Source organism: Callospermophilus lateralis, chromosome 9, assembly GCF_048772815.1.
Source record: "Callospermophilus lateralis isolate mCalLat2 chromosome 9, mCalLat2.hap1, whole genome shotgun sequence".
In the NCBI taxonomy this organism is placed as follows: domain Eukaryota; kingdom Metazoa; phylum Chordata; class Mammalia; order Rodentia; family Sciuridae; genus Callospermophilus; species Callospermophilus lateralis.
In genome coordinates, this window is record NC_135313.1 from 75,716,498 (window position 1) to 75,860,676 (window position 144,179).

The window sequence follows — 144,179 nt, forward strand, 5'->3', positions numbered from 1 at the left end:
AAAAAAAAAAAAAAAAAAGAAAATGGATGCCAACTAAGAATCTTATATACAGCAAAATTAAGCTATATATTTGATGATGAATTAAAAATCTTCCATGATAAACAAAAGTTAAAAGAATTTAAAACTCAAAAGTCTGCACTACAAAACATGCTTGGCAAATATTCCATTATGAGAAAATGAAAAACAACAGTGAAAATTAGCAGAGGAAGTTATTACACTAAAGGAAAAAACAATCAAAGGAGGAACCAAGTCAAGTTAAATACCAAAAATAAACAAAAATGTCTGGGAACACAAATGATGACTCAATAATAACCCAGTTTATTAATGACCTAAACTCACCAATCAAAAGACATAGACTGCCATATTGGATTTTTTAAAAAGACCCAACAATATGCTGCCTTCAAGAGATCATCTCATAGGAAAAGACGTCCACAGATTGTGGTAAAAAGTAGGGAAAAAACATACCAGTCACATGGAATGCACAAACAAACAGGGGTCTCCGTACTCAAATCAAATAAGTAGACTTCAAGCCAAAGTTAATCAAAAGGAATAAAGAAGCATAATACATACTGTTTAAGGGAACCATTCATCAACAAGACATAACAAATAAACATATATGCATCAAACAATGCAGCATCTACGTTGATCAAACAAACTCTTCTCAAGAGTCAAATAGACCACAACTGGGTGACTTTAACACACATCTTTCAGCACTGGATAGATCTTCCAAAGAAAAGCTAAACAAAGAAACTATAGAACTCACTAATACAATTAATAACTTAAGCCTAACTGACATATATAGAATATTTCACCCTTCAATGAGAAAATACACTTACTTCTCAGCAGCACATGGATTCTTCTCTAAAATAGACCATATATAACGCCACAAAGCAGCTCTTTGCAAACACAAAAAGTAGAGAAACTACCCTATCTTCTATCAGATTATAATGAAATGAAATAGGAAATGAATGATGAAATAAAAAATAAAAACTACTCCAACACCTGGAGTCTAAGTAATATGCGACTGAATGAACAATGGGTTGCAAAAGACATCAAGGAGGAGACTGAAAAATTCTTAGAGCTAATTGAGAACATTGATACAACATATCAAAATCTCTGATACAATATAAAGTCAATACTAAGACAAAAGATCATTTCAGGGAGTATATTCTTTGAAAGAAGAAAAAGTCAACAAATAAATGACCTAATATTACATCTCAAAGTCCTGAAAAAGAAAAACCAATCAACCCCAAAAGCAGAAGACAGGAAATAATTAAAATTAGCTGAAATCAATGAAATTCAAACTAAAGAAACAATTTAAAAAGCTGACAATACCAAAAGTTGGTTATTTGAAAAAATAAATGAAATTGATAAAACCTTAGCCATGCTAACAAAAAGAAGGAAGAGAAAACTCATGATTTTTAAAAAAGGGAATATCATGACAGACAATTCAGAAATACAGAAGATAATTAGAAATTATTTTGAAAATTCGCACCCCAAGAAGATAGAAAATGTCAAAGGCCTCGACGAGTTTCTAAAGTCATATGATTTGCCCAAACTGAATCAGGGTGATATACACAAGTTAAACAGATCAATCTCAAGCACTGAAAGAGAAGAAGCCATCAGAAGCCTATCAAGCAAGAAAAGCTCAGGAACAGATGAATACACAGGCAAGTTCTAAAAGACCTTCAAAGAATAACTAATACCAATATTCCTCAAATTATTCCATGAAATAGGAAAAGAGAAAACACTTTCAAACTCATTCTATAAGGCTAATATCACCCTGATCCAAAACCAGACAAAGACAAATCAAAAACAAAAACATCAGACCAATCTCTAATGAACATAGATGTAAAAATTCTCAATAAAATTCTGGAAAATTGAGTAGAAAAACATTAAAAATATAGTGCACCATGATCAAGTGGGGTTCATCCCATGGATGCAAGGTTGATTAAACATACAGAAGTCAATAAATGTAATTCATCACATCAATAGACTTAAAGATAAGAACCATATGATCATCTCAATAGATGCAGAAAAAGCATTTGACAAAATATAGCACTCCTTCATATTCAAAACACCAGAAAATATAGGGATAACAGGAACATATCTCAACATTGTAAAGGCTATCTATGCTAATCCACAGGCCAACATGATTCTAAATGAAGAAAAAATGAAAGCATTTCCTCTAAAAACTGGAACAAGACAGGGATGCCTCTTTCACCACTTCTATTTAACATACTTCTTGAAACACTGGCCAGAGCAATTAGACAGATGAAAGAAATTAAAGGGATATAGATAGGAAAAGAAGAACTTAAATTACCACTATTTTCTAATGATGTGATTCTATACCTTGAAGACCCCCAAAAAAAAAATCCACCAGAAAATTTCTAGAACTAATAAATAAATTCAGGAAAGTAGCAGGATGTAAAATCAACACCCATAAATCAAAGCATTTCTGTTCATCAGTGACAAATCCTCTAAAAGGGAAACAAGAAAAACTACCCCATTTACAATAGCCTCAAAAAAATACTTGGGAATCATCTAAAAGAGAGAGGTGAAAGACCTCTACAACAAAAACTACAGAATAGTAAAGAAATAAATTGAAGAAGACCTTAGAAGATGGAAAGATCTTTCATGTTTTTAGATAAGCAGAATTAGTATTGTCAAAATGACCATATTATCAAAACACTACACAGATTTAATGCAATTCCAATCAAAATACCAATGACATTCCTCACAGAAATAGAAAAGGCAGAGCTGGGGTCTTGGCTCAGTGTAGAGTACTTGCCTAGTATGTGTGAGGCACTGGATTCGATTCTCAGCACCACATATAAATAAATAAAATAAAGGTCCATCAACAACTAAAAAAAAATTTTTAAAAAGAAATAGAAAAGGCAATCATGAAACCCATTTGGAAAAATAAGAGACCCAGAATAGCCAAAGCAATCCTTATCAAGAAGAGTGAAGTAGGTAGCATCACTATACCAGACCTTAAACTATACTACAGAGCAATACTAACAAAAACAGCATGGAGTTTGCACAAAAATAGACTTGTAGATCAATGGTACAGAATAGAGGACTCAGACTGTAACTCACATAATTACAGTTATCTTGTATTAGAAAAAGGCATCAAAAACATACATTTGAGAAAAGATAGCCTCTTCAACAAATGGTGCTGGGAAAACTGGAAATCCATATGCAGCAAAATTAAATTTTGCCCCTGTCTCTCACCAAGCACAAAACTGAATTCAAAGTGGATCAAGGACCTAGGAGTTAGACCAGAGACCCTGCACCTAATAGAAGGAAAAAGTAGGTCCAAATCTCCATCATGTCAGATTAGGCCATAACTTCCTTAACAAGACACCAATAGCGTAAGAAATAAAATCAAGAATCAATAAATGGAATGGATTCAAATGGAAAACTTCTCCTCAACAAAAGAAACAATCAGTGAGGTGAATAAAGAGCCTACATTTTGGGAGAAAATTTTTACCACACACACATCACATAAAGTACTAATCTCTAGGATATATAAAGAACTCAAAAAAAAAAAAACACCAAGAAAACAAATGACCCAATCAATAAATGGACAATGGAACTGAACAGACATTTCACAGAAGATGATATACAATCGATCAACAAATATATGAAAAAATGTTCAACATCTCTAGCAATTAGAGAAATTCAAATCAAAACTATTCTAAGATTTCACCTCACTCCAGTCAGAATGGCAACTATTAAGAACACAAACAAGAAGGGGCTGGAGTTGTGGCTCAGTAGTAGAGAGCTTGCCTAGCAAGTGTGAGGCAGTGGGTTTGATCCTCAGCACCACATTAAAAATAAATAAATAAAATAAAGTTTAAAAAAATACAACCAAAAATAAGTGTTGTCAAGGATGTGGGGGAAAAGCCACACTCATACATTGCTGGTGGGACTGCAAATTGTTGCAACCATTCTGGAAAGCAGCATGGAAATTCTTTGGAAAACTTAGAATTGAACCACCATTTGACCCAGCTATTCACTCCTTGGTTTATACCCAAAAGAATTAAAAAACAGCATACCACAGTGACACAGCCACATCAATGTTTATAGCAGCACAATTCACAACAGCTAAATTGTGGAACCAATCTAGATGCCCTTCAGTAGATGAATGGATAAAGAAATTGTGGTATATATACACAATGGAATATTACTCAGCATTAAAAGAGAATAAAAACATGGCTCTTGCAGGTAAATTGATGGAGATGGAGAATATCATGCTAAGTGAAGAAAGCCAATCCCAAGAAAACAAAGGCCAAATGTTTTCTCTGATATGTGGATGCTGATCCATCATGGGGGTAGGGGGTAAGCATGGGAGAAATGGATAAACTTTAGATTGGACAAAGGAAAGGGAGGGGAAGTGAAGGGATATAGGGGTAGGAAAGACAGTGGAATGAGATGGACATCATTATCCTAGGTACATGTATGAAAATGTGAATGGTGTGACTCTACTTTGTGTGCAGCCAGAGACATGAAAAATTGTGCTCTATATGGTACTGTGGATTGAAATGCATTCTGCTGTCATGTAAAACAAATTAGAATAAATAAGTAATTTTTTTAAATGAACAATAACAAATAAGACTTTTAGTTCTGCATGTAAGGAGCTTGAAAATTGAGAGTTCATCCTAACAATAAATAAAAAGTGGAACAAAATTGAAAAATCAACAGTGTTCCTTAGATTCATCAGAGAAGTGAGGGTACAGGGCAAACCATTATATTGGAGAAATGGAGAATTACAATTTACCAAGCATAAACCTCTACAACAACCAGAGTGTGTTAGGAAAACCTGAAATGTGATGGACAAATTGCTGAAGACTCAGAGTGAACAAGTCTTGGCAGGGGGGACGAATCAGTTATAGTGAGACCCTACACTTCTGTTAATTTACCTCCAGGTGTTCTGCACAGTGAATACTGGGGGGGGGGGATCCTTATGTGTTTCCATCAGGAAGAGGGGAAAGAAACTATTTTGAATGTTCCAGAGTATGCTGTTTTTCCTAACAAGGTCTTCCTCTCAGGAGAAACTGTTTAACTACAGCCTAACCTGCTGGGTTTTATCAGATCTTAACTGAGATGGGAGAAAGGAAACACACAACTGTAGCTGGCTCAAGCCTATCACATGGAGAACAGGAACTAGTCAACACCAGCCCCCTCTATCCATTCCATCCTACCCAAGGGGAGAGGGAAAAAATTAGAAGCAAGAGTGAAGCTAACACTCTGAAGATTATGCTTACTAAAAGACTGAGACCTAATCACAAGATGACAGGATGCTTTCCCTCCCCACACAACTTCTTACCTCATACTGACAGATTATTTATAGCAGTTCCTCTTATCCTGTACATTATGTCCAGCTATCAAGAAAAAAAATTATAGCATGCACAAAAAGGCAAACACAGTTTAAAGATACAGAGTAAGCATCAAAACCAGATTCAGATATGACATTGATGTTGGAATTATCAGACCAGCAATTTAAGGAACTATGATGAATTTCCTCAGGGCTCCAATGGACACAGTTGACAGCATACATGAATCAATGGGTGATGTAAGCAAAGAAATAAATTTCTAAAAAATGACCAAAAAAATTAAGGATTAAAAAAAAAAATTCTGAAAGAAGCTGGGAAGATGGGGAGCCCTACTTAAGGAGGAGCCAAAAATTACATCCTACTTCTCAGATAGATCCCATGTAAGCAGAAAGTGCAGTGAATAATTAAGAGTTGAGAAAGAAACAATAACTTGAGGTTCTGTATCTGTGAAAGTATCCTTCAAAAACAAAAGAGAAATAAAGTCTTTCTTGGGCAAACAAAAATTAATAGACTTTATTGTTAGTACACCTGCCTGGTAGAAACATTAAAAAATTTTCTTTAGCAAGAAGTAAAATAATGTCAGAAACCGAAGTCTACTAAAAGAAAGAAAGCATATCAGAGAAGGAATAATTGAAGATAAAATAAAACTTTTTATTTTTCTTCTTCTCAATTGATTTCACATAAAAATTTTTTCAAAATAATAACAACAAGTTATTCAAGTATATAAGTGAAACTAATGCAAGCAACAATGAAAGGGATAAAACCAAGAAATTAAAATTATGTTATTATAAGGCTCTCATGCTAACTACAGAGGAGTGTAATGTTATTTGAAAGTGAGCTTGAATTAATTGCAATCTCAGGGTAATCCATTTAAAAAAGTAAAATAATAAACAACAGGCTAATAAAAGAGAGAATATGGAATCGTATAAAATGCTCAATTAAAACAACAAAGAGGGGCATAAAAATATAAAAAGAATAAAGGTAACAAATAGAAAATAGTGTCATATGTTGGAGATATTAATCCAAACATATAATAATCATCTTGCTGTTAATTATCTAAATACATCAATTAAAAGACAAAAGTTTTTCAGAGTGTATCAAGAAACAAGACCCACTACAGGATGCCTTGAAGAAACCCACTCTAAATATAAAAGCATGTATACATTTAAAGCAAACGAATGCAAGAAAACATACCATGCTATTACTAATCAAAGGAAATTGGGACTTGCTATATCAATTTGAGACAGAGCAAATTTCAAAGCAAATGAAGTTATTAATGAAAAAGCAGTACATAGCATAATGAAAAAGGGGTCAATTTTCCAATAAGATATAATAATCATTAACATGAGTGACCTAACAATAGAACATCCAATCAATATATGATATATCCAAGTATGAAAATATCACAGTGAGTGCCATTAATTTTTACAATTGAGGACACTATATATATATATATATAATATACAAATTTATCTGTGTAAATATATATATATATATATATATATATATATATATATATATATATATATATGCCATTAAAAGTAGCAATTGATATGCAAGTAACAAAAAGAATAAGAACACCGGAACATACATTCTTCTCAAGTTCTCTTGGAATATTCACCAAGGTTGACCACATTATGGGTCACAGAACCTATCTTACAATGTCTGCTCTCATAGCACATTGGTATTAAACCTGAAATGAATAATTGAAAAATAACTGGAAAATCTTCAAATATTTGAAAATTCCAGTAAATAACAAATGGGTCAAGGAAAAAAATCTCAAGAGAAAATTTTTAAATATTTTGAATTAAACAAAAATTAAAATATATTTTAAAATTTGTGGGGTGCAGTAAATGCAGTACTAAGAGAGAGATTTATAGTGTTATATAGATTAGAAAAGAGGAAAGACATAAGATCAATAATCTCACTTCTGCTTTATGAATCCAAAAAGATAAGGGTAAGTTAAAGCCAAAATGAACAGAAAAAAATAAAAAAAAATTTAAGCAGAAATTTATCAAATCAAAATACAAGAAATTAATAAAGAAAATTGAAAATCAATACAAGAAATTAATTTAAAAAACTGAAAACAAAACCCATTTCTTAGAAGTACTAACAATATTGGTGAGGCCAGGATAACTAAGAAAAAAAGAAAGCACAAATTACTAGTATTATTATTAAAGAAGAGACATCAATACATATTCCATGGACATTAAAAGGATAAAATAGGTATATTATGAGCAACTATACTCACAGATTAAGTAAACTAATAAAATGGATAAATTCCTTGAAAGACACAACCTGAAAATCTTACATGAGAAGAAATAAACAATATGAATAAGCCTATATCTATCTAAAAATTGAATGAATAATTAATAACCTTTTATTAGAAAGCAGTCCCAAATGGATTCACTGGTGAATTCAATCAAATATTTAAGAAAGAAATTATACCAATTTTCTATAATCTCTTCCAAAAGATAGAAACAAAGGAAATACTTCCTAACATACCCCAATACCAAAACCAAAGACCTTATAAGAAAACTACAAACCAATATTCCTCATGAATGTAGATGCAAAAATCTGTATAAAATATTAGCAGATCAAACTCAAAAGTGCGTAAAAATAATTATGTATCAAATAAATTGAGATTTATTCCAAGTATACAAGACTGGCTCAGCACTTGAAAATCAATTAATGTTATCCATTGCATCAATAGGCTAAAGAAGAAAAATCACATAATATCAATAGGTTCAGATAAAGTATTTGACAAAATTCAAAACCTCAGCAAACTAGGAATAAAGAGAATTTTCTCAACTTGATAAAGAATATCTACAAAAGCCTACAACTAACATTATACATAATTATAAGAAACTCAAAACTTTACCACTGAGATCAGGATAAGGCAGACATCCTTTCACCATTTCTCCACAACATCACATTAAAACTACTAGCTATGCAATTGTTTTAGTCTGTTGTTGTTGTTGTTGTTGTTGCTACTGTGACAAAAAGACCTGACAAGAACAAAATGGAGGAAGAGAAGTTAATTTGGGCTCGTGATTTAAGAGGTCTCATTACATAGATGGTCAATTCCATAGTTCTGGGCCAGAGGTGAGACAGAACATCATAGCAATGGTACAGAATAGAGGACACAGAGACCAATCCACAAAATTACAACTATCTTATATTTGACAAAGGTGCTAAAAGCATGCAATGGAGAAAGGATAGCATCTTCAACAAATGGTCCCTGGGAAAACTGGAAATACATATGCAACAAAATGAATCTGAATCCCTTTCTCTCGCCATGCACAAAAGTTAACTCAAAATGGATCAAGGAGCTTGATATCAAAACAGAGACTCTGATAGAAGAAAAAGTTGGCTCTAATCTACATATTGTGGGGTTGGACTCCAAATTCCTTAATAGGACACCTATAGCACAAGAGTTAAAAACAAGATTCAACAAATGGGACCTACTCAAACTAAAAAGTTTTTTTCTCAGCAAGAGAAACAATAAGAGAGGTAAAAGGGAGCCTACATCATGGGAACAAATTTTTACTCCTCACACTTCAGATAGAGTCCTAATATCCAGAGTATACAAAGAAGTCAAAAAATTAAACAATAAGAAAACAAATAACCCAATCAACAAATGGGCCAAGGACCTGAACAGACACTTCTCAGAGGAGGACATACAATCAATCAACCAGTACACGAAAAAATGCTCACCATCTCTAGCAGTCAGAGAAATGCAAATTAAAACCACCTTAAGATACCATCTCACTCCAGTAAGAGTGGCAGCCAATATGAAGTCAAACAACAACAAGTGCTGGCGAGGATGTGGGGAAAAGGGTACACTTGTACATTGCTGGTGGGACTGCAAATTGGTGCAGCCAATTTGGAAAGCAGTATGGAGATTCCTTGGAAAGCTGAAAATGAAACCACCATTTGACCCAGCTATTCCCCTTCTCGGACTATTCCCCAAAGACCTTAAAAGAGCGTACTATAGGAATACAGCTACATCAATGTTCATAGCAGCACAATTCACAATAGCTAGACTGTGGAACCAACCTAGATGCCCATCAATAGATGAATGGATAAAAAAAATGTGGCATTTATACACAATGGAGTATTACTCAGCACTAAAAAATGACAAAATCATGGCATTTGCAGGGAAATGGATGGCATTAGAGCAGATTATGCTAAGTGAAGCTAGCCAATCCCTAAAAAACAAATGCCAAATGTCTTTTTTGATATAAGGAGGGCAACTCAGAACAGAGCAGGAAGGAAGAGCATGAGAAGAAGATTTCCATTAAACAGAAATGAGAGGTGGGAGGGAAAGGGAGAGAGAAGGGAAATTGCATGGAAATGGAAGGAGACCCTCATTGTTATACAAAATTACATATAAGAGGAAGTGAGGGGAAAGGGAAAAAAAACAAGAAAGAGAAATGAATTACAGTAGATGGGGTAGAGAGAGAAGATGGGAGGGGAGGGGAAGGGAGGGGGATAGTAGAGGATAGGAAAGGAAGCAGAATACAACAGACACTAGTATGGCACTATGTAAAAATGTGGATGTGTAACCGATGTGATTCTGCAATCTGTATACGGGGTAAAAATGGGAGTTCATAACCCACTTGAATCAAACGTATGAAATATGATATGTCAAGAGCTTTGTAATGTTTTGAACAACTAATAAAAAAATAAAAAATAAATAAAGTCTTGTTTGGCACTGATAATGATAATAAAAGTCTGCTATCCAACTTTACTGAAAAAAAAAAAGAACATCATAGCAAAAGGGTATGATGGAGGAAAACAGCCCAGGACATAGTAATAGGATGCAAGGAGAGCTCTAAGCTCTACTCACCAGGAACAAAATATAAATCCAAAAGGCATGCCACAAATGACCTACCTACTCCTGGCACACCCTACCTGCCTACAGTTACCACCCAATTGCAATTCTCATACTCTAATCATTTTTCCTCTGAAAATTCTTGCATTGTCTCACACATGAGCTCACAAACCCAAACCATAACAGCAGCTATAAAAGTAAAATTAATGAAAGTTATACAGATGGGAAAAGAAGAAATTAAACTGGATCTGTTCACAGACAACATGATTACTTATGTAGAAAATACAAAAGAATTTGAGGCAAAAACTCCTGCAACTAGTCAGTCATTATAGCAAGATTGCAGGATGGAAGTGTAACATGTAAAAGTCAGGAAATGAAGAGATGTTAGTCAAAGGATAACTAAGATTAAGTGGCATAATATTAAAAAAAATATTCACCATAGGTAAATAAAGAGAGACAGAAAGTAGCCAAGTGACTGCTTGGGCCCAGAGGTCAAGGGACAGGATAGACAGTGGGGTGATGGCCAATAACTACCAATGATCATATGACCCTGTAGTTTCTTTTGGAAGTGATGAAAATGTTCTAACATTGATTATAATGATAGTTACAAAAGTGGGCAAATTGTATGATAACAGAATTATATCACAATAAAGCTCCTTTGATAATTCAGTTGCTTTGCTTTGTACCCACAATATATACATGGAATCTGAAATTTAAAACACTAACATTTTAATATTTACATGAACACTTAACAAACTATACCAAATTATTGCACTGCAACCCATAAATATGTACAATTATTATGTCAATCACAAATTAACTTGAAAAATCTAACAAACACCAAATTTCCAAAATTATAACAGATCTGTACCAATGCATATTATAATACAAAGGCCTAGCATAGAGAAGAAGGGTAATATCTTAAAGTCTGCAAGAGAGAGGAATCAGATCACATATACGAGGAGACCAATTCATATCTCACCAGATTTTTCAACCAAGACCCTCAAAGCCAGGAGATTCTGGAAAAACATATACCAAGCTCTGAAAGAAATGGATGCCAGCCAAGAATCTTATATCTAGCAAAATTAAGCTTTAGATTTGATGATGAAATAAAAACCTTCCATGTAAAGCAAAAGTTAAAAGAATTTACAACTAGAAAGCCTGCACTACAGAACATCCTCGGCAAAACATTCCATGAAGAGGAATTGAACAATGATAATTAGCAAAGGGAGGTATTATATTAAAAAAATTAATCAAAGGGAAAACCAAGTCTAGTTAAATACCCAAAATAAACAAAAATAGCTGGGAATACGAATCATGTTTCAATAATAACCCTGAATGTTAATGGCCTAAACTCACTAATCAAAAGACACAGACCAATAGATTGAATTTTTTAAAAAAGACCCAACAATATGCTGTCTCCAAGCGACACACCTCACAGGAAAAGATATCCCAGTCTAAAGGTAAAAGGTTGGGAAAAAACATACCACTCCAAAGTTAATTAAAAGAGATAAAAAAGGATATTTCATTCTGCTTAAGGGAACCATATACTAACAAGACATAACAATGATAAATTTATATATCCCAAACAATGGAGCATCTTAGTCATCAAACAAACTTCTCAAGTTCAAGAGTCAAATAGACCACAACACAATAATTCTGGGTGACTTTAACACATCTCTTTCACCACTGGATAGATCTTCCAAATAAAAGCTAAACAAAGAAACTATAGAACTCAATAATATAATCAATAATTTAGACTTAAGTGACATATGTAGAATATTTCATTCTTCAATGAGAAAATACACTTACTTCTCAGCAGCACATGGATTCTTCTCTAAAATAGACCATATATAATGCCATAAAGCAGCTCTTAGCAAACACAAAAAAGTAGAGGAAACTACCCTACCTTCTGTCAGATTATAATGAAATGAAATAAGAAATCAATGATGAAATAAAAAATAAAAACTACTCCAACACCTGGAGACTAAGTAATATGCTACTGAATGAACAATGGGTTGCAAAAGACATCAAGGAGGAGATTGAAAAATTCTTAGAGGTAATTGAGAACACTGATACAACATATCAAAATCTCTGAGCCACTATGAAGTCAGTACTAAGATGAAAGTTCACTGCATGGAGTACATTCCTTAAAAGAAGGAAAAGTCAACAAATAAATGACCTAACATTACATCTTAAAGTCCTAGAAAAAAGAAGAACCAATCAACACCAAAAGCAGTAGAAGACAGGAAATAATTAAATTTAGAGCTAAAATCAATTTTTTAAAAATGACAAAAAGTTGGTTTTTTGAAAAAATGAATGAAATTGATAAAACCTTAGCCATGCAAACAAAGAGAAGGAGAGATAAAATTCAAATTACTAACATCTGTTATTAAAGGGAATATCATGACAATTCAGAAATACAGAAGATAATTAGAAATTATTTTGAAAATTTGCACTCCAATAAAATAGAAAATGTCAAAAACATCAACAAATTTCTAGAGTCATATGATTTGCCCAAACCAAAACAGGGTGATTTACACAAGTTAAAAAGATCAATTTCAAGCAGTGAAAGAGAAGTAGCCAGAAGCCTACCAAAGCAAGAAAAGCTCAAGAACAGATGGATACACAGCCGAGTTCTAAAAGACCTTCAAAGAAAAATACCAATACTCCTCAAATTATTCCATGAAATAGAATAAAAGGGAACACTTCCAAACCCATTCTATGAGGCCAAATGTCACCCTGATTCCAAAACCAGACAAAGACAAATCAAAAACAAAAGCATCAGACCAATATCTTTAATGAACATAGATGTAAAAATTCTCAGTAAAACTCTGGCAAGTTGAATAGAAAAAACATATTAAAAATATAGTGCACCACGATCAAGTGGGGTTCATCCCACAGATGCAAGGATGGTTAAACATACAGAATCAATAAATGTAATTCAATAGGCGTAAAGATAAGAACCATATGATCATTTCAATAGATGCAGAAAAAAAAAACATTTTACAAAATACAACACAATTTCATGTTCAAAACCCTAGAAAAATTAGGGATAACAGGAACATATCTCAACATTGTAAAAGCTATCTATGCTAAGCCTCAGGCCAACATCATTCTAAATGGAGAAAAATTGAAAGCATTCCCTCTAAATACTGGAACTAGACAGGATACCCTCTTTCACCACTTCTATTTAACATAGTTCTTGAAACACTGGTCAGAGCAATTAGACAGAAGAAAGAAATTCAAAAGATACAGATAGAAAAAGAAGAACTCAAATTATCACTATTTGCTGATCATGGGATTCTGTACCTAGAAGACAAAAAAAATTGCCAGAAAATTTCTAGAACTAGAAATGAATTGATGAAAGTAGCAGGATGTAAAATCAACACCCATAAATCAAAAGCATTTCTGTACATCATTGACTAATCCTCTGAAAGGGAAACAAGGAAAACTACCCCATTTATAATAGCCTCAAAGAAAATTTTCCCAAAAATACTTGGGAATCAACTTAATGAAAAAGGTGAAAGAACTCTACATTGAAAACTACAGAATACTAAAGAAAGAAATTAAAGAAGACCTTAGAAAATAGAAATATCTCCCTTGTTCTTGGATAGACAGAATTAATATTGTCAAAATGACCATACTACCAAAAGCACTATGCACATTTAATGCAATCCCAATCAAAATCCCATTGACATTCCTCATAGAAATGAACAAATCAGTCATGAAATATTTCTGGAAAAAGAAGAGACTCAGAATAGCTAAAAATCCTTAGCAAGAATAATGAAGCAGGTGGCATCTCTATATGGGACCTTAACCTATACTACAGAGCAATAGTAACAGAAACAACATGGAGTTGGCACAAAAATAGACTTGTAGACTAATGGTATAGAATAGAGGACATAGAGACTAACCCACATAATTATAGTTATCTTATATTAGAAAAAGTCTCCAAAAACATACATTGGTGAAAGATAGCCTCTTCAACAAATGGTGCTGGGAAAACTGGAAATCCATATGCAGCAAAATTAAATTAAGCCCCTGTCTCTCACCATGCACAAAACTCAACTCAAAGTGGACCAAGCACCTAGGAATTAGGTGACCAGAGACACTGCACCAGAGACACTGTTAGATGAAAAAGTAGGCCCAAATCTCCTTCATCTCGGATTAGGCCCCAACTTCCTTAATAAGACTCTTATAGTACAATAATTAAAACCAAGAATCAATAAATGGTTTCTATATTAAGAGAAAAAAAGAATCAATAAATGGGATTAATTCAAACTAAAAAGCTTCTTCTCAGCAAAAGTGAGATAAACAGAGAGGCTACATTTGAGGAACTAATTTTTACCATCACACATCAGATAGAGCACTAATCCTTAGGATATATAAAGAACTCAAAAATCTTAACACCAAAGTAACAAATAACCCAATCAACAAATGGGCCAAGGAACTGAATAGACACTTCTCAGAAGATGATATACATTCATTTAATCAACAAATATACAAAAAAAAAATGTTCAGCATCTTTAGTCATTAGAGAAATGTAAATCAAAATTACTCTAAGATTTCATCTCACTCCAGTTAGAATGGTAGCTATTATGAATACAGAAAAAAAGGGGCTAGGGTTGTGGCTCAGTGGTAAAGTGCTCACCTAGCACATGTGAGGCCCTGGGTTCAATCCTTGGCACCACATAAAAATAAATAAATAAAATAAAGGTATTGTGTCCAACTACAACTAAAAGATAAATATTTAAAAAAAAGAATACAAAAAACAGTAAATGTTGGTGAGGATGTGGGGGAAAAGTCACATTCATACATTGCTGATGGGACTGCAAATTGGTACAGCCCTATAGAAAGCAGTATGGAGACTCCTTGGAAAACTGGGAATGGAACCACCATTTGACCTAGCTGTCCCATTCCTTGGTCTATACCCAAAGGACTTAAAAACAGCATACTACAGGGTCACAGCCACATCATGTTTATAGCAGCACAATTCAAAATAGCTAAACTGTAGAATCAACCTAGATGCCCTTCAGTAGATGAATGGATAAAGAGAATGTGGCATATATATGCAATGTAATATTATTCACATTGAAAGAGAATAAAACCATGGCATTTGCAGGTAAATGAATGGAGTTGGAGAATATAATGCTAAGTGAAGTTTGCCAATCCCAAAAACCAAATGCCAAATGTTTTTTGATTTAAGGATGCTGATTCTTAATGTGGTTGGGAAGGGGCATGGGAGGATTAGATGAACTCTAGATAGGGTAAAGGGGAGGGAGGAGAAGGGAGGGGGTATGAGGGGAGGAAAGATTGTGGAATGAGATGAACATCATTACCCTAGGTACATGTATGAAAAAACGAATGGTGTGAATCTACTTTGTGTACAACCAGAGATATGAAAAATTGTGGTCTATATGTGTAATATAAATTGTAATGCATTCTGCTGTATATATAATAAAATAATTTTTTAAAAAAAATAATAATTTAAAAATTAAAAATAATACTGAACTATGAATTTAAAATATGTGTAAATTCTATATGAGGAAAACTATACAACAATGACTAATAAAATCAAATAATTAATAAATGAGATATTCATGGAGAGGAAAACAAATATTGTCAAGATGTCAGTTCTTTCCAAAGTAATTCATAGATTCAGTGCAATTCCAATCAAAATTCCAGTAATTCACTTTGCTCAAAATGATTCTAAAGGTTATGTGAAGAGGCAAAAGATCAAAATAACCAGTATAATATTGAAGAAGAACACAACCCCAGCCTACTATAAAGTCTATATACTGATAGTAATCAAGACAATGTGTTATTACTGAAAGAATAGCCAAATGAATCAACAAAACCAAATGGTCCATAATAGTCAACTGATCCGTGTTAAAAGTCAAAAGAGTAAATCTAATATTTTCAATTAATGGTTCTGGAAAGTGGACATATACATTCAAAAGTAAAAAAAAAAAATGTAGACACAGACTTTACACCCTCCACCAAAATCAACTGAAAATGGATCACAGATCTAGAAGTAAAATCAGAACTCTAACACCTCTAGAAGATAACATAGAAGAAAATATAGATGACTTAGGGCATGGCAATGGCTTTTTAGACTTAGTATGAAAAGCACAATTTATGAAATAAATCATTGATAAACTAGATTTTATTCAAATTCAAAACTCCTGTTTTGTGAAAGACAATGTTAAGAGAATGAGAAGACAAGCCACGGACTGGGAGAAAATATTTGTAAAATGCACACTGGATAAATGACCATTACCCAAAATATTCAAAGCTATTTTAATACTCAACAATAAGGAAATATAAAAACCAATATTTTAAAAACATTGGACAAAAAAATACTAAATAGATATCTAACCAAAGAAGGCACAGAAATAACAAGTAAGTATATGAACTGATGTTCAATATTATATGTCTCCTGACAATACCAAATGCTGAAGAGAATGTGTAACAACAGGAATCATCATTCATTGTTGATGACAATGCAAAATAGTACAGTCATTTTGGAAGGCAGTTTGGAAGACTCTTACAAAGCTAAACATGCTCTATCCATAAAATTCAGCAATTACACTTCCTGGTATTTACCCAAATAAATTATAAACTTCTGTCCACCCAAAAACCTATATATCAGTATTTATAGCAGCCTTCCAAAACTTGGAAGCAATCAAGATATTTTTCAGCAGATGAATGGGTAAACTGTACATTAAGACAAAATATTATTCAGCAATTTAAAAATGAGCTATGAGGCCATGAAAAGCCATGGAAGAAGTGTAAATGAATTTTGCTAAGTGAAAAAAATCAGCATGAAAGTTATATACTGAATGACTCCAATTATATAACATTATAGAAATGAAAAACTACAGAGATAGTTTAAAAAAATCAGTGGTTACCCCTGGTTAGCAGGGAGGGAAAGATGAATGGAGAGCAGAGAATTTTTTTTTCTTTTGCAGTACTAAGTACAGAATGCAGGGGCACTCTACCACTGAGCTACATCCTTAGCTCTTTTTCATTTATTTGCTTATTTTAATTTTGAGGAAGGATTTAAGTTGCTGAGACTGGTCTTGAACCTGCCATTCTCTTGCCTGTGCCTCCAGAGTCACTGGGATTACATGCATACATCATTTTGCTGGCTGTACAGATAATATTTAGGGCAGTGATATTATCTCTGTACAATACTAAAATGGTTTTTATATGGTATTATACAATGATCCAAATCCAGAGTAGTGCAATAGCTAAACTAGAATCTAAACTATGAACTCTATGTGGTGATGATGTATCATCAACTGTGAAAAAAAAATTACCCCTTTGGTGCAGGATTTTGCTAGTGGGGAAGTTTATGTGTGAGAGAAGACAGGGGAACGTGAACCCTCTATGCTTTCCACTCAATATCACTATAAACTTAAAACTGCTTTTAAAAGAAGTTTAATGTTTAAAATGAAGACTAATGCAAAGACTGTTAAAAATCTATTGGGCAAGCAAACATCTTCCACACAGTTTGAAATATGGATTTGTTAACTCACCAAAAAAAAAAAAAAAAAAAAAAAAAAAGTGAGCATCTACCACATGAGAGGAGCTGTCCAAGGTATCAAGAATACAAAACAAATAAATGAGACAGATTTTACCTAAAAGATGGAGATATAATGACATAAATATAATGTATCCTTGAGAGTGCTAAAATAAAGATATGTACTATGAAATACAGAGGTCAGAGTTTGAGCATTTAATTTATCTCCTAAACTATGGAAACTTCCATATATGCAAATGAGTTACCACTACAACAAATGAATGTGTTAAGTTATATAAAATTTATAGAACCTTAATTATAGTATGAAAAACATATATTTTCAAATTCAGCATCTAGCTTCTAAATATCTATTAGGAAAAAAACTGTTTGAATGCCTAGACATTTGCTTTGTAGATTGTCATATATTTTTCCTTTAATATAGATCAGTGACTCAATTTTTAGCAAATACAAGAATTACTATATAGGGCTATATATACAAAATTATGTATATTATATTTTGGAGACAAGATAAAGAATTTTTCAGAGTTCTTTAGATCACACGAATGTGCAAATTCCACTTGCTGTTCTGTTAGTCCACTGTAATTTTGTTTGGGTTTATTTGTTCCCAAAGGAGATGACAGTAAAATAGAATCTAAAACTATAAAATAAATTGTTTAAATTTAAATTTAAAATAAGTTCAATCTTAAATCTTAAAATAGGTGATTTCATGCTTACTTTGAGATTCAAGGATCTCAAGTGATGTGCCTGGCAAAATGCTTAAAATGTGACATGTTGCCAAAAACATTCTCATCATTGAACTCTGGTTAAAAACACTCACACGTGAAATTGAAACCAGTGAATAAGTAAGTGAATAGTGGTTTTTGTCATGAATACAGACAGGTTAGGTTAACATGAAGGGAAATGGAAAAATAAAATGTTACATTTAAATAACAATTTCCCAAACATTTGTGATACTGAATATAAAACTGATAAATGCCATCAATGTTCTGATATAACATCACTGTTCCTTAAATCTCTACAGAATATCTCAGCCTCAGTCGTGTCCATACTTTTTAAAAATAGAAATTCATTGATATTTCTTGGATTGTTCTTCACAAAATTCCCCATAAACATGGTGGGTTTGTGATTATTTAGATGACAACAGGTTGAAGTTTGAAGTGTCAGCACATGGCTGTTTCTGCTTTTGTTATGGTCAAGGAAGGAATAGTTTATTTCCAAGTCACGGAAAATAGATTAGATTTCCCAAAATGTACTAGTTTGTTTGTTTGTTTGTTGTTACCAGGGATTAAATCCAGAAGCATTTAACCACTGGGCCACTTCCACAGCCCTTTTTAAAAAATATTTATTTATTTATTTTGAGATAGGGTCTCACTAAGTTACTTAAGACCTGGCTAAGTTGCTGAAACTGCCTTTGAACTTGAAAACCTCCTGCCTCAGCCTCTCAAGCCCTGGAGTTATACATGTGTGCTGCCTTACCCAGCTTCATAATGTATTCTTATAACACTGATCTCACAAAAAGTTTCATGGACAAATTATTTTGGTAAATGATGCACAACATACCCTTTCTTAAAGATTCAAAAGGTACATGGAAAACCATTTGTAGTCTGATAGTAGAGGTCAGTATTTCATTCTGCTTAGCCATTACTTCCCAGACTTCCTCAAGAATGAACTCTATTGTACTTAATATTTATTAGCAACACTGAGACTGACAATTTTTCAGACATACCATGGAAAATATGGCACCATATAAAACCATAATGCTCTCCATTGTGAGGAGCAGTGATGTGAATCAAGGTGTCTGATTACCTTGTATTTGTGATGCACTTCCAATGGGATTTCCCTGAACAAGAGTATAGGGTTAACATTTCCCTGTGCAAAAGCACAGGGTTAAAATTCCCCAGTTGCCAAGGCATACCAGCCCTTGGTCTTTCTGGGCAAATATCCAGAGATGTCAGTTTTAACCTTGAGTCATAGAAGATTTTGATCATAGCAAGATAACGGTAATGTCTTGCCAGTGCTGTGACCTTCAAGCCTGCCTGCTTTTCAGAAACTTTCTCACAAATAACCTTTTGATGACAGAGCCTATATAATAAATGTGTGAAGCCAGCTCTGGATCACTGTTCCTCCAGAACCCCCCGATCCCACCTTTCTCCTAGATGTTTGTATGTTTTTCTTAATCCCCCATCATCCTTCACTGATTTCTGAATTAATGGCCATGCAGGTCATGACATTCATGAAAGTGCCTTCTGTTTAAGTAGAAGCTCTTACTTAACAATAAATAAATCATGTGATTTCTACTCACTTATCATGAGCACTCATTTTAGAATTACATATTTTAAAGTCTTACATTTCAAACCCACTAATGAACTGTTTTGACCAAACTTATGAGCAATTCTTTCAGAAAAAAATAATAATTTACACTGTTTTCTTAAAACCATTCAATGTCAAAATAATTTTTCCCACCTGCTGTGCTGTGAATATTTGTGTTGAAATCTAATCCCCAATGCAATAGTATTGTGATGTGGAACTTTTAGGAGATGAGTATTAGGTTCTCATGAATGGTATTAGTGCCATTAAAAAGAGGTTAAAGGGAGTTTGCCAGCCCCTTCAGTCATGTAAGTACACATAGAGGGCACAATCTAAGGGGAAGAAGGCCCAACCAGACACCAAATCTGCTTGCACCGTGATCTTGGATGTCTCAACCTCAAAACTGTGAGCAATAAATTTCTGTTGTTTATATATTACCCAGCCTAGAGTATGTGGAGAAAGGAGAACACTTTAACACTGTTGGTGGGATTGTAAATTAGTATAACCACTATGGAAATCAGCATGGAGTTTCCTCAAAAGACTAGAAATTGAACCACCCCATGACCCACCTATACTACTTCTCAGTGTTTATCCTAAAGAACTAAAGTCAGCACATTATAGCAATACATGCATGTCCATGTTCTTAGCAGCATAATTCACAATAGCCAAGCTAGGGAACCAACGTAGAAGTCTGTTAATGGTTCAATAGACAAAGAAAATCTGATGTCTATATATATGATAGAGTTTTATTCAGCCATAAATAAGAATAAATTTATGTCATTTGCAGGAAAAACATGGAACTTCAGAACATTATGTGAAGTAAAATAAGCCAAACTCAGAAAGTCAAGAGTCATACATTTTCTCTCATATATGAAAGCTAAAGAGTAGAAAGGAAAAGAAAGGTGTGACAAAGGGTAATCTTATGATAATCAAAAGAAGATGAGTAGAGTAGAGAAAAGGGACCAAAGGGAGAGAGACGGAGAGGAAAAGAAGAAACACTGGGGAATGATAATGACCAAATTATATTGTTATGTCATGTGCATGTATGAATATATAACAATAAATCACACCATATGTACAACTATAATGCACCAATAAAAAATAAAAATATGAAAAAATGTGCTCAATACATAAGATCACTTACAAGTATAAGAAAACAAGAATAAGGCTAATAGGGCTAGGATTGTAGCTTAGTGGTAGAGTGCTCACCTTGCATGTGGAAGGCACTGGGTTAAATCCTCAGCAACACATAAAAATAAAATAAAGGACACCTGGAGGAGATCCAAGATGGCAGGCCAGAGGGAGGCAGCCTTCTGTGTAGCTCCATAACCTGGAACTCAAGTAGCAAAAACACTGCTTCTCTGGGAATGATATTCCTGCTCCCACACAGAAATCATGGCCACTGTACCAGGGCTTCAGGCCTCGGCGTCAGACTAGGTCTCCCACCTACTCGCCCACACAGGACTACCCAGTGCCCAAGCACAACTTTTGGCCACCAACCTGAGCAGAAATCGTGGAGGCCACTCCCATGCAGGACACCCAGGAGCTTCCCACATGCAGGAACTCCCACGGTCACTCTTGTGTGGACCCCCATCTACCAACATGGGGCTTCCTCGGTCGTCGCCATCTTGGGACTCTGCAGCAGCGGTGATAGTTCCCTATGCCCAGAGCCTACCTGCACCCAAGAACTTCACACAGGCTCTGAAGACAGCCGAGAGCCACACACTGCATGCCACAGACCGCACACCCCACCACTGAAAGCAGGTGCCTCCATCTTGTGTCACCTTCATCACCATCTTCAGTGGGGGGGCAACTCCCAGTTTGGAACTCCAGCTGGCCACGTACCCAGTTTCTAACTCCCCCCAGTAGCCGCTACCCTGGCACAGTGACACCCTTGTTACCTTCACCATCCTGAGGGCAGAGATACCAGCTAACAACGGATGACCCCACCTATTGGGTCAGAAGGAAAGCAGGAAGGTTGCTGATCTCCAACCAAAACAATCCCTGTTTGTTCCTTGGAGATTTTTTTTTCTCTCCTTATCTACTCACCCGCCCTCACATCCCCAACATATGTGAAACCAAGTACTTTGCATGACAGGATTTTGAGGATAGGACTGCTGAATAGTATGTTACAGTTGTGTTAAATATTCTTTTTTTTCTTTTTTCCCACCAATTTCTTCTATTTTAACATTTTTTTTCTTAATATATATGTGTGTTTGTTTTATGTACTCTACTGTCTCACCAAAATTACTTTTTGTTGGATATAAGATTCTTGGTTGGCATCCATTTTGTCTACCCAAAATTACTTCCTCTTCCTTCTCCTTCTACTAATCTTTCTCTTTAGATTTCTCTTTCACATTTCCTAAGATATAATAACTCTATATCCTCACCTCCTACCTCCTCCACATATCATCCTGCTCCTCACCCCAGTTCTTTGTCCACCATCAGAAACTATAAACCCTTTACAAACCTACTGAGTATATTGTAGATAATAATTTTATTCATGATTTCTGTACATGGTGACCAAACTGTAAATGTCTTAATAGAGAACATTTGTTTTTAGGGTATATATTGTTTATATTGGGATCTGTTAACATTGTCCTTTACCTCAAAGAAGAGGTATTGGATCCCTACAGGGGCACTAAAAGCCTATAGGGTAAAAACAGTAATGCCTTGGATCCACAGTGCTAGAAGGGAAGACACACAAACAATATGAAAAGACAAGGGAAGAAAATGCCCCCAAATAAATCAAGATACCACATTATTAGAATCCATGGCCAGCACAGCAGAAAAAATGACAGAGAAGGAGTTCAGTATGTACATAATTAAAATGTTCTGCTAATTAAAGTATGATATAAGAAAGCAAATATAGGCAACAAAAGATCATTTTGACAAAGAGTTACATAAACAAATACAGGAAGCAAAAGATTATGTCAAAGGGGAGATAGAGATTCTAAAATAAAAAATCCAAATAGAAATCCTTAAAAAGAAAGAAACAATAAATAAAATTAGAAGTTCAATTGAAAGCATTACCAACAGACTAGACCACTTGGAAGAAAAGACCTCAGACAATGAAGACAAAATATATAATCTTGAAAAAAAATGTAGACCACACAGTGAATATGGTAAGAAACCATGAGCAGATCATTCAGGAAATATGGGATAGCATAAAAAGACTAAATTTAAGTGTTATTGGGATAGAAGAAGGCATAGAATTCCAAACCAAAGTAATGAGCCATCTATTCAATAAAATAATATCAGAAAATTTTCCAAACATGAGGAATGAACTGGAAAACCAAATTCAGGAGACTTACAGGATGTCAAATGTACAAAATCACAACAGATTCATACCAAGGTATAATATAATAAAAATGCCTAACATACAGAATAAGGAGAGAATATTAAAAGCCACAAGAGAAAGATATCTGATTACATATAGAGGGAAAACAATCAGAATATGTGCAGATTTTTAAACCCAGACTCTGAAAGTTACAAGATCATGGAACAATATATATCAAGCTCTCAGAGAAAATGGGTGCCAACCAAGAATCTTATATCCAAAAAAATTAAGCTTTAGATTTGATGATAAAATAAAAACCTTCCATGATAAACAAAAGTTAAAAGAATTTACAGCTCAAAAGCCTGCCCTACAGAACATCCTTGGCAAAATATTCCATGAAGAGGAATAGAAAAACAACAATGAAAATCAGCAAAAGGAGGTATTACACTAAAGAAAAAAAAAAGGTATTACACTAACTAATGGAGAAACCAAGTCAAGTTAAATACCAAAATTAAGCAAAAATGGCTGGGAGTACAAATCATGTCTCAATAATAACCCTGAATGTTAATGGCCTTTACTCATCAATCAAAAAACATAGATTGGCAGATTGGATTAAAAAAAAAAAAAAACAATATTCTGCCTCCAAGAGACTCATAGGAAGAGACATCCACAGGAGCTGGGGTTGTGGCTCAGTGGTAGAGCACTTGCCTCACACATGTGAGGTACTGGGTTCAATCCTCAGCACTACATAAAAAATAAATGAATAAATAAAGATAATATGTCCATCAGCACCTAAAAAAATTAAAAAAAAAAAAAAACACCCACAGACTGAGGTGAAAGGTGGGAAAAATCATACCACTCACATGGACTGTGGAAACAAGCAGGAGTTTCCATCCTCATATCAAATAAAGTAGATTTTATGCCAAACTTAATTAAATGGGATAAAGAAGGATATTTCATACTGCATAAGGGAACCATTCATAACAAGACATAATAATAATAAATTTATATGTCCTAAACTTATAAATTTAGGGTTATTATTGAGACATGATTTCTATTCCCAGTCATTTTTGCTTTTTTTTTTTTTTTTTTTGGTATTTAACTTGACTTGGTTTCTCCATTAATTAGTTTTTCCTTTAGTGTAATACCTCCCTTTGCTGATTTTCATTGTTGTTTTTCTATTCCTCTTCATGGAATATTTTGCCAAGGATGTTCTGTAGGGCAGGCTTTTGAGTTGTAAATTCTTTTAACTTTTGTTTATCATGGAAGATTTTTATTTCATCATCATATCTAAATGGAGCATCCACATTCATCAAACAAACTCTTCTCAAGTTCAAGTCAAATAGACCACAACACAACAATTCTGGGTGACTTTAACACACCTCTTTGACCACTGGATAGATCTTCCAAACAAAAGCTAAACAAAAAAACTAGAACTCAATAATATAATCAATAATTTAGACTTAAGCGACATATATAGAATATTTCATCCTTCAATGAGCAAATACACTTACTTCTCAAGAGCACATGGATCCTCTCTAAAATAAACCATATATTATGCCACAAAGCAGCTCTTAGCAAACACAAAAAAGTACAGAAACTACACTACCTTCTATCAGATTATAATGAAATGAAATAAGAAATCAATGATGAAATAAAAAATAAAAACTACTCCAACACCTGAAGACTAAGTAATATACTACTGAATGAACAATGGGTTGCAAAAGACATCAAGGAGGAAATTGAAAAATTTGTAGAGGTGAATGAGAACACAGATACAACATATCAAGATCTCTGGGATACTATGAAGGCACTACCAAGAGGAAAGTTCATTGCATGGAGTTCATTCCTTAAAAGAAGAAAAATTCAACAAATAAATGACAATATTATATCTCAAAGCCCTAGAAAAAGAAGAACCAGTCAACACCAAAAGCAGTAGAATACAGAAAATAATTAAAATTAGAGCTGAAACACAATGAAATTCAAACAAAAGAAAAAAAATTACAAAAAAAAAAGTTGGTTCTTTGAAAAAATAAAATTGACAAACACTTAGCCATGCTAATGAAGAGAAGGAGAGAGAAAACACATATTACTAACATATGTGGTGAAAAAGGAAATATCACAACAGACTCTACAAAAATGCAGGAGATAATTAGAAATTATTTTGAAAATTTGTACTTCAATAAAATAAAAATATTGAAGGTAATGACAAATATCTAGAGTTACATGATTTGCACAAATTGAAACAGATGATATACATAATTTAAACAGATCAATTTCAAGCAATGAAATAGAAGACACCATCAAAGCCTATCAACCAAGAAAAGCCCAAGACCCAGATGGATACACAGCCAAGTTCTATAAGACCTTCAAAGAAGAACTAATACCGATATTCTTCAATTAATTTCAGGAAATAGAAAAAGAGGGAGCACTTCCAAACTCATTCTATGAGGCCAATATCACCCTGATTCCAAAACAAGGCAAAGACACATCAAAGAAAGAAAACTTCAGACCAATATCTCTAATGAACATAGATGCAAAAATTCTCAATAAAATTCGGGCAAATCAAATACAAAAACATATCAATAAGACAGCATACCACAATCAAGTGGGGTTCATCCCATGGATGCAAGATTGGTTCAACACAAGGAAATCAATGAATGTAATTCATCACATCAATAGACTTAAAGATAAGAACCATATGATCATCTCAATAGATGCAGAAAAAGCATTTGACAAAATACAGCACCCCTTCATATTCAGGATACTAGAAAAAGTAAAGATAACAGGAACATATCTCAACATTGTAAAAGCTATCTACACTAAGCCTCAGGTCAATATCATTATAAATGGAGAAAAATTGAAAGCATTTCCTCTAAAAACTGGAACAAGACAGAGATACCCTCATTCACTACTTCTAACATAGTTCTTGAAAAACTGGCCAGAGAAATTAGACAAATGAAAGAAATTAAAGGGATACAGATAGAAAAAGAAGAACTCAAGTTATCACTATTTGCCAATGATATGACTCCATACCCAAAAGACCCAAAAAATTCCACCAGAAAACTTCTAAAACTAGTAAATGAATTAAGCAAAGTAGCAGGATATAAAATCAACCCCCATAAATCAAAAGCATTTCTGTACATCAGTGACAAATTCTCAGAAAGAGAAACAAGAAAAACTGCCACATTTACAATAAAAATAAAAATAATAAAAAAATAATAAAGTACTTGGGAATCAACTTAATGAAAGGGGTGAAAGACCTCTACAACAAAAACTACAGAACGCTAAAGAAATGGAAGAAGATCTTAGAAGATGGAAAAATCTTCCATGTTCTTGAATAGGCAGAATTAATATTGTCAAAATGGACATATTCATTTGCAGGAAAATGGATGGAGTTGAAGAATATAATGCTAAGTGAAGTAAGCCAATCCCAAAAAACCAAGTGCCAAATGTTTTCTCTGATATAAGGAGGCTGATTCATAGTGGGGTTGGGCGGGGAACGTGGGAGGATTAGAACAACTCTAAATAGGGCAAAGAGGAGGAAAGAGAAAAGGAGGGAGAATGAGGGATAGGAAAGGTGCTAGAATGAGATGAACATCATTACCCTAAGTACATGTATGAAGACACAAATGGTGTGATTCTACTTTGTATACAACCAGAGATATAAAAAATTGTGCTCTATATGTGTAATATGAATTATAATGCATTCTTGTGTCATATATAACAAATTAGAATAAAAAATAAACATATTGTGTCTATCTACAACTAAAAAAATTTTTTTAAAAATAATGAAATGAATTTCCACATCTTATTTTTAATAATGAAAATAAGTAAGTAAATAAATAAATAAATAAAAATAATCAACCAGACTAATGTGCTTTGTTGTAACAATCTGATCACTCTAGGATACTCCCTATACACAATATGAACATAAAAAATAAAGACATCAGAATTAAAGAATACATTAGTTTAGCAGATATTTTATTAAGCACATTTATTACAGCAACCTGCACAAAATAGGCATTCAATAAATTCTAGTTGAGTTGAATTGAACTGAAACACAGTGTGTTCCTTTGGAAGACGCCCTTAGACCTCCCCTTCTCATTATCTTGAGAATAATAATTCTTTTAGAATATCTGTTGCCTCTGTGTGTGAGAGGCAAGTGAGCTAGTGTTCTGTCAATAGTGTGTTTCTATTAATCAATTGGTTCAAAAGAAATGGCTAATTAAAGGAATTGTATCAGGACAGAATGCAGAAGTTGTGTTGTTGGATAGTCCGTTTTTTCCAGCAATGAGAACCATAAGAGAGAAGGAAAAGTACAACTTTCAGCAGGAAAGGAAAGCTGTTTGTTTAGGTTTGGAAGCTACACAGGCAGGAGCACTTTCCGTGCTGTTATTTCAAATGAGTGCCTGTACCCTGGATTCCTTTTCCAAAACCGTGCAGGCTAGCTGTGAAATGTTCTCTCTTTGCTTGAAGCTCCAATTTTAGTGTGTTGTGTCCGTGTTAGCAAACCAGCATTTTTATTCTATGTTGCTTGTGAATTTTTAATATCCCATGAGGCAGTTCCCAGCTGTTATGCCTTCAGACACTATTACTGTTTTTGTTAATGCTCTGGTTAGAAAATTGCATTGGTTTTAACTACTCTGCCCCAATTCTATTTTCTAATAAAACTTGTTATTTTTAGTACAGAATTTTTCAAATTAAGAGGTTTCCAGGAACATAAATCTTATGTTCTAACAAAATTTCATGCAATTATAAATTAATCCTTTAAAAACAGGAATGAGTAGTATGGTTTGATGACAAAGGCCACTGAGTCTCTGACACCAAGGATTTTAAAAGAAGAGGAGTTAGGAGTAAGTTATTTATATTGTGAATTGAATGACTTCAATATCCTCCTAACCCTTCCAGTTGCTCTCATCTGGCCTTTTTTTTTTTTTTTCTATTTCTGGAAAATATCAAGTTCATTCCCACCTTAGGGCCTTTCGAGATATTTTCTTTCTTGTCATCCAAGTCTCAGCCCAAATGCCACTGTCAGAGAAATCTTTCCTGACCATGTTGCCTAAGACTCTACTCCCCAAACTTATGTTCTATAATATACCTCTATTTCATTTCCTTCCTAACATTTAATGTTTGCTGATTTTTGTTTGTGTCTGGCCAGCCCTGTGAAAGCCTTGTCAACCAAACAGATGAAGCCAGTGATGTAGGAAAGCTAGAAATATAGGCATTGGGAAAAGGCCCTACCACCCATCATGCACAGTCTAATCACCTGTGTCTCCAGCTTCCTATTTATCACTGTTTTCTCTAACAGCTTCTCATCACAGCCCTAATAATTACTAAATATTTAAGAGGAAGCACTAGGCTTTTAGCCTGATCTCACGCTACACCCTATCCTTTCTAGTTTATTCATAAATTTCCAGTGTCTTGAAGGCCTGACTTCTCAGAAGCATTACAAAAAAATATTTCTTGAATGTATAATTTCATAAAAGGAAAAGTATTAATTGACAAATTAAGAGATTTCCCGCCCGCACCCAGCCACTTAAAACAATCCTTAAACAACTGAATCTGTCAATTTGTTTTTTTCTCACTGTCTCATTGGCTCTCAATGCATACAGATGGACATGGAGATAATGGCTTCAAGTTGTATTTGTTTGCTGTCATCTAATGGAGCATTCTTCAGCTGTTTTCCCTTTTAGCTGCAATGTTTTTAAATAAACCAGTGTCATGTAAAGATGAGGGTTTAAAAACAAGTAGAGTTGGGTCAATGAATGCCTTAGCAATTCAATTTGAGAACAGCATGTTCTAGTGGAAAAACTGACTTAGCACTGAAAACAGACTGAAGGATTTTAATAGTTACATTCAGAGTTGTTTTGTGGATACAGTCTTGTCATTTATTGGCACAAAATAAATGAAAGTAAGTTTTTGTCACTAGGATTATGTCTTTAAATATGCCATAAAAGTTAAGCTTTTTCTCTTTTTCTTAATCCAAGCTCCAAAAGTGATTCTCTAAGTGTTATGGTTTGGAATGTGAGGTGGCCCCCCAAAGCTCATGTGTGAAACAATACAAGAAGGTTCAGAGGAAAAAATATTGAGTTATAAAAGCCTTAACCCAATCAGTGAATTAATCACCTGATGAAATTAATTGAGTGGTAACTGAAGGCAAGTGGGATGTGGCTGGAGGAGGTTAGGCATTAAGGGATATGGCTTTGAGGTATATATTTATATCTCACAAGTGGAGTCTCTCTCTCTCTCTCTCTCTCTCTCTCTCTCTCTCTCTCTCTCTCTCTGCTTTCTGATCATCATGTGGACTGTCTCCCTGTGCCACACTCTTCTGCCATAATGCTCGTACTCACCTAGAGCCCCAGGGAAAAAAGCCAACCTTCTATGGACTAAGACTCCTGAAACCGTGAACCCTCAAATAAACTTTTCCTCCTCTGTAATTGTTCTGGTCCGGTCTTTTAATTGCAGCAGTAAAGAGCTGACTAAAACACTAAGGAATCATCTCTTTACTAGATCTGTAAAATAGTTTAGTTGTATTTAACTAATGTATTCTTTTTCCATAACAAATTTATTATATAAGCCATAAAAAATTTGAATCAAAGGAAGAGATATTTTGGCCCAAAAGGAAATATCTGATATGAATGTATATTTTAATTTTTATTAATATATTATAGGTTGGTGTCATATAGCTACAATCAAGGTGATGGACAGGGGCACCAGTCACAGCTCACGTTTTCTTCATTTGCCTAACATCACTGAACAATTTCAGTCAATGATCATAATGCCCAATTTCACAAAGGCATTTCTATGTAATCAATACACAAAAGCTCAAGTACAGAGCACTTTGTTTTAATTCAAGAGGAGTTTCATGCCCTACCAGCCCTCCCAGCTATGAACTACCACATTCTAATGGAACTACAAAGTCATTACCCTGCACACTGTCTCACAACTAGAAAGAGCTTTTGCTTCCCTGAATAGTCATTTCTAATGTAAACAATATCTTTACAACAAACCAAAACATGGAAAGTTGTAAGCTGAATGCAGCTGTGAATTTAAAAAACACTGGGAAAATGAATGTTTCCACTACAATAACAAATAAATTCACTGCAGATGAAGCATTTGCTATTAACTGGTGCCATGGGGCTAGGTGGCTTAGCTGTCAAGAAATTTCCCATGGGGTTGCTAGGCATAAATCAGCCCAACACTAATGAATCTCGTCCTATTTATCTCACTTCTAAAACCATTATATAAATTGGTTCAATTCCACATGGAAGATAAACACAGTTAGTAAGCCAAAGGATAAAAAGCAGAGGAGAGTTTAGCATTTACATACCCTGGATGTCCTGCATAGGGAAGTTTACACCAGATTAACCACATAAATATAAGCTAATAGTTATTATTCTATGAGTATTATTATTTGATGATGATTATAGGTGATATTTACTGAGCTGCTAAAAGGCATCAGGATTTAATACACTAAATACTAAGTGCTATGTATGTCATCTCATTTAATCCCATCATTCTAATGGGTCAGATGCTATTATAAACTCCACTTTAGAGATAAAGATGGAGTATAGAGCAGCGAAGTAATTAGGGATCACATAACTAGTAAATAGCAGACCTTGAACTCACTGTGTCAACTTCAGAATCTATCTTCTTAAATATCATGATACACAAGTTAATGGTACAAATAAACATGAAAATTCAATAGGGCTGAAAAGTATTAGTTTCTTCCTAGTAATATCAGAGTATGTGATTTCTACTTTTCAGTGGATTAAAAATGAGCAAGGATAAGAAATAAAGTGATCTAAAACTCTTACTTCAATTGTATGTTAATCAAACTCTTAGAAACATAGTTAAGCTATGTCTAAGATCCTTACCTATTTAGAAATTTTCCCTGACTTAAACAGTGTTTTTCTAGGACCAAGTCGAATTTCTTCAGTCACATCATAAACAGAGAGCCTTCTGCATGTAGTCTTGATTACCTACTGAAATAATGAACTGCTACTGTGAAAATTAGGCTCCCCCCAATATTTTCTAAAATGTTTTAATTCTATTGTGCTTTCTAAAGTACAGCCTTATGTCCTCATGGATTTCCCAAGTCGATGGGTCAAACTGTAAGGAAGGTCAAATCTAGTCCTATGTAGGACCTACGGGAAGGCCAGGATAGGCCCTGTGCCTCAAGATTGCAAATCAGGGGTCACAGATATGGTCAAGGTCATAAGCCTGTGACTATTGATTCGTGGATATTACAAATTCAGAGAGATTGTTTACAGAATGCTATCAAAGCCTCTGTGGCCCTGTAAACAAATTTAACTTTAATAACTACTTTAAATCCAATAAATATTCAGTTGTTGCACTTGCTATCTCCTTGCTGAAAATCAATGACTCATTGTAGTGAGTTTGTCACTTGATCTGATCTACCTAGGAACCCTGTAACCCTCACAAAGTCATGCTCAAGAATACAAGCCCTGAATATTGCCTCCTTTTCCTTTCTCTGTGAGTGAAAAGACCAAGAAAACTCAGGGAAATTATCCAATTTTTTAATTTAAGTACAACTTACCTGAATCTGAAATATATAGCTCCAATGAATTTTTATAAACATGTAACACTTTTATAACCACCATTATTTTTTATTTTTATTTTTTGAATTGGAGATGTACAATAACTTTGTTTTATTTTTTATTTAATTTTATGTGGTGCTGAGGATCGAACCCAGTGCCTTACACATGCCAGGCCAGCACTCTACCACTGAGTCACAAACCCAGCCCCATAACCACCATTATTTACAATCACACTGGAGTCAAAGACTTCTCCAGCACCTCTGATAGTGCCCTTGAGTCCCCTCCAGGTCAATAACCCCTATTCAGGTTAAACACTACTCTAACATTTATCCTCATGAATCCATTTTTCCCATCTTTTAACTTTAAAAAATGGAACCATACAGATATAGTATATATTCTTTGGTACTGGGCTTATACATATTGTTTGGAGATCAATAGTTCATTCTTTTTATTGCTCTGCAAATACACTTTCTGTAGAAGGATTGTTTCTAGTTTGGGGAAACAATAACTAACGCTAATATGAACGGTCTCATACAAAGCATCTCTGTTGGGTCATGCCTAGGACCATAGCGCAGGTATGTACTCATCTTCACTAATTATTGCCAGTTTTCTAAAGTATTTATACCAATTTTATTCTCACCAGCAGTGTATGAGTTCCAGTTGCTTCACTCATTTGACTCTTGTATTGATTTTAAAATTGACTGAAGGCAAAAACCTTTCTCAAACTCACCATTGACCTCCAGCCAAATTTCTGGTCATTCCCCAAAGCCAGTTAGTTACTCTCTGTTTCCCAGAATAAAAAACAATCAAATATGTCTACTCAGATAGCTATTCTGAAATCAGTGAAATACTAAGAATTCTCCCTTTTTTTTTTCAGATCAAACATTAACATTTTCTGTTAACAGCAAATGTTCACAAATGTTCAATGTAGAAAAAAACCTGGGTTTTCTGTTGGATGTGTATGTGAGAGTTTTACAGCTGTTTCTCCAAACAAAAGTCTGTGTATTTGAACAGGATAGTTGCTGATGGCTTTCAGCAGGAATTAAGCAATTAACTGATTCTATTTTTCTCTTTGCAATAAATTTGCCGTTAGCCAGCACAGTGGGAAATGAGTGCTCCTCCTCCGCAAAGCGCAGTTCATTTCTCCCCATCCATCTTCATTAGCTGTCACAAGGGTGAATATAAGAAAGTTCCACTTTTAGCAATTTATTATTGAACCAATTTGATTATGAAGCTTCTGTACACATAAAAAAAATCCATTTGTCAAAAATGCAAAATGCACATGGTTGGAAGATAAAGATTGTGAAGAAATGGTAGAAAAAAAATTATCCCTGAAATTAACAGAAAAATTTCTATGCCTTTCTCACATTAATTTAAGAGTAAACACTACCGGCTTCCTCTCAAATTCTTACAAATGTATTTTCTTTCTTCTAATATGTATCATATATGAACAACAAAATTTTAAAAGCCTCTGTAGAGTTACATTATTCAGCTTCAACTACCTATTATTCTTCCTGATCATTTTCTTTATGTGCTGACTTCTCCAAACTTCAAGTGATGTTCATGTCTAAATGTTCTTTTTTGTGCAACTTTTTCTACTTAAAAACAATGTATGGTTTGGATCTGGAATGCCCCCCACAGGCTCATGTTCCCAGTACAGCAATGTCCAGAGGTGATCTTATTCAGAGGAAACAATTAGATCATAAGAATTCTGACCTCATCAGTGGATTAATCCATTGATAGATGAATGGGAGGTGGGACTAGCTAGATGAAGAAGATCACTGGGCACATGCCTTAGAAGGGTTTATCTTCTCTCAGCTCCTTCCTCTATGCCCCACTCCCATCTCTACTTCTTGGTTGAAGTGAGCTAAACCCTCACCTTCATCATATCCTCTTGCCACTGTGTTCGCCCCACCTCAGGCCCAGAGCAATGGAGCTGGAACCATGGACTAAAACCTCTGAAACCATGAGCCAGAATAAATCTTTCCACTTCTAAGGTATTCTTGTCAGATATTTTAGATACAGTGATGGAAAGCTAACCAACAATAATGGTGTCCAAGACCATTCTCCTAGATGATGACGACGATTCCTCAGGTGTTTGATAACTGTTTTTTCTCCACTGATATTTTTGAAGGAAGTATTTTACAAACACAAACTTGCTGAGAGTTTGCCAAAATAGTCTCTCATAAGTGTGAGCTTTATCCCCTGATCTTTGTTATGTTAGTCAGCTTTTCGTTGCTCTGAGAAAATCAACTTGAAGGAGGAAAGATATACTTTAGCTCAGTTTCAGAGGTTTCAATCCATGGCCACTTGGCTCTGTTTGGGGGCCTGCTGTGAGGCGGAACATCATGGTGGACAGCATGTAGTAGAGTAAGTCTGTTCACCTCATGGCAGTCAGGGAGAAGAAAAAGAGTAAGAAAGGAGGAGGCCTGGGACAAAATATATCCCTTTGGAACATAACACCAATGGCCTGCTCTCTCCAAATAGGCTCACATCCTACAGTTTCCACTGCGTCTAACAGTTCATTAAGTTATGAATCCATCAATTGGCCATTCCACTGATAAAATTATATCCTCATGAGCCAATTCCCAAATGCTTCACCTTGAACACTATTGCTTTGGGGACCATACCACCGACACAGCTTTTGGGGGACATTTCAGATGTAAACCACAGCATTCATGAAAATATCTATCATAAAATATAGTTATGAAAATTGCTTTTCTTTAGTCCAAAAACTCTTATCTTCTGAAATGCCATGATAGGATTATTTTGGTTCATTTTGCTAGAATCCTTAATTTTTTATCCTTCAACTTTAGAGAGTTCTCATGCGACTCCCTGCTCTATAATCCAGAGATCAGGTTCTATCTTTGCTTGCCCCTCCTTAATTTCCCAACCCTCTACATTTCCTTCTTTCTATAGACTCCTTCTCATCTTCATTTAAATATGCTATAGAAAATCTTTATCAAAACAAAAGCATTCTGTACCTTCACTCCCATGGTCAGCCCTTATCCTATCACACTTTTCCAAAGTCAAATTTCTTGAAGGAATTATCAGGATTCTATTTTCTCACATCCTAGTTATCCCTCAATTCATTCAGACCTTGCTTTTGTCATCACCAATGACACTGGACTTCCTAAATCCAGCTAACACTGTTTAGAGACCTTACCCTACTTTTTCTACAATGGAACCATGGAGTACATTATCCTTGCTGAAGTATGTGGCCTGCCTGGCTTTGTGACGCTGCCTCCTGGCTTTCCTTCTGGTTGCACATGCCCTTCTTTACAGCCTACTGGTCCTCTGCCTACCCCTTAGAAGCTGACACTTCCCAGATGTCCTTCACCCTCTGTTGTACTCACAGCACACCTCCTCCCAACGATGTGAACTCAATTAATGCCTGGAGTACTCCACCTCCACAGGGTGATGGGGCAAATGCAACATCTAATGTGTTGAGGGACAACAGGGATGTCAGAATACAGAATTCTGCAAATTGCAAATCTTTTCAAGAAATATGCTTATTCGGGTCACATTCAAATATCTCTCCTGAATCCAGACCCATAAATGCAAACTTCCACATCTTTACCCTCCTTCCTCAATACCTACTTCCAGATAACCTATTTCCTGCCTTACCCTCATCTCTCCCAATTACTCAGGTACTAAATTTAGTTGATTCCAAAAGTACCAAATAATCATTTTTAAGAGCTGACTGTGCCAAGCACTGTGCAAGGAGCTGTTACATGCATCTTTTAATTTAATCCTAACAACTGTTAAGGTAAAGATTATTCTTATCCCCATTTTCAGATGAAGAAATTAAGATTTAGAGATGTTAGGTAACTTGTTCATCTTGAAAATGTGAATCCAGGATTCTTTGTTGTGGATTCCCCTAAACATTTTTCCAAAGTACCTGAGTTAAATCACCATCCTCTGTCTCTGCCACTCTCTCTCCCTTCCTCACTCTCTGTCTTCCCTGAATTCCTAAAACAAATTTGTATTATATTCATTCTGTCTCAGTTTTATACACCAAAGGGAAAGTTCCCAAATACAAATCTGACCAAGTCACTCCTGTTTGAAGATCTTTGATGTTTAAGGGGAAAACTCAGTGTCCTTACCATGTTTTTCCAGACCTTCTGGGTTCTGAGCCTCTTCAGCAAGTCACCTGCACTCTCCTTAACATATACACCACTTGAACCAAACTTGTCTCATGTGCATTCTAACCCTCAATGAAAGGATCTGCCACACCCATCCCTTATCTCCTGGCTGATCCTACAGGTCCCATGGATTGGCATTTCCTCCTACGCTGTTTTAGTCAGTTTTTTTTTTTTTTTTTTCTGCTGTGACTAAACGACCCAACAAGAACAATTTTAGAAGAGGAAAAGTTTATTTGGGGGCTCAAGGTTTTTGAGTTTTCTGTCCATAAACAGCTGGTCCATTCCTTAGGGCTCAGGATAAGGCAGAACATCATGTCAGAAGAGTGTGGCAAAGGGAAGCAGCTCACATGATGATCAAAAATAGAGAAATTCCACTCGCCAGATACCAAATATATATGCCAAAGGTACACCCCCAATGCCCCACTTCCTTTAGCCACACCTTATCCAACCTCAGCCACGAAACAGTTAATCCCATCAGGGGACCCAGGTACTGACTGGATTATGGCTCTCGTGGTATGGTCGTTTCTCCTCTAAACCTTCTTGCATTATCTCATACATGAACTTTTGGGGGACACCTCACTTTTAAGCCATAAGGGACATCAACAGATAGGTCTGGCTCCTTGGCTATGTGTCTCCACTGAACTCTCTACTTAACCTATCATTCTTTATTCCAATTATTACATTATCCAATTCCTCTACTACATTTTAAGCCCTTTGAAGACAAACATGGAGCATGTGTTTGATGAATAAAAATACATTTCATATAAAATGATTGCTATTTTTTCTTATTTTTTCCCTCCAGAATCAGGTTACTGACCTCCAACATCAGTTGTGTGCCTCAATCAGCAACTTCTAATACTTAATTCTCCAAATATCCACGTGCTATTCAAGACACAAGAGCTACAGGAATGACAGAAACAGAGTTCCTGCTGACAAAGGAGCATGTGATCCAACAGACAACAAGACAAAGTCCCAATGATCTCAAGAAAATATGATTATTTTCATCAGGGTTTTTAGGAAGGAAATTTTGAAATGGTTAGAGTCACTAAATGGACATGAAGACAGGGGTGCCAAAAGTAAACACAGTCTGAGGAAGACAGTGAAGATAGACTGTGAACACCTAAATGACAAGGACTATGTCTAGAGCTCGGGGAATCACCGTGGAATTAGAGACCAGAAAGATAAGTCAAAGTCATCTCAGGAGGACCTGGATACCAAGGGAAGAACCATATTCCTGTCCAGTCCCTCGATGGAGAACTGGTGGAGAGTTTGAGCAGTAGTGACATGATTGGAGCAGTTTTAGAAAGTTTTTTTTTTCTCTCAGTGGTGTGTAGAGTCAATCATAAGATAATAAAGGTGAGGAAGTCCCCAAACTTCATAAAATCTAGTTCAAAAATCAATGGGAAGAAGCACCATTGTTTGATTTCCCATTTAAAAAAAAAAAAAACAGGGGGTGGGGAGAAAGCATCAATACCCAAGATGGAGAGAACACTGGCTCTAGAGTGAGCACTGTGGTCTCTGTCCTAGAGGAGCTTCTGTTGTAACAAAAGCAGAAAGTGTGAGAAGGAACTGAAATAATGTGTGATAGTGGAAATACAAAATGCAAAAATAAGCAGGAACCACAAATTTGACATTGGACTGGGAAGAAAAAAATAATCTTTCCTAAAAAATCTGAAATGCCAAGCAGTTTTTATATAAATGAGTGGTCTGAATCAGACTATAGTGTGAGCCAAAAACATCAGGCAGAGAATATAAGGGAAAGGACAAAAGAGACACTGTAGAGATGAAATTATCACAATGAGACAAGCAATTTGATGTGGTGGGGATTGAAGGAGAAAGAGAGGTCAAAGAGACCAAGAGTCTGACCCACAAGGACTGGGTTGATGTGGCACCTGTGGCACACAGAGAAGTCAGGAGCAGATGCTGCTTTAAGAAGAGAGATGAGTGTAGCTTTGTACAGGTTGCATTTTACTCTTCCAGTGGGACTCCCAGATACAGTTTCACAGCAGGAAAATGAAATGCAGATTAAGAGCTTAGAATTTCATTATTTAAAAAAATCAAACTCTGGATGTCATCATTATATTTGTTGTATATAAACAATGGAAAAGGCTACATAATTACACATGCTCTTCTTTCACCCTTTAAAGAAATAAGAGATATTATAAGATGATGTTGGAAGGAAGAACATTCAAGTTTTACTTTCTACATATTTATATTATGTTAATTTTTTATAATGATCTTGTGCCCAAGTATTATGTAGTTTTAAAATCTTTCATTTGGGCTGGGTGTGGTGGTGCACACCTGTCATCCCAGCTACTCAGGAAGCTGAGGTGGAAGGATCACTTAAGCCAAAGAGTTCAAGATTAGCTTGGGTAATTTAGTGAGGCCCCAGCTCAAAAAAAAAAAAGTATCAATTTAAAATATTTGGCACTAGAAACACAGGTTAAAATATCATTGTCATGAAGGTGATAGTAGGAGAGGATACAGCTGCACACAACCACAAATATAAAGATATAAAAAAGGTGGTTTAAGGATTACACTTGGAAAAATATTCTTAAAGAATGGAAAGAAGAACCCAATATCAAGGAAAAAAGAAATACCTGTCACTAATATGCAACATGCCTAACATAAAAGAGAGATTGGAAGAGGAAGACCGAAACAAACCCCTGGGTTCCAGATATTAAGTTAGTGATTATACATATACAAACACATACACATACATATATATCAGAAATGATTGCTGGGGCTGGGGTGGTGGCTCAGTGGTACAGCGCTCGCCTAGCATGCATGAGGCACTGGGTTCGATCCTCAGCACCACATAAAAACAAACTAATGTGTCCACCTAAAACTAAAGATACATAAATAAATAAAATAAATAAATTTTTTTAAAAAAGAAATGATTGCCTTTTGTTGAAGAATTATTATATCTCAGAAACATGATGAGAATTATAGAGATATGATTTTATTTTACCTTCTTAAGTAACCTAAAGGTATATATGAAAGGCCTGGTTTTGAAGATGTGGAAATTAAGACACAGAGAAGTTAACATTGAAGTTAACATCTCATCACTAGCTTAGTTGAAAACCCAAGTTCAAAGCCAGTTCTGAATTCAGAGACCTTGCTCAGAGCCCTGGACACTTTTTCTACCTGAAAAGTACAACCAGAATGTCAAGTGCTACCTTGATATAGTGAAGGTGGCAACCAACAAAGAAGGAGTCAAGCCAGTGTCTGGAAACTCCCTACTGAAGTTTTTTGAGATCCATGTTTCAGTGCACAAAGGGAATGAACATCCAATGCAAGAAATTAACATAAAGCTTTATTTTTTTTCAGGTGGGGAACTGGAATTTGTCCATCCTTAGATTAAACTGGTTCTGCAACCTAAATTTAAGCTTGGTAATTTTATTTTTTTGTACCAGGGATTGAACCCACGGATGCTTAACCACTAAGCCTCAGCTACAGCCCGTTTTGTATTTTATTTAGAGAAAGAGTCTCACTGAGTTACTTAGGTTCTCACTAAATTGCTGAGGATGGCTTTGAACTTGCATTCCTCCTGCCTCAGCCTCCCAAGCTGCTGGGACTATAAGTGTGTACCACCATGCCTGGCTATGTTCAGTAATTTTTAATGCACCATAAAAAAAGGATTATTTATGGTTGAAGAAGTGAAAGAGGGGTCACAATTAATGGAGTTATACCCTGGAATAGATGGGCCCAAGACTACAGATAGAAAGTCAAGGATATAGATGGAAAGTCAAGGCTTGCAGAGAACACATTTTAAGAAAGAGGAGAAAAAACTTAAATGAGAATCTCAATAGAATCAATTGTGAGATTCTACTGAGCGACTTCAAATAAGAGTGTCTAGTAGAGGATTGGGGCTTGAGCTATGTAGAAATTTTGAATGATCACAGTGAAAAATATGATAGCAAGCCAACTTAACTATCGAAAACTTGCTGAATGACAAATGGATCTGATTAATAAAATAAACCAGGTGTGGTAGCACATACCTATAATCCCAGAGACTCAAGTGGTTCAGGTAGGAGAATTGCAAGTTCAAGGCCAGTGTCAGCAACTTGTTAAGCAACTTAGTGAGACATTGTCTCAAAATAAAAAATAAAAATGTAGTGGGGATGTAGTTCAGTGGTAAAGCACCCCTGGGTTCAATCTCTAGCACCCCCACCCCCACCAAAAAAAAAAAAAGAAATGTAAAAGAGCATGGGTTTTATAGGTACATTTATTCATGTTTTTAACTTGTTTGGGCAATGTGCAGTGGTCCAATATTCTAAGGGGTGGCCTAGAATAGGTAAAGGTCATCTCTATGAAGTAGTGGTGAAACCAGAGATCAGGTAGGAACTGAAATTTCTGCATCCTTAAATTAAGCAGGTTCTGCAACCTGCTACCTCTGTAGCTGGATACTCTATTTCATCCTTAAACCTCAAAATTTTAATCTCTAGAACAAGATAATAATAGTACCTATTTTCGTACTTTGTTGTAAGAAATATATTTCTGCATAACACAGTATCACATTCCAAATTCACAATACATAATCAATATTAAATGTGGGAGAATTAAGAGAAGTGTATAAAGGACTGAAAGAAAAAAAATTAAGACAAAGAGCTAATGAAGAATGAGTGATAGAGTAAAGGAAAAAGAGGTTGTTATCCAAGGAAGAGATTTCAGAATTTAAGATCTTGCAGGTAAAGCACTTTTGACTGATAAAGTGTTAAGGTTGGGCCAGATAAGTAATTTTAAGAAATGGAGGCCATGAAAACTAAGACATTTGGACAGCTGAGGAGGAAATATAAAGATATTCCCAAAGGAGGCATCTCAGGATGGGTAATGAGGAGGACAGAGAGCTAAGTAAGTGATGCATGAAATCATTAAGAATGCTAGGAGAATGTGTGTATGGTGTTTATAGGTGACTGAGACAAGGAACAAGAGAAAAAATCATATAAAGGAACTTCAAAATAAAAAATTGGTAATGGAAAGCAAAGAATGTGTAAAACTCTCTCTGGGAGTGCAATGTGGGGAAAATATTGTCAAGAATCATGAACACTGTGCACATAACATGATTTATACTCTAAAAAGAAATGAAAAGAAAAAATGGAAAAAGACAAGCCCCAGGTAGGGACAGACATTGAAGAGACAAGCTGGTGAGATTATTGGAAGAAGGGATAGTGTTCTGTTTACAGTCTGGCAGTTCTGCTCTCATGTTGCTTATGTCATCAGACAGAAAAACGAGTGTGTGAATTCAGATCCCCCTGTGTATGTGGTGCTGGGCTGGGGAAGGGCCTACTCAAACTTCCAGCCCTGCCCTGCCTTCACAGTCCATGGACAGAGGCCTTGAGGTTTCAGCTCCATAGTCCACCCCTTCAATCGACCTCCCCCCAAGCTCTGAGGAGTGCTAGCAAATATGATCACAGGGACACACAGCTTTGGAGAATTTGTAAAAGGAAGTATTTAACGTAATTAGTAAAGATTGTGTATTTGTCCACTATGATTTGCTTGTCATGACATTTCTCACAGGATGGTCCTGGAATGCACACAGGTAGGGTCCAACTCAGGAGGAGGTGAGTTCAGGAGTCCATTTGGTTTAAGTTTAGTAGATATGTGTTGGTGCCTTGGAGTCATTTCCACACCCCATGCCCGTGCAGGAGTGGCATCAGAGATTCTCCCCTGCCTACTGTACTACTCTGCTTAGCAACACCACACAAAGCCATGGGGCCACAGATTAAGTCCCTTGTCAATGCACTCTAGATGCCTGTACTAGAAGTACAAGGTGAGGAGAAAACATAAGTTTCACAATGAATGGGACCAGAAGCTAATCTGTGAAAAATTCTTCCAATCATCAGATGTATAAAACTGTAAGTAGAAGTTTTCATTTCTATCTTGTTAAAATATACTCCAGCGCAAACAATTATAATACATAAAGGTTTATAACCTTATTACATTATATACTTGTGTTAATAGGATTCTTATGCAATAGAACTTTCCAAATTCTTCTGCTCTTAAGAAACAAACCTACAGTAAGCTTACAAACCAGGAGTAATCTTTGTGTGCATTAGATGATATATATACACTCCCATTTACGAATATTGAAAAACAAATTTATATCAACCTTACCAAAAGAAAAATGAAATCATTTTCTATTCTTCCTATGGAAAATGCTATTATAAAATCTTATTCAAATGAAGAAGTAATCAAAGAGTATTCACCAAAAATATATAGGAAATGTATACTATTAGAAGTCTATCAGGCAGTTAATGAAAAATAACATGTTACTTTTGTGGGGCAAAGAAAAGAATTTGGAAGGGTCTGAGATTTTACCCTCCTTGTAAGTAGCAAATTAGCCTACAATAGTTCCACAAATGCTGGTAGAAGACACAAGCTACTATGTCAGAGACAATGGTCTTTATTACTCACAGTGACATCAGTAACCATAGCATTATCATTTACTTTCTTGTGTCAGTTCAAGAGACCCAGCTCCCTCAGAGGGTGTGAAAGGGCTGGGTGGCTCCTGAGCATGCAGTGGGCTGAGTTACAGTGGATGTTATATATATTGAACTTTGGGAACACAAACCTTCTATGATGGGCAGTCAATCATCAGGGCAGAGAAATGCCTGCCCTTTGCTCTAAAGGGAAACACTATCTCCACCATCTCACACTGTTAAGTAAATTGGCTCTGTACTTGGAGGGAGACACTATCTCCATCCCCCAAGGCTGTTTCTTATACAAACATCCTTGAAAAGAAGGACCCAAACAAAGTCAGCCAGTGCCATGTTCAGGAGATTTGCAGAAATGCAAAAGACCCTGAAAGAATTTTTTTTTTTCCTAATAGGTATCTTCCTTTGTTGAAAAAGATGGAAAGAAAATACTAGCTGAGAAAAAAAGAGCTTTTGAGTTAATTCAAGCAGATCAAAATAGAGCCTTTTCCATATCCAGTTTCTTGGCTCCCAACTCATCCTCACCAGTAAGATGCCCTGTTTCCAGGCTTCCTGTTTCAACATCTATCATGATAAAACATGTGGCTTCTAACTGTAGCAAACTTATTTGCAATTCTGGCATTGTTATATGACTCCCTTCTGCTCTTTGTTCATTTGTGTATTAAATTACCCCAAGCTATGCTCTTAGCCTCTTGGATGAAACTTGTTTTGTGGAAATCTCCAAAACTGACAAGGAAATTCTGTTTCTCTGAGAATTAAGATAAAGGAGTAGAACTGAGTTGTATATGTTTGCTCATGCACTGAATGATTAAGAATGGTGGAAATTCGGGAAGAGAAAGCTTTATCATAAATTTGGAAAATCACATATTAAAAGTACCTAACAACATCTTCTTTGATCATATGAAACATTAAAAATGATGCCACAGCCACGGAACTTACTTGTAAATAATTGTTCTCAAGTGAGACGAAAAATTTGCAAGGCACAGAATTTTTTAAATGTGCATAATACCATAAAATCCCTAAAGAAGTGAGGATTTAGTCACAAATCCACATTTAATCTACCTTGTGAGAATGTCTGGATTTTTATGATGATCTTCTCCTAAGCACTGAATGGGCCCAATGTCTAAAAGAGTGACATTGTGACAAACAATGATTTTGGTTCTTGTTTGTTTTCCCAAGATTTTTTGGTGTATAATTTTAAAATAAAAGTTATGTATATTTATGGTGTATGATGTAATATTTTAGCATACCTCTCCATTGTGAAGTAGTACCACTATCAAACTAATTAATGCATTCATCACCTCACATAATTACCCTCTTTGTATGTGTGTGGTGAGAACACTGAAGATCTACTGTCAGCAACACTGAAGTATTCAATATAATATTTGGAAACAGAAAAAAGGTGACAGTGTGCCAGTTATGGTGACACACACCTGTAATCACAGCAAATCAGGAGGCTGAGACAGGAAGGCCAGCCTCAGCAATTTATTGATGCCCTAAGCAACTTAGCAAGACCCTGTCTCAAATAAAAAAATAAAAAGGGTTGGGGATGTGACTCAGTAGTGGTTAAGTGCCCCTGGGTTTAAACCCCAGTACCAAAAAAAAAAAAAAAAAGGGACAGTATTTTACTTTTCATTTAGAAAAACACTATTATTTTCCCTTTCAGACAAGGGCAACTTTCTTTCTATGCAAGGCAATAATAATGGTTCCTGTTTCCACAGTCCTAACTTTGTGCCAGGGACTGTCCTACACACTTCCTATACATTCACTTGAACTTCACAATAATTCCTTAAATTGTATTCCATTACTTTCCCATTTTAAAAATGTGGAAACTCAGGCACCAGGAGGTGATACATTTTGCTTGAGGTCCCATTGCTAAAGTCAGGATTTGAATCTGGGCAGTTTGGTTCTAGCCTATTTGTGCCTTGCAAGGAAACACTGAGTGATATTTACGGAGTATGTACCATGTTCCAATCATTCGACTAATTTCATTGTGTATTTTTTTTTTCTCATGGAAGCCTGAAAACAATCCTCTAAATTTGGATTCACTGTAATTTCCAAATTACAGAGGAGAAAATCGAGGCTTCAATAGATCAATACACCTCATACAGCTAGTGAGTGATAATGGTTGTATCTGGAAATTTTTTGCTTTTCACAAAAAGACCTCTGTGAGAGTCGGTGAAGGTCGGGAGGAAAGCCAGACATCCTTTCTGGACCACCTGGAACTCATTTCTACTTGGAATAAAATCCTGTTCCTCTTGCCTCGACATTCTCAGCCACTGGTCCTTCAAGCAGCCTGGCAAAGTGGCACAGGGAGGACATAATATGTCCAGCAGAACAATGTCCAATCCCAAACCAAAGTCTACACTGCCATCCTCTCCCCTTCTTCCGAACTTTCTGGCCTGTAGGAAAATAGTGAAGAATTGAAAGTGCAGGGGCCAGAGTGCCAAAGGCCAGTGGCTCTGGACGGAAATATCCCTCCACTCTTCTCCCAAAGCAGTCAGGGGTGATGAAGGTGCTAGTCACAGATCTGTCAGCTTCAGAAGTATACCCACACTACCCTTGTGTTTTAGTCAGCTTTGTTGCTGTGTGACCAAAAGACCTGGAAACAGCAATTTTAAGGGGAAAAAAAAAGCTTATTTGAGGACTCATAGTTCCAGAGGTCTCAGTCCCTAGATGGCTATCTCCATTCCTCAGGGCCTGAGGTGAGGCAGAATATCAAGGTAGAAGTGTGTGGTGGAGGAAAGCTGTGGACATGGCACCAGGAAGGAGAGAGAGAAAGAGAGACATCTCTAACCATGAATGAAATATACACCCCAAAGGCACTCCCCTCAGTGATCCACCTCCTCCAGCCACACCCTACCTGTCTACAGTTACCACCTCATTAATCCCTAGCAGGAGATTAATGCATTGATTAAACTAGGGGCTCTCATAACCCTAGTTTGCATTATTCAAATATGAGCTTTGCGGGGGACACCTCATATTTAAAGCATAACACTTGGGTTACCTAATATCCACAGGTCAAAGGACCTTGTTCCTGTCTTTATGTATCTCTGCCCTAGACATACTCTTTCACAACTCTTTCTGGTAGGAGAGAACACTGAACCAGAAAACAAAAAAGAATTCATTCTACCCAATTCACATGTGTATACAACACACACACACACACACACACACACACACACACACTGCTGATACAGGTTCTTTATACCCTTTTTGTCTTTTGAGAAGAGTTCATATTACTTGTGCCTGGGAGACACAGGTACATCTTGGGTTCATGGAAGTGTGCATGTGCACAACGCAGGCATATATCTTTGGGGAAACAGAGTGCTCTAATCAGCTTTTTTTTTTGCCACTGTGACCAAAATACTTGACAAGAACAACTGAGAGGAAGAAAGGTGTATTTTGGCTCACAATTTCAAAGGTTCAGTTCCTAACTGGCCAACTCTACATCTCTGGGCACAAGGTGAGACACAACATCATGGTGGAAAGGCATAGTGGAGAAAATCAGCTCAGGTCATGGCAATGAGGAAGAAGAGAGAACTCTGCTCACCAAGGACTAAATATAAACTCCAAATTCAAACCTCCAATGATTCCTCCAGCCACACCCCACATGCCCAGTTACTACCCAGTAAATCGGTATCTGTGGATTAATCCACTTATTAGGATACAACTTCACAATCCAACCATTTTGACCCTTAACATCTCTGCATTGTCTCACACATGAGCTTTTGGGGGCACCTCATATCCAGACCATAACAAGGAGCTAATGTGATCCCTATGGGCCCTATGGCTTAGCTTTGTTGTGCCCTTTTCTTCAACTCAAGTTCCATCAGCACTTCTAGCTCTTCTCTGCCAGGCCCAGGCCTGAATTCTCCTACCTAAAAGGGGTATCAGTGCATCTACTGTCAATTCCAATTTCCAAGTCTTTTGCTCAGGCTCTTCTCCCCACTTCCACTCTTCTAGAAAGGTTCCTTCCCTCCTCTTCTGTACCCCTCTTTATTGGGATATTCTGGAGCATGTTAATTCCATCCAGAGGACTGTGTCCCATCTCCCCTTTCAGATGGGGAAGAAAGGCATTTTCCCAACAAAGCCCATGAAAAAGAGTTAGATAAAGTGACCAGAATAGAATTTGGGGAGGAAAATCATAGAATGGTTTATCTCTTCCTCTCTCAGAATTTCAAATCCTAGCATTGGTTGTACTGGGTGGGAAGAAGTAAGGGGAGAAGCAGAAGGGGAAGAGTTAACAAAAGTAAACACCGAAAAGCAAAACCCTATTGTTGCAGATGGGAGAGCCGTTTCCAATAAATCAGACAGTCCATTCCTCTTTTGATTCTGCACAGCCACTGAGAAGTTTGTAGATTGAAAAGGTGAAATAAGGCAAGGAATTGGGGCATGTTAACATGAACTGTGAAAACTGTTCAAATAGCTCTGTTCAAAGAGGGCTAAGAGCAAAGATTTTGTAGGAGATGTATCAGTAAAACCAAATGTCTTAGAATCCATGGGGTTGAGGCCCATACCTCTAAATCACCCTGCTATTTGGGAAGGACAAGGAAGAAGACAGAAGGAATGACAAGCTACAGACAGTAGAGTCTGACAGAGGAGCTAAATGCTGCCATTGAGGAATGAGAAAAGCAGGAGGCATGCACTACAAAATTAAGAGAGCTGGAAGCCCAGGAGTCTTTAGGTAGTGGCAATCAGGGCCCGCAGGAAGGCCTTCCATTAATGAAGCCCATGGACTTGAGCTGCTCCAATTGTTGCTGAAATCTCACTCTGGCACCTGCACCTGTGAGTTTCTACATCTAGTCAAAAGCTGGAGCATCTACATGAGCTGCTAATAAGCATCTGTAAAGAAGATAAGGCTACCTGATTGGATTGAGTGGAGTTGGGGAAAGTGAGTGGGCTGGAAATGAGAAAGATAATAGGATGAATCAGACATAACTTTCCTATATTACTATATGAATACATCAAAGTTGGGGTTCTAGGCTGCACTTATAGGAGGTGAGATCACATTCTGCATTAATCAGGGTTCTCAAAGACCTGCTGAAAGAGTCCCTGATCTTCTGACCTCAGGTAAACTGCATTGATCCCAAATAGGCCAAGACTGTCAGGTGCATCTGGCTTGTGTCCAATTCTACAAGACCCTCTACCTGGCACCTAGTGGCCTAGTGGGGCGAAGGAGGAAAGGGGCTTCAGGGACTAAGGAGGAGCTGTATATTCTCAGTCTTCAGAGGCTAGGAGGATGAGATGCTTAAGTTCTCAGCCAGGAAATAGGAGGGATTATGGCCAACCTGCTCCTGGGAAGCACTGAACATGGGCTCCTGCATGTCTATGTAGGTGCAGCAGAGGGCATTATAGCCTCTTAGGAAGCTCTTGCGATAGCTCAGGGCTTGGCCAGTTAAGCATTGTCTTCTGCATCATGGATAGATTCTGGAAGGCTGCATCATCTGCCTCATCAACTTGGGATTGGAGAACATGTAGCTCTCACCTCCAGATTCTACCATCAACTGCTGAATCTGGGGGTTAGCCAAACCATGTGGAACATTGGGTCAGGGTTAGACATCATGTCCTGGAATAGACAGTTCTCCACGACCTGTGACAGCATCTCAGGATTTGATATCAGCTGACTCTGCATCTGATGCTGCAGTTTCAGAAAGCTGGTGGAGCCCAGGCCCAGGCTTTCCAGACCCAGATGATATTTTCAACCAAAAAAAAAATATTTTCACAGTTTCCACCAGGCACTGTACAAAGGCATTAGGGCTATAACAGTATATAAGGCTATAATCAACCCTCTTAACCTTCACCGAGTTTGCTCTATGGGAGAGAAAAGCTCCCTAACATAGTGTAATAAATGCTGCCACAGGACCAGGTACAGAGTGCTTTGAGCATAGATAGGATGCTCCTAACCCTAGTTGAAAAAACTATGAAGGCTTAAAGAAGTTACTGGAGGCTTTGTAAAGAAAGTAACATTAAGCACACATCCCTATCCCCATAGAAACCTGTGGAATGGGCAGGGATTAGCCAGGAGGACAAGAAGCAAGGGGAAAGTAAGTGCTCCGTGATAAAAAGAAAGCACATGCAAAGATTCTAGGGCTTGTGCCAATTAATCAATGAATGGATAAAGAAAACACAATGGAATATTATTCAGTCATAAAGAAGAATGAAGTCCTGTTATTCCCAACAAAATGGATGGGACTGGAGGACATTGTGTTAAGTGAAATAAGCCAAACACAAAAAGACAAGTGTTTTTTATTGATTCTTTTTAGTTATACATGAGAGTAGAATCCATTCTGATAAAATTATACATATATAGATTATATCTTATTCTAATTAGAACCCCATTCTTGTGGATGTACATGATGGTGGGGTTCACTCAGGTTTTTTCATGTATGTACCTAAGAAAATTATGTCAGATTCATTTCACTATCTTTCTTAATCCTATCCCTCTCCTTCCCTTCATTCCCTTTTGTCTAATTTACCAAACTTCTCTTCTTCTCCCCCCACCATTTTACTGTGGTTTAGTTTCCATGTATCAATGAAAACATTCAACCTTTGATTTGGGGGAATTGCTTATTATACTCAGCATGATAGTCTGTAGGTCCATCCATTTATTAGTAAATGCCATAGTCATTCATTTTTAATGGCTGAGTATTATTCTATTGTGTGTGTGTGTGTGTGTGTGTGTGTGTGTGTATATATATATATCACAATTTATCCATTTATCTGTTGAAGAATACTTAGCTTGACTCCATAGCTAAGATACCATGAATTATACTGATATAAATATTGATGTGGCTGCATCAATCTAGCATGCTGATTTAAAGTCCTTTGAATTTTCAGTCCCACCAGCAATGTATGAGTGTACCCTTTTCCACATATCCTTGCCAACATTTATGGTTATTTGTATTCTTTTTTTTTTTTTTTTGGCAGTTGGGGGGAGGAGGTATTTGGGATTGAACTCTGGGGCACTCAATCACTGAGCCATATCCCCAGCCCTGTTTTGTATTTTATTTAGAGATAGGGTCTCACTGAGTTGTTTGGCACCTCGCTAAATTGCTGAGGCTGGCTTTGAACTCTTGATCTTCCTGCCTCAGCCTCCCCAACCTCTGGGATTAGATGTGTGCACCACTACACCCGATTGTTACTCGTATTCTTGATACTTGCCGTTCTGACTGGAGTGAGATGACACCCTAGTGTACTTTTGATTTGCATTTCTCTAATTACTAGAGATGTTGAACATTTTTTCATATATTTATTGACCATATTTCTTCTTTTGAGAAGTGTCTATTCAGTTTTTTTTCCCCTTTTATTGATTGGATTATTTGGTGTTAAGTTTCTTGAGTTCTTTGAATATCCTGGAAATTAATGCCCCATCTGAGATGCAGGTGGCAAAGATTTTCTCCTAGTCTGTAGGCTCTCTCTTCCTGTTCTTGGTTGTTTCCTTTGTTGTAAAGAAGATTTTTAGTTTGATGCTATCCCATTTATTGACTTTTTATTTCATTCCTGTACTGTAGGAGTCTTGGTAAGGAAGTCAGTTTCTGAGCCAATATGTTGGAGTGTTGGGCCTACATTTTCTTCTAGTAAGTTCAAAGTTTCTAGTCTAATTCCTAGGTCTTTGATCTACTTTGAGTTGATTTTTGTGCAGGGTGAGAGAAGAGATAAGGATTCACTTTCATTCTATTACATAAGGATTTCCAGTTTTTCCAGCACCATTTGTTCAATAGGCTATCTTTTCTCTCGTGTATGTTGTTGCTGTTTTTGTCTAGTATGAGGTCACTGCATTTATGTGGGATTTTCTCTGTATCTTCTATTCTGTTCCATTGGTCTTCTTGACTGTTTTGGTGCCAGTGCCATGCTATTTTTGTTATGATAACTCTGTAGTATAATTTAAGGTCTGTTATGGTGATACTTCCTGCTTTGTTTTTCTAAGAATTTCTTTGGTTATTCTGGGCCTTTTATTTTTCCAAATTAATTTCATGACAGCTTTTTCTATTTCTATCATTGTAATTTTGATGGGAATTGCATTGACTCTGTATAGTGCTTTCAATAGTATGACCATTTGGAAAAAATTAATTCTGCCTATCCAAGAACATGAAGGTAAAAAAAAACAAGAATCTTGTTCACTTTCAGATGTGGAAATTTTTTTAATGTTTCCTTGAAAATGGAATAGTGATTACTAGAGGGTGTCAAGGGGCACAGTGAATAAATGAAGGTTGGATTTGATTATTATACACCATAAGCATGTGTTGAAATATCTTACAGAACCCCATTAATACATAAAATTATTATGAGTGAACCAAAAATAAAATGTTTTTGAAAATTTTCTAAGGCTAAACATAACAGGTTGGGTGGCATGACAGAAGCCAGGTTGGGGAAGAGCACTTATTGATGTGCTGGTGAGTTAAGAGGAGAGAGGATCATGAAGGGTCTTGTTGACTAACCAAACTAATTTGCACTTAATTTCAGAAGCAGCAGGGAATTTACTGAAGAATTTTCTGCAGGAGAATAACATGGTTCATGGAAGACCACTCAGGCTGTATAGTAAGGACTAGTCTCTAGAAAGGCAATTAAGACACAGTTGCACAAATACAGGCAGGCAGGCAAGTGGCAGTGAGGAGAATGAGAAGTTGGGGTATTTGAAAGTGATTCCCAATGTATTTAGAAATTTCCAGGACTTTGTAATTGGAAGGGCTATCTGAGGAAGAATCAGATGACTTGAAGACCTCTAGCTTAAAAACGCATTCAAAGAAAAAGGAAATACGAGAGGAACAGCAGGCTTAAGAGGGCGAATAATTATTTCTGCTTGAGAAATGCTGAACTGTATGTGCCCGTGAGATATCCAGAGGAACAAGTGGCTTCAGCAGCTGCTAAGATTGAAGTTCCCTAAAAGATAAGGGAACTATCTGCAAGTAAATAGTATTTGAAGCCCTAGACCCGAAAGATCACCCAGAGGAAAGGAAAAAGTAAGTCTGGGTGAGAACCAACCTTTAAAGATCACAGAAAGAAAGCTCAAAGAAGGTGGAGAAAGCCCGACCCAACACTGGTAAGTTGTGACGTCACAAGGACCAGGAAGAGAGGTTTCAAGAAGCAAAAAAAGTGGCCCTTATAGCAAATGCTGCTGAAAGGAGAAGGGAAACAACTGAAACTGTGTCCAGGGGCAGTCACCAAAAAGTCTAGCTTTGTTCAGCATGGGAGAAGCTACTAGAAGGAAGCAGCTCTCCCTACCTTCTTTAAATAGGGGCTTTTTGAAGGGCTCACACTGATGCCCTAGGTCTAGGTAGGGGGGGCTTCAGAGTCAGCAAGAGGAAGGAGAAGAAAAGAGGAAGTGTTTGGGTTAAAGATGAGAGGTGGACTGGGATATAGCTCAGTTGGTAGAGTGCTTGCTTCACATGCATAAGGCCTTGGGTTCAATCCCTGGCACCACAATTAAAAAAAAAAAAAAAAAAGACAAGAGGGGAGGTTAAGAGAGAGGACACAGGGGGCAGCCACGGAAACAAGCCTGTGCAATGACTAATAATGGGAGATACTCCATATTTAGTTCCTTACTTAGCCACGGTTAGAAATCATATCACCTTTGGCGAGTCCTTCATTTCTTTGTAATTCAGTTTCTTCATCAGTAAAGTGGGATTGTTATGAGATTTAAATGAGTTAACTGCTGTACTGGGCTTGAACAACACCTGGCAGATGATCAACGTTTTGTGTTAGAACTTTTTAATATTTGCTTATGTTCTGGAAACTGTGTAAGCCTTCAGAATTCTGATGAAATCTTTGAGAACAAGAGTTGGCCCCTAGTACCAACTGTGATTGGATCATCTCCAATCTGGAAAAAAAAAAAAAAACGAAAGGACAGAAGAATACTAGAAGGTAGACTTTCAGAAATATAAAAGAAAAAGGGAGGAATGAGGCCTAAGCTTGGCTACCTTATTCCGGCAGGAAACAGTGATCACCATAAGCATAGACCAGGCATCATGGTGTGAACGTTCGTGTGCTCCCAGAGTCTAGTCATTGAAGCCTAATAAAAACTGTGATGGTATTAGGAGGTGGGGCCTAAGTCAAGGGAGAGGAGCCCTCATGAATAGAAGTAGGGCCTTCCTGAAAGAAGCCCAAAGAGTTTTCTAGTCCCACCACCATTTTTTTGAAAAAAGTTTGGCCCTCACCAGACATCAAATCTGCCTTGATCTTGGATTTCTTAACCTCCAGAAATGTAAGAAACAGGTATGTATTGTTTATAAGCTATCCAATTTATAGTATCTTGTAAAAGCAGCTGAATGAACTAAGACATTAGAGACATAAACCTACTGCCCACCCTCTGGTGTTGTAAATAACACAGCCACTTGCATCCCTCAAAATAGTGTCTATGTCTTTTATTTTCACACTAAAACAGCACTGACGAGTTAAAACAGAGACTACATGGTCCTCTAAGCCTAAAATGTCTAGGATCAAGCATTTCACCAAAAAAGTTGTCAGTGTCTGATATCATCATATTTTCACAATATTATGAGAGCACCTAGAGAAAAAAAATTAAAGTACCTGGGGATTTTAATGGATGTAGATTGCACATGAATTAGTCATATGGCTTGACTACTAAATGTGAAAATGAACCATAGTTAAATTGCTAGAAGCACAGGAAGAAAGGAAGCTGGAAGCTGGTGATCTTGAGTTCAGATCAGTACTATAACAATCTAGAAAGTTATTTCTAGAAATTTCTGTGATGATGAAAATGTTCTAAGCCTTCACTGTTTAATACAGTAACCACTAGCTACATGTAGATATGGTTTGATGAAGGAACTAAATTTTAATTATATTTATTTTTAATTACTTTAAATATAACTAGCCACGTGTGGTTAATCTGTCCCATATTGGATAATGCAGATGGAGACTATTCAGCACCACAGAGGTAGTTGTGTAATGAAAAGAAAACAACTTAATTCAATATCTCTTTGGTAATACTTTATTATGGGGATGCAAGAGTAAGATTCAATTAAAGTCTAGCATATAGAAAAGATGCCCACAAAACTAAAATACAAGGACATAAATGTAATAATGATAGATAAAAATTTATTAAGTGCCCACTGTGTACCAGGCTTCCATCAAAGTTGTCAACATTTGTTATTACATTTAAGTCTTCGAAAACTCAGTGAAATAATTATCATCTTAAAATTCATTCTAAAAACTAAAATACATAACTAAACTCTAAGTTGAGGAGATTGAAGCATGAGTCCATATAACTCCAAAACCAGAGGTAACTTTCTACAAAACAGAACAAATACTTATCATAAGAATACAAAAATGGAAGAATATATTCTGTTTTTAGAGGGACAGATTTGGAGATAGGGAAAGGCCAAGAAAAGCTAGAGAAGATACATGATATTTAAGTTGAGTCTCAAAGGAGGGTGTCTCCATAAAAAATAAAAGGAAAAAGTCATTCTAGATAAAGAGGAAAGATATAAGTGTGGAGAGCAAAGTGTCAGATCATGATGTTTAATAGGTTACATTTTATTCTTTCCATATGCTCTCTTGATATACTTATGGTCCTCAGCATTGTAGTAGGTAAAACAGAAGAAACAGTTGAGACACAGTCCCCAAAATTCATGAACATACAACCTACCCCAGAAGACCAACAATAGAAAACCAGGCTAGCTGAAAAAAAAATAAAAATACAAGTTAACCTGAGAGATGAGAGATTGGGCTTCTAATTCATTGGAGGCTATGATAAAGCTTCATCAAAAAGGTGAACTTTAGGTTTGAATCAAGTATAAGGCACTAATAAAGATCTCAGAAAAATCAACCCAAATAGTCAATGGCACTCTGATAGAAGAAACCGGTGTAGAATTTTAGAGATGGTTAGTCTGAAAAAGGTCAAGGTCGGTAGCACCTGACTCCCACCTTTTAATGTTTGGAGGAATGTGACGGAGCAAAAGGATAATTCCTGTATTACTCTAGAGAGCAAAACAGAGTCCAAGGGAGGGGAAACTCCAGAAAAAAAATGAAATTTTTGCTAACAATGAGGTTTGAAAATGGCATAGGTTGCATCAGGAAAACATCACTTCTACAGCAGTTCAAGGAAAGGCTGGGTGAAGATGGTGACTGCACCGATGTCCAAAGATGCTGTTCTAGATTCCAAACTGATCTCCTGACGCTGTTGTTCTGGGGTTCTAGCAACAGAGCTGGCAGCTACATTCTGCTAGTTTTTTCTTGTAACTCAACTTTGACCACTTTTCTGGTCAATTCTTAAAATTGAGTTGCAGTTTGTACTATTTTTTTTTTCTGGTGATAATTCTGAAGTATAATTAATTATGCAGGGAAGAAATTCATTTTATTCTCCATATTTTTTATACTGGTGAATCTCATTCTGATATTACTCTTCCTAATGTGAATGAAATATTTAATGCTACAGATTTTGTACTTCAGAAAGGAGGACTCAGAGTCTCTGGACTCTACATTCAAGGTCTTGGCTTTTTTATTTATTTATTTTTATTTTTTTTTTTATTCTACTTTGTTATGTATGACAGCAGCAGAATGCATTACAATTCATATTAAACACATAGAGCACAATTTTTCATATCTCTGACTGTATACAAAGTGTATTCACACCATATTCATGACTTCATACACCCTAAACAAAAATATTTAATGTGGTATGCATTTTGAATAATAAATCCACATTCTTTTTCAAATATTCTACAGGTCAGCCTTTTCACTAGTCCATAACTCTCTCATGTTCCCTTGCTCCCTTTGCTGATCATTTGTCTCTAAGTTCTCCTCCAAAACCTTCCTCTGCTCTGTGTTGCAGGAGGCTGGTCCCTGGCAAATACTCCCCAGACTCCCTTAACAACTGGCTTCTCATTAGGTTTGGTCAGTAGGAGACTCTGATAGGAAACTGGAAAATAGCTCGGAGGAAGGGAGAGGGCCAACACCCTGATTTGTATGGCATTTCCAAATGTCTTTTCTCCTGCTGTGGTCACAGCTGAGCTGCCACAGCCCCTGAAGGCCCATGCCACTGCTTTCTTTCTTTGTCCCTCCAGCCACAAGGTGGGGAGGACGCAGTTTCTGCTTTGTTAATGGCTGAGTAGTTGCTCTGTTTCCTTTACCTCTCCATCTCCACCATTCTGTTTCCTTGACTCTCTGTCCTCTTTATTCTTTAGCTTTCCCAAAACTTGGTACACTCATTCCAAGTGTACTAGTTGTACTGTTCAGCTACGTTTTTGTGTCTCTTTTTCTGGTTGAACCTGACTTGTACCACCCTATTCTCTAATTTAACAGAAGTTTTATACAATTCGAAACTGCAGGTTCAAAAAGTGAGTAGAAGTCACCAAAAGAAGCTATATTAATTTAAAGAAAGCCTGTTCTTACCCTTGGTTTAAATCTTAAGTGACAGCTTTTATAGCCTCCTTTCTCTCTTCCTTGCAATCTACTTTAAAGTCCCTCTCCACAATATAAAAAGAGGCCACTGCGTCATCTTGTACTTGAACACTCATTACGCCTTCAAGGTTAGAGATTTCATTTTGGATTTTCTTATTAGACTTTAAATCCAATTGAATTAATATGAATCCTTCAATACAAAATCTATTTAGAAAATCATCCACAGAAATCCCTTTGCCTCTTGTATTTTATTTTCTATTCTTATTTTTTTTTCTCCCTGCCTATTGCCTTTTTCTCTTTTCCCCCATGGAAATAAAAAACATGATCAGAGCAACATTTAAACAGCCCACCAACATGACCTCTATCTTCCTTCATGTCATAAGAGAGAGATGTTGCCGTGGCAACTCTGGAAGACATTCTTGACTCCCTGGACTGCAATCTCCAAAAAAGAACTGTCTTTGAGATATTATTCATCTTCAGGTAGAAGACATGATATTGTTTTATATAGAATACCTTTCTTTAATGTGAAAGCACATTTAAAGACAATTATAGGTAGTCTCCGGGTCACATTCCTTTGTCAGGTGGGCACTATTCACCTACTCAATGGCTCAATGGCTTCTCATTCTGCAGATGCTGAGATTATACTACTGACTCAAAATTGTGAATGTTGATGATCATCAATTATTGAGGTTTTGAAATGGAAAATGCTGGGAAAGGGTGACCAGTCTGAAGCCCTTCTCCTCAAATGAGTGATGTTCTCTTACCATAGTCTTCCTCTAACCATTGGTCATTTCTCCTTTTTTTTTTCCACTTTGGATTTTCTTAATATACTAGACTCCTATATCCTTCAACTCAGCTCTCTAATCTGAATTGAAGGATAGTCATCCCCTGTCCCCTGGGTCGAACACAGCTTCTGTAGCAGGGAGGCCTGGATAAGCTAAAGTCAAAGTTCACCAACTTTGGGAGTGGAGAAATCAAGAAGAGGGGACAATGCATGTTCTGGAAAATAAATTACAGAAACTTCCACACTGGGCATACCTGAACCTGCCTTCAAGACTGCTTCTGTTTCAGGAGCCAGAAAGAAACAAGGAGGAAAGGAGAGAATCTTTCTAAGGCAGCAGTGTGTTTGTATTGGCCTTGCTAGCAGTGATGAACCCTACATACACCACAGGGCGAATCCACTTCAGCTCCTGTCCTATCCTCTCACTCTTCCTTAGCTCTAACCGGCAGCCTAGAGACGATACTAGGATGCCCAGCACTGTTCCAAGCCCTTTTCATGTTTTCTCTTCTCATCTTCATGAAAGCCCTGAAATATAAATAGCTGTCTCCTATTTTAGCCATATTAATAACAAGTAACAAGGACAAGTAACTTGCCCAATGACTCTCTACTTGAAAATTACAGAGGCCAGATTTGAACCTTGGCCAGTCTGACCCAAAGATTTTTTCACATATACTACATTGCATCTACAAAAGAGAAACTCTGAATAATATGAAAAGAGACTGTTTATATGTCTAATGTTCCATTGGCCTATAAGCAACGTGAGTGAAAGAACAATTAGTATACACTTCAATATCCTCCAGGCCTAGGATATTTTAAATACTAAACAAGCATTTGTTGAATGATGAATGAATTTGTTAATTAATATCCACTTCTTTTTCTTTTTTTCCCCCTGCTTTGGTACTTTGGGTATCTAGCCCAGGAGCACTTAACCACTAAGCCACATCTCTACCCCTTTTTTATTTTTTTTATTTCGAGTCACATTCTCAACAATTTGCTAGGGCCTTACTAAGTTGTTGAGGCTGACCTTGAACTTGTGATCCTCCTGCCTCAGCTTCCCAAGTTGCTGGGATCACAGGTATTTGCCACTATGCATGATTTGCTCTTATTCTTAACTACCTCTTATTAAGCTTCTACAACCAATTGACTAATTAGATCTTATTTCTTTAAAATTGCTCAACAGTCTCCATTAAAGAATAAAGTACCAGTTTCTCTTCCTCCACACATTTATACTTAAAATTTTCTCTCTTTCCCCTTATATCTCAAACTATAAATCCTGCCCCTTAGCTGGGCACAGTGATACACACCTCTGATACCAGCTACTTGGAAGGCTGAGGCAGGAGTATTACAAGTTCTAGGACAGCCTGGGCAACTTAATGAGAACCTGTCTCAAAAGGACTGAGGATGTAACTCAGCAGTAGAACACTTGCTTAGCATGCTTGAGGCCCTTTCCCACTTAGAGTTATTTTAACCCTTTGAAATTTGTGCATGTAAATTTCCTCCAGCAGGAAGGTCTGAGTCCCCCATTTCATACACATAAATTCACACACACACACACACACACACACACACACACACACACCCTTCCCCTCATTTTCCTGGCAAACTCCTATTGCTCCTCCAAGAATTAGTTCAAAAACCACCTCCTGAGATTCCCAGATGTCCCCAGGAGAACTCAATGCTTTCTGCTCCTTTTGCCAATGTCCATTACAGAAATTGTTGTTCCATGTTCTCCCTGTCTGCTTCCCACTATTTTATGAGCTCATGCTAGTTTCGAATGTTGCCTCCAAAACTCAAGCTAAAATATAATTGCCAAAGTAACAGTATGGATCAATGCTATTATCAAGGGACAGGGTTAGTTATTAAAGACTGGCTTGTTGTAAAAGCCAATCTGGCTTCCTTAGCTCTCTCATGCCGCTGCCCTGTCACTCTCTTATGTCCTCTTTTCTGAATCATGTCCTCAAGAAGATCCTCACTAGATGCAGCATTTTTATGTTGGTCTTTCCCATCTCCAGAACTGTAAGAAATAAGTTTATTTTCTTCATAAATTACCCAGTCTGTGGTATTCTGTCATAGCAGCAGAAAATGGACTAAAATAGCTTGCTAAAGGCAGAGAGGACCTTTTCATCTCTATACCCCAGGACTAAGTAAAGTGTTGGTCTGGCGCTGTATACTTAATGAAGCCAATACTTGTTGGAAACATGAAGCAGGAAGGAAGAAATGAAGAAAGGGATGGGGAAGGGAGGATTCTCTATTTTGTGGTATTTTGAGATTGAACACAGGGCTTTACATGGTCAAGGCTCTACCACTGAGCTACACCCCGAGACCTGAGGGCTCTTGATGTGGCTGAGAAGAGGGATCTACTGAAATATGCACTCAGTGATCACATTTTGTTCTTTGAGTAGGGGTGGGTTAGAAACTTGTAAGGTCTGAACTTTGCCCCACACAACTAATATGAGAACTATGTGATAATAATATCAATTAGGGTAAGAATTCCAGAAGGGAAGGGATAACAACAACAAAAAAATGTTTTCATGACTTTATCTTGAGCTATAGCTGTCTTGAAAGATTTATCCCCAAACCCAATAACATTACAACTCTTTTTATATCATTAAATTTATTTGATTTATATATTTCTTTAAAAGCTAAAATATTTTGAGAAAAAAAATAATGCCTCTTAAAAATAGTATAATACTGTCTTGTCAATTGTTTTTTCTCCCTGCCACAAACCAAAAAACTCACTTAAGGCCTGAAGCATGAAATATGTTAGATTTTTAAAAAGTCAGAAATTCAAAATGCTTACATGTGCTGTATCTAGGGGAAGAGAAATTAAGTTTTTTCCAATTACAAAAGGCCTGGCTTACTTTATTATCTCTCATCTATAATGTTGATTATTAAAATAAAACATTAACTGTACATAACATTAGCCCAAACTTGGTCATACTGAGTGAATAAAAGACAATGAACATATTAACAGTAGCAAAGGGGCTTTCCGTGGATAAATTCAGACTCAGAAATTTTTTGAGACTGACATTTTTAAGACCAATAATAAATGCTAGTAAATGTATTATACACATTCTTCAACTGAAAAGGTGATGGAAGGAATATTCAATGTGATGAAGGATTTATTAATACTAATTGGATAACAAATAACCTTTGATCTTTATCAATATTATAACTTTGCTATTTTTATATAGATAATATTTACGTTGGTGGTCCTAACACCAAGGTGTCCTTCCTCTTGGTGCTCTGGCTTTTTGGATTATATTTGCGTGAAGGTGTATTGCTTAGGGCATTTAGTATAGCAAAGTGTACAATTGTTGGTTAATGAGAGCAACAGTTATGTATTAATAGTTTAATGTGTTCTGGACAGTTTCCCCAGACTATTTCTGATCAATGTAAAAATTCTTGAAGGGAAATATTATCACTGCCTCTATCAACGTTCAAACAAATTAATTTGCCCATGGCCCTGAGCTCAAAAGGAAGGACTTGTCCTGTGCCTTGCCACTGCCCCTTGCTCTGGGATACTGTCTCTTCTCTGAATTGAGTATAGAAGCCTGAGGCACCTGCTCAGCAAAATGTGAGAGAAATGCCCCTTTTCATCAGAGAATTGAGTCATTTTGCAAGTCCAAGCAGGTTTTCAAGAAGGAAAAAAGCATTAGAATTAAGATAAGTAGTTTAGCATAATCTCTTTAGAAACACTTTTTTAAAAAAAAAATCATGAATATGAAAAAACGAATGATGAAAGAGACCAAAAAAGTACCCCTGAGACCAAGCACAATCAGTGACCTTTTGTAATTAGAACTACAGGGGCCTGGACAAAAATGATTGGCACCAAGCCTGCCTGGGCTACCTGTAAAACCAAGAAAGGATATGATAGTTTTTGATGTGTCAACTTGGCTGGCCTATAGTCCTCTTTTTCTATCAAACACTAATCTAGGCATTGCTGTACAGACATTTTGTAGATGTGATTAAAGTCCATAATTAGTTTACTTTAAACAAGAGAGATTATTCTGGAAAATCCAAGTGGGTCTGATTCCATCACTTGAAAGGCTGTAACAGCAGAACTAGGCTTCCCTGAAGAAGTTACCTCTGAACAGCAACCTCAGCCCATGCTAGAGAGCTCAAACTGCGGCTCCTGAACAAATCTAGATTTTAGACTTGCCAGAACCCACAGTGACACAAACAACTCCTTGCAATAAATCTCTTCATGTGGATTTCCTACTAGTCTGCTTCTCTGCACCCTGATACAAAGGATTTGTGAATTAAAACACAACAAAACTGAGCATAAAATTTTAAAACATAGGGTTTGCTTATTTGGTCATGCATAACTCCTAGGTTCTTTTTGACAAGGTAAGAGATAGACATCAAAAAGTCTAGGTGGAAACCCACAATAAGGAAGCCAGAGAATAGAAGTTTGGTGGAATGGACAAAGGGGAATGTTTCCAATGTACATATATGAATACACCACAGTGAACCTCACCATCCATCATGTACATCCTCAAGAAACTAATTTTTTAAAAAAATAACTATTGGTAAATGGCAGGAAGATCAATAGAGGAAAGGGAACATAGGTGGGGAGAGGGAAGGGGAAAGAGAAGTACTGGGGTCTGAATTAAGATATAATCGATGCTTGTATAATTATGTCAAAATGGATTTTACCGTTCAACTAAAAAGAACCAATAAAAATTTTTTTAAAAATCTAGGTGGGCAAATAAAGTTATACCATAACAACTTAATCTGATTTTAATGAAGGTAAATCTCGGGTCAAATTTTGCCATATTAAACAATATTGATTAGCAAAACATTCCACACAAACTGCTACCTACAGATGCCTCAGTTCTCTCTTTTTAGGTGCCCCATCACCACCCTGCATGAAAGATCACTCTAGGCACATGTGACAATATGCCACAGGTAGGATTCTATGAACCCACTGCCAATAAATAAATAAATAAGCTGTAAAATACTCTAAAGGCTGGACTTGGACTGTTTATGAATCAGCCTCATTTTCCATACCCAAGGGTACCTGTTTTGGTAGTTTCTGTATATCTTCTTTATGCAATACTGTGAGTATCTCTAAAATATTTTAGAAAAGTCACACAATCCTAAATACTGCTAATTTCAGTAATGAGTGACTAAAGGTTAAATCTATTCTGCTGATTAACTAGACATTAATTTCTTCTGCAAAAACTGATTTCTATATTCATAATACTTCTAAACAAAATGTCTAGTGCCTATAGAGAACAGCCATTCTGATTAAATGCTAATCTACCATAACCTCAACCAACAAACCCCAAACCACACTTGTATGCTAAAGTGTTTCAGAGTAAGTCTCAGACATAGAAAGTACTGTAACCCAAATATCTGAAAGAGAAACCAGATTTTCCTTACGCTACTCAAATTCCAACAAATTAAGTAATTTGCCCATGGTCCCAGATGTTTTTGATGTCTTTTAGATTGTAAAATTCATCACTAACCAGCAAACTGGCATGTTTGATTAAGCATATCTTTTGGGGGGAAAGGGGGATACTGGGGATTGAACTCAGGGGCACTCAATCACTGAGCACATCTCCAGCTCTATGTTGTATTTTATTTAGAGACAAGGTCTCATGAGTTGCTAAGTGCCTCGCCATTGCTGAGGCTGGCTTTGAACTCGCAATCCTCCTGTCCCAGCCTCCTGAGTCACTGGGATTACAGGTGTGCGCCACCATGCCCAGCTGATCAAGCATATCTTGACATCTATTTTATTTCTTTAAAAAGAAGGAAAACTACTACTTCTGGATTTCAATAGGCTGAGATAAGTAAGGATGGCAAAACCTATTTGAACAAGTTTAGATTGCCATTTGCATGGTGTTTTTCTTAATTACTGTAAAGGTTTATGAAAATTTAAATTCATAATTTTCTAGAAAATCTCTGACAGTAGCTTTAATGTGGGAATATACAAACCAATGAAACATTATCTATTAAATTAGATCTATTTCAATTCTGATTGAATTATATTGAGTTGAAATATATACACATATATATTTAGGTAATTCAGAACATACAGTTAATTTGACCTCCCAAGCCATTAAAAATACAACTATCAAGGGGCTAGGAGTATTGCTCAATAGTAGAGCACTTGCCTAGCATGCTCAAGGCCTAGGTTCAATTCCAAGCATGGAAGAAAACAAAAAGAGAGACCATGAGGAGAAAGGTAAAGAAGTCTGGGAGCATGGTTCTTGTTCTTTAATGTGAAAATGACATAGATGCAAAAGAGCCAACCATGCCTATGAGTGTATCAGCAGTGTTTACCAAAATTCTCCCTCAAATGCCTCATTTCTGATCTTTCCTAAAGCAGACCTCCACAATTGAAAAGTGGGGTTATTCACCGGGCAGAAAGCACAGAATGTGTTTCATTTTGTCCTGATGTCTACAAATCATAATGGTAAATCATGAGTTTGGGCACCAAGGATTGAGCTCCTCCACCTGACCATCAGAGCAAATAATGGAGCTTTGGCTTTTGGAACCCTGTGGGGAGAATGACACAGACACTGCTGGCCATTACTTTCACCAGGCTCAGGAACTATAATCATGATGTTTTGGGTAAATATGCAAAGGCCCTGAAGATTTTTTTTTTTTTTTTACTAATTTGTTTAATTGACATTTATTGAGCATCTGTTATTTGGCAAACTCAGGACTAATAGGTGGGAGCTCAAGCATGTGTAAGACTAATTCTATTTACCCTCAAGGATTTCACAGTCAATTAGGAAAGATAAACACAAAATGGCATTAAACTAAATGAATAAGCACATTATATGTATATACACAAAGGGTGTGTTTGTGAAGATCAGGCAAAATAGAACTGATAAAAAGTGATGATTTCTTCCCCGGTTTGAATAATATGGCCCAGGGAATGTGGATCTGAGTTTCCACAACCTGTAAAAAATTCACCTATGTCACCCATTCATTTTTATGGTCACCTTTTTGTCCCGTACACCCAATCAATCTCTCTGGCTTCCCAAAGCATTAATCCACTCCATTTCATTGTTGCATCAAAAGTCCTGGGATCTCAGGGAAACGAACATCAATCAATTAGGACAAATCTTCTTAGACAAATTCTCACCAAGGAATGACTCAGTAATTGTGGCATGATAATCTTCCCAGGTGATGAGGAAACATTAAAGCAGAAACACACACACACACACACACTCAGTGAAAATATATGCAAGATTTAGGACATACTGGTTATCCTATAATCTGAGAGTTTAAAATAAATATATACTGAGTACCTACAATTTAGTTTTACCCAAAGTAAAACACATCCCTCTTGATTTACCCCTGATGTTGCATTGTGTTTTCACATGAAAAACATTTTTATTTTAAAAATTGTGTGTGCATGTGTGTATGTGTTTCCTTGCATCTGCTATTATTTACATGTAATTATGTTAAAAATAAAAGTAGCAGAACAAATTATACTAGTTTTGCATTTTAGGGAAATAAAATGAGAACTGAATATACAAATGGATAATGTCTGAACCATATATAGGAATAAAATTCTGACCCACAATCTGCAGCAACCAGCCCAGGAAAACAACCCATTTTCTACAGCATCAAACTAACAAGCTTATTTTCTGCAAGCCAGACTTGTAGGAAGTTAGACCCCTCTTCCTATCAACTATGCCAGGAAGCCAAACAATAACCCCTATAAACAAGGAACTCAAAATGCCCAGGACTCAACTAATAACTGACAGCTTCTCCAAGTTTTCCCCCATTTCCAATGGGGGCCAACAGTAGAAAGTCAAATACACTCTATCACTTAGAAAGCTTCACTTCTAGTTATTCCCCCTACAACTTCCCCTCAGCAATAGCCTCCAATCAGGGCATCCGATCTTGGTTTTACTGTCCTAGTCTTCTGCTTGCCTTTGGATCTCTACCCATACAAGGGAAGAATGTCTCACCCCCTTGGAATCATAAGCTATTATTAAACAGCCTATGTTCTCTTTTTGGTGGTTGTATTAGTACATTTTCTGTTACCAATAACATAACACTATACACCGGGTAAGTTTCAAAGGAAACAGGTTTATTCTGGCTCAATTATGAAAGTAAAAGGTCAACGGGCTGCATCTGGTGATGACCTTTCTGCTGGCAGAGCCCCAAAGTAGCACAAGGCACCATATGGTAGGAGACAGACAGTTCACCTGTATATGTGTGTCTTACTTGATTTCTCCCCATCTTCTCATAAAGCCACCAAAATTCAATCATGGAGACTCCATCCTAATAACTTTATCTAATCCTATTACGCTCCATAGGCCCCCAACTCTGAACACCATAGTTGCTTAAATTTCACCCTCTTAACACCTCACAATGAAGATTAAATTTCAACACATAAAGCACTGGGAGACACTGAAATCATATCCGAATCATAGCAGTAGTTTTAATATATTTCTACAAAATAAAACCTCTTTTTCAAGTAAATGTACTTCAGTGTGAGAAGGGAATTTAATTAAATAAAAGTCTAATTAAGTAATAGTACAGCTGGTGCAGGAACATTGTAAAAATTATCCCAGTGGTACACAAACGAGTGAAGTTTAGAAACACTGCATTCTGTGTAAGGCGTGTATAGGATGCTGTATTGTCCACAAAAACATAAAGGGGCTGCATGCTCCTGCCTCAGGCCCTTGCCTGGCCGCTTCCTCTGCTTGGCAAGTGTCCTCACACTTCCACAAGATAATGCTGTCTCTCTTCTCTACACACACACAGTTCTTTCTACCTTCCATGTTTTATTTCTAGCACAGCACTTAATCATTATCCAGTATACTGTGTATTTTACTTCTTTGTTTACAATTTATCTCTCCCCTTCCCCCAACTACAATATAATATCCTAAGGACACGGGTTTTTTTCCTCCTGTTTTTCATATCCTCTCAATACCTTAGGTAATGCGTGCTCAGTACCTATGACAGTACCTTGGATGTAAGAAAGTCTTCAATAAATATTTGTTAGTGGAAGGGAAGAAGGGAGAAAGAAAGGAGGGAAGGAAGAGAGGGAGGGTGGGACTGGAGGAGAGGAAAGGAGAAAAAAAGCTTTGGTTTTGGAATCAGCTGAACCCAAACTCAGTTTCAACTGTCATTTACTAGCTGTGGTAGACATTGGAAATGTATCACCCAGAACCCCTTGAAGGGGTGAAATGTTGCCCCCCAACCCAGGCAGGCCCCAGCTATCCAGCTATTTGCTACTTCAGGGTTTGCCTCAGCTGCAAAGAGTGACTCAAGGACACACCCTGACAAGGCAGTCAACACTAGTGACTCACTGAAGCAGGAGTATGAAGTGCTGCAATTTCAGCCCTACCTGAGCAGTTGCTCATGGGCAAAATGTACTCCGGAGCTCCCCCTGGTGTTAGTCACAGCTTAGTCATGACTGTAACACATTTCTCTCTCTTTTTTTTTTTTTTTGGCCTGGGAGTGGGAGGATACTGGGGTTGAATTAGGGGTGCTTTACCACTGGGTTACATGCCTAGGCCTTTTTATTTTTTATTCTGAGACAGGATCTCACTGATTAAATTGCTGAAGCTAGCCTCAAACTTTTGATTCTCCTGCCTCAAGCTCTAGAGTCACTAAGATTAGAGGTCTGCACCCCTACACCCAGTTATGGGTATATCACATTTCAATTTCTCCATCTACCCAATCCTGCTTCATGCCTTCTCTCTTCTACAGGTGTTAATCCTTAATAAACACCTTGCACATAAAATTCTACCTCATTATTGCCTCAGAAGAACCAACCTGTGACACTAGCAAAGTTCCCAAGTATCCAACCTGCAACATCAACTAAAATTCCATCTTTTCTAAGTTTCTCTCATCTCTCAAGTCTTCAAAGCACCTCTGAATGTTTATGATGTGTTTTTAGCAGCCATCCCAGTAGCAGCTTGTACCTCTCAGGGCATCGATATATTCATGCAGACCCTTACATGGACAAGGCCTAAGAGTCACTAGAGCACAGGTTCCTGAGAGGAGATCTGCAAGACCTCAAGGATCCAGCCTGCTGGGAACACTTAGCAAAGTTTGACTCTCACTACAGTGAAATAGGGAATCTCTACCCTGCTGCTATTTACCTTTCTTCTCAGCTGCCCCACTTCATATGAAAATGATTGCTTTTATTCACAATGTCCACACCCAGGTTACAATCCCCAAGGGCACCCTCATGTCAAAAACTAACACAACTCTGAGCCTGGCTTTAGGACTCTCTAAACAACAGAGAATTTATGATAATAGCAACTAATCCTCGGCCTTCCAGTGGATTCCGGAATGGCAGAGGCTTCAGGCTATTATTACGCTGTGGTTGTTCATTTCCCATACCTAGTTAGCCACACTGAGCTGGGAAGCAAATTACTGATCAACATTGGATAAGCACAATATATATTCTGTACAAATTTCTGCCAAGTTCAGTCCAATGACCTAGGAGGAAGAAATTTATGAGTCATTTGAGTGTAAATATGAATAAATCCTCTAGTGTCTAAAAAATGTTGTAGAAAAGAGTTTTCTCCATTCAAGGAGACAATTAGTTTTTAAAATGTGTTTCAATGGGTGTTAAACCAAATACAAAAAGGAAAGTACATTTTTAATTAAAGTTAAGTGATATGGATAATGGCTTTACAGATAAATTGGTTATGTGGTAGGTTATGCCTGTTCTCCTGTCACTGAACTGAGATGGGCTTTGAATAAATCACAAGCAACCATACAAGCAAATCTCATAATAGAAATGAAAGTTCATAATAGAAATGAAAAAGGAGCCAAATTACCTAGGAGCAAATATTGTGTCTTGTCGGAGCTATTTCCTGTGGCCTTTGGATCAGTTTAACAGCTTTGCACATTTAGAAACCTCTGAGCTGACACTGCTGACTTTTCAGAGAACCTCATCAGATTATCCAGGATGTTTATGGTGTTTTATGGGTAAGAAACTAGAAACCATTTCCTCCCGCAATTTTCAGGGGTAGACAGCCACTTGCCCGGGTAGTGACACCAAAAAACAGCAATTAATTTGCTGACATACTGAGTGGAAGAGTGTTCCCATAACTTCTTCAAGGATCCTCCATTGTCTGTTCCTTTCCCCAAGACAGAGAATCTCCTTTCCAGACACCGTCCAACAAGGCTCTCCTATGACTCATAGTTTACGGCACCAGCAGGAAGATGGTTCTCATGAGGAGGATGTGATCTCATAGCCTAGAGGACCGATTGAAAGGACGAGTAATACCCAATCCATGCAGGAAGTCATGGCCTCCCAAGACAAGAGACTCCTCCATTTTGCAAACTGAAATGGGCAGATTGACTTAGAACAGTGAAAGAGGCTTAAGGAGACCACACGGATGCCAAAACAAATGCAGGCATCTGGAGAGCTGCTCACTAGCACGAGACACAAAAGACTTAGTTTTGTAATCCAAGTGCCCTTTTGGAAAAAGCACAGATTCTTTGTGTAAGAAGTCATGGTAACTTTCTAAATGCTTACTTAAGACAGGCATCGAGAAGACAGCCAGAGGTCAATGAAAAGGAGGAACACTGGATTTTCCCCCTGGCTCTCTTTGCCCACATAGGACCCATAACATTTTGAAAAGAGGACTGCTGTGCTTTTGCAATGTAATACATTTAATTTCAGACCCCAGAATCTGTGTTTTTCAAACTGAGGATGCCGACCCATTAGTGAGTCACGAAATCAATTTAGCACATCTTAATGAAAAAATAGAACAGATGAGAACAGAATAGATCAAATGCCTGTCACATAGTAAGTTATTATCTTGGGACACTCTTTCAGTTATAAGTATGAATGTATGTCATTTGTGAGCATGTAAGTGTGTGCATAAATTGGGTAACAATGTAAAACTGATGTATTACTCTGGCTTTGATTTTTTTTTCTTTTTAAGTTTGAAAGCCTACTCTAAATTAAAAAGAGGTTTCAAGATGGCAGAATAGAGCAGGTTGCTTTCCTGGCGGCTCTATGGCATGAATCCAAGAAGGCAGATAGGCAGCTTCTCAGCAAGGTGGGTGAGTGGGGGAAAAAAAAGTGGGTTGGGGGGAATTTACTAGTTAAAATTGGACACTCAAAGCAGATCAGTGACTCAAGAGGTTGGATATAATACAGTAAAGAAATGAACTCCAGCTCCACAGCCACTGCTGCTCTAGCCAGAGTGGTTCTTCCACAAGCACAGTGGATGGATAAAAGAATTAAAGAAACCCACATTGTCAAGAAGACTGAGGCGTGTCTGAATGTGGAGAGTTTAGCCATCAAAGACACTGTGCACCTAAACTGAAAGACACACTGCACAATACCCTTGTATGGGAAAGAAACCACATCTCTCCTGGCAGACTGAGGAGGACAGAGGAAGGGACGATTTTGCGAGGGAACACAGCCCATGCAACCCTGAGTTTGGCCCAAAATACAGGCTTGGCAAACCCACACTGCATGACCTAGAGTGTGCCTAAGTGGCCAGGATAAAATAAAATGTGGAGAGGGGTTTACAATGGTCTCAGAAACGCAGCTGGCTTTCCCAGTCCCCATGCAAATCAGCTGCTTGCAGGACTGGTTAGGAGAGGCCCACCTGGCTGAGAATTCCAAAGGGTGGGGGTCAAGAAAGACTGAGTGTGGAGAATGAACCTGAGACCAGGAAAACTGGGGTCCACAGGTGACATGGTAGACTAAGAATTAGCTCCTCCACCGAAGGAGTGGAACCCAGCAATTACTGGGTCCTGGAGCTGCATTTTTGCCATCGAGCAAAAAGCCTGGCACCTACTTAAGCCCAAACCCTCCCTCCAGAAGTTCCACCTATGGGATTACCTCTCTCACCCTGGCAACCCCACCCTGAGGGTGGAGCAAGCATCCTCTCTAGGCGACCACACCAAACACTGCTAAGAAGGAAGCTGGGAATCTTTTGAACTGAAACAGAAGCAATTCTTTAACTTTTCATTGAGATTTTTTTCTTTTCTCTGCTTAATTGTAAACTTAATAATTCACAATTCATATAATTTTTTTCTCCTCATTTCTAACATTTTTGAAACCAGTTATTTTTCATGGATCAGTTTTTTGAGGACTAGGAAGTTTGATTCATATATTTCAGTTTTGTATTCTTTTATTCTTTTATTTTTAATTTTTTATATTTTTACTTTATATTATATATTATGCAACATATATATATATATATATATATATATCAGTTATGTTTCCCTTGAATCTATCTCTCTTTTCTTCTGCTAAGTGCCAATCTCTATTTTTCTCTATTTCACTCTTCCTTAAATTTTTTACTTCTATCCTCTCTCATCTTTCCTCATAATCATCATATCCTACATCACCTCTGTTCTCTCCCTGTGCACCATTCAAAATTGTACACCATTTTGCAAACTTACTGTTTTATTGTAGATAATAATTGAACACATTATTTCTGTTTATTCTGAAAACATTGTAGATGTCATAGCAGGAACTATTTGGTTTAATGTTGCATATTCTTTGCATTGGTTTATGTTAATATTTATCTCCCCTTAAATGGAGAGATACTAGAAACCTTCAATGACACTATAAGTCTACAGGGTAGAAACTCTGCCTAAGATCTATACTGTTAGATGAGTAGACACACAAACAACATGAAAAAGCAAAGGAACAAACCAAACAGACCAAGATACAAATGTGGCATATATACACAATGGAATATTACTTAGCAATAAAAGATAATAAAATCATGGCATTTGCAGGTAAATGAATGGAGTTAGAAAAGATAATGCTAAGTGAAGTTGACCAATCCCCAAAAAAACAAATGCCGAATGTTTTCTCTGATATAAGGAGGCTGATTCATAGGGGGGTAGGGAGGGGGAGCATGGGAGGAATAGACTAACGATACGACAAAGGGGTGGGAGGGGAAGGAAGGGGGTATGGGGTTAGAAATGATGGTGGAATGTGACAGACATTATTATCCAAAGTACATGTAGGAAGACACGAATTGGTGTGAATATACTTTGTATTCAACCAGCTATTGTGCTCTATATGTGTAATAAGAATTGTAATGCATTCTGCTGTCATATATAAATAAAAAAATAATTTAAGAAAAGAATATAAGTAACAATAAATGTTAGTGAGGATAGGAGGCAGGGAAGTACTAATACATTGCTGGTGGTACTCCAAATTGGTGGAATCACTCTGGAAAGAAGTATTAGGGTTCCTCAGAAAACTTGGAATGGAACCATAATTTGACCCAGTTATCCCACTCCTCCGCATATACCAAAAGCACTTAAAATAAGCATACTATAATGACATGGCCACATCAATGTTTGTAGCACCTCAATTCACAATAGGTAAGTGATGGAACCAATCTATATGCCCTTCAACAGATGAATGGATAAAGAAAATGTGGTACATATACACAATGGAATATTATTCAGGCATAAGGAAGAATGAAATCATGTCAAATTCATTGCACTCTCATGTATAACTAAAAAGAACAAAGAATTAAAATATTTTAATCAATTAATTAATTAGTTCAGAGAAACAAATAACCCTCAGTCATTTGCCTCCACATAGATATCAGAGTGTAGACTTGATCATCAGAGTTATCACACAGAGCCCATCAGAAAACTAACTGAAAGCCCTTGTGGTCTGCACATTTCACAAGGCCCATTAGAAGGAAGGCCTATGACCAACTCATTGGACGACATGGTTCCCCATACTTTAGGCATTTCCATAAAATAAACTTTCTTTAAGGCACATAGTACATCTGACACTTGCAGATACATTTGCTTAACACTTGTATCTAGCATCTGTTTTAACACGCACCCCTTTTAGACAAACATCTCCTATTTAATCTAACAGCATACTTACAACTGAGGCAATTAACAACATTTCATAAAGTTTTTCTGATTTTTGGCCATGGATCCACATACTTTGATCATATGTACCCATGAGAATTCAGTAGTACATGAAGTCAGGTGGGGGAAAAATGCATCTATATTTGTGTAAATGCCTGATGGGTTAGTGGGTGCCTTCACTATGAACATAGGCCATGAGCTAGCATAAAAGTAACAGTACCTAAGACTTCATCAACATCAGAAATCATCAGAACAGAAATCAAAGATATTTTCATAGTTTATTACAGTTATTATCAAGTCTAAAAATATTATTTATATGTACTACTATATCAAAATTAGAATACTTATTTGATTTTCTGCTACCTCGTTATTTAGTGTGTTAATAAAGACAGACATGGATTATAATTGTTTAACTTTAATAACTGTATTTTAATGTAAGTGGTTTCCATTGTATTTTATTTTATGCATTTTGTAGCATTATTCTGAGGAATCAATAGAGTTTTTCAATTACCAAAAGGGCAGGTGGCATGGAAATGATTAAATGATTATAGGGAATTATTGAAAGAGCAAAGCAGAAAGGCACACACTATCCAGAACAATTAGTCATGGAAGCTGCATGGAGTAAATTATCTGGGCTGTGTACTCTAGAAACACTTGGCCTGCCCAGAAGTTCTTCAGAACACCTCCAAACTCTCCCCACTAGTGAGGATAATAGGAGATCATGGAGAAGAATCAAATATTCAGAGTCACCTTGTCTACCTAAGGCAGAACTCCTGGCACTCAGGTGCTGGTGGGCAGACAAGCTCATTTTGGGGAACAAGCCTCACATCCTCTCCAGGGCCAAGGCCACAAGCTGAGTAGTCCTGGTCAACCTGGAAATTGCCCAAAGCCTGGAAAATTGGAAAAAGGGCTACCTGAGATTCAGAGTTTAGGGAGATCTTCATCCATGTGACAGGCACTGAACTTATTGTTGAGTAGCACTTAATCCTCTACGTCATCCTATAAGAAAGATTTCACAATTATAGCTTCAGTTTTATATTTTGAAGAAACTAAGGCTGAGAATTTTGATTTAGATTGCCTAGGGCTGACAATCTAAATCAGATATGGATCCTACCGGCCTACTGCAGACCCTGAGCTTCTGTTTCACTCTGCTGACTCTCCAACTACTGCAGAAGTAAGCTGCCTGCCTGTCTCATATGGCTGTGGGCATTGCTTAGACTTTACTGGGCTGGAAATTCAGTTAAGTAGACTTTGCCTAGGAAAGATCCAAAATTCTGGCTATATAAGTAAATGGGCTTAATTTCCAAGTCTGCATATTCTCCTTAAAAGAGACACGGCATCCTGGGGGCTAGAATAGAGTCTATATCCCCAGTAATATTCTCTCCCAATAATATTCTCCCGTGTCTGGTTTATTCCTGGTGTGTTGGGGTGTCGGTATAGGCATGGAGAAGCCTGTCACTGTTCCGTCTAATCCTTTTCACAGTTCTTTCCCAGGTCTCAGGCAGTCCCTCAAACACAGAACCTGACCAGCATGTGCTGAATGTGCAAGAAGGAACTTGCAAATCTGGTTCTCTGAACTTTCTCCTGGGTCACTGTGTTGGTTCCCATGGAATCAACTCTATATCCTCAACTTGGGGTGTATGGCTTCCAGCTGCTCTGTACCAGGGAATGGAAACCCAGTATGATAAGTTGAGAAAACTGTACGACTCATATGGTCTGGTTTGGGAGGATTTTTTTGTGGTTGGTTGGTTGGTTGGTTACTTTATTTTGGTACTGGGGATTGAAGTCAGTGGCACTCAACCTCTGAGCCACATCCCCAGCCCGCTTTTGTATTTTATTTAGAGACAGGGTCTCACTGAGTAGCTGAGCGCTTTGCTAAATTGCTGAGGCTGGCTTTGAACTTGGGATCCTCCTGCCTCAGCCTCCCAAGCCGCTGGGATTACAGGCATGTGGACACCACACCTGGCTCATATGGTCTGTTTTTTCTTTCTCTGGAATATCTTTTCTTTTCACCTGAGGATGAAGATCTTGAAGACTATTGTTTTATATATTTTGTCTGGTTTATTTTTTGATGGAAGTATAAATCTTTATTCAACTTCTTTAGTTTCTCAGTAGATAACTTTGAAATCAGGGACCTATGATTTCACTATAATCTTTGCTGAAGAGGAATGTACAACACAGTAAAATAAGAAAACTTAGCAGGCTAGTGGTGAATATACACAGCCAGAAATTCTTCACCCTTTAATCTCACTAACTTTATGCAGAGGGGTTCTGGTAGGATGACAAAAATACGCACTTACTGCAGAAGGAATATTCTAGTGGTTCACACTACTGCACTCGCTGGGTCACACAGGCCCTGTCTCCTTTCAAGTCAGCAGAGTCCTGTCAGTAGAACAGATTGAGCTACTTACTTGCCAGGGATGCTGAAAAGATTAATTTGGATCAATTAATCCAGTGCTTCTGGAAAGTGCTAGGTTCTTGCTACATTATGAAAATTACCCAGAAACCACACTAATGATGTGTTGTTGAATTCAGAAAATGAGAATGTCAACAAACTACATAAAAATGAAAGATACTGCTTTTCAAAATGTATTGCCTCTATTTATTCTGTCAAGCAAAGTTGGGCTCCCCTCATTTAGGATAGACTGCTTTGTGGCATACAAGCAAAGTATGTATTTTATGGGTAGCAATAAAGTCTTATTAGTATACAATCTCATTACAGATAATGATCCTTACATGTCTCTTCTGAAGTAGGTGAGGTTGTCTCGCTTTGGAGAGAGCTGACTGGTAGATGGATTGATTAAGTGAAGAAAATTCAAAAAGGTAAATCATGTTGTCAGGCTCTGCTTAGTTCCCAGTCTCTGCAGCCACTCTCATCACAGTTGCAGACATCAGACCCTTGGCCTCAAATCCTTTTATCAATCCAGACAAACTCAGAAACTGGAAAAGCAAAAGCACTTTACTTGTGGCCTGAGAATTGCAATTGGGGAAACACAGATTCAGACAGTTCTTTTTTTATTCCTTTCTGGCTACTGGGGATTGAACTCATGGTGCTCTACTACTGAGCTATGTCCCCAGCCCTTTTGAGACCAGGTCTGGCTAAATTGCTGAGACTGGTCTTAAACTTGCGATCCACCTGCCTCTGATTCCCCCAGTCACTGGGATTACAGGCATGGAACACCATGTCCATTCTGATTCAGACAGCTATGAATGAGTTCTCTGAAAAAAAACGCAGATTACTGGCTGCATAATTTGCAGTATAAAATGAAAATTCTATACTAGGGGTATGGAAGTCAATTTCTCCTTCCCACGTGTCTATTGCCCCAGCCCCTGGTTAAAGAGATTCCTCTCAATGAATTGCAACCTATACAGCAAGAGGCAATTGTCCTATACCAAGAATGGTTGAAAGGCCCTCAGTAAACTGCTCACCAAAAGCTCCATGGTGCTCCCAACCCAGGGCAGAGACTGCAGCATTCCTATGTAATCACCACTCTCCCCAATGCCTGCACTCAGGCCCCTGAAACACCCATACAATTTGGATGTCAAAGGGTGGCAGCTATTACCAGGAAGATTCTATGCCAATATTCGATATTGAGCTAATAGCCAAGAACCTATTTACAACAGGTAGGGAGGCAATAGAAAGTGAGACTTGGCCATGAGTTGAGTCTGCAAGCCCCTAGGGTACAATCTGTTGTTTCAATAAACTTAATTTACAAGACACAAATTCAAAGACTAAAAAATTAAGAATTTAGAGAGGCTACTAGAGCATTAAATCTCAATTGCAGCACCTTCTGTATGCCAGCCAGCTCTGTGCCACCAAACCTCTGGAGAGAAACAAAAAATGGAACGCAACATGCCAAACCCTTTGGGATATGTCAAAAGCAAGTTCTAGGAAGATCATTTGTAGTGATGAGCACCTGGAAAATAATAAAGATCTCAGATAAACAATTTATACCTTGAGGAACTAGAAAAAGAACAAACTAAACCCAAAGTCACCAGAAGGAAGAAAATAATAAAAATCCAAGTAGAAATATATCAAATAGAGAATAGAAAACATAAGCAAAACTAACAATTGGGGTTTTTAACCAAAAAATTGAACAAAATGGACAAACCCTTAGCTAGACAAACTAAGAGAAGAAACTCAAATAAAATTAGAAATTACACTATAATGAATGCCTCAGAAATAAAGAGGATTATAAGGGTCTGTTATAAACAACTAAATGTCAACAAATTGGATAACCCAGAGGAAATGAGTAAATTCCTTAGAATAAATAATCTACCAAGATTGAATCAAGAAGAAATAGAAATACTGAAAAGTCCAATAACAAATACATTCAAGTCGTTATTAAAATATCTCCCAAAAAATAAAATACTAGGACCAGATGAACTCACAGCTGAATTCTACCAACTATTCAAGGGGAATATCAATCCTTCTTAAACACTTACAAAAATTAAAATATAAATGATAGACAAGCTCATTTTGTGAAGTAATCATTCCAAAAGCCAGAAAAAATAAACAAAAACCATAATTCAATATCTCTGATGAATATAAATGTGAAAATGCTCAAAAATACTAGCAAATCCAATTCAGCAATTTACCAAAAAGATTATACATCATGACCAATTTGTACTTAGGACTAGAATGTAAGTCTGATTTAGCAAATGCTGACCAAGTAATGTAATGCATAACTTTAACACAGTGAACAACAGCAAAAAACCCACATCATCTCAATATATACAGAAAAGAATTTGACAAAGTTCAACGTAATTTCATTACAAAAACCCTCAGCAAACCAGGTTTAGATGAAAATTTCCTCAACATAATAAAGGCCATTTATCTAAAGCTCACAGATAACATCACAATAAAATTGAAAGAAAAAAAAAACAAGCTGAAAGGTTTCCCTCTGAGATCTGGTACAATGAAAGGATGCCACTCATTCCACTTCTAGTCAGCATAGTACTTGAAATATCAGCAAAAGCAATTAGATAAGAAAAAGAAATAAAAGCCATCCAAAATGGAAAGGAAGAGCTAAAAGTATCCCTATGTGCAGACAACATGTATCTATATGTCAAAAACCTAAACACTCATAAAAAGAAAACAAAAAACTGTCAGAAAAAATAAATTAATTCAGCAAAATTTCAGGATACAAAATTTTCACATAAAAATAAATTGCAATTCTTTACACTAATAATGACATCTCTGAAAAATAAATCAAGAAAGTAGTCCAATTTGCAATGTCATCAAAAAGAATATTTTTGAATAAATTTAACTAAGAAGGTGAAAAATCTCTACACTGAAAACTGTAAAATATTAATGGGAAAAATTGAAGAAGTGACACAAGTGCAAAACTGACACAAGTGGAAAAACATCCCATGTTCATGAATTGCAAGAATCAATATGATCAAAATGTCCATAATACCGAAAATAACATACAAATTCAACACAATTCTTATCAATATTCCAATGGTAGTTTTCACAGAAGTAGAGAAAACAATTCCAAGATGTGTATGGAACCACAGAAAACCCTGAAAACTGGAGTAATCCTAAGAAAGAAAGCTAAGTTGGAGGTACTATACTTATTGATTTAAATTGTACTACAAAACTATAACAATCAAAACAATGTGGTAATGGCATAAAAACAGAGATCAAGGGAACAGAACTGAGAGCCCAGAAATAAACCTAAATATATGCAGACAAATAATTTTTGATTACAGTACCAAGAAGATATAATGGAACAAAGATAATCTCTTCAATAAACGGTGTTGAGGAAACTGAATATCCATATGCAAAAGAACAAAATATACAAACAGCAACTCAAAATAGGTCGAAGGCCTAAATATAAGGCCTGAAACCAAAACTCTTAAAAAAAAAAAACTTTGATGTTGATCTTGTCAATGATTTTTTTTTTTTTTTGGTAGTGCTCAACATCACTAATTAGAGAAATTCGAACCAAAACAAAATGAGCTATTACTGCATATCTGTTAGGATGGCTTTTGCATTTAAATTTGAGCATTTCTTTGTATGCTTATTAGCATTGGGTTTTCCTCTTTTGTAAACTACTTAAATAATGTTCATTTTCTTCTTGGGTAACTGACTTTTTGTTAATTTCCAGACATTTCTTGTTGTTATAGGCATTAATTTTTGATGCACAGCTGAACTGCTTTCTGCTTGTGTTCCCCACCCTGACTCTTAATAAGGGCACTTGGCCCTGGGTTCTCCTCTCCCTCTTTCTCTCCTTCTGGTCCCCACCTTCTTGGTTGAGGCTGGCACATCCCCTGTTCCCCTACTCCACAAACATTTTACTATGTCTCCCTCTTGTAGAACCTGGGAGTAAAATTAATTTTCAATTTGAGATACTAGGAATATGTCACTCATGCCGCCACCTATTATCTTTCTTTATTATCTCCTTGAACAAATACAAACTCCCAATGTTCGTATTATCAAATCAAAACTCTTTTGTTTGAACTTTTGACTTCTGCTTCTTATCAAATTTCTACCTAAGTTATCTAAATGCCTCCTATGTAAAAGCAGTATATGTGCCAGACCACTGCAGCAGTAAATGATACATGACATATGGAAGGAAAAGCTTTATTCTGTAACTCTCTTCAAGCCAGAGGAAACTTGTCCCAAAAATACATAGAGAAATGCTATAATCTGACTGACTTAAGCTTGGGTTTCTGAACCAGTGCTATACCAAGAAAGAGAAGATGACCATGATTGGCTTAAATTAGTGAATGGTGCAGCAACACAATAAAAGCAGGAGAGAAAAACCACAGGGTCCACTACAATAATCTATACGAAATATGAAATTTTAGTTTCTTCTCTGTTCCTACTTAGTGTTTTTATTGTTTATGATAGCTAATTGTTTTAAATACCTTTTTAAATTCAATGAAATAATAATATTAAGTTTATACTTTATTTAGTGAATGCATTTAATTATAATGATAATTCTCCTTATCACAAACCATCCCTAAAATAAACCATACTTTGTCAAAATGTATTAAGTCTTTTGATGCACAGCTGAACTTTTGTTTGTTAATTATCTTAGTTTACTTTTGTATTCATACATAAGGTCAGTCTATAATTTACGTTGCTTTTGCTGTCGCTGCCACTGCCGCAGAACATTTCTAATCAGATTTTACAATATTAAATTTAGGTGTCAAGTGCTACTCATAATTTTTCTGACCTCCAGAATCATTTTAATAACATCAAGAATTAGCTTGGGGTTTAGTGCGCATGTTGGGGGAGGACTGGGGATCACACACAGGGGCTTCCCATGATAGTAGTAGGCAAATGCTCTACCACTGGGCTACACTTCCAGCCCCCAGAATTAACTGGTCTTTAAAGGTTAGTTGTAGTGAAACTGAAAAAACACGGGTTCCTAGTGCCTTTGCCAATGGCCCTTAACCCACTTTCTACCTTTGTATCATAAATTGTTTAGACTTCATATTTTCTGAATGCTTCAGTGCCCCATAAACAGACCCTGAGCACTCTTCCAGGCAACCACAGATACCACTGTGATAAGCTGGTCCCTGCAACAAGTTCCTCCTCACTATGATCTAGTGCTATTCAAGTCTGCCAATAAAACCCTCTCCTGCTTTCTGCTTGTGCTCCCCACCCTGACTCTTAATGAGGGCCCGTGCCCCTGGCTTCTCCTCTCCCTCTTTCTCTCCTTCTGGTCCCCACCTTCTTGGTTGAGGCTGGCACATCCCCTGTTGTCCTACTCCACAGACACACATTTTACTATGTCTCCCTCTTGTAGAACCTGGGAGTAAAATTAATTTTCAATTTCATATGCCTCTCCAAGTGTGATTTCCAAGACTGTGTTGAAATAATTTCCCCAGAGGATTTATTCCTTATTTGAAGCACGACTTTATTCTGCAGTAATTGCTCTGTTCACATACTCCACCACTGTGCTGTGCATTGGTCACTTATATTCTGTTTTAATTTTCAATTTTTTTCCATAATGAAACTTTGTGCTCTCCAATAATTTTGTCACCAACCTCACTGATCATTTTGTATGTTTCTCCTTTACTACTCACATATAGAGATTATCTATTTCATTAAACTACTCAGATAACTAGATTATGGATTGACTGATCATGTTACTGAAAAGCATATAACATTGATTTCCTCTCCCTATATTATTTTATTGTATTGTATTATTATTTTCTAGTTCCTTAAGATAGACACTAAATTTCTTGAGTTTTTTTTAGTCTTTCTTCAATAAAAAAAAATACCATTAAAATTATATACGTTTTCCTTGAGTACAGATTTGGTTGTATTTCATAGGCTTGGGACTCATTATTTTCCTTATCATTTTTTTGGCTTAAATTAAAGTTTATTAAAGAAATTTCCTCACATAAATATAGGCTGTCTTAAACTGGGATGGCAGTGACAAAATTATTGGGAACCCAAGCTCCTTACCATTTATCATCAACATAAAGCTTTTACCTTGTGGTCCAAAAGGGCTGCTCAAGCTCCAGCCAGTGTGCTTCTATTCCAGCCAGTAGGAAAAAGAAAGGACTCCTCTCTTTAAGAGCAACTCTCTCTTAAAGGGCTCTACCCAGAAATCACATTTACCATATCCTCTTACTTTTCTTTTGACTTTGTTGATTGACCACATTTACTAGCAAGGGAGGCTGGGAAATGGGGTCTTTTCTTCCACAGACATCTGTCTGGCCAAAGATCAGAGAAATTCATAGTACTAGGGGAGGACGTGGCAGTCTCTGCCACACCTTGCTGAGAAAACCACAGAGTATCTAGCAGAGAAGAGTCGTAAACGTGTACCCAGAAATGAGTGAGCCCCTAAGGAGCTGGCCCTGGAGGGCTCACCTTCTGTCACGGGTTTTACTTATTGGATCTCATTCTTCTGAGGGCACACGACTTCCCCTTAGGAAATTGGACCCAAGAAACACGACATCTCCTTTCCTTCTTTGTCCCTACCATGAGTGGTACCTCCTAGCGTTTTCAAAGACTTTTATTAAACTCTCAGATATAAAAAGAAGAAAACAAGGAAAATGTAAGATGCTCAGAAACTTACTACTGACAGGTTTGGAACTTAAGGCAACTGCTTTCCACTGGGAAGAGGCCGGGGTAGATATGCAAAAGCCTGCCTTGTCCCTTTCAGCTGCTGTCAGGTGTCCACACAGAGGCGAAGATCTTTACTTTTTCCTGAAATGAGGCACAAGGCCATTTTCCAACTCAGCTTCCTATTGTGCTCAACCATTTGGCTCTGGCTTTCTGCTGAGGGGCAGGCTTGGTCAGCCATCAGTTCTGGTGATTAATAGGTGAAGACTTTGTCTCCAGGCAGGGAATGATCTTTTTTTATTATTAGTTGTTCAAAACATTACAAAGCTCTTGACATATCATATTTCATAAATTTGATTCAAGCGGATTATGAACTCCCATTTTTACCCCGTATACATATTGCAGATTCACATCAGTTACACATCCACTTTTTTACATACTGCCATACTAGTATATGTTGTATTCTGCTGCCTTTCCTATCCTCTACTGTCCCACCTCCCCTCCACTCCCATCTTCTCTCTCTAACCCATCTACTGTAATTCATTTCTCTCTCGTTTTTTTCCCCTTTCCCCTCACTTCCTCTTATCTGTAATTTTTGTATAACAATGAAGGTCTCCTTAGTTTATCATGCAATTTCCCTTCTCTCTCTCTTTCCCTCCCACCTCTCATCCCTGTTTAATGGTGATCTCCTTCTCATGCTTTTCCTCCCTATTCTGTTCTTAGTTGCTCTCCTTATATCAAAGATGACATTTGGCATTTGTTTTTTAGGGATTGGCTAGCTTCACTTAGCATAATCTGCTCTAGTGCCATCCATTTCCCTGCAAATTCCATGATTTTGTCATTTTTTTATTGCAGAGTAATACTCCATTGTGTATAAATGCCACATTTTTTTTATCCATTCATCTATTGAAGGGCATCTGGGTTGGTTCCACAGTCTAGTTATTGTGAATTGTGCTGCTATGAACATCATTGTAGCAGTATCCCTATAATACACTCTTTTAAGGTCTTTAGGGAATAGTCCAAGAAGGGGAATAGCTGGGTCAAATGGTGGTTCCATTCCCAGCTTTCCAAGGAATCTCCATACTGCTTTCCAAATTGGCTGCAACAATTTGCAGCCCCACCAGCAATGTACAAGTGTACCCTTTTCCCCACATCCTCGCCAGCACTTGTTGTTGTTTGACTTCATAATGGCTGCCAATCTTACTGGAGTGAGATGGTATCTTAGGGTGGTTTTGATTTGCATTTCTCTGACTGCTAGAGATGGTGAGCATTTTTTCATGTACTTGTTGATTGATTGTATGTCCTCCTCTGAGAAGTGTCTGTTTAGGTCCTTGGCCCATTTGTTGATTGGGTTATTTGTTATCTAATTGTTTAATTTTTTGAGCTCTTTGTATACTCTGGATATTAGAGCTCTACCTGAAGTGTGAGGAGTAAAAATTTGTTTCCAGGATGTAGGCTCCCTATTTACCTCTCTTATTGTTTCTCTTGCTGAGAAAAAACTTTTTAGTTTAAGTAAGTCCCATTTGTTGATTCTAGTTGTTAACTCTTGTGCTATGGGTGTCCTATTAAGGAATTTGGAGCCTGACCCCACAATATGTAGATCGGAGCCAACTTTTTCTTCTATCAGACACAGAGTCTCTGATTTGATATCAAGCTCCTTGATCCATTTTGAGTTAACTTTTGTGCATGCTGAGAGAAGGGGATTCAGTTTCATTTTGTTGCATATGGATTTCCAGTTTTCCCAGCACCATTTGTTGAAGATGCTATCCTTCCTCCATTGCATGCTTTTAGCCCCTTTATCAAATATAAGATAGTTGTAATTTTGGGGATTGGTCTCTGTGTCCTCTATTCTGTACCATTGGTCCACCCGCCTGTTTTGGTACCAGTACCATGCTGTTTTTGTTACTATTGCTCTGTAATATAGTTTTAAATCTGGTATTGCTATACTGCCTGATTCACACTTCCTGCTTAGAGTTTCTTTTGCTATTCTGGGTCTTTTATTTTTCCATATGAATTTCATGATTGCTTTATCTATTTCTACAAGAAATGCCATTGGGATTTTGATTGGCATTGCATTAAACCTATAGAGAACTTTTGGTAATATCGCCATTTTGATGATGTTAATTCTGCCTATGCATGAACAGGGTATATTTTTCCATCTTCTAAGATCTTCTTCTATTTCTCTCTTTAGGGTTCTGTAGTTTTCATTGTATAAAACTTTTACCTCTTTTGTTAGGTTGATTCCCAAGTTTTTTTTTTTTTTTTTGAGGATATTGTGAATGGAGGGTTTTTCCTCATTTCCATTTCAGAAGTTTTGTCGCTGATATACAGGAATGCCTTTGATTTATGCATGTTGATTTTATATCCTGCCACTTTGCTGAATTCATTTATTAGTTCTAGTAGTTTTTTTGTAGACCCTTTTGGGTCTTCTAGGTATAGAATCATGTCGTCCGCAAATAGTGATAATTTAAGTTCTTCTTTTCCTATTTTTATGCCTTTAATTTCTTTCGTCTATCTAATTGTTCTGGCCAGTGTTTCGAGAACTATATTGAATAGAAGTGGTGATAGAGGGCATCCCTGTCTTGTTCCAGATTTTAGAGGGAATGCCTTCAATTTATCTCCATTCAGAATGATGCTAGCCTGAGGCTTAGCATAGATAGCTTTTACAATGTCGAGGTAAGTTCCTGTTATCCCTAGTTTTTCTAATGTTTTGAACATAAAGGGATGCTATACTTTGTCAAATGCTTTTTCTGCGTCTATAGAAATGATCATATGGTTCTTATCTTTAAGTCTATTGATGTGGTGAATAACATTTATTGATTTCCGTATATTGAACCATCCTTGCAACCCAGGGATGAATCCTACTTGATCATGGTGCACAGTTTTTTTGATGTGTTTTTGTATCCGATTCACCAGAATTTTATTGAGGATTTTTGCTTCTAGGTTCATTAGAGATATTGGTCTATAGTTTTCTTTCTTTGAGGTGTCTTTGTCTGGTTTGGGAATCAGGGTGATGTTGGCCTCATAGAATGAATTTGGAAGAGCTCCCTCTTTTTCTATCTCCTGAAATAACTTGAAAAGTATTGGTTTTAATTCTTCTTTAAAGGTTTTGTAAAACTCTGCTGTATACCCATCCGGTCCTGGGCTTTTCTTGGTTGGTAGTCATTTGATTGCTTCTTCTATTTCATCCATTGATATTGGTCTGTTCAAATTGTGTGTATCCCCCTGACTCAGTCTGGGCAAATCATATGACATAAGAAATTTATCGATGTCTTCACTATCTTCTATTTTATTGGAATATAGGGTTTCAAAATAATTTCTAATTGTCTTCTGTATTTCTGTAGCATCTGTTGTGATATTGCCTTTTTCATCCCATGTGTTAGTAATTTGAGTTCTCTCTCTTCTTCTCTTCGTTAGCATGGCTAAGGGTCTGTGGATCTTATTTATTTTTTCGAAGAACCAACTTTTAGTTTTGTTAATTTTTTCAATAGTTTCTTTTGTTTCAATTTTGTTGATTTCTGCTCTGATTTTAATTATTTCTTGCCTTCTGCTACATTTGCTGTTGTTTTGCTCTTCCTTTTCTAGGGCTTTGAGATGAAGTGTGAGCTCATTTATTTGTTAGTTTTTTCTTTTTTTGAGGAATGACCTCCAGGCGATGAATTTTCCTCTTAAAACTGCTTTCATTGTATCCCATAGATTCTGATATGTTGTGTCTATATTGTCATTTATCTCTAAGAATTTTTTGATTTCCTCCTTTATGTCTTCTGTAACCCATTGATCATTCAGTAACATATTGTTCATTTTCCATGTGATGTAGGATTTTTCCTTCCTTCTTTTATCATTGATTTCCAGTTTCATTCCATTATGATCAGATAAAATGCATGGTATTATCTCCACCCCTTTATATTTACTGAGGGTTTCCCTATGGCATAATATATGGTCTATTTTTGAGGAGGATCCATGTGCTGCTGAGAAAAAAGTATATCCACTTGATGATGGTTGATATATTCTCTATATGTCAGTTAAGTCTAGGTTATTGATTGCGATATTGAGATCTATAATTTCTTTATTCAACTTTTGTTTGGAGGATCTGTCCAATGGTGAGAGAGGTGTGTTGAAGTCACCCATAATTATTGTGTTGTGGTCTATTTGATTCTTGAACTTGAAGAGAATTTGTTTTATGAATGTTGCAGCATCATTATTTGGTGCATAAATATTGATAATTGTTATGTCTTGTTGGTGAATGGTTCCTTTTAACATTATATAATGTACTTCCTTATCCCTTTTGATTAACTTAGTCTTGAAGTTGATTTTATTCGATATGAGGATGGCCACCCCTGCTTGCTTACGAGGACCCTGTGCGTGGTATGTTTTTTCCCCAACCTTTCACCTTCAGCCTGTGTATGTCTTTTCCAATCAGATGTGTCTCCTGGAGGCAGCATACTGTTGGATTTGTTTTTTTTTAATCCATTATACCAGCCTATGTCACTTTATTGGTGAGTTTAAGCCATTAACATTTAGAGTTACTATTGATATATGGCTTGTACTTCCAGCCATGTTTGATTATTTATCTTTTTTTTTAATTTTAATTTGGTTTGTTTCTCCATGATTAGCTTTCCCCCTGCCCTCTCACTTTACTGAGGTACTTCCCACTGTTAATTTTGGTTATTGTTTTTCATTTCTTCCTCATGTAGTGTTTTGCTCAAGATTTTTTGCAATGCTGGTTTTCTGGCTGCAAATTCTTTTAACTTTTGTTTATCATGAAAGATTTTTATTTCGTTGTCGTACCTGAAGCTTAATTTTGCTGGATACAGAATTCTTGGTTGGCATCCATTTTCTTTCAGTGTTTGAAATACGTTGTTCCAGGATCTTCTGGCTTTCAGCGTCTGTGATGAAAAGTTCGTTGTTAACCTTATTGGTTTACCCCTGAATGTAATCTGCCTCCATTCTCTTGTAGCTTTTAATATTTTCTCTTTGTTCTGTATATTGGATATCTTCATAACAATGTGTCTTGGTGTTGGTCTACTGTGATTTTGTATGCTCGGTGTCCTGTATGCATCTACAATTTGTACATCCATTTCCTTTTTTATATCTGGAAAGTTTTCTATAATTATTTCATTCAGCAGGTTGCTCGTTCCCTTGGTTTGAACCTCTATACCTTCCTCTATCCTGATGACTCTTAAGTTTGGTTTTTTTATGTTATTCCATATCTCTTGGATGTTTTTCTCATGATATTTTACCAGCCTTTCTGAGTTGGCTAGACTCTTTTCAAGATGATATATTTTGTCTTCATTATCTGACGTTCTGGCTTCTACTTGCTCCACTCTGTTAGTGATACTCTCATTTGAGTTTTTAATTTAGTTTATAGTTTCCTTCATTTCTGGAATTATTGATTGATTTTTTTAATAATCTCTATCTCCTGATAAAGATGCTTATTTGCTTCTTTTATCTGTTTATGTAATTCATTTTCAATGTGTTCTTTTATTGTTTGAATTTGCTGTCTCATGTCCTCTTTAAGATTCCATTCCATCTGTCTAAGGTATTCCTTGAGTTCTTTATTTGACCATTTTTTTGATGCCTCTCGGTCCTCCTGTATATTTAGGCTGTCCTGCATTGTTTGTACTCCTTTTCTTCCTTGCTTTTTCATGCTGCTCATGTTACTTCTTGTTCTGTTTGACTGCTGAGTTACTGTTTACTCTTATAAATTTATTTGGTTTTGTGTGTCTCTGGAATCTCTGTTTTGTGATGGGAGACTATGACTAGAGATGATGAGTTTTGTTGCACTTTAATGCAGATTCATTCGTTTCCTAATTCAGTACGGATTCTGATGGCTTATAGCGGTCTGCGATTTGGTCTTGGGACTTATATTTAGGTCAAATGATGTGATGGTATTGAGGTTGGTATCTCTTGGCAACCTTGGAAGGTTGCTCTACTGACGAGGGATATTAACAGGAGAATGGTCTAGAGTATTTGGGGGAAGCTAGGGACTTGGTAGCACTATATAACGCCTCAGAACACTGACATATACATATTTAGTAAATTACACGTAAACAGCGTCGTGATACTTGGGAGGAAAGTTATTAGAAGGAAAGGGAAGAAGTCACTAAAGAGAATGAGAGTAAACAGGTAGAATTCAAGGAAAGGGGAATAAGGAAATTGAAAAGAAATGAAAAGACAAAAGAAAAAATAGAAAAGAAAAAAATTTTAAAAAAATAATAAAAAAATTAAAAATAAAAATAAAAACAATTAAAAAAAACAAATAATAATTTTAAAAAGTTAAAAAGTGCAGTCTTAGAGTTCAATTAACTTCTCTTCCAGTAGGTGGAGCTGTGCCCACCGGGCCAAGCTTCTCCTCTCAATACGCGGAAACCAATCACTGTGTAGCAGCTCCTCCTCCCCGACTGGGCGTGTCTCCAATCCTGAGTGCCTTGGGCTCTTTCTTGTGTCTAGACACTTCCCCACTTTTCCTCCAGCCAGGCCCCACTCATCGGTGAGGCTCACCACAATACTGGCTACACGCCGGGTCTGCTGGTCCCAGGAGCCCTATTTTCTTGAATGACTGGGCACACTCTCCCTGTTTGCCAGTCCCTCAGACCCTAAGGTTGTGGAGCTTAGGGCTGAGAACCCTCAGCATATTTTCCTTGCCCTCTGGTAACCACGCCCCTGGTAGCTGGTGCAAGAGACCTCAGTTGTCAGCGCTGGTTGGAGCGGTAGCCGGGGGTCCCGCATTGCGGTCCCCGAGCCGCTGTTCCCTCGGTCTGACTATTGTGCTCACGGGAGAGCTGGGAGGGGCCCTTGAGGTTTCCCCGCTGTGTGGAGGTCAGGGGCTAGGGGGTTACACACCTGCCGCTGCTGGTTTCAATAAAGTTATCTCCTCCGCCGCATTCTGGTGATGTCAGTTCTCTGCCATGGTGATATCCCATGCGAATGGCGACAGTTAGCTCCCTTTGCCAGGTGACCGATGCAACGGGTGGGTCCTGACCGGCTCTCCCAAGCCCCGTCTCAATCCTGTGGCCACTGCCTATGGAGGCTTGGTTGGTATTAACCTCCGCAGGATCAGGAAAAGCCGACAAGTTGTCTCAGAGGGATTGGGATCATTTAGTGCTGAGTCACAGCAGTTTGTCTGCAAGACGCAGGGGAACGGGAGCCTGAATTCAGCCGCTCCAGGCTCGGTGTGTGTTCTGAGAGGCGCAGATTGTTCACCCCAGATCCACGTCAGCTCAGCATTGCCTAGTGCTCCTGAGCAAACAGCATTTCGATGGTTTAAGACTCCCTGTGCCCGTGCAGCTGAAGAGGTCAGAGACTTGATCTCTCCGCGCCTGCTGCCATGTTGGATGTCTTCCTTATCATTTTTTATGCAAACTATAATGAGAGGCTTATTTATGGGTGCATTTCTTAATTTTCAAGGTTAAAATGTTTTCTTTGTTTATTTTATTGGATTATGATCAAACAAATGGCCTACAAAGCTTTTTACCTCAAAATTATTAAAAGCTATTTAAGAAAGTGATTCACTCTGAGCAGAATAGAATGTCTGCTATGGCTTGAACATTGACTGCACACCACCCCTGGGGAACTCATGGAGGAATTTAATCCCCAAAGTCATATGTTAATGGTATTAAGAGAGTAGAAACTTAATCTCACTCTGGTGTTCAGAGGTTGGAGCTTTTGAATAATCATTATATCTAAACAAGGTCATTAGGGCAAACATCTATGATTGAGTCCTGGTGGCTTTATAAGAAGAGGAACAGAGACCATACATAGACACATGTACTTTCTGTCTCTTGCTATATGCTGCCATGTGCCATCTGGGGCTCTGCCAGCAAGAAGACTATCACTAGAACTGAGGTAATGGTAGAACCGTGACTTTAAACCTCCAAAACTATGAGCTAAATAATCCTCTTTTTTTATAAAGCTAGGCTTCCTCAGGTATTTTGTTATAATGAAAAGCTAATAGAAATACAATACATGATTGTAATGATAGAAGATGGCAGATGATATAAGATAGAACATGCTTATCTTGCACTGCTTCCTCTCCAAAGGAACTTAAAACACAGGGCCTGCTTGGGGACTTGTGACTTACTGACAGACTTCCCAAAGAATGATAATGTAATGCCTGCTCAGACTTCTAAATTCTTTAGCCCTAGGTTCCCCATTATTGAATATAGAGTTTCTGAGAATTAAAATTGACTATATGTGCTTAATAGCAGATTAGATGCTATAAAAAATGAACATCTTGGATGTTCTGTTCATGGTTTCTAACTTTCTTCACTGTGTGATCAACTTTATTTTCCAGATTGTATACTTTGTCTTCATTATCTGACATTCTTTCTTCCAAATGATCTAGTCTATTGGTTGTGCTTTCGATTGAGTTTTTTATTTGATTTATTGTATCCTTCATTTCAAGGATTTCATAGGGCAGAAGGGTTGGAGGGAAAGGGAAGGGGGATGATGGTGGAATGTGATGATCATTATTATCCAAAGTACAGGTATGAAGACATGAATTGGTGTGAATATACTCTGTATACAACCAGAGATATGAAATATTTTGCTGTATATGTGTAATAAGAATTGTAATGCATTCTACTGTCATATATAATTTTTTTTTAAAAAAAAGTAAAGAACAGTGAACTTGAGGGCATAAAAATAGATACTATCCAAAACGAAACACAGAGTAAAAGATATTTTTAAAATAACAAAATATTAGTAACCCATAGGACAATATCAAGCAGCCTAACATTCATGTCATTAGAGTCCCAAAAGGGAGGGAAAAGAAAGAAAGAAACAGAGAAAGATTTAATGATATAGTAGCCCCAAATATTCCAATCTTGGTGAAAATTATAAAACACCCAAACTCAAGAAGTTTGATGACCCATAGCAAAAACATAGAACCCCTTATCAAGGGACATGATAATCCAGTTATTGAAAATAGGAATTGAAAAAGAGACTCTTAAAAGCATCCAGGGAGGAAAAAGGGGATTCAACATGGGAAAACAAAGATGAGAGTAACAGTGGACTTTTTATCTGAAAATATGCTAGAGAAGACAGTGAAATAATGTGTTTAATTCCTAAAAACCAAACAAAACAATGAAACCCCATTAGCCTAGCATTCTATATCTAGTGAGAATATTCTTCAAAAAAAGAACATGAAATAAAGGTATTTTATTTCCATAGAAACAAAAACTGAAAAAAAATTTTATTGTCAGCACCTGCATGACAACAACTGTTACAAAGTGGTAGGAAAAAGGGACCCTAATGGCATATAGATGTACAAAGAGCAGTAATGAGTGCTGGAAAGGCTAAATATGAAAGTAAATATGAAATTTATTTTCCTCATTTTTAAATTTTTTAAAAACTAATTTGTTAACTTTAGTATGAATAATAATTAAAAGTTCAGGGGTGTGGTAATACATATGAAAGAGAACTATAATAAAATAAAAATAGAAATAATGGAAGGTTTTGTAACATTCTTAGATGATATACTAAGTGGCATAGACTTATTTAAAGGCAAAGTATATAGGTTAAAATGCATGCTATAAATTTTAGTAACCACTTTTTAAAAAAAGAAAAAAAAGGCACAGCTAATAATAGTGGAGATACTATCCTATGTTTAGAAATAATGCAAAATAATTAGGTAAAGAGGAACTAGGGTTGTGGCTCAGAGGAAAAGGGCTCACTTAGCATGCGTGAGGCACTGGGTTTGATCCTCAGCACCATGTAAAAACTGAATAACAGTATTGTGTCCACCTACAACTAAAGAATAAATGTTTTTTTAAAAAATTAGATTAAAAAAAGATAAAGAAGGAAAAACAGAGGGGCAAACATCAAACAGTGTCAGAATCATAGACTTAACCCAACCATGTGGATAAATAGAATAAATATAGTTGGCTAAACACTCCATTAAAAGATTGTCAGGCATAATTTTTTTTTATTTGTTCTACTTAGTTATACAGGACAGTAGAAAGCACTTTGACACTTCATACATAAATGGAGTTAACTTATTCTTCTGGTTGTACATGATGTAGACTCACACTGGTTGTGTAGTCATATATGCACATATAGACACAGGTTAAAAATCATACAGTCATGAAAATACACCATTTTATCCTAATTATGAGAAAATTAGAATGGCTACTTCAGCATCAGACAAATTAGATTTTGGACATAAGATCTTATCAAAGGTTAAAAGGGTGCTTCATAAGGATAAAAGGGTTAATTTGCCTAGAAGACATAAAACCTTAAATGCCTCTGCACATAATTATAGAATTTCATAGTACATTAAAGCAAACTCAAATAACTGAAAGGAATAGACAAATCTATAATTATAGCTTAAAATCTCAATATTTCTTACTGTCTCATAATTTATAAAACAAGTAGACATAAAATCAGCAATGATACAGAAAAGATGAGCAAGACTGTCAATCAACTTGATTTAATTGACAAAATACTACCCAACAAACTAAAAACAGGCACACAGAGAGTCACCAAGTGGCTCTATATAGTCCATAAAACAAATCTTAATAAGCTTTTAAAAACTGAAGCAATAAAAGTATGTTTCCTGACCATAACAAAATTATATCTAAAAAACAATGACACATAAAACACCCAACAAACTAAAAATAGAAGGGAATTTCCTCAACATGATGAAAAATATTTACAAAAAAATCTGGAGCTAACATAATACTCAATGATGAAAGACTGAACATTTCCACCCTTCCAAAAGTTAGGACCAAGTCAAAAATTCCTGCCTTGCTAATTCTAATTCAAATATTGTAGGGGAAATTCTATCCAGAACTTTAAAAAAATAGGTGTAGATGGACACAGTTTATTTATTTATTTATTTATTTATTTATTTATTTATATGTGATGCTGAGGATCAAACCCAATGCCTCACACATGCTAGGCAAGCACTTTACCACAGAGCCACAACTACAGTCCCCAGGTAGAACTTTTAACAAAAAGTAAATATGTAAGATATCCAAACTGGAAATTATCTCTATTCACAGATGTCATAATCTTATGCTATGGTGTGAATTTTTGGGTCCCCCTAAAATATGCAGATTGGGACTGATCAAGCTGATGATATTAGGAAGTGGGGCTTTTGGAAAGTAGTTAAGTCACCATGGTAGAGCTCTCAGGAACTGGATTAGTGATCTTACAATCAAGACCCCAGAAAGCTGTTTCATGTGAGGATATGGTATCTATGAACTATGAAGCTGTCTCTCATCAGACACTAAATCTACCAGTGCCTTAATCTCAAGACTTCTCAGCCTCTAGAATTGAGAATTTCTGTTTCTTGTTCATAAGCTACCTGGTTAATGTATTTTCTAAGATAATGCAGATAAGCTAAGACAAAAAGAAAATCTTAAAGAATCTCAAAAAAACCTATTAGAATTAAGAAAGAAATTTATCAAACTAGCAGAACACAGATTAACATACAAATAATCAGTTGTTTTTCTATACAGTGAACAATAAGAAAAAGAAATGAGAAAAATAATTCCATTTACAGTAGTATTAGAAGAATAGAATACATTGGAATAAGATTGACCAAAAAACTATAAAACTTGTACACTAGAAACTACAAAACATTGCTGAAAGTAGTTAAGGATGATCTAAATATAAATGGAAAAGACATCCATGTCCCGTATTCATGTATTGTAGAACTTAATATTTTGTCAAGATGGACATACTCCTCAAAACAATCTATAGTTTCAAGGCAATCACTATTAAAAACCCAATAGCCTTTTTGCAGAAATGAAAAAGTACATGCTAAAATTATATGGAATTTCCATTGACCCCCAAATAATCAAAAAAATCTTGAAAAAATTATAATAAAATTGAATGACTCACCCTTCTGAATTTTAAAAATAACTACAAACCTACAGTAATCAAAACAGTATGATACTGGCATATGGATGTACATATAGACTAATTGAATAGAAATAAGAGTCCAGAAATAAAACCCACACACCAATGTTGAACTGATTTTTAACAGCAGTGCCAAGACCATGGGGAAAGAATAGTGCTTGAAGAAGAAAACATAAGGTAAATCTTAATGATTGTAGACTTGGCAATAGATTCTTAGCGATGACACTAAAAGCACATGACACAAAACCAAAGGATAACCGAACTTCAACGAAATTAGAAGCACTTGCATATCCAAGAGCACTATCAAAAAAATGAATAAACAGCCTACCAAATGGGAAGGAATATTCACAAATCATGTAATTTCATAAGGGGCTACAATCCAGAATAAATAAAGATGCTCTCAGCTCAACAGCAAAAAAGACAATCCAATTTTAAAATGGGCAAAGAACTTGAGTTGATATTTTTCCAAAGAAGATACGTAAATGGGCAACAAACATGAAAAGATGTTCAACATCATTAGTCATTAGGGAAAAGCAAATCAAAATTATAATGAAATATCACTTCATATTCAATGGGATGGCTACCGTAAGGAAAGGGAAAGTAAATATGCAAGCATCTGAGGATACTGGAACCCTCACACATTTATGGTAGAAATATTAAATTGTATAGCAATGTGGAAAACAGTTTGATTGTTCCTGGAAAAGTTAATAATAAAATTATCATAGACCCAGTAATTCTACTCCTAGGTATTTGCAGAGAATTAAAAACAGGTATTCCAACAAAATCTTGTAGACGAATGTTTATAGATGCATTATTCATAATAGCTCAAAGCTAGAAACAACCCAAATGTCCAATAAATGATGAGTGGATATTATCCATGCAATGGCATGTTGTTCATTTATAAAATAAAGTATGATACATGCTATAACATTGACAAACTTCAAAAAATATGCTAAGTGAAAGGATCCAGACATAAGAGGTCACATTTCATATTTCATATGAAATATTCAGAATAGGCAAATCCATAAAGACAGAAAGACATTAGTGATTGCCAGAGGAGAGAATGTGGAGTAGTTTCTTGAAGGGTACAAGGTTTTCTTTTCAGGTGATGAAAATATTTTGGAACTAAATAGAGGTGATCATTATACCACATTCTGAATGTGCTAAATGCCAATATACATTTTACCTCCTAAAAGTGGTTAATTTTACACTTCATGAATTCTTCCTCAGTAATAAAACAAATTAATAGCACAAAGAAAACTGGAAAAATCTCCAATTATTTGGGAATTAAAGCACCTTTGAGTCCAAGATAAACTCAATAGGGAAATTAGAAAATATTTTTAACAAAATTATAATACAATAACAGCATATTAAAATTTATGATAACAGTGCTTAGAATGTTTATGAATCTCAATGCTTATCCTTAAAAAGAATAAAAATTGAAATCATTATATAAGCTTTAATCTTAAAAAGCTGGCTAGAAATAAGGGGAATAATAAATAAGAGAAACATATTAAATCCAGAGTAGGAGTAATAAAGGAAATTAAAAAGATAAATTTAGGACTTAACAAAATTTAAAAAGAGAAAATCAGTGAGACCATAAGTTTGTTCTTTGAAAAAAGTCAACAAATGCATAAACATCTAGCTATTCTAATCATGAAAAACTAAAAGGCACAAATTACCAATAATAAAATGAAAGAAGGGACATTATCACAAATAGATCCTACTAATGTTAAAGAACTAGTTTTTTATTCTCATAAAAACTTCACAATAATAAATCTATTAACTGAAATGGACACATTTCTTGAAAGACACTGGCAGATTGTATTTTGCAAAACTGGTACAACAATACTTCTCATTTCACATGCTTTTTCATAATTTTCCTCTCCTGCTTTAAGAGATGGAGTCTGTCACATACCCTTGAACCTCAGCAGGGTTTTGGAACTGCTTCTACTAATAGAAGACAACAGAAGTGGAGAAGTGACACTCCGCAACTTCAGGAGGTAGGTCATAAAAGGCAAGAGAAAGACCAAAAAAAAAAAAAAAAACAATGCTAGCAACTGCAATACAACCTGAATGCAGGTGTGCCCAAAATACACACACATACACACACACACACACACACACACACACATATTTCATGGCTTGCATACAGTTCTTGGAACGTATTCTCAGAAACCACCTGCCTCATTTTCTGTCTTCAAACTGATTATATCCCAACATGACATGAGTTTAACTAATCCCAGCAGGGGAAATCATTATATTAAATTTCTCTTCCATTTAGTTAGACAACAATTCTGCACCACAAGGTCGGAGTCATTCTGCCTTCGTTATTCTCCTGTGTTTTAACAACTGACTTTGTGCCCAGATGGTCTGAGTCACAGCCTTCTTCAACATTCATGTGCTTTGCCATTTTTTCTGCTTTCTTCCTTAAGAGTTGAAGTCACAAGATAAATGACAATTTCTTAAAGGCTAATTAAGAACCTTTCTGCATATGTCCTATTTAATTAGTTTCTGCCAACCTTGATTATACTCAAATTTTTATAATTATACTTAACTTATATTTATCCTGCTTATATGAACATCATGAAACAACAGAGGACAGCTATTGTTCTGAGCTTTTCCAGAGAATGACTATTATGTGGCAATAAAGGAATTATCAGAATAACATAAATGCTAACCCAGAGACTCTTTAATATGAATCTATTTCATACTAATGAACTCCCATAATTGCTGTTCATGTTTAAGGGCAAAAAGGTAATTTTTCTTTGGCATAACAAACCCTAGTGACTGCTTTGGAATTTCTTAACATAAAAATGATTGGTGGAGAGGAAAGCATCTCAAATTCTAATGCCTTTCAAATTCTAGAGTATAAGATTATCTGTGGAGCTGGTTAAGAATTCAGATTCCCTGTTCCCACCTGCACATGTGCAACCCTTATTCTGAGCATTCCTCGTCTAATGATTTCCCCCTCATATATAAAATAAGAATTGGGAAGGCTGAGGCAGGAGGATCACAAGTTCAAAGACAGCCTCAGCAACTTATGAAAGGCCTTAGTGAGACCCTATATCAAAATAAAAAATAAAAAGGGTTGGGATGTGGCTCAGTGGTTAAGTGATGGTTGGTTCAATCCCTGGTACAAAAAAAAAATGGAATGGAGTATGGAGTCTATGGGTCTGCATTAAAGGTACTTGAATATTTAAAATAAAATAATGAGTGCAAAAGTTTTAGCACAATACCAAATATACAATACCTACATGGTCTCAAGATTCTGATTCAGTGGATCTAGTGCCAGACCTAGAAATCTGTAACTAAAAGCAAGAAGCCCTATCACCTGGTAATATTATTGCAAATGGTCTGGGAACTTATCATACATAGAGAAAATTTTCCCTTGTCTCTAGTCAGTGATTCTCAGTTCTCCCTCTGCCTCAGAATTACCTATGGAGCTTTTAAAACTCTGAATCCCTGGGCTTCACTCCCAGAAATTCTAACATTGTATGCCTGGCAAGGTACTGAAGCATGATGAATGTTTTAAAAACTCCACAAGTGACATTAGCCAATATTAGCTAGAATTGAGAATCATTACATCAAAGTCTCCAAATATTTTTGTTCATCTCCATGGTGGACAAAAATTCAGCACATCTGTAGTATATTGTATTCATCAGCTCTCCATCACTATGATGAAGTATCTGAGGCAATTAACCTAAAAGAAAAAAAGGTTTATTTTGGCTCACAGTTTTAAGGTTCCAGTCCAGAATCTAGTGGCCATATCTTTGGGCCTCTCATGAAGGCAGCACATCATGGCAGGAGGACACGGTGGAACAAACCACTCATCTCATGAGACAGGAAGCAAAGCAAAATGCTGAGAGGCCAGAGATCCACAATCTCCTTCAAAACACACCCTCAACAATCTATAGACCTCCCACTAGACCCACCTCTTAAAGGTTCCACCAACTCTCAATAGCACCATCATAGAGACAAGGTCTAAACAAATGGCCTTTGGGGGACATTCAGCATTCAAATTATAGCATATAGATATGGGTACATATATAAATACACACATTGGGCTGGGGATGTGGCTCAAGCGGTAGCATGCTCGCCTGCCATGCGTGCGGCCCGGGTTCGATCCTCAGCACTACATACAAACAAAGATGTTGTGTCCTCTGATAACTAAAAAATAAATATTAAAATTCTTAAATAAATAAATACACACATTTATAAAGTAGGCAGCTTTATTACACTACATGTTATATACTTAGAAAACATAAAAATGGGAGTTTTAAGACCAAGATAAAGCAAATAAAAATCTATTTAAATATTTTTTATATATAATAATGGAACAAAATTTTCTTTTGTCATCATTTAATTTATTTGTAGGTTGGGGGTAAAGCTCTGCAGTGGGGTGCTTGTCCAGCCTGTGCAGGCCCTGGGTTTGATCTCTAGCATTACATGTACAGAAAAAGTAATGAGATTTCAGAAAATTAGTTCCTAAATGTTTGCTAGCCATGATTAGCAAACATTATTTGTCATATTATGCCAATAGTCACATGCTTTTGATACAATATATACTCTTTACATCTCAAAGAAGGCCCAAGGTACCATACATACTCAATATTTAGCCATGTATCTGAAAACATACATCATCAATAGTAGTGGATATAAGTTCATATTTCATAGCCCCCTTTTATTTATTTATTTATTTTTGGTGCCAGGAATTGAACTCAGGTGCACTCGACCACTGAGCCACATCCCCAGCCCTATTTTGTATTTTTTAGAGACAAGGTCTTGTTGAGTTGCTTAGCACCTCACTTTTGCTGAGGTGGGCTTTGAACTCAAGATCCTCCTGCGTCAGCCTCCAAAGCCTCTGGGATTACAGGCGTGTACCACCTTGCCCAGCTTTTCAGTGCCTTCTTGATAACCCTAATCTTTTGGCTGACTGCTTATTAGATCAAATTAGGTTGTCACTGTTTTTTTCCTTACAATATGCTGGATGAAGAGCTTGTATTAGGAGCCAAAAAGTGCTAACTCTGACATTTTCTTCTTGTCTACTTGTGTTTATATTATTGGTTTCTTTTCTTTTTTTTTTTTTTTTTTTTGTTTTTGTTTTTCTTTTTTTGGACAGGAGATTGAACCCAGGGGCACTTAACCACTGAGCCACATCTCTAGCCGTTTTTCTTTTTTATTTTGAAACAAGGTCTTGCTAAGTTGCTAAGGGCCTTGCTAAGTTGCTGAGGCTAGCTTTGAACTTGTGATCCTGCTGCCTCAGCCTCCCAAGCTTGTGGTATTACAGGCATGTGCCACTGCACCCAGCTGTCATTGGTATCATTTCTAACCAGCAAGTGTTTTGCAGAAATTTTTTTTTAAAGAGAGAGAGAGAGAGAGAGAGAGAGAGAGAGAGAGAGAGAGAATTATTAATATTTATTTTTTTTTAGTTTTCGGCGGACACAACATCTTTGTTTGTATGTGGTGCTGACGATCGAATCCGGGCCGCACGCATGCCAGCGGAGCATGCTACCACTTGAGCCACATCCCCAGCCCATTGCAAAATTTTTTTGAAGCCATTATGGTTTCTATGGTATCTTCTTAAAGCTCTTTTTAAATATTCAAACTCTTGGACTATTTAGGCCACACTTGGCTTTAGATTTGTTTAGATGCACATAGTCTAGGAATGGCAGACTGCCAGAGGGCTGAGATAGCTAGGCGTTCCTCTTATGTGGAAGTCTTTGAATAGTCCTTGCCACAGGCCAGGGTTGCCCTCTGACCTTCTTGTATCATATCTCAAGTTCAAGAATATGACAACCTCTTTACTGACTAGTTTCATAGTCCACCATGGTAGCCAATGCCTTATTGCTAATATTTGAATGTGTACCCCAAAAGTTCATGCATTTGAAAATTAACCCCCATTTTCATGTTAGTAAATTTGGAGGTGGAGCCTTTTGGAGGTAATTAGAATTAGATGAGGTCATGAGGGTGGAGCCCTAAAGAGTATTTAGTAATTTTATAAGAAGAGGAAGAGAGACCCAAACCCATGTTTGCTCTGTTGCACCATATGACACTCTCTACCATATTATGATTCAGCAAGAAAACCCTCACCAGATACCAAGTGGATGTTAGGGCTATGCTCTTGGTCTAACCAGTCTCCACAACAATGAGCAATAAACTTTTGTTCTTTATAAATCACCCAGTCTTCTATTCTGTTTTAACAACAGAAAATAGATTAAGAAACTCATGTGGCAACTTATAAGCATAGCATACAGAATTCCCAGGAAGATGTGCTCCAAGAGTCACCACACTGAGCCAAAAGCTAAGAACTTACAGTTCTCACAGATGAGTGGTAGTTTTTTTACTTAGTCATTTTTACCGTAAGCAATGTTGCCTAGCAACCTGTTTGACACACTGCTTTTTCACAGTACTCTAAGGAAAGAGCGGGAAAGATAACAGAAGGTCAAGTTCTTAGGCAGAAAGAGAAAATGTTTGCTAACTCTTTGCTCACACAAGTGTGGATATCCAATGTTGTGGTGATTAATTTAGTTAAAACCAGAAGATATAATCTTTAAATTCATTTAACTGAGTACACATTGCACACATCAAAATGCAGTTTGCTGAAAGTGAACAAACAAATCTCTCTGAGCACCCTCATCCTTTCCTCATGGTAAGCATTGGCATTACCACTATACAGTGAAATGTTACTCTCACTTTGCTTTCTGATCCAATTTCCTGGGGTGGGGGTTGGAGAAAGCCATGCTGTCCTGTTCATCCTTCTTGGTCACTGCCCCCAGTGCCTGGCCTTGTGTCCTGCACATGATAAGAACTCAGTATCTATAAAATAAATTAATTAACCTTCATTTTTAAATACATCTGAGTTTTCCAGTAGAGTGTGAAACACACTGAGGAAACATGATATCTACATTTTTAAACTACATAAGAAATATATACATTATTATTTAACAACAAAGATGACACTATTAACAACATTACTATTAGCCAAAAATCATATACTAAGCACTTGTTTTGTCAGTCACTAGAAGCTGAAGAAGAAGACAGATAGGACTCTAGACTTAACAAAGATTGTACTCTAGCAGGAAAGACAGACCCTCAAGGGTTTGGAGTTCAAAAATACTCCCCAAACCCAGGGACTAATACCAAGAATTCCCCTCTTCTCCCAAGTGAAGAGGAGGCAGAAAATGACACTGAACATTGATCTAAACCAATTTGTATGAAGAATTTTATGCACTAAATAAAATAATTTCAAATGGGCTAAATGAGAGGTTATAAAGCACAGAACGAGGGCCCTACAGCCCAGTCTGGCAAACTGGGAAGTCTTTCCTGCAGAAAAACATTTAGACTGAGATATGAGCAATAGGTTAGCCAGGGAGCAGTCTGGAGGTCTTGATGAGAAGGAACAGTATGTTCAAGACCTTCAGGCAGGAGCCCAAGGACGGAGACCTTAGAGGGCAGAGTCCAGTGGGGCTAGAGCAGATGTCTGAGATGAGCCTGGAGAAAGAAGCAGGAAACAGTTTCATAGAAAATTCTGAACTTTAGCCTGAGTTCAGTGGAAAGTCTCTGAGCAATTTTAAGCAGGAAAATTATAGTGCTCTCACTGCTATGCCGAAGCCCTCCCTGGCTCCAGTAACTACAATTACATCAGAATAAACCTGATAAGCCTCTCCTTCTCTTAATGATTTTTATTTCATTTTTATTTATATATTTTCCACAGTTTGTGGACCATAAAATATCTCTGTCCTTGTAAATCACTCAGTGATTCACCCTGAATCTTATAAAACTTAGCTGGAGGCATTCAAATGCTTATGGTCTAGATTTTTCCCTGAGCCTAATAAAAAAGTCATAATTCAAACTTTTATTGTTCTCCATGGCATCTACTGCCTTAAAATTTAATTTTACCCATTATGGTAGCAACTTATTAATCAAATATTAAAGGAGTTAACAATATTGCAGGAGTTATAAATATACTTCTACTTCAAAAGATATATAAAAAGTATCCAAGTATCTGGGAAGTAATACAAATGATTATTAGTCTTGAGATGACAAAATGTACTTATTAATATCAATAATTGAGATTATGATAACATTCCTGGTGCTGTAAGTCATCACCTCCTGCCAAAGTCTGAATGTTTGTTTTCCCCATAAAATTCATAAATTGGTATGTTGAAATGTTAATCCTCATGTAGTGGCATTAGAAGGTGGGGCCAATGGAAGGTGATTAGGGCATGAGGTCAGAGCCTTCATGAATGGGACTAGGGCCCTTATAAGAGACCCCAGAGAGCTCTCTTGGCCTTCCCTCCATGTAAGGACACAGCAAGAAGACACCATCTATGAATCAGAAAATGGGCACTCACCAGACACTGAACCTAGCACCCTGATCTTAAGCTTCCCAGCTTCTAGAACTGTGAGATAAATTTCTGCTGCTTATGAGTCACCCAATTTATGGCATTTTGTTAAAGCAGCCAGACTGGACAAAGGAACCCACTCCTTTGATAATGTGTAATTTGATTAAATCTGGCTACTTGTAATGAACTAAATAAATTTAATTTCATAATAACATAATTCTTCCCAAAGAAGATATTTTATTTAATTAGGAAAATAATTGTTAAAATATTTTACCGAGTAAAGATAGAGGTGATAAGTGAAAGACTTTCTGTGCAAGGAACATGATCATATACAATAAGTAGTTCTTCTTTTCCTATATCTGTCTTTCACTAAACCGGCGGTTTTGAATTCTATCTAGCCCCATTGACCCTTTCTTATGATTAGTATTGAATAATGTCCTTTAGACATCCAGAAATTAAATTATTGGATAATATTCCTATCCAAACTCATTTGAAACAATTCAGTAAAATTCCCTAAATGTGCTATAAATAGAGTTTCCAGATAAAATAGAGGAACATTACTTAGGACATACTTACACTAAAAATTATTCATTGTTAATATGAAATTTAAATTTCAGTGGGATTCCCATATTATTTGCTAAACTTGGCAAGCTTTAATATAGAGGAAAAGCAAAAGGAAAGCTTTATATAATAGTAAAAAGTATTTGAATGTGTGACAGCTCATCCATATGGTACATAATGAGGTACTCAGATGGTTGCACCCACCATGAAATCACAATGATTGCAGTAACGTCAAGTGCACACTGATATTAGTAGCCATTGGCCACTCAAAATACCATAAATGGTATGGCCATTAGTAATGTGATTTTTCTGAAATGATATGATATTTTCAGACAAAACAAGCCTCCAACTTCTTTTACTTTGCATATCTGTTACATTCCTAGAAAATTTGATCTATATTACAACAATTCCAAACACACAGAGATAAAGTTTAAGTAAGTTCTAGACTCAGCTCATTACAAACAGGTTTCTCATTTACATGAATGCTTAGTATGAAATTGCAAGAGTCATAGAGAACTTAGCATATTCTTTGTTTTGGGACTTCATTATACAATAAAGGACATTAGGTTGTCTGACTCCAGCTTACTGACCAGTGGTATCCTGCTCTATGGTAAACAATAAAAAAAAAAAAACCTCCCCCCAATTTTCCCCAATGCATTATAATAGTCTCACTAAAACTACTAATTTAAACTATGCTTAAAGGGAGAATTGTTGAGAGCCACAGCCGAAGGGGCCCCAGCAAACTTCCAGCTGCCAGCAAACTTCCAGCTGCCAGCAAACTTCCAGCTGCCAGCTGATGATTGGCTCCCAGCGGCCCCAGCAACTTCTAGCTGCCAATTGATTGGCTCCTCTGCGGTGATGCTCATTGGGCTGTTTCCCCGCCTTTTCAGACCATGGAGCTGCTCATTGGGGGACTTTTTTTGGCTCTGCCCACGTGACCCAGCCAATCGGCCTCAAGAGCAGGAGGAGTGGGGGAGGTGGAGAGGCTTGTGGGAAGCCGGTGGTGGCAGTTGGGCTCTTAAGGTTTTGTTTGGCGTGTGTGGTTCTAAAAATAAAGTTCGTTTCTTTTGACAAGTGGCTCCTGAATTGTGCCCAGCCAGACTGCGGCAGAGAATGAAGGGACATTTTTTCTAGGACAGATAAGGAAAGAGTTTGTGTAACAAAGAGATGAATAACTAGAATTTGATCAACTTTCTTCTATTGAATGAAATCACTTGTCAATTTTGAGTGGGACATCCATTTATCTGTTTCTTAGAGCTTGGAGTAGGAAGGAGGAAATAGGCTCTGAGACTATATTCCCTCTAAGATGTATATTCCCTTCCTCTAGGCTCTATAATTCATGGTATGAAAATAAGGAGTGATGAGTAGGCAAAGTCCATGGGGATGCTGCTTGTTAGTAACAATATTAGACACTGAATGTTTCTGTCACTCACAAAATTTGTATATGGAACCCATAATCTTTAATGTAACAGAGCATTTGGAGGTGTAGAGCATTTGGGAGACAATTAGATTTAGATGTGGTCATAAGGATGCAGCCCCAAATGATGGAATTAGTGCCCTTATAAAAGGAGGAATGGGCACTTCATATATACCCACCAAGGAAAGGCCATGTGAGTACACAACAGAGAAAGCAACTGTCTACCACTGACTACTGAATAAACACGGTATAGTTTTTCTTGGAATGGCATAAAACTCTACTCTGGCCTGTTCTATCATAGGCACCCCTTTCAAAATGGCAGCTACATTTAAGAGAAGGCTTCTACTGGACCTCCCAGTAATACAATGCTCAGAGTTCTTGCATTCTTCAAATATCTCTATTACTTTATGTAAGTCCTCTTCTAAACCCTATGAGGACCTTGGAAATATAGATTCTCTCACTATCCCCCTTCTACCCTACTCTATCCCCCACTTTTTAGATACACTATAGCACAATCTCTTGAAGCTCAGGAAGTATGTGTAACTCCTTTGCCCCGCCCCCCCACATCAAAAATCTCCAGGCCCCAAATGGACACCAATTTCTAGGTTCAAACTTATCCCCAAATCTCAGAGGACTAATGTCAAATCTCCTTTTCTCTATAATGGGAAGGAGGCTAAATTGTGACAAGTGTCATGCAATGGCCTAAGTCAATCCAGATCTTCTTGAAAGATATCCATAGTCCCCTGAAGTTAGAGGTAGATAAGGAGTACATATATCCTCCTCAATATCACTACCATGTGGTATTCTACAATAAATTTGCAACCTGTACTAATGGGATTACAGAAGGCAGGGAAACAATCTCACTAACCTAAGAACAGTCTCAGAAAGCTCTTCTATTAGCTTAAAAAAATTCTAGCTTTTTGTTCAAATGTGCTTGAAAGGTTCTCTTGAAATAGATGCAATATTCAGTTAGCTTTCTGGTCAGAGTCAGGAAACAAAACGTTCCATAAGAAAATTAGAGACAAAATTAGAGACAAACTCTAAATTTCTTTGAAATCTTAAACTTGGGGGGCTTTTCCAAATAGCATACGCTTTTGAGTTCCCTGTGTACTTCTACACTGTTCTTATAAGAATGAAAATGCCCATATAACATTTCTGACCTATCTACATATCTTGAACTCTACTAATTTCACTAATGAAAAATTCATAATATTCATGATGCTAATTAACAAAGATAACTGATGTCAATGTTGCCTTAGGAGATTGAGCTTCTGATTACAAATTCAAACATTAACTACTTTGGGAGTGTGCATCCCCAATTAGGGTACTTCAAATATTAACTAATAACTCATAAATTTTAGTGCATTAAAGTAACATGCATATATCACACACTCTGTTATGAAGTATATTAAAGGAATTTTTAGGTAGAGTAATCAGGCAGCCTGGTTAGTGCTAGTCAGCTTTACATTACTATAACCAACATTATGCTGAAATAATCAAATTATTAACAGGCTTATTTGGGCTCACAGTTTTGGAAATTTCAGTCAATGGTTAGTTGGTCTTATTGCTTTGGGGCCTGTGGGGAGGCAGCACATCACAGCAGGAAATGTGTGGTGGAACAAATTTCTCACCTCATGGTCAGAGAGCACAAAAAAAGGAGAAAGAAGGGGGACTGAGTTCCCAATATCCCTTCAAGGTCATGCTCCAGTGACCAGAAGACCTCCCACTGGCCTCTCCTCTTGAAGTTTCCACCACCTCCCAATAGCATCATGTTGAGAAACAAGCCTTTAAAATGGGCCTTTGGAGAACATTCCAGGCCCAAACTGTATCAACCTGGGAAAGTCCTGTACTTGGACAAGACGTGCAAAGGTAATTGTACGTCTTGTCCAAAGATAATTATAAATAGTGTCCCCTTTCACCCTCACGGTGTCCTAGTTTGGGCAAAAACCGTAATCGCCATATAAAATAAGGACCTATCTAGGTTCACAGTGTCTCAACCATTACATAGAAAACACAATGCAGCCTCCCCACTTGGAGGTTATCCTCAACCTATTAAGGGACTCTGTAGTAGACCTGTCCCTTGACTTAGAAAGGAAAAATAAATGCTCCCTAAGAAGAAAGGAAAAGTAGTCTTTTTGAACTCCCTAAAAGGACATGCCTGCCACAGTCTGGCTGGGCACAAAATAACCGAGCCACCACAAAAACCTTGTAGACTCAAAAAGCAACTCTTTATTCCCAAACTCTCACCGACCCTATACACTCACGTTCTGGGAAAATACACTCCCTCCACCAAGCTCTGCGAATCAATTCTCTCAGAACCCCGCGAGAACTCAGCGGGAACTCAAGGAGTGGGCGCCTGAGGCAGCAGGATACGCCCTATTCCCAGCAGGATCCACCCTAAACCTGGAGCCACCCTAATCCCTAAGCAGGGTCACCTATCAACCAAAAATGCCTACTTGGCTATGGCTCTCAGCACATGCCCTCTTCCTCCCCCCATCCTCTTCTTTCATAGGGTTGGGAGATGGGGACAGAGCAGAGAGGGCAGCACTGCTGGTTCTATGCTCTGACCAGCATTCAGCATGGCCAGTGGACAGGGGACTATCCTGAACTGCTGGCAGCCTAAGCATCCCAGTTTTCAACCAACAATCCTACAACTCCTGCCCATTCTCTAAATTTCAAGTTTTATTATTCTTCCATTCTTTTCAAGAATGCTAGGAAATAAAACTTAGATGCAGAAGCATTCTGAGAAAACCATAAACCAGCTTGACTTGGAAAGACCCATAGCCTCCAAAATTCCCACAGACATTCCAACTTGATTGGATTGCATTTTTGTAACATAGATCCCTTTCATGTGACAGGGTTACTTTGTGCTCTGAATATAAACCTTGCTAATATACCACCAGTGACTTATTTCAAAACTGACAATTTTTCCCCTTCTTCTTCTATCTTTTCCCAATCATGGGGGAAGCCAGAATAACAGTCATTCTGTCTAGAGCCAAATTATCTGCCATCCCACTCACTCTACATAATAACAAAGACATTTGTAAAGCATATATGCATTTCCCAGATGAACAGCATGGGCACAAAGAAGTTATGTTGGATCTGGGAACTAGAACAACAGCTCTTTCAAGGACATAAGTTAAACATTAATTAGATCTACTGATAATGATACTTGGAAAACTATCCCCCTTTTTAAAGCCCTCTGGTGGTTAGAATGGTAGCCTCTGAGACGAGTTTGTTGCCTCTATTCTTTGTTAGCAAAGCAGTAAAACTTATTTTCTTTTTCTCAAAACCTTGCCCTCATAATTGAGTCAATAGTGTGGACAAGGATCAAGTTTCCAGTATCACGAGAACTTCATTCCCAGATTTGTGGTGCCTGCCCTAGAAAAGTGACACTCTGAGGGAATGGAGACTATCTCTCTTGAAAACACTGTTCTGAAAGTAGATTTGAATCCACTCCTGGTCTTGAACTCAGTCCTCAGCTCATTCACTTTAAGAAGGAGATGTCCTGACCTGTGGCCAAAACGCAGGCTATGTTGCCTCCCCTCTGCACAGCTTACCTGTGGTGAGTGGTGGCAGTGTGGGAGACAGAATCACATAGGCAGATGGTGTTTGGGTTTGAGCTCACATGCAATGGTAACCGGGGCTCTCACAATTGGGTCATAACAGCCCATCAAGTTTCCTTACACAGTCTCCATTACTGTAGCTACTCATCTTTAGCTCCAGTCTTCAAACATGCTATTGTGGTTGTTTGGTGTTTTTTGTTTGTTTTTCACCATTTCTGACCTAGAGTTTTACCCTGAGAACTCAGTTCCCTTAGAGTTGTCCCTGATATTGGAATGTCTGATTAATCTTTATAGTAACAGAAAGAAAAGTATAGATCATATGTTAAACTCCTTCATTTGAGAACCATCATAACATAAAAAGTATCAGGATCTAACATCAAAGACCCTGTGTTCAAATCCCTGTTCATCACTGGTTAAGCCTGTGATTGTAGACAAGGCACTCAACCAGAGTTGCTGCCCTAAACAATGAACAATACTTACCATACAAAGTCATTTGAAGAGTAGTTTTAAAGAAAGTAAAGCATATATGCATTTCCCAGATGAATAGCATGGGCACAAAGAAGTTATGTTAGTTATTCAAAGTAATACACTATTCAGGGGGAAATACCCAGGTCTCCGTAAATAATGATAACTGATATTAATTAATTGCAGGCAGTGAATCAGGCATAGTGCTAAGCCTTCAATATACTCATTGAACCTTGATTTTTCTTAATATGGTTTTACTAATATACTAATTTTCTGATGATAAAAAAACTCATCTTAAAATGGTTAATACAATTATCAGTGCCACATGTGTAGCGAGTGGCAAAGACACATTCAAATGCAAGTTTTCCTAACTAGAGCAGCTGAGCTCTTATAGCTGAGTCAATAGATCTCAAATTTTTGTACCAAAAGATCAAATTAGGTCTCTCTAACTTTAAAAATGATATGTGAATTGGTAGGCTTTGTTTGATACACTTTCAAGTGTTTCAAGTGTTTCAAACAAAGCAGTTGGCTTTGTTTGAAACACTTGAAACACCTGAAACACCTAGCAGAGTGCCTGGAACAAAGTAGCCTGTTTTTACTTCTTTCCTCCTAATATGTCTTACCAGGTGAATTATTCTGCAGCCTGTGGGATAGGGGTAGGGATGGGAGCACTTGTGGGTAGGGAGCAAGCCTATGGTGAATATGCAGTTAAGTCAAAGTGGTAGAAACACAGAGGGAAGGCTGTGACTTACCTGATGGAAGGGTGGTTAGTTCACACAGTCATCCCCAGGTACTTCCCATCAGAACAACACTAACCTTCCCAAAGGCCAAACTTACATAAATATAACCCCAGACCAACCAAATCTGTACATTTTTTCTCCTGAAGCTGTCCTGGTGCTTATTTCAACCTAATTTCTCTACCAAAACAGGGTCAGGGGGTTGTGAAAGCCTATATCTCCAAACTCCCCTTTAATATTCCATGTTGTCTTTTTTTTTTAATTTTTTATTAGTTGCTCAAAACATTACAATGATCTTGACATATCATACATTTGATTCAAATGGGGTACATAATCTTAATTTTATTTTTCCAAGTGTACAGATTGCAGGATCACATTGGTTTTACAGCCACGTTTATACATAGGGACATACTAGTGTCTATTGTATTGTGCTGTCCTTCTATCCCCCCTCCCCTCCCCTCCCCTCTTTCTACCCAATCTACTGTGACACGTTTCTCTCTCTCTCTTTTTTCTTCCCCCTCACACCATCTTATATGTAATTTTGAATAACAATGAGGGTCTCCACCATCTTCCATGCAATTCCCCTTCTCTCTCCCATTCCCATGCACCTCTCGTCCCTATTTAATGGTAATCTTCTTCTCATGCTCTTCCTCCTTGCTCTGTTTTGAGTCACCCCCCTTATATCAAAGAAGACATTCTGTATTTGCTTTTTAGGGATTGGCTAGCTTCACTTAGCATAATCTGCTCTAATACCATCCATTTCCCTGCAAATGCCATGATTTTGTTGTTTTTTAGTGCTGAGTAATATTCCATTGTGTATAAATGCCACATTTTTTTTTATACATTCATCTATTGAAGGGCATCTGGGTTGGTTCCATAGTCTAGCTATTGTGAATTGTGCTGCTATGAACATTGACGTAGCTGTGTCTCTGTTGTATGCTCTTTTTAGGTCTTTTGGGTATAGTCCGAGAAGGGGAATAGCTGGGTCAAATGGTGGTTCCATTCCCAGCTTTACAAGGAATCTCCATACTGCTTTCCAAATTGGCCACACCAATTTGCAGTCCCACCAGCAATGTACAAGTGTATCCTTTTCCTCACATCCTCGCCAGCACTTGTTATTGTTTGACTTCATAATGGCTGCCAATCTTACTAGAGTGAGATGGTATCTTAGGGTGGTTTTAATTTGCATTTCTCTGATTGCTAGAGATGGTAAGCATTTTTTCGTGTATTTGTTGATTGATTGTATGTCCTCCCCTGAGAAGTGTCTGTTCAGATCCTTGGCCCATTCCATGTTGTCTTTAAATATGTGTTTGATAATATATTTCATAATCATATATCACCTGTAAAATAAAAACTTGATTCACAGTAAGGAGTGTGAGGAAACTAATAAATTTCTTTCCCAGTATAGTATTAGTAAACAACCCAACAAGAAGACCTCCTTTCTGAAACAGGATCTAATTAGCTGAGGGAGGTCACCTTGAAGTGCTTCCTTTCTACCTCAGGATAATAGTACGTCCACATCTTAAACATGGAAGGACTGCCAGTGTGTACTCAAGTTGATGTCACGGTTTTCTTCTGATAGAGTATCAACCAGATGCATGTGTCCCCAAAATAATGGAATAAGTTACTTGCAGAGTAAAAAGTCCTTCTTAATACTGTTCTCTAAACTGACACCTATTGAAGTCCATATTTCTCCTATGTAAGTCAGTCATCTGTCCCTAAAAAAGCATTCAACCTCCTGAAATGTTCAAGGGGTTGAATTTCTAAGGCATCTGGCTGAAAGTCAGAAACACTCAGCTGCAGAATGCCTGTGGACTCTCCAGGCTCTTTGATGAGATGAAGTTTTTTATATCAACAGTTGACTGAAGAAGGAAAGAAAACGTGACCATAGAAGAACTTGACATGTTTATGAGTGTTCTACACCTTTAAAAGGCACCAAGCACCAGATTTTTTTTTAAAGCACCAGGTTTTAAGTTGGAATTTATTCAAACCTTCCAATATCACACTACAAGGCTAGCAAAATTCCCTTTGTGTACAACACCTATGAACATAGGTTTGAAAGTTCTAAATAATTTTTCTCCATTTAGAATAATGTTGGCTATAGTTTTAATGTATACAGCTTTTATAGTGTTGAGGTATGTTCCTAATATCCCTAGATTTTCTAGTGTTTTGAACATGAATGGATGATGACTTTTATCAAATGCTTCTCTATTGATAAGATCATGTGATTCTTGTCTTTAAGTCTTTTGATGTGGTGAATTACATTTATGGATTTCTGCATGTTGAACCAAACTTGCATTCCTGAAATGAACTACACTTGATCATGGTGCACTATCTTTTTAGTATGTTTTTGTCTGTGATTTTCCAGTATTATATTAAGAATTTTTGCATCTATGTTCATCAGCGAAATTGGTCTGAAGTTTTCTTTCCTTGTGCTTTGTCTGGTTTGGGTATCTGGGTGATATTAGCTCTTAGAATGAGTTTGGAAGAGTTCCCACATTTTCTATTCCATTAAATAGTTTGGGAGGGATTGATGTTAATTCTGTTTTGAAGGTCTGGGAGAACTCAGCTGAGAATCCATCTAGCCCTGGGCTTTTCTTTGTTTGTAGGATATTTCATTGCTTGAAACTGATCTGTTTAAAAAAGCTATGTCCTTGATCTGGGGGTATAGCTCAGTGATAGAGCACTTGCCTAGTACACATGAGGCACTGGGTTCAATCCTCAGTACCACATAAAAATAAATAAACAAAATGAAGGTATCATGTCCATCTACAACATATATATATATATATATATATATATGATATAATTTTTAAAAAATCTATGTCCTCCTGATTCAGTTCAGTTAGGTCATATGTGTCTAGATATACGTCCATATCTTCAAGATTTTCTATTTTATTAGAGTACATATTTTCAAAATAATTTCTGATTATCATCTGTATTTTAGTAATGTCCTTGGTGATATTTCCTTTTCATGACAGATTTTAGTTATTTCAATTTTTTCCTCTTTCTTGTGGTTAGATTGGCTAAGGGCTTATCAAATTTTTTTCCCCAAAGAACCAAATTTTTGTTTCTTTGATTTTTTAATTGTATTTTCTTACTTTACTTATTTTACTTTAACTCTGATTTTAATTATTTCCTGTCTTCTACTACTTTTGGTGTGGATTTATTCTTCTTTTTCTAGGGTTTTAAGACTTCATGTTATTTGGTGACTTTCTATTCCTTTAATGAATGTGCTCAATGCAATGAACTTTCTTCCTCTTAAAACTTCCATCATACTTTCCCAGAGAATTTGATATGTTGTGTCACTATTCTCATTTACCTCTAATCATTTTTTTTTATTTCAACCCTGATTTCTTCTGCTGTCCACTGGTCATTTAACAGCATATTTTTTAGTCTCCAGGTGTCAGAGTAGCTTCTATTTTTAATTTTATCATTGATTTCTAATTTCATTCCATTATCTAATAAAATGCAATGTATTATCATTATTTTTTTGTATTTGCTAACAGTAGCTTTGTGGCCTAAAATGTGGTCTATTTTAGAAAATGATCTATGTGCTACTGAAAAGAAAGTGTATTCTGTTTTTGATGGATGAAATATTCTATATAAGTCTGTTAAGTCTTAATAATTAACTGTATTTTTTAGTTCTATATCTTGTTTATTTAGTTTTTGTTTTGAAGATCAATTGAGTGGTGAAAGAAACGTGTTAAAGTCACCTAGTAATAGTGTATTATGGTCTATTTGATCAATGAAATTGAAAGGTTTTATTTGATGTATGTAGATAGCCATTGTAAGGAACATAAATATTTCTGATCATTATTTCTTGTTGCTGTATAATTTCCTTAAACATTATGAAATGACTAACTTTGACTAACTTTGGTTTGAAGTCCACTTTATCTGATATGAGGATAGAAACCCCTGCTTGTTTATGAGATCCATATGAATGATATGTTTTTTCCCACTCTCTTACCTTCAGTCTGTGGGTGTCTTTGCCTATGAGATGGGTCTCTTGGAGACAGCATATTATTGGGACTTGTTTTTTAATACAATCTGCCAGTCTGTCTTTTGATTGATGAGTTTAGGCCATTCACATTCAGTGTTATTATTGAGATATGATTTTTATTCTCTGTTATTTTGATTTACTTCTTTTTTTAAACTTCAATTAGTTTCTCCTTTGATTGACTAGTGTATTCCTCCATTTGCTTGTTTTCAATTTTATTTTTCATACCTTTTTTATGAAATTTTTTGGAGTGTGTTTTGTAGTGCAGGGTTCTTGATTGTGAATTTTTTTAACTTTTTTTTTGTCATGAAAGGTTTTTATTTCATCATCAGTTCTGAAGTTTAATTTTGCATGATATAGTATTCTTGGTTGGAATCCATTTTCTTTCAGAGCTTGTAATATATTATTCCGAGTGTCTGGGTAGAGAAATCAGCTGAGATCTGTATTATTTTCCCTCTAAATATGAATTGTCATTTTTCTCTGTCAGATTTTAAAATTCTATCCTTATTCTGTATGTTAGGCATTTTCATAATAATGTGTCTTGGTGTGGGTCTGTTGTAATTTTGTATACTTGGGGTTCTGTAAGCTTACTGTATTTGATTTTCCACTTCATTTTTAAGGCTTGGGATATTTTCTGATACTCTATCATTGAGGAGATTGGGCATTCCTTTGTTTTCTGACACTTTGTTTTCTGAGCCTTTGTCTATGCCCATGAATCTTAAGTTTACTCTTTTCATGTCATCCCACATTTCTTGGAATTTCTGTTCATGGTCTCTTAAGATCTCTTTTCCATGGTCAACTTTATTTTTAAAATTATATATTTTTTTTCCTTATTGCCTGAAACTCTGTCTTCCAAGTGGCCTAGTCTGTTCATGATGTTTCCATTGAAAGTTTAATTTGGTTTATTGATTCCTTCATTTGAAGATTCCTTCAGTTGATTGGTTGTATCTTTTTTGGTAGAATTGTTATATCTTTATTGAAGTGATCTTTCACTCCTGTATTTTCTCTCTGATTTCACTCATTACATAATCTTTTACCTCAGAGATCAGTTTAACTATGAACTTTCTAAACTCTTTCTCTGACATTTCTTCCACCATAGTATCAATGGATTCTCTTATTGAAGTATTTTTGTTTGTCAGAGTGGTTTATTCCCTTGGTTTTTCATGTAGTTTGTGTGTCTACCAATATAGCAATATGAATCTGAAGCAGTAGAGTTTCTAACCTATGGACTTATAGTTTTCCTAAGGGTTTCCAGTACCTCACCATTTAGGTGGAGAAAAATAACAACAACCAATGCAAACAATATACAACATTAAACCAAATATTTCCTGCTATGACATCTGCAGTGTTAATTGTCACAATAAACAAAAATGATGTAATCAGTTATTGCCCTCAATAAAAACTGTAAGTTTGCCAAAGGGTTTACAATTTCAAATGGTGAACAGGGAGAAGATATGTAGGATGAGATGATATGTAGGATGAGATGATTATGAAGGAGAAGGAGAGAAATTGAAAAAAAATTAAAGGAAGAGTGAAAGAGAGAACAATTGAGTTTGGCTGTTAGCAGAAGAAAAGAGAGAGAGAGAATCAAGGGAAACTGATAAGTGAGAGAAAAAATATATATATAATAACTTTTTTTTAAAAAAAGAATACAAAACAAAACCAAACATACAAATCAAACATTTTAGTACACAAAAGTCTGAGCCATGAAAAATAACTACCTTCAAAAAATGCTAAAAATGATTTTTTAAAGAGAGACAGATATGTATATGTGTAAATGATCCACTTATCTCACAATGAAAGAGAGAAAAGAAAGAAAAGTTCTTAATGAAAAGTTAAGGAATTATTTCCATTGAATTTCAAAACATTCTCAGCTTTCCTTCTTAGCAGTGTCAGGTGGGATGAGCCAGAGTGTGATGTCTGTTCCAAACTAGGGTGGGGTTGCTGGAGTATTTTTTGAGAGCAGTTCCCAAAGGTGGAGCTTCTGGAGTCAGGGTTTAGGACTAGGTAGGCTTTATTTAAGTTCTTCGTTGAATGGTGATGAGTCTGAAGATATTTAAGTACCCCTTCAGGACTCAGCTGTTGCCTGTCCACACCAGAAGACTGCAACCCAGGAATCTCCCCTGGGTTCACTTATGTGGTAGAGGAGCCAATTCTTTGTCTCCTCTATCACGCACAGACCCGCGTTTCCTGGTCTCTTGGGTTCAGTCTCCAAACTCAGTTACTCCTGCTCCCACCCTTTCAAATTCCCAGCCAGGAAGATCCCTCCCAGCCAGTCCTGCAAGATGCAAGACTCAAGATGGATGGGGGAACTTGATGGGTTTTCACAATCTGTATTCTCCTGTGTAAACCTCTTACCATGCCTCATTTTTCTCCTTGTCACTTAGGGATGCTCTACGTCATGAGGTGTGTGTTTGTCAGGTGTATACTTGGAGGCAAGTTTGAATTTGCCAGGAATCAACTCCCTCAGCTGACAGCCCCCATGGCATGGCTGCAAAATGGCTCCTTCTTATGTCCTCCATGGGTAGCCAGGAGAAATGTGGCTTCTTTCCCACACAAGAATAGTGTGCAGCACACCTTTCAGGTTAATCCAGCAGAGTCTTTCATCTCTGATCTCGCTGTACCCAGACATGACACAGGCCTCCTAAAACTGTGGGTTCCTTTAATTCCCTTATCCTTCTACTTTGCTCACAGGGAAGGGGGTACCCCACTCCAGCTGGTGCCGGTGACAGCAGCAATAGCAGTAGCTGTGGCACAGGAGATTTCTTCCTTATTTTGTTATATACGATCTCCTGAGTCCTCAAGCTGCTTTGAATATCCAGTATTAATTCCCAATAAAATCCCTTTTTTTCCCACCAACCCTACTGAGAAGTTGCGTATCTGCTTTCTTGATTTCACACAATGGAGCAGCCTGAAAAACAACCTCCTCTATTCTGCCATCTAGACTGGAATCTGTATTATATTATTTTAAAAGCACAGAACTATTATCACATTATTCTCAAAATGATCCTGTGTTAGTCCATTTTCCATTACTATAATAAGTGCCTATGAAAATAAACTTAATAATAAGAAAAGTTTTATTTTGGGTCACAGTTTTGAAGTTTCCAGTCCATTATGAGAGCAGGGGGGACACACTGCTTTTAGGCACCTAGTGGGTGGGTAGCACATCATGGTGGGGAGGGTGTCATATAGCAATGCTACTCCCCTCTTAGTGAGGAGACCAAAGAGAAGAAGAAGAAGGGGCTGGTTCCCATTTTCTCCTTCAAGGGCACACCTCAGTGACCTAAGACCATCCAGTAGGCACCACCTCTTAAGGTTCCACTACCTCCCAATAGTATTGAGCTGGGGACTAAGCATTTAATACATGGACCTTTGAGGGACATTCCAAATTCAAACTATAGCAGGTCCTATGAAATGGTTATCATTATTTTCCCACTTTCATACTTTGAAAATTGAATTAAAAAGATCCATACCAATACCAATTCAAATCCACAATTACATAATTTGCTCACACCTATAAAATCTACTAATTCCACTCTATGCCCAGTCTCCCAAATATTTCCCAGCATGTAGTATCTTATCTGCTACTTACTTATCTCCTTTTTGCCAGTCCTCAGAAAAATTTCAAGTCCCTAGAATATTAATCTGATCTTTGCTAATAATATGAGTTTGGAAAGATCACATAATTCTCCTAGGTTGCAGTTTCTTCATTTGAAATTTGAAACAATCCCTAATTGATGGGGTGGTATGAAGATAAAAATAATATTTGGACACTGCTCTGGCCCATTTTTTGTGCCCAATTAATAAATGAATTTAATTTATTAATTTGACTACTCGACATAAACAGCAATTAGCCTGCTTCAGTCACAGATTGTTATTTCAAACATAATACAGATGAAAACACTCATGTTCAAATGTGTTGAAAAGAAATATTAAGATATTTTCCAAGATCACACAATTAGTTAATAATATAACCCAGACTAAAACACATATAGCTGAGTCCCAAGCCCTTGACCTAAACCTTACTTTACAAAGGTTCTCAGTAACTGTGTAATAATGAATAAAAGTGAAATTTACTTAATAAAGTGGACCAACATTATTTTAGTAGTACCCTCTGGCTATAGTTCTGCATCATCACTGTCAGCTTACAACTTGCAAAACTTTATAGACTATTTGATGGCACAAGTAAAGTGTCCTCTCTGCCTATGCCTGATTCTAAACACAACTACCTATCAGGTACAGAGATGATTCATTTGACCTAGGAAATGATATAGATGGAGAAAGAGAAGTAGTAAATGGAGAAACTGTATACAGCTTTCCTGGTGGCCTCACTCCAGTGCACCTAAAGCAAACCTTGACTTTACTATCCTGCAGTAGGTTAGATATGGTTTCAATTTGTTTCCCAAGGTTTCATGTACTGGAAGTTTAGCCCCTAGTGTGATGGTGCTGACATGGAAGAACCTTAAAAAAGCAGGACTTAGTGGGAGGTAATTAGATTATATGAGCACTGTCCTCAAAAGGGACCAACACTCATCTCAAGGAATGAGCTCTCCAGAGAGCAGTTGATATGAGACCACCCTATAGCTTTGTACCTTCTATATGCAGATGGCTCATTTTCTGCCTCTCTACCATGTTTTGACACAGCTGTAGCAGAGGGGACTTTCAAGTTTTTGACACCATGCTATTTGGAACCTTCAGGCACCAGAATCATAAGCCTAATAAATCTCTGTACCCAACCTCAGACACCTATTATGGCAACACAAAATGATCTAAGGTACATCTCCAGCCTGGTGGTTGAGCAGTTCAGGTGTTGTGACATAGTTATTCTTATGGACATGCTCCACATGTTGAAGTAAGTGCAGAGTTAAAATAGGGTAAACTGCTATCCTTTTCCATTATAAAAAGAGGTCTGGAGAAATGGACTTTAATCACAGTTACCAAGGAAAAATATTCTGAGTCAGGAAATAATGATCTTAGAATATCCAGATAATTCACAATACCAGTAACTCACCTGGGAAACCAGTAGTACTTGATGATAAGGAGAACATAGGGCTTTTTCTGAATTATGAGCTCCATCAATTGTCAGATTTTGTGTTACTGATTCAATACTATGAAAAAAAATTGTTAAAAATATTTTCCAGGGCTGGGGATGTGGCTCAGGTGGTAGCGTGCTCCCCTGGCATGCGTGCGGCCCGGGTTTGATCCTCAGCACCACATACAAACAAAGATGTTGTGTCCGCTGATAACTAAAAAAAAAAAATATATATATATATATTAAAAATTCTCTCTCTGTCTCTCTCTGTCTCTCTCTTTAAAAAAAAATATATTTTCCAGTCATCATTGCTTATGTGTTGATCAACTCCTATCTAAATTGTCCCACAAATGGAATATGATTTGTGTCTTCCAAAAATTCTGTTAAAGACCTAACCTTCAACACTTCAAAATTTGACCTTTTCTGGACATAGGTTCATCACAGATGTAATTAATGTAAGAAGAGATCATATTGGAATTCAGTAGGCCTTTGATTCAGTATGACTGGTGTTCTTATTAAAAAGGTGAATTTGGGCACAAATATACACATGAGGAGAAGACATGTGAAGATAAAGACATAGATTGAAGTGATATATCTATAAGCCAGGAACACCAAAATTTGCCAGAAAACCACCAGAAGCCAATAGAGAGGCACAGAACAGCTCTACCTTTGTAGCTATCAGGAATATACTACATGGTAAACCTGGCATATACTACATGATCATGGTGCATGCCTGTTGTCTCAGCTGCTAAGGGAAGAGGATCACTTAAGCCAGGGAGTTTGAGGCCAGTCTGGGAAATAAAGAAAAACCTCATCTCAAAAAAAAAAAAAAAAAACAAATTTAAACATGTTTTAATTTATAAGATTTATCCATTTTTCCAGAAATGTACAATGATCCAATATAAGAGCAGAAATGTTTTATATATCTAAATTCCATTTTAGTTAGAAATTCCAAATGCAAGACTCTTACACATGTCCAGAAGTCTGAATGTGCTTAGCCTCTTTATCCTACTTATCAATGCTTAATTATACTGCACATTAAAAATTGCTATCTAGTATTTCATTACTGTAAGTGTTGGGATGACATTAACTGTAAAGTTTTGCCACTTCCCAGGATAAGAAGGTCTCCTGTTCCTGAATGTAAAGTTTTAAATTGTGGTTCCTTTTGAGTGGCCACAGACCCTTTTGAGAAGCTGATAAAAATTATGAACTTTCTTATGAGAAAAAAGTCCAAGCACAAATATACCTAAAATTTTGGAAGTGATTTCAGGAATTTCCTGAAATACAAACATGGAACTTGGGCTAGAAAAAAAAGATCCCTGTTCAAAAGTTTAATTCCCCACCCCTGACACAGATATCTAATTTCAGTTCATTTTTTGTCTTAGTCTATTTAGGATGCTGTAACAAAATACCATAAACTGGGTGGCTTATTCTATACAACAGAAATTTATTTTTCACAGTTCTCAACACTGGGAAGTCCAAACTCAAGGCATCTGCAGATTTGTTGTCTACTGAGGGTCCACTTACTTGTTCATGGCAGGCTGTCTTTCACTATCTTTGCACAGCAGAACAGGCAAGCAGCTCTCTCAGGCCTTCTTAATAATAAAGGCACTAATCCAATTCATAAGTGCTTGCCCTTCATGACCTTCCAAAGGCTCTATCTCTTAATCTAACCACATTAGAGATTAGGATTTGTTTACAATGTGCCTTTATATGTTGGTTACATGTCACTTGCTTTTAATTTTTGCAGGGGCTCATGCAGAGTTTGCTTGAGTCTTAGAGAAGACTTTGCACTTGACCTTTTGGCAAAGATGGAATTGTTAAGACTATAGGGACTCTTAAAAATGAACTCAATGTATTTTGCACTGTGAGATGAGCATGAGCATTTGGGAGCCAGGGGTAGAAAATTATGGTTCAGATATTAGGTATTTCTCTAAAGTTCATGTGTGAGACAATGCAAGAAAGATGAGAGATGAAATGAATGGGTTATAAGAAGTTTAACCTAATCAGTGCATTATGCTCCTGACAGGGATTAATTTATGTTAACTGTAGGCAGGGAGGGTATGGCTGGAGGAGGTAGGTCCCTAAAGGCATGCCCTGATGTACATTTTATATATACCTCCTGGTGCATGTTCTGAGCCACTTTTCTGCACTACATTCTTTCACCATGATGTTCTGCTTCACCTTGGGCCCAAAGCAATGAATTCAGGTGTATATGTACTAAGACCTCTGAAACCATGAGCACCAAATAAACTTTTCCTCCTCTAAAATTGTTCAGGTCAGGTCTTTTAGTCACAGCAGTGAAAAAGCTGACTAAAACAGTATTTAGTGTATGTATTTTGGAAGCACACACCTTCATACCATAATATCTTTCAATAGTAGTGTAGATATCATCTTCTTTAGAAAGCCTTTACTGAATTTTCCAGTCAATACTGATTGTTCCTTTCTTTGTATTCCCAATGCATTCTTAATATTCACCAACTTACTCTAATTGACTTCTGTTTTCTTGCACATTTACTTCCTCTTGCCAGTTGGATTGTAAACACACTGAGGGAAGATGTCTTGTTTTATATATTGTGGCATCATTCACAAATCTCAACATTTACTGGATGCTTAACAAATGCTTATTGCCTTTTGACTTACTCACTTGAAGAATACAGGCCATAAATTCTTCCCATTACTCAGAAAAGAAGAGGACCTTCATAATTTTACATAAAAAGTAATCTTGCAATGAGCAGCTTTGAGATGCAGTTCTATACTTTATAGAATTGGATCAGCTATATAAGAAAGGAAAAGCAGTTTCAATGCAGGATGAATCCTTAGTGTGCAGTTATAGATATTACACTGGGTAAGTCCTACTTCTCTGCATCTCCTGCAGAGAAGACCATCAGACTGAAAATGATTGATCAGTGAAAACCCAATTAGAGTAAAAACTTCTTTAACATGTTCACTAAGCAGAAAATATGTCTAATTAGTATGGGAAGAGTTAGCCTACCATTGAAATAGAGGTTCTGGTCACTCATTTCAACTAATTGTGTGTAGAAGAAATTTTGTTTCCTAAGTAAGTTTTTTAAAAAACTGGTAAAATTGTGGCTTTTACACAGATATAAAAATAAATTACATATTAAAGATTTTCTTCGGGACTGGGGGTGTAGGTCAGTGGTAGAACACTTGCCTAGCATGCACAGGCCTTGGGTTCAATCTCAATTACTGAAACAAAAATTCTTTGCCTCATTAGTGAGGGAATTGGTAAAATGTTACAATCAGTTTAAAGGAAAAAATCAAAGAACAAGCATATTTATGGACAATGAAGCTTGAAATGAATGTGCAAATGGAGACAAAACTAACTGAATTTCTCAGAAGGACAGTCAGTTGAACCGTGTAGAGGACAGAGTTTGCATGTCTACAGACAAGAATTATTTTGCATCGCTGTCAGTCATGTGCAAGTTTCAGAGTTGCAAAATAACTCCCATAGACTCAGAATTGCCAACATTTTAAATTTGTAACAATTTGAAGGATCATTCTGTCCAGAGTACTAATGTCTTCTATTGTGCACAGGAACTTGGCCTTCACATTTTTTTTCTAACAGCTACATGGAGGTGGAACACACCAAGAATGTTCAGCTTAGGGTAATTCCTACTAAGGAACTGAATCTCTTTTCCCAGTGAGTTCACTCATCTAGTACATTTCACAATTACCTCCTGATAATGAATACTTACAAAAGAGTGTTTTATTGTACCCATCCTGAATATGGACAATTATATAACTTGATGAGTCATATTTTGAACATTTTCTTAATTTTAACTTTATGGCCTGTTTTATAGTATTTAATTTTTTATTTTCTTTTCATTTTATATTTTACTTACATTTGTTCCAAGCCAAGTTATGTACAACGTAAGTATCCAAATCATAAACTTCAGCTTCTACTTCATTATCTCTCTAAATGTTTAAAATTCTAAATAAAATTCTCCTAAAGGAGGCTGAGGGTATAGTGAAATAGTTGAGTACCTACCTAACAAGTGCAAGGTCCTGGGTTCAATCCTCAACACTGCAAAGAAAAATTAAAAAAAAAAAAATCTTCCTAAAGTTAACTGGATCTATTTGCTTACATTATCCTTTAACTGATATTTTTCTCTTGATTTTGTATTCATTTGCTTTAAGGCCTGTGTTTATATACTATTTTATTAATGTGTAATAACATTTCTTAAATATATTTATACTTTCTCAATCTACTCAGTTATTATTCAGCTACAGTTTTAAAAATATAATAACTCTTTTCATAAACTATTTGAAACCAAAATTATCAATTGGGACAAATTGAAAAATGAAGAAATTTAGGAACCATGTTTTCTATCATGTTATCATTGATCTCAAATCGTATCCTAGGTTTAACTCATTGACTTTTAGTGCCAGCTAAATCTAAAGATAGGAACATAAATCCAGACCTTGTTAGCACATGAAGAAAATCTTGTTTCTTTTAATAATAGAACAGTCCCCCTCCCTTTTTTCCACCCCCCACTCCCACAAGGTTTTGAACGTCAATACTTTGATTTCCTCACTAGAGTATTAGACTAAAGCTTCAGGCACTGTCTCGAGAAACAATACATGGCCTCTGACTCTGGGCTGATTTCTTAAGGGTGAAAGCCTGGTCAACCCCCATGCTTTTATTTGCAAAATGAAGAACAGACAGAAGTAAAGGATTCCAGAAGACAGAGGGAGTTTAGAGGCGGTTTGAAAGATATAAGGACACGGATATGAGGAAAACGGCCAGAAACCTTGGAAATAGATCAACCTTCCTCTGGAGGGCTGCCTGTTATAAAATGACATCATGCTAAGGAGAACAATTAGGTGAGTGTGGGCAAAAGCTGCCCATGTATCTTACCAAGGTTTTATTTCAATGATTAAATCACAGTCAGAGGGGACTCACGAAAAGAGTGACACTGTAGATTATTCTGAAATGCTGGCAACCCTGACGGTCCACATTGATGTGCACCTGACATCTCTTTTGGGCTTTTGATCAGGTCCTTTGTCATATCCATTTTGCCTACTTAAGAAGATTTACTAGAGATTGATTCATTTCACTATCCAATAACTCTGCACTCTATTGAAAAATCACAGTGCTTCTTCCTCGCAAAAAGTACTTTATAAATATTCATGCCCATATCACTCCCATAAATTCTACTTTTTCAATAAGAGAGAAAAGACAGCTGCTTCCCCTTAATTATCATATCAAGATATTGATTGGAAATTTTCCAAAGTGTTTGACTACAAATATAGCCTATACCCCTGAGAGTTGGGGGTCTCAAAGCTGAAAGCCCCAAAGGTTCATATCTGAAGTCCTGGCAGTAGGCTTCACTTGGCATGTGGTGCTATGGCTGAGTGGTGAGTTCTTGTCTCAGGCACTTAGCTGGTCATGAAACCCTGGTGATGTCACCTTGCTTCTCTAGATGCCAGTTCTCTCATCTTAAATGAACACCAGACTAATTTCTGGTTTTCAAATATGCTCTGAGGAAATCACAAGGTCTGTAAGCCTCCTTAAAAGGCTATTCCATACCTTCTGCCACAACAGATTCCTTTTTATGTATCCACTTTAGTTAGGGAATAAGACCTAGAAAAGCTTCATTCATCAAAATTCCCCTAAGAAAAGGATGCATTTTGATGAGCTTGAAGTAGGTACAAGGTTTTAAGGTACATGTTAGAGAATTAGGGGATTCCTTTCTCTGCATAATGGAGAAAGAAGAAGTTCCCTGGAGAAAATTCACAGGAAGAAGACAGAAGCTAGAGGTTTTGAATGTTTTTTGGAAAATGAAATATAGAAAGAAGACGGTTGCAGTTCAGCAAGGGAACTTCTAAGAGTCCAGGCCTCTATCATATGAGCTGTGTGATCTGGGGACCCTCTCTAAACCTCAGTTTCCTCATTTGTACAACAGAAATAATAAAATATTTAATCTAATAGAGCTAATTAAATTAGTTAAAATATACAAAGTACTTAATTTTAAATTATATAAACCTCTCTTTAGTCTAAATCTCCCCTTTGAGGCCTTTGATAAGGTCGGAAATTATAAAATTTTAAATTTTATATTTTAAATTTATTATCTGAGATAAACTTTCTTACCTTTCTACCATCTGCAATCCTCAGTGGTAGCCACATAGTTCACTGATGTTTTAGTGAACACATATTTTATTTGTTTTTTTTTAAGCCAACTGTCATATTCATAAAACTGAAGTTCACTCAATAAAACAATTATAAATCAGAAACCAATTTACTGACTTACAATCCAGAATTAAAGAAAAAGAGAACTGAATGACCAAAAAGGGTATTTCTACAAAGCACATCAATCTGCCTAGTGGCTTGCTTTCTAGGCTCAAGGAATATGTCTTTCTCCATAAATAATGCTGGACATCAGATCACCCTTCTCCCCAAACTATCAAAACTCCAGGCTAGAGGAATATGAGATAGCAGATAAGAAGGCACTGCAATCAGTAATACTTGGGTCTGAGTCCCTACTTGGTTTCTTACTAGCTTTGTGAATGGGTAAATGGCATAAGTATTCTGCCCTCCATTTTTTATGCACAAAATGAGGAAGATACAGAAACTAACTATTTTATAGGGAGCAGATAAGACAATACACACAGTGCTGAACACAGGGCAGAGTACATATATTCAAAAAATGTTAGTTGTTATTAACTCACTTCAGTTGTGTTATGACACCAACTTGGTCATAAAAAATTAATAGTATCAGCTATTATTATACAAAGTGCACTTTACTATTCTTGATGGAATTTTGAAGACTCCTTAGTTCCTTGGTGAGCAATGAACAACATAAGTAGCATCTTTTCAGTTCATCTCAGTCAGATAACATCAAAAAGATTAATCATCTATTTCATTTTACTTTTTTCTGTATGAGCTTCATTCTACTTTAAATTTTAATTTCATTTATTATTATGTCACTTTTAGAATTGCCTTCCCTGGCTACCTGTTTTGTCATTCTCAAGTCTTTTTGGCTCCAGTAAGGCATAGCCATGATTTTCTTGTTGCCACTTATCTCCAGCATTTGGCATAGTGCCAGACACATAGTAGATGCTCAGTGTATTTTTTTTTCAAAATGAATATACAATGTATCATTATTTCTGGCTTTTATAAATAGACATCTCTCCTATAAGTCACATATTAAACTTCTTATTTGAAATTCATGTTTTCTTATTTTTAGGATGTTTAATTTGTAACTGAGTTGAAATCCTTTAAGTGATCTAATTACTGTTTTGTTCAAGTTGTTTGTTTTTGTCATGTGGGGGTTCGAACCCAGGACCTCACATATGCTAGGCAAATGCTCTACCACTAAGCTACATCTTTAGCCCTTTGTTCAAGTTTTGTCTGTCTTGTCCAGCCTCCTCCTCAGTGAAGGGCCATTGTGATTGGTCCCTCTGTTTATCACTTGACCTGCTTGGATGCACTATAATTTTTCTTCCTTTTCACACTGGAATGTTGGTGTAGCTGCTGATACTTTAAGAGAGGCTGGTCACAAGAAGAGGAAGCTTCTGTGGGCTGGCAGTAACACAACAAGCAGGTTGTCGGTCCTCTGTCAAGGCATCAGCACAAACCATTTGGCTCCCTATTTTCTACTCTCTACCTCAAGGTGGAGAGGAATTCAGCTCCTTCTTGATTTCCTGATGGCAGAGAATATGGGCACACTTCCATGACTAATGGTGAAACTCATCTTAAAGGTCAAGCACCTAAGGCCTATACTCCCCAGAATGTCTACATAGAGTGTGCTCTATTGGTTCCAGGCTTTCATTGGCTCAAAGGAAAGAAATCATTGTAACATTCCCAGCTGTCAACTTCTGGACCCCAGGAAGCCCTGCTAATGTTCCCTGGACCCCAAGGAACTCTAATCTCAAGAGGACTAGGAAAGAGAGTTAGAAGCCAACTTTAATTTCACAAGGTGACATTTTCTTATCACTCAATTAAATTCTGGATATTAATCATATTTGATTTTGCCATTTATTATGACTGAAAACTTATCAAAAATTAATTATTCTCATAACTTTGTTATTTTAAGAGGGAAATGAAAACTATGTACGCTAGAATAAAAGCATAAAAGAGAAATCTTGTAAATTATCCTTATTTTTTTTCTGTCACTATGCATAAATTATGGCATGTAGGATAGCTAACTGTTGGTGCTCTTAGAGAGACTTCTCTTTAGAGCCTAAGTTAGAATTTATTGCAGATGTATGCTCAAAAACATTTGTTGAATACATTCATAAATGAATGGTTGAATGAATGAACACTGATTCATTTAGGATAAGACAACTTTGGTCATATATGTGCAGTTGACAGGCAATTTACAAAATTTGTTTTTAGCCTAAAGAGCTTTCATTCAAATAATTCCAAATGAAGAGTTTCAATAAGCTAAAAAGATACTCATGACTCTTATTGAAATGAACCAGAGGACTTAGACTTACCATTTCAGGTAACCAGAGGACTTAGACTTACCATTTCAGGTCACTGGGAGAGCTTCCCACAAATCTTTTAATTCTGGAGATAATACAGCAGATAAACAATGCTCTTGAATAATGGTCATAGTTATTTCAGCTACATTTACTTGCCATATCTATCACACTGGCTGAACCTTTGGGTTCAATGAACTGCATCGATTATTAAGACAGATTAAATAAATGAATGGGCCATTACTCTTATGAGCAGCCTAAGCTAGTCATTAAGACTAAATGATAAAAGTCAGCAAACCTAATGTAAAATTGAGGAACAATTTTAAAAGAAATCTAATGTACAGGAAGATACCAATTATTAAAATTTAACTAACCAGAATCATTATAAACTGAATTTATTAGGAATGATGCAGATGGTAAGGAAATGGGCTAAAACCAGTGAAAATATTTACACATTATGTCTATCTGTCCAACACAGTGCTTGCCATTATAAAAGGTACAAGATGTACGAAATATGGTCCTTAGATCTAAGCTGTTTATAATATAGTTGGGAAGACAAAAGTCACATATATGAAATAATCTGAAAACAATTAAGTGTGTTACATTCTATATTAGAATAACAATTATTTTAGATAAACTCTTTGTAATCCAAACACCATTAGATAAATAAATATTCAATATAGAGTTTTAGAATATATTCTGTTAGAATATATATAGAGTCAGTTAGATTGAGTTTAGTCTCTTATGGTCTTACAGTAATACAACTGTACCAAAAAGAATAAGATTTAGAGTAATAATCTGGAGTCATTGAATATACAACATTAAAGTTCATATTAATCAAGAATTTCTGGGAAGAAGTAATAGAGTAAAGCTATATCAGATACCACACTTGAAAGATTTTACAACAATTCTTATCTTTTCCTTAGGAGAAGAATAATTTTTATTATAAATAAACACAAGAAATGACAAAAATAGTTGACCCCATCTAATTTTATGAAGCTACTATATTATTGATACCAAAATCAGTTACGGACAATAAAAGAAACACTGTTTAATAGAATCTCACTTAAGAAAAGATGTAAAAATATACCAAGCTCAATATTATCAGTCCTACAACATCATGATCAAGTAGAGATTATCCCAGAAGTGCAAAATAGCACATCCTTGGAAACTCTCTCAATGAGTCTAAGTAAAGATGCACACCACATTAAGAGACTGAAATCTTGTTCTCTGGAGAAAGTAAAGGGTTTCTGTACTGGAGAATGCCAGGAAGAAGGGGGTTGTAATAAGGAAAACTTACATAAATGCATATACTTTTGTTACAGCTCCATGTCCCATTAAAATGAAAGTAAAGAGGGTTGTTTCTGTTTGTGCTTACTGTTTTTAAAAATGTATTTACCAGATTGTATATTCAATGAATTGAATATACTTACAAAATAGAGATTACAGCAATAAAATTATGGATATTGTGAATCGGATGGACATATGGTAATCAATTTAGCATAATGAAGACACACAATTTTTTCATCTAGTTATTGATTCATATTAGTTATACATAACATTAAGATTTATTTTGACATAATTATAAATGCATGGAATATAATTTTGCTGTAATTTAGTACCCAGTACTGCCTTTTACCTCCTCTCCTCCCTCCCACTGTTCCTTTTCTTCTACTCTAGTTATTGACTTCCATTTTTTTTTAATGTACATAATGGTGAGATTCACTGTTTTATGTTCATCTATGTACATATGAAAGTTAGGTTGGATTCATTACATTGTTTTTCCCGTATCCTCTTCCTTCTCCCTCCCCATCAAACCTCTTCTCTACTCCACTGATCTTTCTTCTATTTTGATGGAATTTCACCCTCCCATCCCACCCCTGTCATTTCTTCTCTCTCTTTCATTATTTTAGGCTAGCTTCCACATATTGAATGTTCCGTAAACATTCAATCTTTGGCTTTCTGGGTCTGACTTATTTAACTTAGCATGATAGTCCCCAGTTTGATCCATTTACTGGCAACTGATATAATTTCAATCTTCTTGGCTAATACTTCAGGAACTGGGGCCACCAGAAATCTCTGAAGTTTGGGTCAAAGAAGAGCTAAGAACAGAAAGATTAAGAGCCTGTTAAGAAGAACTCTCCAGCTGCACACCAGATTAAGAGACTGAAATCTTGTTCTCTGAAGAAAGAAAAGGGTTTCTGTACTAGAGAATGCCAGGCAGAGTGAGAAGGGGGTTGTAGTAAGGAAAACTTATCCTAACTAAAGATTTATATACTTAATATTGAGAAGTCTAGCTCTAGTATGTTGGTAGACAAGCCTATACCCTTCAGGGAGCAGAAGGGAAAAACCTCTTCAGAATTCAACTTGCCCAGGAGTAAAGACATAAAAATAATTATGCTGGGGTTCCCTAAAGGAATGGTCCAGCCAGATCACTGCACAGTAAATCTACCATTAACAAGACAAAAACACAGCTTGGGGGCTGGAGTTGTAACTCAGTGGTAGAGTGCTTGCCTAGTACATGTGAGGCACTGGGTTCAATCCTCAAATAAATAAATAAATAAATGTATTGTGTCCATCTCAACTAAAAATATTTAAACACACACACACATACACACACACACACACACACATACACACAAACACACACACACATACACACAGCTGGAGATTCTGGATAGCTTTTTTTTTTTTTTTTTTAATGTACAATTCTGTGGGTTTTAAATATATTTCCAAAGCTGTACTGCTACTGAAGCCAGATTTAAAATTAGGTAGTCAGTGTAGTTAGGTAAATTGGGTCTAATAGCGAGTGAAATCTAAAATGGAGGCCATGTTAAGAATGAATTTCCAGAAAAGCTGAGCAACTCTCAGAATGTCAATGAAGCCCAGGAAACAGCGCCAACAGATTTGAAGACAGCCCATCCCAAAGAAAGGTTGATGAACAGCAAACTTGACTCGGAAATGCCCAGATTACTTCTTTGGCCCACCTGTGTCCCAACCCTTCCCACCTACATTCCATCACCAAAAACTATAAAAAGGGGAACACTTTCGCCCTTCAACAGATTCCACCTCTTGGGTCCCCTTCTTCCTCCAGGAGAAGTCTTTTCTGCTGTCCTTTAATAAACTTCTAATTTTCCACTCTGACCTTGCCTCGGCGTGCTTCTCTGGTATTATTCTTCAACATTGGGGAAGCAAGGACTCGTCACCCGTCAACAGTGGTAACACTACCATGACCAGAGTATTTAAGACCAGAAAATTCAAGCTAAGAAAATTGTCTTTACCCCAAAAGAAAATTGTACCCATTAGTAGTCACTCCTCTTCACCATCTCCATCCAACCCCTGGCAACCACTAATCTCTATGTCTATGATTTGCCTCCTCTTGATATTTTATAAAATAAAATCATATAAACAAAAAACTATGTTCTTTTATGCCTGGCTTCTTTTACTTTAGGTACTGTCCTCAAGGTTCATATTTATTGTAGCTTATAGCAATACCTTTTCCCTTTTTTTGACTGAATGATATTCCATCACATGGCTACAACATGTTTTGTTTATTCCTTCATCAGTTGATGGACATTTGGGTTGTTCCCCTGTTTGAGGGTATTATGAATAATGCTGTGAACATTTGTATACAGGTTTTTGTGGGGGTACATTTTCCAATCCTGTGGTAACTTTTCACTGCCTTATTCTTCACTATGAAGAAAAAGTCAAGGATGAGCCAGTACATGAAGAAAGCTTCTAACAGAATAAAACAAAGGAAGACAAAAGCAATTTACAAGAAAAGAAACTGTTGAGAGAAAAAAGAAAAGGAATAGAGTTTCCTGGGGAAACATCACATAAGAACAGTGTGCTGTTTAGAGAAGAAATGTTGAGATATATGTTTTAACTTGAAATTTTTAAATATGATGGGAAAAATTAAAAATTGAAATTTTGGAAGATAAAATGAGAGTATCTTTCAAAAAGGAGAGGAAAAAAGAGATGGTGAACAAAAAATAAAAGAGGACTAGATCAAAAGACCAAAATCCAAATAATAGAAATTAAAGAAAGAATAAGAAAAACGGAAGGATTAAATCAACAATGAAATTATTCAGGAGATTTTTCCACAACTATGGATACAAGTTTCTTGATGGAAGGACTTGGTTACTGCCCACAAAACAGGGTGTTTGAGGAAGGAGTTGTACAGTAAGACTTATCATCAGGAAATTTTATACTGGCAAAAAGAATAAAATCCTATACACTTTTGTGATGGTGAGCACAGATCAAATACAAGGCATCAGGCCCCATAAGTTATTTTGGACTTTTCCACTGCAATACTGGATTCAGAAAATAATGGAACACGGTCTTCAAAGGTCTGAGAAAAAATTATCTTCAACATAGAACTCCAGCTTGAGTTTTCAGTTAATGTAAGGGGTAGTGAGAAACTAATGTGACTCCATTTTTGAGAAACCAGCCTCTACCTCACAGCAGCGTGACCCTTGTCCTTGGAAAAACCCACAGAGCATTCTTAAGCACATACCCACCCTGCTGAGTTGTTTATCTGTAAATAACAGGAGAGGTCTGAGGTGCCAGGTGTCCCTGATTCATTTAGGCTAAGTGAGGACCCATAGCAACCCCCCCCCAGCAACCTCCAATCAGCATTAGACAGGGAAAATACCTGGGATGCCAGATGACCCCCCAATAGTTTATGGTGGTTGATAACATGTTGGGAAACCATGTGGTTCAGCACGTATACCCCTCGTGGCCTAAACCAATCAGTTCAAAGGAACCCCCCTCTTGTACTAGCCAATTACCCCTACCCAACTTGTTCCTGCCATTGAATGTTAAAAGTTGTTGTTTGACTTTCCCACGGTATAGAATGATTTGCTGTGTGATGTTGTGACGCATAGAGTATCCCCCCCAGAAACCTATAAAATCTCACTGAACAAAGGACTGGGACTCACTCCCTGGGACCCCTGCATCGAGAACGGTTGTGAGTTCAGGCTTGAGCTTGCAATAAAGATTCTTGTGTGACTGCATGGGATTCAGCTCCTGGAAGTGTATTGGGGTCCCACGAATTTGGCACAACAGTAGAATGTACACATGCATGTTCTAAAATATGAATGGCCTCCCTAGTTCCTGTTCTCAAGAAGTTACTCAAAAATGTGCTAAGCCACAATGAGAGATCAAGACAAGAAAAGAGAAGATGGGAAAAAGGAAAGGTTACCTGATTGAAGGAAAACTAATCCTGTAATGAGAGCAGCATTTCCAAAATGACAATAGTATCCTAAGCACACAGAGCACTCAAAAGAGGTTTGAAAAAGTCAGAAAGCTCCAGAGACATTTCTTCAAAAAGAGAGAATATTCTACCAGAATATACAGAGATGAGAATGAGGACAAATTAGTGATACAGATTAAGCAATAAAAATATCTATGTATGAGCTCTGGAAAAAATGTGCAGGAAAAGAATATTAATCATAGTATGTGGCTTTGTCAAGAATGATATTTTCAAAATCACAGTAATGAAAATTCTAAATACACTTACTCTAACAAAAATGAAAATAAGACAATATAACAGTATACAGGGAGAAAGAACTAGAAGAATTGTAAGAAAGAATGAGATGTCAGAGAGCTAATAGCTAACTTCCTTAGTAGGAAGACAATAATAAAAAACTGAAAAATAAAGTTGTAGCAACATAGAAATATTATTTAGACATAGGCAAGTAAATATGAATAGAGCCACCTGAAAAGCTAAAAACGTGGTCTTTGTGTCCGGAAGGTAAGGAGTAAATGCATACAACATTTTCTTATGCTGGCTTTAGAGTAGGACTTCTAAAACTATTAGATGCTTTGAAATGTATACATCTATAATTTTGATAAAAATGCAAGAAATTTAAGATCTGTTAATATAATTTATAACAAATGACTAAATAAAGTCATTATCTCAATGGATACAGAAAAGGCATTTGATAAAATTTCATCTTATTCATCTGAAAGAACACATGAGCACAATTGGAAAAGAACATTTCCTAAAGCAGAGAAAGGATCTGTACCAAAAGCCTGCCACAAATAGTATATTAATGATGAAATACTAGAAATATTATCAGTACAGTCGGGATTAGGAAAAGGATACTTGACCTCACACATCTATTCAACTTTATATTGGAAATTTTAACTATTAAAACAAGGTTAAAGAGAGAGATTTAATGATTAGGATAGAAGAAACAAAATTGTACACAGGTGAAATAATGTTTATATCAAATTCAAAAGACTCCAGAGACAAATTAATAAAACTAACAACAGGTTAACAAAATTGCTGGATACAAGATAAAAATACAAATCAATAGTAGTCCTTTTCATCAGTCAAACTAATAATATCATTAAAATTTTAAGATATGGAAGAATATATCTAACAAGAGAGACCTTTCTCGACAAAGGTATATAAATTTATTGAAGTATATTAAAAAGATAATAAATGAACATATGTATCTTCTCTGTTGAATGAAAGCTTTGGTATGATAAAAATAAAGATATATCCTAATTCATATATAAATTCAAATCAATTCCATTAAGACTAGTACAACTTTTTTTGTAGAGTTCAAATAAGTAATCTTAAAATTCATGTGGAACTGGGCATGGTGGCACACACCTGTAATCTGTAAACCCAGCAGTTCAGAGGCTGAGGCAGGGGGATAATGAGTTTAAAGCCAGCCTCAGCAATTTATCGAGATGCTAAGCAACTCAGTGAGACTCTGTCTCTAAATAAAATACAAAATAGGTCTGGGGATGTGGCTCAGTGGCCAAGTGCCCCTGAGTTCAATCCCCATTACCCAAATAACAAACAAACAAAAAAACCCCAAAAACTCCATGATAAAAAAGAAAAGAAAAATTACTCAAATATTCAGGTATTAAATGAAGTAAAAACTATATGATATAGACATTTATAGAATGAAATTCTATGCAACATTAAAAATAATGATGTAAATATTTAGATGAAGTTGTGATAATGATTCATTAATTTTGTTAAAAAGAGTATGTATAGCATAATCTCAACTGCTTTCAAAAAATGAGTATAATATATATATATATATATATATATATATATATATATATATATTTATTTATTTAGGGAAAAAATGGGTGGAATGCATATCAATACACTAATAATGGTTATTTCTTGGTGTTAGATTTATAAGTGATCTCTATTCTCTTCTTTGTATTTTTCTCTATTTTTAAAACTTCACTTAGTAACTAACTGTACTTTTTCAAGACAATTTTGAAACCTTTTTTAAAAATGGTGTTGACTTTTCATTATTTGCCATGATATTTTTCTTCATCTGTACATTCAATTATATCCATCCCCATTCCTCTCTCTAACAAATCTTGTCTCATCAATTCAGGTCTCATAATCCAATCACATAAGACAATTCATCATGATAAACAAATGTTTTACTAATAGATTTTGGTATCTATAGTAAATCTAGAGTAATAGGTCTTTGGGATGAGTTTCCTGATTTGGTTCAGGGTTATCTAGAATTGTTTCTCTAATCTGATTTGATTTAAATCACTGAAGATTATTTTCAGTGGTAAAGAGGAAACCTATAGTCCATAGTGTGATGTGACAACAGAAATATGCGAAACATTACAATTGGATAATCTTAATTAAATACTCACAGAAAATAAGGTTCTGGATGACTATGTATTTGATACCTTGAATATTTTTATCAAACTAGAGAATATCATGAGATTGGTTTTTTGTTTCTAAGTATACTTGAGAAAGTGGGGAAAGAAAAGGATGAACCCTGGGCTTCAAATTCTCAGCCTAAGGTCGGACCTGAAACTCTGTCCGACCTGACCTGAAAGAAATCTTTATCTCCTGGAGCTTCAGGGATGATATTAATGAAAATTGAACCCCTAGATTCATTCTGCAATAGGCTGAATAAAATCTCAACTTCATTGTCCCGTCTTCAAGTGAAGGCATTGATTGAGAAGGAATGGGACCCTGATAAATAGAATGGGGACATTTGGGAAGCGCCCAGTGAAGCTGAGAATATCAAACTCAGAAATTCTCCCAACAGAAGCATCCCTTCCACTCCTCTCCTTCTCTGGTTGCCTTGAAAGGCATTGCTGATTCAAATCAGGAACTACCACTCCCTGGGTTTTGGATCTAAAAATAGCTTTAACCCCCAGAAAGCCCTAAAGGGTGAGCCATAGTGTAAGCCAAGAGTAAGTATTTTATTCAACAAAAGGATTGCATGGTTTTCAAATTTATAAAGACATAAATCTGTTGAGTATGGTGAGGATTAATATTAAAGGTGGAGTAATGGTGGGATGACTATAAAGTTAGATCACGTAAGATTTATTGATATAGGTCTACAAGCAGAGACTGGAGACAGTGATTTAGTTTGAGGGATTAGAAAAGGCACTGCCAGGTTGTTTGGTGGACTAGAACATAAATCACAATGTTTCTTACACTGATATGCCACAACTGGTCTATTGTAGTGAAAGGGTATCTAACAGCTTAGGGATATTGGACTGTTAGAGTGGATTTTCCATGTGAGACCCACTCATCCACCCTAAGGACCCAGAGGAGAACTTCAATAACCCAACGGATAAGATGACTCAAGTCTGTTAGTCAGCCTCTTTCCCCACACTACTGCATTGCCCAGTGGGCTCATGAGCAAAGTGGTCATTCTGTCACCAACAGAGATTACACACGAGTCCATTGCAAGGACTTCCACTCACTGAGGCTGACCTGACTATAGACTCTGCTGAGTGTCAACAACAGAGAAAAACATAGAATTTTTTTTTTTTAAATATGAAGGACTCCTGCTTGCTTCAGTCCTTGCTCCATTTATAGCCGTTGTTTTCTGTGAATTCTTTTATTATTTTAATATTCTATACACACATACACACATGTGCAGGCATGTGCAAGCACAAATGTTAATTTTTTGATAAAAATTTAAATATGTTTCTGAGTATGGTGCCTCTTGCCTATATTCCCAGTGGTGCAGGAGGCTGAGGCAGGAGGATCACAAGTTCAAAGTTAGCTTCAGCAATTTAGCAAGGCCCTTAGCAACTCAGAGAGATCCTGTCTCAAAATAAAAAATGAAAAGGGACGGGGATGTGGCTCAGTGCTTTAGCACCCCTGAGTTTAATGCTTGGTTCAGAAAAAAATATATAAATAAGTAAGCTACAAATACTTAAGAAAGTATTCATGACAAACCTTCTAGGGCTTTGAGTATAACTCTTACTTTTTGAGAATGAGAGTCACACCCATAGTAAGAATCTTCCATAAATTAATTAACCATGTCTACATTGATAGGTACAATCGTTTTTATCCATCTTTGTTTGGCTAATGTCAAACACCGTACTCACTATATAATAAGCCCACAATAAACGCCTGATAACTGAATGAAGATAAATGACTATGTGTCTTTTTTGGGGTAGCAGTGATCTTGCATTGGATGACTTAAAACTGAACAAACAAGTCCCATCTAAAACTGTCCAATGTTGCTTGAAAAACTACTTTAAACTCAGCTTTTCCACTAGAACTACCTCTTCAACCTCAAAAAAAGCATTATAGAAATAAACTGTCTAAAAGTTATAAAAAATCTCATTATTAATGAAAAATAACTCCCCCTGCACAAAAAAGATTAGGAAATAACCATTTTTTATTTTTTTAAAATTTATTTATTTATTTATTTTAGTTTTTGGTGGACTCAGCATCTTTGTTTGTGTGTGGTGCTGAGGATCGAACCCGGGCCGCAGCATGCCAGGCGAGCGCGCTACCGCTTGAGCCACATCCCAACCTGGAAATAACCATTTTAAAGAAAGAAGAGTTTAGTTCTAAATATGTTGCATACTAGATTCTGAAATGACAGTGGGGGATAGTTTGAAAGAATTTTACTTTTATGTGCTGCCTTTGTTGAATAAAATTAGTGTCCCTTATTTCTAATCCATAAAGCAAGCAAGAGGGCCAGGAATATGACTCAGTTGGTGGAGTGCTTGCCTTGCATGCAGAAGGCTCTGGGTTCAATCCCCAGTACAGAAAAAAAAAAAGCAAGCAAGAGAAATAGTATCTCTTTTACTAAAAACATAGAAGCAAAAAGAATATACTGCTGCTGGAATGTTCTTATTAATTTAGCCTGTGCATCTTCCTTCCCCTGAACTACAATCCTCTGCAGCAGTGCTTCTTACCTTGCCTGCCCATTGGGTCATCCAAAGATTCTTAAAACATATTTATGCCTGTTCTTACCCCACCCCCAGGGATTCTGATTTACTTGGTCTGGGGCATGTCCAGGCATTGGACATTTTAAAAGCTCCTCAGATAATTCTAATGTAAATCCAAGTTTGAGAAGCATTCTTTTACCCCCCAACCCCAAATAAAAAGATAAAATAGCACTGCCAGTCCTCCCAGAACTACCTAATAGATTTTAGTAGAAGAAAAAGAAGGAAGAAAGTGAATAGAGTTTTGGAGTGACGGGATTGAAGGAGCATGAAAGAAATGAAAAATAAACGTACGTCACATGGTAGGGAGCAGGTGGGAGAAAGCATGGACACGCACAACACAGTTTCCCAGCAATCTATGGTGTTCAAATTAAGAACGAACCTGATTGGCATTAAGAAAAACTCCCTACCTTCCTTCCCCCCTCACCCTCCTCCTTTCTCTGGAATGAAAATAATCAATCTCAAAATTTTAGATCTTAGAATTGTAGCAGTCCTAGAGGTGTGCCATTCAGTTCTTCCTTCAACTAGAACCCACTGTGAGAACTGTAGATAGTTGATTCTCATCAGCTGACTTCAGGCTCCACAGCAATGTTCATGCTCAGGCTGCACATTTCCTGGGCTGCTCATAGCTAATGGCACATAGTAGGTATTTAAGCCAGGGCATTGATACCTAGTGTAGGACTCTTTTAATGCACAATCTTTATTCTGGAACTCCCCCATTGGCTTGTCTAAGCTTTGTCAAAGCTGTGCAGAAGTCTGAGGTTTTTTATTAATTCTAATTCCTTTTCCCAGATTTTCACAAGTTCATTGCTTTCTGCTTATTCCTGAATCCCTTTCCCTTTCCCTTTCAAATGCATTGTCCCCAATAAATTTCTTGTACATCTCTTTCTTGGCATCACCTTCTCAGAATGCCTAAACTGAATCATGTAGGCTCACATAAACTTCCTTCTAGCTCAGAAACCTGATGCTCAAATGAATTTGATGATTGTCACAAGACTACTCTGTAGCAGACTAGGATTAGCAATAGAATTTACAATCCACAAATGAATATATTCTAAATAAAAATGTCATCGTTGAAAAAAAAACTAAAATAAAAGTAAAACCAAGTGTAATGGATTGAAAAGAATCCTGTTATGATTTGGATGTGAGGTGTCCCCCAAAAGCTCACGTATGAGACAATGCAAGAAGGTTCAGAGGAGAAATGATGGATTGTAAGAGCCTTAACCCAATCAGAGATTTAATCCCCTGACAGGGATTAACTGAGCATTAACTGAAGTGGTAGGGTGTGGCTGGAAGTGGTGGGAATTGGGGAATGGTTTTGATGTATATATTTGTATCTGGAGAGTGGAGTCTCTCTCTCTACTTCCTGGTCACCATGATGTGAGCTGCTTCCCTCTGCCACACACTCCGTCATGATATTCGGCCTCATCTGGAGCCCTTAGAAATGGAGCCATCCTTCTATGGACTAAGACCTCTGAAAAACTGTGAGCCCTCAAATAAACTTAGTCCTTGCAGGGGTTCTGGTCAGATCCTTTAGTCACAGCAGCAAAAAAGCTGATTAAAACAAGTTCCCCCCAAACTTGTGTCCACTTGGAGCCTCATAATGTGACCTTATTTGGAAAGAGGGTCTTTGCAAATGTAATTAAGAATTGAGGGGCTGGGGTTGTGGCTCAAGTGATAGAGTGCTCGCCTAGCACATGTGAGGCACTGGGATCAATCCTCAGCACCACATAAAAATAAAGATATTGTATCCACCTAAAACTAAAAAATAAATTAAAAAAAAAAGAATTGAGATGAGATTACACTGGATTAGAGTGGGCCCCAATTCAAGAACTAACCTTACAAGAGACAGAAAAGGACACACTTAGATAATGCAATGAGAATCAGAGATTAAAGTGATACACCCACAAGCCAAGGAATACCAGCAGCCATCAGAGTCTGGGGCAAGGAACAATTTTTCTCATGAATCTTCAGAGGGAACCTGGCACTGCCAGGATCTTAATTTTGAACTTTCTGGTTCCAGATATGTGTGCTTTAAACCACTGAATTTGCATTAATTTGTTACAGTGGCCCTAGTAAACTGAAGGCACAACTTCAATGAGGGATCTTCTGTACTACACTAGTCACATCACCAAAACAGAACTGTGCAACCAACTATAAAAATCAAAACTATCAATCTTATATTTTTAGTAAACAGTGTAGAGAAGCTAGTACTTTACACTTTGAGGGGAGGTTTTGGCCTTAAAAGAGCATATTACAAGCTGGGCGCAGTGGTGCACACCTATAATCCCAGCAGCTTGGGAGGCTAAGACAGGAGGATCAAGAGTTGAAAGCCAGCCTCAGCAATGGCAAGGCACTTAGTAACTCAGTGAGACTCATCTCTAAATAAAATACAAAATAGGACTGGAGATGTGGCTCAGTGATTGAGTGCCCCTGGGTTCAATTCCCCATACCAGAAAAAAAGTAAAATAAAAGCACCTTACATTATAAATCACTAGCTAGTATGTTCCATTCCCTTGTAGGTCAAGAGTCAGTACTTTAGCTCCAGGTGGCCCAAAAGATTAGCACAGAGCTACCACAAAAGTGCTGTAAGTTAAACTGGCCCCTATTTTCAACTTGAGTTGACATCCAGATACCATTGAATACAACTAAATCTCAGTCTTTCAGCACCAGCACCTTTTAAGGACAGGTGGGCAAGCGTATATGGGTCAAGGAAAGCTTGTCACTTGGGGAAAGTGTGTTTTAACACACACAGAGGTTCCACAAAGAGGAGAGTAAACTTTCGTATTATACCTTTTGAGTAATTTTTAATGAGTTCCTGTGTCAGGGTCCCCAAGACCTCCTTTAAGCTTGGTATCTGCTAGGACTAACAGGATTTAAAAACTGTTACACTAATTATTATAATTATAAAAATGATTCAAATCAAAATCAATAAAGGGAAAAAGTAGTAGGGGCAAAATCTAGGAGAAACCAGGTACAAGCTTCCAAGTGTTCTTCCTAGTAGAGTCACATGGGGATACATATTTCAGCAATGATGTGTGACCACATGTGTGAAGTGCTATCAACCAGGGCAAGTTCCTGACCCTTGAAGTCCAGGACTTTTATCAGAGGTCAGTCATAAAGGTTCCCTAGGGGGAAAAAAACAAAACCAGGTTATCCAACATAAATCACATATTATGATGTAGTTACCTTGTCAAATTGCTACAGCAAGGTCCAAGGCCTTAGGCATGCTGAAATACTTTGATCAGAGACCATTTCAAAGGTTTTTCATTTCAACCTTTTTTTCTGAGAGATTCCAAGGCATTTACATAATGCATTCCTTTTTTTCTAAACCCAGAGAGTTTTGAGAGATTTCTTTATTATTATTATTATTATTATTATTATTATTATTATTATTATTATTATTTTATGGTGCTGGGAATTGAACCCAGGTCCTTGTGCATGCAAGGCAAGCACTCTACCAACTGAGCTATATCCCCAGATCCTTCTTTATTATTCTTAATAAATTACTGGTCTCTTACAATATTAGAGATAAATACATCTAGAATACATTATGTTTTTAAACAATCTTAAAAAAGTCTTTAATCCCAGCTATTCTGGGGGTTGAGGCTGGAGAATCACAAGTTCAAGCCCAGCCTGCAACCTAGGGAAACTCTGTCTCAAAATATAACATTTTGAAAAGGGCTGGAGATATAACTCAGTGGCAGAGTGCTTGCCCTGCAGGTGGGAGGCCCTGCTTTCCAGTGTGAAAACTGGAAAAAAAAAATCTTAAAAATAGTTGGGCCTGGTAGGCTTTTCTTGAGTTTTAGAGATTCCACTATATGTCATCTGTTGAGTTACTTTAAAATACTACTGTGTAGGGGGGCTGGGGTGTGGCTTAGTGGTAGAATGCTCACCTAGCCCCAGAGAGGCCCTGGGTTTGATCCTCAGCACCACATAAAAATAAATGAAATAAAGGTATTGTGTCAAAATACAACTAAACAATAAATATTTAAAAATACCATGATATAAGACTTTATTTTTATTCTATCTTTGATAAAGCCAGGTTGACACAATACATTTTAACAACCTAGCTTTCACTTAAAGTTATACTATGGATACCTTCATTTTCAGTATCTTACAGATCTCATTCTTTTTTGTTTTTACATATACATGACAGTAGAATGTATTTTGACATATTACACATACATGAAATATAACTTTCCATTTGATTGTACATGATGTGGAGTTACACTGGTCATGTATTCATATATGAACATAGGAAAGCTATGTCCAGTTCATTCTACTGTCTTTCCTATTCCCATCACCTCTCTCATCCTTTTATTGTGATTCAGTGAAATTCTTCCCTCCCACACCCTTATTGTGTAAGCATTTGCCTATCAGAGAGAACATTCAGCCTTTGGTTTTGGGGGATTGGCTTATTTCACTTAGCATGATAGTCTCCAATTCCATTCATTTACCAAATTGAATTATGAATACCAATTATGGCAAATGCCAAAATTTCATTCTTCTTTATGGCTGAGTAATATTCCATTGTGTATATATATACACCACATTTTCTTTATCCATTCATCTACTGAAGGGCACCTAGGTTGTTTCCATAGCTTAGCTATTGTGAATTGAGCTGCTATAAACATTGATGTGGCTGCATCATTGAAGTATGCTGATTTTAAGTCCTTTGAATACAGACCAAGGAGAGGGATAAGAGGGTCAAATTGTGGTTCCATTCCGAGTTTTCTGAGGAACCTCAAAACTGCTTTCCAAGGTAGTTGAACCAATTTGCTGTCCCACCAGAAACGTATGAATGTACCTTTTCCCCTACATCCTCACCAACATTGTTGTTACTTATATTCTTGATAATTACCATTCTGACTGAAGTGAGATGAAATTTCAGAGTAGTTTTAATTTGTATTTCTATAATTGCTAGAGATGTTGAACAATTTTTTCACATATTTGATGACCATTTGTATTTCTTTTTCTGTGACATACCTGTTCAGTTTCTTTGCCCATTTATTGATTGGGTTATTTGGGGGATTTTTTTGGTGTTAAGTTTTTTTGAGTTCTTTGCATATCCTGTAGATAAATGCTCTATCTGAGGTGCAGGTGGCAAAGATTTTCTCCCATTCTGTAGACACTCTTTTTACATTCTTGATTGTTCCCTTTGCTGTGAAGATGATTTTTTAGTTTGATTAAATCCCATTTTTGATTCTTGATTCTACCTCTTGAACTTTAGGAGTCTAGTTGAGGAAGTCTGTTCCTAAACTGACATGATTGAGAGTTGAAGCTAAATTTTCTTCTAGTAGGGCCAGAGTCTCTGGTTTAATTCCTAGTTCCTTGATCCACTTTGAGTTTTGTGCATGGTGAGAGATAGGGATTTAATTTCATTTTGTTGCATATAGATTTCCAGTTTTCCGGGCTGGGGATGTGGCTCAAGTGGTAGCGCGCCCGCCTGGCATGCGTGTGGCCCGGGTTCGATCCTCAGCACCACGTACAAACAAAGATGTTGTGTCCGCCAAGTACTAAAAAAATAAATATTAAAAAAATTCTCTCTCTCTCTCTCTCTCACTCTTTCTTTAAAAAAAAAAAAAAAAAAAAAAAAAAAGATTTCCAGTTTTCCCAGCACCATTTGCTGAAGAGGCTATCTTATATCCAATGCATGTTTATGGTACCTTTATCTAGTATGAGATAACTGTATTTATGTGGGTTTGTCTCTATTTGTCTTCTATTCTGTTCCATTGGTCTTCTTGTCTGTTTTGTGCCAGTACCATTATATATTTGTTATTATAGCTCTGTAGTATAATTTAGGATCTGGTGCTGGGATGTTTCCTGCATCACTTCTTGCTAAGGATTGCTTTGGCTGTTATGGGCCTCTTATTTTTCCAAATGAATTTCATGACTACTTTTTCAATTTCTATGAAGAACATCATTGAACTTGTAATAGGAATTGCATCAAATCTGTATAGCACTTTTGGTAGTATGGCCATTTAAAAAATATTAATTCTGCCTATCCATGAACATGGGAGCTCTTTCCACCTTCTAAGGTCTTCAATTACTTTCTTTATGTTCTGTAGTTTTCATTATAGAGGACTTTCATCTCTTGATCCTAAGCTTTTTTTTTTTTTTTGAGGCTATTGTGAATGGAATAGTTTTCCTAATTTCTCTTTCAGTCATTGGTGTGTAGAAATTCAACTGATTTATGGGTGTTAAGTTTTTTATTTATACTTGGCTGAATTCTAGAAGCTTTTATTCTAACAAATTCCCTTTGACTTCTTTCTGTGCATAGTTTAAATTCTACTATGCACAATTCCATATCCTGCTTTTAATTTAATGTTATACCTTAATGTTTACTGTCTCTCCTCTTGAGAGCTACCACTTTTAACATATTGCATAATATCCCATTGTGTTTCTGTGACATGCTATTGGTCTTTTAGTTTTCTTTCATTATTTCCCACTGTAAAGAATGCTTGGGGTATAGATATTTTTCTGTGCTTTATATTACTTATTTAGGCTATAAACCTAGAAGTGGAATTAGTAGATCAAAGCTTCTAACACATATGACCAAACCAAAAGAATATGTTTTATTACTCACCAGTTTGTTTCTACCAAGCCTTCAGATATTTGACTAGGAAGAACCATGTCCTAAACTATGATTTTAATACTTCTATACACTCTAGCTTCATGTTGTCCACATTAGCCATTTACTACATTCTATTTTCTGTATTATCACAAAAATACTCAATACACAGGACTATATAGACACAACACATTACAGTAAGAGCTTTAGTATACTGACATCAAAAATTGTCTTTTTTGTTTATATTTCATTGTGAGAGTGGGAGGATATAATCTTTAAATTATTATATCATAGGATTTATTTATTTTTTTAAAAAAGTTCTATTAAGAATTTTACAATTACTTAAGATCATTGTTTGGATGTGACTTCCAGTTTGGAGTAGCTATAAATTACTGAAATTATTTAAATTTCTAAGAGTTTTCCCTTTGAAAATATTTTCCTTATATTTATATATTTATAATAAACTTTTACTCACTAACTCTATTTCTGAGACACTTCCCCCAAATAAAAATTCACTTCTTATTGGGAAACAGAGAAATAGAAACTATTAATGATTTTGATTTACAAAATGTATTTCCAGGATTTTTAAAAAATTGCTTATACTTGCCATAAGATTAAGATAAAATTTTATCAAGAATGATTTTTACAAAACCTTTTTGACTCACTCTAGGTCTTTCAAAATAAAACAATTTCTTGTATCAGTAATATAAAATGTTTCTTATTGGATGCCTTCATGATATTTAAAAGTATGATTCTCATTTTGTTTCTCCCAACTTGAACACAAATGGAAACTTGCTCAATCTGAAAGTATAATTTCATATAAGAATTTAGAATAAATGTCAAGCATTTTATATTTTGTATCAGAAGGAACTTGTAACATCCAACAGTAGAGGTATTAGCTGTATTTAATGCATAATGGAAAATTATACTGTCATTACACTTTCAGATTCAGCATATTGACTTTCACCTTAGGAAGATTTGTTCAGCACTAAGAATTATAAGTGATTATAACCTGCCTAGAAGTAGTAATTACTGTCTAGATAAAATATACATAAATTCCTATTTTTTTGAAATATAAATTGTGCTGACAGATTTTAACATGGTACTTTAAAAAAAGGCAAAAATTTCAGCAGCAAAGCCAATACCTACAAGATTTGGGGTAGTCAAGATTTTAATTTTGAACTCTCTGGGAATTCATGTCTTCCCTGGCATACTACACTGAAATATCAGGTTCACCCTGGGGCTAACCTAAAGCCACCCTGTGGTTTGTCTTACTTTTTTTTTTTTTTTTTTTTCCTCTCTTTTCTAAAGAGAAGGAAAATGAGTGTAGTGAGCCTAGGATGGGCCAAACTCAGCAATTAATTCCACATTAGTAAGGGTAAAACAGAGTTGATTTCTGGGAATAGAGGGAGGAGCTAGGGAAAAAGTGTCAAGGAAACAGCATTCATTAAGTTTTGCTGGAAAGAAAAGGCTACAAGGGTAAATGTCAGAAACTAATAGTTCATCTATTTCAGTATGTTTCATAGCATTAACACAAAACAACTCATTACTCTCCAGAGCTTTTATTCCCATAGATTAATTATATTTCTGCAGCATTCCACCTTTTAAAATTGTAGCATTCATCATTCATGGTTTTTTAAACCTTTATTAAAGCTATCTATATCTAGATTTTTAACACTTAATATCTTTAGGAAGAAACTACTAAACTTGTAATTTATGCAAATTTAAAAAATGGGGGGGGGGGATACTGGGGAATGAACACAGGGGCACTTTAACTCTAAGCCACATCCCCAGTCCTTTTTATTTTTAAACACTATTAAGCACCTACTATGTACCTCAATAAATGGATGCAGAAGATTGTGTGTACAACATATGCATTAGGGCATTTAAAAAATATATTTTTAGTTGTAGTTGGATACGATCCCTTTAATTTACTTATTTATTTTTATGTGGTACTGAGGATTGAACCCAGTACCTCACCCATGCTAGCCCTCTACTGCTGAGATACAACACCAGCCTCTTATTTTTTATTTTGAAACAGGATCTCGCTAAGTTGCTTATGGCCTTATTAAATTTCTTAGGCTGGCCTTGAACTTTAAATGCTCCTGCCTCAGCCTACAGAGCCACTGGGATTACAGGCACAAACCAGGTATGAACCACTGTGCCAGGCAAATTTTTTAAATTCTAAAACTTTCTAAGGAAACTTTATTATTTTTACATATTGGATTTTGCACAAGTTCGTTTTGAGTCTATTCATTCATTTGATTTCTTAAACTGCTAATGACAATGCTCTAGCCCCAGACCCATACTTCTTCAAACAGTACTTAATAGTGAATTCTGGTCTGTCTTTTCCGCATAGATTTGTAATGTTTCTTTTTTCTTGAGTAGAGGGCAGGACTTTAGATCAAATATGTATCTGTATTTCAGTCTGCTTCTAGCACTTTTGCTGGAGGTCCTTATGAACATATTTTGGATTTTCCCCCCTTATGTTACTAGAAGTTTGATTCACAATCA